This window comes from Nomascus leucogenys, chromosome 1a, assembly GCF_006542625.1.
Source record: "Nomascus leucogenys isolate Asia chromosome 1a, Asia_NLE_v1, whole genome shotgun sequence".
Taxonomy (NCBI): Eukaryota; Metazoa; Chordata; class Mammalia; order Primates; family Hylobatidae; genus Nomascus; species Nomascus leucogenys.
This window is the reverse complement of record NC_044381.1, coordinates 46,377,872-46,522,050: the sequence shown is the minus strand read 5'-3', so window position 1 is coordinate 46,522,050 and position 144,179 is coordinate 46,377,872. Positions and strand designations below refer to the sequence as shown.

The window sequence follows — 144,179 nt, the reverse complement described above, 5'->3', positions numbered from 1 at the left end:
AACTCAAGTGACCAAACTTGCCGTCTTGCTTTTGTTCGTGAAAACAAATCTAAGCAATAAGTATCTGTGTAGGGATTTCCACAACCTCCACGCAAGGGTGAAGGAAGCTACAGAAGGCAGGAGGCAGGGAGACACTCTTCGGGGTTAGAGGAAAACATGTTTTTCACGTCTCTTCTGCCCACATCCTCCTGTCTCAAGGCCCTCCTGCTTGATGTCTACCTGGCTTTGAGCCACTTGGATGCCAACAGTAAGAGTTTAAAATACAATGACAAAAAAGAGGGAACACAAAAGCCCTCACTGGAAGCTGCCTGATTCAGTTAAATATAGATAATTTGTCTGGTAGATGATGTTAGGTAAGCTGTGACATTTGTCTTTCTGCTCCTATTCCCTGCTTACCCACCCAGCTCCTCCAGCACTAAGGCTCCAGTTCTAAAAGCAGACTGGCTTCTAAGAGGACCCTGGCTCCATCAGTTAATATCTGTGTGATTGTAGGTTAGTTAACCTCTCATTGCCTACATTCCCTACTCTGTAAAATGAGGATAATAAATAGTAACAAATTACAGTTGTGGGGATTAAATGGGATAATGGATACAAGGAAATTAGCATGGGAGCATCTAGGAAGCTCCAATGTTAACTACTAGTAATGTTGTGATTTTTAGTAACCACCTCATCTCTCCATTCAATCAGAAAGGATCTATTTACCAGTACTTACAGCAGGGCAGAAGCTCATTAACACTCAGTAACGGTGATATTTCATGTTCAACCTTTCGTCTCTAGTTGTGAAGTAAAAGGCTGTTTCCCCAGGTTCTATTTATTCAACAAACATTGATTGAAAACATAGTTTGTTGGGTACTATAAGGTATTCCCAGTACATAGAAGGTGCTCAGGAAATGTTTGACAGATGAATGAATGAAAGAATGAATGAATGAATGAATCATGACCCTCCCACCAATGCCCCTCCTGGATACAACAGGACATTGGGGACAGAGAGGCTTGTTCATCCCTACACCCTCACCTCCCTCCAGCTCTGAGTCCTCTCCACTCCAGCCCAGGGCTGCCTGCCTGCAGAGCCACTGGCCTTAGACTTTCTCCTATTTCCTTGCTTGGCTTCTGACCAAGAAGTTCTGACAAAGAAGCAGTCATTAGAACACATCCTCTTTGTATTACTATGGTCAGGGGTTATAAAGGATGTTCAAAAAGAAGGCATCTCACATGCATATGGAAAGTACCTTCACCCTTTACTCCAATCAAGGGCTTATTCTTATTTTATCCCATGTAACAGAGCCATCTCTCAAACTTTAAGTACTGAGTAAGAAAAGAATATTTTGTACAAGGCTGGCCTGGACCGTGATCAGGATGTGGCATGTGAACTTTGATGGACTCTGGGAATAGCCTAGCTCTGCCCACACCTCTATCTTACAGGGTGGACATATATTGTTTTTTTCCATCGATATCTATTATACCTTGTTTGGGTGTCTTGGTCATGCCTCCTCCTCTGGAAGTAGAACTTGGGTGGGGCCCCACCTCCAGTCTCATAAATGCAGCAAGTGTCACATACCTAGACCATCAAGGCATTCAACCTACAAAAGCCACAGGGATGGTGGGGTGAGGGAAGGCACCTGCTCAGAATGAGTCCCAGGACTAGAACTACTGATTCTAGGAGGAAACATTCTCTTGTTTTACTTTAAAAAAAAAAAAAAAAGCCTCACTCTATCACCCAGGCTGGAATGCAGTGATGCTATCTTGGCTCACTGCAACCTCCACCTCTTGGGTTCAAGCTATTCTCATGCCTGGGCCTCCCGAGTAGCTGGTATTACAGGTCTGTGCCACCATGCCCAGCTAATTTTTGTATTTTTAATAGAGACAGGGTTTTGCCATGTTGGCCAGGCTGGTCTCCAACTCCTGGCCTCAAGTGATCTGCCCGCCTCAGCCTCCCAAAGTTCTGGGATTACAGTCTCTTGTTTTAATATGAACTGGGGAAGAATGACCTTGAAGCTACTGAAAGGCCACAAGATAGTGTCTGAGAACAAAGCAAATACAGGAAAGAGAAATTTGAGCCACTGGAAAAGATAGCCTTGATTTCGTTGAGCCCCTGAATCAGCCTGTGCTTGAAGCCAGTTTCCTCTGATTTTTCAACTCTGTGAGTACATAAATTCCTTTACCTTCTGCTTAAGCCATCAAGGTTGGGTTTTTATTTACAACCAAAAGAGTCCTATGATACCAACAGAAATTGTCACAGTGCCCAAAGTTTCATATTATTTATTCCTTTGCATTAATGTGGAAAAATCAAGCTACAAGATTGCAAATGTATTACCAGCCATCAGTTTAGGAGTTCTTGGTAATTTGATAACTATTACTGTAATTTACCTGGTAGTACCACAATCAGGCTCTAAGCACCCCAAGGATAGAACTCAAAACTGCATTGAACAATGCAGCCAAGTCCACCATGAAGTCCCATAACCCATGCCTTTAAGTGATCCCCTTGTAGTTCTGTGGGGAGCAATAACTCAGACACTGGAAACTTCTTAAATGTATAGGGCTTGCTCTAGGCTATGAATGGGTAGGACTGTAGAGGCAGAAGAAAGAGGAAAAACATTTATTTCGTTTGGCAAGCCTTTTGTTTCCAGTGACATCCAGAGACAGTGTGGACCACAGAAGAACCCAGGATTCTCTTCGTTAGATTCAGTGACCTTTGCTAGATTGTGTATGCATCACTTTTTCCATGTCTTTATCCAAAGTTGGCAATTAGGTAGAGTTTTGCCAGCCCATGAGCTTGAAATTTTTTTACTCAACCTATCAGTGATATTTATTGAGCACCTATCACATACTAGATGTTGTCCAAGTTACTGGTCACTGGAGTTTCAAAGATGAACGAGCACATTTCCTTCACCCAAGGAGATTAGAGTCTAGTGGGTCATGCAGACAACACCCAACATAAGTACATCAGGTACAATTAAGGCCATGGCAGAGATGCGCACACTGTGATGCCAAGCAATGGCAAGGAAACCTGCCCCAGGCTACTACACGGAAGCTGTGACTCAAGACAAGTGGAAGGTAGTTTTTGAGCAGAAAAATGGGGAAAAGGGGTTGCCAGAAGAGGAAATGGCACCAGCAAAGGAGCAGTGTTACAAGAAAGGTAAGGGCATTTATTGAACTGAATTCATTTGGTAAACCGGGCCCAGGTGTAAGGGTGGGAAAGCGTGTGAAAAGAAGAAAATATGTCATCATAAAGGGCTCCTTCTGCCAAGGTAAGGACAGCGTTTGACTGGGGAAGTCTCCAGTGGCTCCACATTTGAGACAGAATAAAATCTAGAACTCTGGTATCCTTGAAAGGACCAGCAGGACATTATTTTTGCATTGTCACATCCTAGTAGCAAAGAGAACAAAATGTGTGATGAATGCAGAATCTGAAGATGGTATTTTTGTTCAAATAAGCTTTATTGTCCCTTATGTCCACTGTCCTGGTACCCTGGGTCTAGGAGACATGAGGAGCCACAAATATCTCCATAGGAGTCCTGCACTGCACTCCACCTCCCAGCAGCCGTAGGCAGATGAGAATCATTTTTCATCTGCTATGCAGTCATTTTGAAAGTGACTGCTTTTCTTTGGGAAAGTAACATGATAGTCCCTCTGGGGGATGCACATGAAGCCAAAGTGAAACAGTCTTTTCCTTCCAACTGCGACTGCAGCATTTTCTTTCCCTGGCTCTCCTTCTTAGCATAAGCGTGGCTGAGTCTTTTGTCTTTTGTTCAAGACACTACACCTCAAACTTAGACTCTACAGTGTTCTTGTTGTTTCTTTGTTTGTTTGTTTTGATATGCATCTTTTCATAAAATGGGTCAGGTTCAAAAGGTACCGACTCTTCCCACATCAGTGTCTGTCGTGGGTCAAATGTGCCCCAGGTGTGGCTTCGTCAACATTCCGTTTACACATGATTCTCATTACAGGATCCCCAAGGGCTATGAAAATATTTTCTTGAGCCTCCCCCAAACAGCCACAACTAGGAATTGGCAAACACCAATTGAAATGCACTATTTTAAATGTATTATGGGCAGTCAGTCCCCCACCCTGATGTGTACTCAACTCCACACATCCTCACTGCCTGCCTGTCCAGGACCCCACATCACCTCTTAGCTCATCATGTTCCTCAAGCCCCTGGTATCCCCTTGGCCAGGCCCCAGATGTTTGGACTGCAGGCACAGGAGCGCCAGTAACAGAAGGGACCGTGCCAGCGGGAGGACCCATCAGGCCTCCAAGGCCACGTCATCATTCCATTCGCTGGCTCCTGCGTCAAGTTACATGACTTTTATGTGGTTATTTAGCCTTTTAAAAATACTTTTCACCCTTTCCTGTGCCCTTTTAAGGCAGACATAGTTTTGTAAGAGGCTAACACAAAAGGGTAAAGTAAGTCTCCATCAAAACCAGAGAAGAGACAGAAGAGACTGTGAAACTCCTCTTTGGACCCCATCTGGAGTCATAGCAAAAAAAAAAAAAAAAATAGTTTTACTTGCTAATCCTTTAGCTAAAAGGAGTTCATAGAAGGGAATTGACAAGCTCACTAAGGTAGAGAGAAGTAGCTTGTACAAAGACTGTGCCTCAGTTTCCCCATTTGTAAAATTAAGGATTAGACGTGATAATCCCTCAGCTACCTCCATCAATGAAATATGATGATTTACTGAATACGTGCCATTTTTTAAATGAAGTAAAATTGTGAATTTAAATTTATTAGTAATAACATTCTGGTTTTCTATGAAGTAGATAATGACAAACCAAAATATTTCATTTGTCATCAACAAAAATAAATCACCTTTAGAGTGGGGATGAAGGGCAAAAACTTTAGTCATGTATAGTACATGGAACAGGGATCAAGGTGATGTATATTTGGGGGGACCGTTTTAAAGAATCGAGCATGTTTAAAAGTATTCTTACAAAAGGCAAATGTGGGCTACCTGATGTAGTCACCTCCTTTTCTGATTCCAGAGGTCTGAAAGCAGCCTCGGCAGCAAGCCACAGCAGACGTGGAGCGGGGAACAGCAATGGCATCACTGGTGATCAAAGGCCTGGCCGAGCTACCCCAGGCTCCACACCACCTCCGGAGATGCCTGGCTTGGGGAAGGTCCTTGGTAAGAGAAGCAGCTCTCAGTCTCTTTCTCTGGTCAAGCTCCTCTGCAGAAACAGAAAGGAGAATAAAACAGGGGCTCAATACGGATCCCAGTTACATGAGCTTATATCCCAGCTGGGTTTTGTAACTGACAAATGAAAATGTATATAAATGTATGGTGTAAAACCAATATGTGGCTGGTCATGGTGGCTCACACCTATAATCCCAGCACTTTGGGAGGCCAAGCAGGCGGATCTGTTGAGCCCAGGAGTTGGAGAAACATGGGCTGGGCAACATGGCGAACGAAACCCTGCCTCAAAAAAAAAAAATTACCCAGGCGTGGTGGTGCAAACCTGTAGTCCCTGCTACTGGGGAAGCTGAGGTGGGAGGACCTCCTGAGCCCAGGAGATAAAGGCTGCAATGAGCTGTGATCACACCACTGCACTCTATCCTGGGCAACAGAGTGAGACCCTATCTCAAAAAACAAAAATAAAATGATTTTTTCAGATATGTATACATCCTGGAATGACTAAGTCAAGCTAATCAATATATCTATCACCTCAAATACTTATGTATTATTTTTTTAGTGGCGAGAACATTCTTAGCAATTTTCAGGTATACAATGCATTATTATTAACTATAGTCACCATGTTGTATAATAGATCTCTAGAGCTTATTCCTGTTAACTGAAACTTTGTACCCTGTAACCAACATCTCCCCATTCCCCACACACAACTGTCAGCCCTGAGTAACCACAATTCTTCTCTCTGCTTTTATGTATCTAATTTGTTTAGATTTCACATAAGTAAGATCATGTGGTATTTTTCTTTCTGTGCCTGGCTTATTTCACTTAGCACAATGTCCTCCAGGTTCATCCATGTTGTTGCAAATGACAGTATTTCCTTCTTTTTGTGGCTGAATCATATTTGATTGCATATATTTATCATATTTTCTTTATCCAACCATCCATTGGAGTATGCTTAGGTTGGTTCCATATTCTACCTACAGTGAATAACACTGCAATGAACATAGGAGTGCAGGTATCTCTTTTAAATCCTGATTTCATCAAAACCACAATGAAAGACCATCTCACACCAGTCAGAATGGCGATATTAAAAAGTCAAGAAACAAGAGATGCTGGCGAGGCTGTGGAGAAATAGGAATGCCTTTACACTGTTGGTGGGAATGTAAATTAGTTCAACCATTGTGGAAGACAGTGTGGCGATTCCTCAAAGACCTAGAACCAGAAACACCATTTGACCCAGCAATCCCATTACTGGGTATATATCCAAAGGAATATAAATCATTCTGTTATAAAGATATTATGCACACGTATGTTCATTGCAATCCTATTCACAATAGCAAAGACATGAAATCAACCCAAATGCCCATCAACGATAGACTGAATAAAGAAAATGTGGTACATATACACCATGGAATACTATGCAGCCATAAAACAGAATGAGATCATGTCCTTTGCAGGGACATGGATGGCAGTGGAAGTCATTATCCTCAGCAAACTAACACAGGAACAGAAAATCAAACACTGTATGTTTTCGCTTATAAGTGAGAGCTGAACAATGAGAATACATGGACGCAGGGAGGAGAACAACACACATTGGGGCCTGTTGGGGAGTGGGGTCAGGGGAGGGAGAGCATTAGGAAAAATAGCTTATGGACGCTGGGCTTAAAACGTAGGTGATGGGTTGATAGGTGTAGCAAACCACCATGGCACACGTTTACCTATGTAACAAACCTGCACATCCTGCACATGTATCCCCAGAACTTAAAATAAAATAAATAACATAAAATGCATTCAATTAAATTAAATTACACTGTGTCCTAGAAAAAATAAATACTGTAAATAAATGATTTTCTATTTCATATGAAAAAAATCCTGATTTCCTTTGGAGTAGACAAGTTAAATCTTGGCCTTTGAGGAGGGCTGATTTTGCAGAGGAGACGGGAGAAGATGATTCGGAGGTAACAGAAATCAGATTGGTTGGCAGCAATAAAGTTCTGAAAAAGCAACTCTGAGGCCCAGGATGCCACTCAGGGGCTGAGGGGATGGGGAATTAGGTCTAGAATTCAAGAAATCTAGGCATGGTTTTAGGGTCCTAGTTCCAACAAGAAACTGGATTGCCAACTTCTGTGAACCCCAGCCTCCTCTCCACAGGCAAGTGGGCAGGGCTTGCTGAATGGCAGGCTGGGCTCCAGAACCGGATGGTGGTATCAGCCCTACAAGCTAAGAGAGCTGAGGAAGAAAAGTCTGCCCCCTTGCGGTCCCCTTTCCCTGCCTGTTTCTACTCCACTCCTTTTGGGACCCTTGGCTGTCTTGCCAGTCAGCTGTCCTGCTCCCACCTGGGAACCTGGGATCTCACTTAGCCTGAGCTTGCCCTCTCCTGTCCCAGCCATGGCACATTATACAGCCGTAGGAAGGCTGCTGCGTCATTGTTGACCCTTGGGATCCAGCCCTGCCTCCAGTGCCCAGCCACCATCTTACAAAAACCATGCGATCCATACAGCATGGGGACCTGCTGACAAAACACCAACTTCAGATGCACTATCTTCTTTTAGTCATTTTTGAACATGTTTGACATAACCAGTGGAGACTTTAAAGATGGTCTTCCAAACCATTCATAGGTGGGAATTGAACAATGAGAACACATGGACACAGGAAGGGGAACATCACATACCAGGGCCTGTTGTGGGGTGGGGGAGGGATAGCATTAGGAGATATACCTAATGTTAAATGACGAGTTAATGGGTGCAGCATACCAACATGGCACACATATACATATGTAACAAACCTGCACGTTGTGCACATGTACCCTAAAACTTAAAGTATAATAAAAAAATAAAAAGATGGTTTTCATGAGGTATGTCCAAATGAGTGCAGCGACAAGCCATCCGGTGTCTGGCACTTTGGAAAGCCTTCCACCATTGATTGGGTACAAGGCAGTCATTTGTAATCCACATCCACACTCAATCCTGACAAATAAGACTTTCAAGTCCTTAGACCCCTGACTTCCAATTCTAACATCACACTAGCTCTGCCTGCTCCTGGGCTTCATGTCCTTTAGAGAATCCAGATCTCTTCTCTCTAGTCAGCTCAGATAGGAAAGCATTAAACGCCAAGAATTTTCCAGGCCACATCCATATTCTGAGGCTTTACACTCATACATACACAAAAAAGGAATACTAAAATGGGGTTAAAAATTGAGGTTAAAATACTTGCATCAAACAAGTTAAATTTTTTTTTTTTTTTGAGATGGAGTCTCGCTCTGTTGCCCAGGCCGGAGTGCAGTGGCACAATCTCGGCTCACTGCAACCTCTGCCTTCCGGGTTCAAGTGATTCTCCTGCCTCAGCCTCCCTAGTAGCTGGGATTACAGGCGCCCGCCACCACGCGCGCCTAATTTTTGTATTTTTAGTAGAGAAGGGGTTTCACCATGTTGGTCAGGCTGGTCTTGAACTCCTGACCTCAGGTGATCTGCCCACTTCAGCCTCCCAAAGTGCTGGGATTGCAGGCATGAGCCACCCCATCCGGCCAGAAGTTAATTTTTTTTTTTTTTTTTTTTTTTTGAGACAGAGTATCACTCTGTTGCCCAGGCTGGAGTGCAATGGCATGATCTTAGTTCACTGCAACCTCCGCCACTCGGGTTCAAGCAATTCTCCTGCCTCAGCCTCCCGTGTAGCTGGGACTACAGGCGCCACCACGCCCAGCTAGTTTTTGTATTTTTAGTGGAGATGGGGTTTCACCATATTGGCCAGGCTGGTCTCAAACTCATGGCCTTGTGATCCACCTGCCTGGGCCTCCCAAAGTACTAGGATTACAAGCATGAGCCACCATGCCCAGCCACAAGTTAATATTTTTAATGCAAAAAAAGTATGACGCAATATAATTGTGTCACTCGCCACATGGAAGATTAGTTTAAAACATGAATTTGTAGGTGTATGATCTGGAAGGGGATACAGGTTTTTAAATGTATAATAGATATTATTATCTTTCAATTATTTAGACTAATAATTTCATTTGGATATGAACCCAAGCGGTACAGTTGAAGGCCATTTGTGAAGGCCATGGTTGGAGGGACCCCCTGATCTCCATAAAGGCTGGATTCTGCATTATATGAGCTTATCTCTTCAAAAGCAAACCACTCCTCAACTTTTCAAATTACCCCTGTGCAGTTGAAGATGCTTAGACATAATCCAGTCCCAATGATTGACAGCAGCAGAAGTACCTATGGGGAATGAAAGCACAAAATATATTCAGTTTGATTCCTGTATGCATCCCTGTCCCTCTCTCGTGCTGGCCATGACTAGATTTCTAACTTAATATTTCCAAAATAATGGAGGTCTTAGTGGGGATGGAACAATGATAAGGAGGAGAAAAGGAAAAGTCCAGGTAACAAAGGTCATTCTGGCTCTTTAGTGACCAGCAGGAAAGAAGTTCTCCCATCTTCTTCTGATCCTTCCAGGCTGCCTGCTGAAGGTGTCCTGTAGGAAAATGTCATTTAAGAAGTTGAAGCACAAGCAATACCGACTTTTTGCCAGACTTCTCACCCAGCTTCCAACTGCAAGCAATTGACCATTTGCGTGAACAATGACAGGGCTTCCTAGGCTTCCCAGGCCTCCCAGAGTGGCCTCTTATGTCGATGAGATTCCTCCGCTTTTAAGTCTCTAGGGAAAGCAGGGCCCCTTCCTCCTATCAAGATGAAAAAGTCTTGCTATTCATTTCCCCAACCCTCCCAGCAGCTAGGACATGGCCACATGCTTTAAATGTGGTCAACAAACAGCACCCACCCAGCACTTTGAATGTTGAGGGAGTAACATCCAGGCTAAGGTTCAATTAAAGTTACCCACAGTGGCTTCAGAGATACAAGCAGTGCTGTGGAGAAGGGTCACTGCTGGCAATGCCAGAGGGCCACAGTGGCTTCAGAGACACAAGCAGTGCTGTGGAGAAGGGTCACTGCTGGCAATGCCAGAGGGCAAGCTCACAGAGGCCGTCTCTCCAGTGGGACTGTGGCTCTGTGTCCTTGCACCCCACAGAGGCCCCTTCTTCAGCCTTCCTCTCAAGTGCATGATTCCCTGATAACCTTTACATAAATCTTCCTTCTCTTTAAACACAGTACACTTCTGTTGTTTGCAACCAAGAATACAGACACAGATAACAAATAAAATACAAATTATGTCGGAATCAGCTGATTTCCTGCCCCTTTTTTGTTGACATCAAGAGGGGCCACATGTCACATGTCTTGCTTTAGTGCAAGAAATGTGAGTAGAAACAACCATGTGTCACTTCTGGGCAGAAGTTTTGAGAACCAGCCTACAGTTTGCTCTGTCTGGTTTCCTTCTGCCACAAATCACCGTGTTTCAGATACACCAGGGATAAGCCAATTTGCTCAGTAAAAGGTCAGAAAGTAAAGATTATCCTCATTGTGGGCCATACTGCCTCTATTATGACAACTTAATCCTGTTGTGGTGGTGAGAAAATGGTGCATAAACAAATAACCGTGTCTATCTTTCGATAAAACTTGATTAACAAAAATAATAGCAGGCCAGATTCTGCCACAGCTCACAATTTCCCAACCCTGAAATTCAGAGATTTCTGTCCACCTCAGTCCTGGAGTAAGGAGATAAGGAGCAGAAACTCAGCAACTTCCAACACACTTATAGCAGGAGTGAAAAATCCAACTTTGTGTTTGAAAGTCACTAAGGTTTGGGGGTCATTTGTTACCACAATGTAACTCAGCCTATGCTGACTGATACATGAGTATGAAAAGATAATCTCCATGCAAGTAAACAAAAATTGATTTTGTATGATTTGATGAGGTTAGATCTACAAGAGGTGGGAAAAACTTCTTTACCTCTCAAGGATAAAAAGCAAAAACAAATTCTTTTTCTTTCTGTGATACAGTTTCAGATCAACCACTGGTGCCTGTAACCCCATGACCCTTATCATTACAGAGCAGCGGTTCCCTTCTGTCTCATGAACACTGGAACAGAAGCCCAGAGGACTGGACTCCAGTTCTCAACTCACTTCGAATTAGTTGTTTAACTCTGAACTGCTCACCTTCCACTCCCAGTCTCAGTTTCCGCATGTGCAAAACAAAAAGCTGTGCCAGCCCAGAGGTATCGTCTTCAACCTCTCCTACTTAGGGCTTTTCTAAGAGCACTGTTTACTGATGACTGACAGCAACAAGAGGTTCAACAATGACAATGAGTGATCAAAAGCCTCTTTTGAAATGGAGCCCGTTTGCTGGGATGTGGATGTTGAGCAAAGACACAGCTCTTCGGAAAGTGGGGAACATTTTCCGGGCCCACAGGAAGCAGCGTGATAGAGCCAGTGGAACAAAGCCATGGGGATGAAACTGAGTTTTGTGCCCATGTTTCTCTGTATCCCCACTGAAAATTTAACACTCAGCCGTTTCATCACTCTTGGCCTTGGGAAGAAATTCCTTCATGCTCCTTGGTTGTTTCCAATGAATGTTCTCATCTCAGATCAAGGCTAAATGCAGAAAAGGGGGACCACTCACTTCTCTACTTTGATGGCCACAAGGGGTTGAGGGGCTTCTCAGAGCCAACAGTGCGTGTGCCAGACCCAACCCAGCGTCTGGTGCCCGTGGGATCTGTGCATGTGAGATCCCAATTTAATCCCCATGCCAGAGGCTTAATCCCTGAACTCTGAATCAGTCCTTGGCAGAGAGAAGGCTCTCGGCCGACTTGTAAATTTCCATCCTTCAAGCCACCTCAGGCCAATCAACAGCTCAACAACCTCCTGCATTCCTCAGGGAGCCTCTACACAGCCCCACCTGCACCTCCAGTTTGAGACACTCAGTCACGGAAGGGCGGAAGAGAGGGGGCATCAAAACCTTCATCTGCTCCAAAACTCTGTCCTAGTCACCTGGCCCTTGACTGAAAAAAACTGGCCAAACCCTAGTCTGCAGTATTCTCTACCACAGGCAGTCTTGGGTTACGTCAACCCATCAGTAGCTCTGAAAATATTGTCAGGCTACTCTTCAGGCTAAGTAACAGGGAGCAAGACCCTAAAGATTATGGGACAAGTTGAATGAGTGTGTGCCTGTGTCTACACATGGCAGATTATGTGCATGAATTAGGAATGGAACCTGCGATGAGAAAGCTGAAAAAACTTGAAGATGTAACAGGTTTGAGCAAAGCATTTTAAGGGAGGATCTGGAAAGGCAGTAAGCAGATAGTAGGGGAATACTGAGCCCTGGGGAGATAAAAAACCAAAAACCTCTATGATCACTGATATTATTATTTGAGTAGGCAAAGTATTTTCACACAAATATTCTCTTATTTAACTTCCCTTCGGAAACCACAAGACATATATGAAAATGTAAACTTTCTATTAAAGGAACCCATGCTCTGAAATGGCTCATCCAAGGTGACTTGTGAATGGGACTAGGGCCCATTTCTTCTATATCTTTTGTTTTGTTTTGTTTTGTTTTGTTTTGTTTTGTTGTGAGACAGAGTCTTGCTCTGTCACCCAGGCTAGAGTGCAGTGGTGCTATCTTGGCTCACTCTAACCTCCACCTCCCATGTTCAAGCGATTCTCCTGCCTCAGCTGCCCGAGTAGCTGGGACTACAGGCATGTGACACCATGCCAGGCTAATTTTAGTATTTTTTGTAGAGACAGGATTTCACCATGTTGGTCAGGCTGGTCTCGAACTCCTACCTCAGGTGATCCACCCGCCTCGGCCTACCAAAGTGCTGGGATTGCAGACGTGAGCCACCACGCTCGGCCCCATTTCTTCTACTTCTGAGTCTAGTGTTCTTTTTCTCAGGACACTGAGACTTAGTTCAAGATTTGCCTGAGGCTAAACACACACCAGAGGTGGACGTGCCCTATGACAGAGGAACACATAGCCTCTCGGTGCCTGATTGGGAACCCAGCTGCCAGCTGCCACAGTGCCAAGATGGGGCAAGGGGAGGGCAGGCTGGAGCCAGGCGCCCGCTCATCCCCAGCACTCCTGCCACACCTGGAACCACACCAAGCCCCAACAGGCTCAAACGCAGTGCCCTGGGGCCTTGACTTCATTTGTTTCTTACTTTGTATCAACAGTCAAGATTTAAAATTATAATAATAATCAAAATCATTGAGTTCCTCTGATGGCCGGACACCTGATGTACACTGGGCATTTTACATGAGATATTTAAAATAATCCTAACCACACTTTGGGGCTGTTACTGCATCTTCTTTTTGTAAGAACACTGAGGCTCAGAGAGGTTAAGTGATGTGCCTAAAGTCACCCTGGGGACCTGCTGAGGATGCAGGCCAGCTGTGACCAGTGCTCCTCATAGCAGCACCACCACACCCCAGGGCCAACTGAGACACAAACATCAGTGTCCACAGGGGCAACGGAGGGAGGGAAAATTGTTACCAGAAAAAAGAGAGAACACAACCCCCACATCACTGCATAGACAGGGCTGCAGCCTGGCCACAGTAACCTGGAAAACCCTGCAGCTGTGGGAGAATGATGAGGAAGGAAGTTAGGCTTTCCTTCCTGAACCCCAAACCTTTCCTCGCCTCCTTCTCTCTCTTTACAAAATCTGTCTTTGATTACTAATCAACAGCATTTTCATTATTAACATAATTCTAATACACGTGAGCCATCTGTAATTATACAGAATCTATGTTCAGTAGATTTATAAAAGTCAAAGAATAATGGAAGAGAGATTTGAGTGTGAAACGCAAACAATAGGAAAGTTGTAAAGCGAAACATATGACATTCTTTCTGCACTTTTCTCTTGATTCCCAAGCCTTAAACCAACATTATATGCATGAAAAAATCATGATTGATTCTGGAAAATATTTTTTTAGGGTTCATTATTTTCCATCAAATCTCTCATAGGTAAGTTTAAAAATTTAGAATAAAAACCTAAATCTTTTGAATTTTCCATATAGCTTTTATTTTTTACCTCCAGCCCTAATCAAGTAGAACACATTATGTTTCCCCTATAGAAGAAGGTCTCTCTCATTCTTAAGCAGATTTGAAAGAAATTGTAACCAATCCAGTCTCAACACTGCCTATACATCTGGCAAGGCAATCGGAGTCAACACAGACCACAGAAGCCCAGGCCGGCGCTGGATGTGAGCTGCAAGGACAAGGATGAGGACAAGAAGGGGAGGAATTTCACGTGCTTTTCTGTGCACTTGCCCAGAGTGAATGCCCATCTCCTCCACTCTACTCTGAGCCCGAAGGGAGATCTCAGACACACAAAAGAGAATTAGATACTAGGAAAGTTTCTGTGTATTTCTTAGCAGTATTTTTCTAAGCATATGTTATGACGTACGCCCTGGGTAGTGACTGTCTCCCTGCGCGTGTGTGTGTGTGTGTGTGTGTGTGTGTGCGCGCCCACACGCGCATCCTGACCACGGACTCTCCCCTCCTTTCACTACGTCGACCTGCTGTGCCCCATTATCTCTGGCCTTTGTGGCTTAGAAGGTCAGAGACACTGTTCCCTGGATAAGATCCAGAAAAGGAAGGAAGCGGAAACAAAAATGTTTTTGCAGTGAAGTGACCTGATTACACACAGAGTGACTATTTCTAAGCCATCCTATAACTAACCCCATTCAGCACTGGAACCAAGCCACAAAAGCAGCAGAGGCCTCCCCCAGCGCTGTTACTGGCTCAGTGAAAACTGCAACTGCAAATGACAAAGCTGGTCTTTATTCCTGAGTGATTGTGAGTGCTGGTGGGGATGAAGAGTTTGGAGGGATGGGAACACCTTTGCGGTGGCCAAGGGGCTTCCCCTCAGGTGAGTGCAGTTAAGGACAACGGTGAGTTCTGCACCAAAACATCAGGGTTGAAATCTTGGTTTTACCATCTGCAAGCTGCATGACGTTAGATACGATTCATTAAAGCCTGTATGTCTCAGTATTCTTATCTGTAAAATGGGTGATTATGAATTGGTTGTAATGAAATAAATGCAGTGCCAGAAGGTAACAGTAGCTATTGTTATTGTATAGGATCCTTACTAAGACCCACAATGCCCTTACCTCTCCCTCCCTCAAGAACATACCATTTTGCTCACAGGGGTCATCCTGGTCACTGATCTATTTCTCAAACATTCTTCTTTCTCACCAGGTCTCCACCTTATCCCTCTTCCCTGGAGCATATCCGTGGTCTCCTCAGAGGCCTTGTTAGCTCACCAACACCTCCCCCACCCCAAAATGCTCAGCATTGCATCATCCTGAGGGCTTCCCACAGAACACTGGCCATTGTCTGAAACTGTTCACTTTAAAAAAAAAAAAAAACTCATTTATGCTCAGTATCTCCCACTTGGAGTGACCAACTTATCCCAGTTTGCCTGGGGCTCTCCCAGTTTGGGCAGGAAGCCCCTAGGTCCAGAGCAATCCAGGACAGCGGCTCACCCCAGAGCCCAGGAGGAGGCCGAGGCAGAAGCAACCTTCTTCACTCTGTGTCTTCAGCATTAGAGAAGGCCCGACTCACAGCAGGAGCCCAAAACACAGGGAATGGAGGAAGAAAGGCATTAATATTTTTCTAAGAATTGTAGTTAAATCAGTCTATCCAATCATGAGAGACTCACATCTCCTCTGATTTCTAATCTACAAAGCAGAGAGAATAAATGTGGAAGTTACCAGAGTTGTAGATTTTTTGAGCTAGACGGAGCTTTGCTGGAAGGATGAGCCCAGACCACCCCTCTTACCCTACCAAGGTGGGGGAAATTAAGGCCCACAAGCCTGACAGTCATTGTCAAGGTCATCAGCTGGTATGTAGCAGAAACAAGATCTCTCAGGGTACAACTTACTGAGAAGTATTGTATGAACTGTAAAGCAATATTTTGACATTAAGGTATTTACATTATTCTTTACTTGTAAATTTATGATCATTTTATCTCAGCAGGAATCCAGAACAAACTAGGCTTCATCTAAAGAACTGACAGATTTATCTAGAACTCTTGAGTTGTATTAAACTGAAGCATTACCCCCATCCAAGTTCCTAATCAATTCAAATTGCTTAAATGTATTACATATTTTCAATTCCTTTTTTATAAACTCAGCTTAACCACTTCCTAAGACATTGCCACTTTTTGCCACGTGTGGTTCTTTGAAACCAAAGAAAAAAGTAGCAACTAAGGATTAAAATCGTCAATGGACAAAAATCACCGGACACTCACAGGCAGCAAGGTCTCAGTGCAAATTTGTTGACTGCTTAAAAGGACCAGAAAAGACTAAATAAAAGCATGGACTCCCAATATAAGTCTTCAAGGTTTTGTTATCTGATATTGTACATGGTCAGCCAGACTGACAGTGGTCCTTGTTCACATAGAGTATCTCAAATGACAGATGGAAATAAATTCATCTCCATTCATGCTAAGATCTAAATTCTATACATGCAGATAAAAGAAAGATATCTTGGAAGAAATTTTAACCTGATGTGAAATATAGCACTTATTAACCATCATTCTAATCATTTCTAGTAGATATTTAGATAGCATTTAGCAACTTGCAATAGGAGTTCAGAAATTACCTTGTTTGAACTCAAATGCAACTCAGTGGGAGCAAAATGATGAGAACTTATGAATGCAAAGAAGGAAACAACAGACCCTGTAATTAGTCAATAAGTTGACTAATTACAGAAGTTTTCATCACTAGGAAATACCTAAGTCATCAGAGATTATTTTCATTTGTAATCAACCCTCAAGTGACACTGAAGTTCCTAATACATTGTTTATTTATTTATTTTTAATTGAGACAGAGTCTTGCTCTGTTTCCAGGGCGGGAGCGCAACGTCCAGTGACCCTCCTTGAAGGTGGAGGGTGGGAGGAGGGAGAGGAGCAGGAAAGATAACTATTGGATACCGGGCTTAATTCTTGGGTGATGAAATAATCTGTACATCAGACCCTCATTATATGAGTTTACCTGTGTAACAAACCTTCACATGTACCCCAAAACCTAAAATAAAAGTTAAAAACAAACAAACAAAAAAGAAATGGTTCAACCATTGTGGAAAACAGTACAGTGGTTTCTCAAATGATTAAAAATTGAGTTGCCATATGATATGGAAATGCTACTTCTGGGTATATCCCCAAAAGAATAGAAAGCAGGGCCTCAAAGAGATATCTGTACACCCACGTTCATGGCAGCATTATTCACAATAGCCAAAACACGGAAGCAATCCAAGCCTGCACTGACAGATGAATAGATAAGCAAAATGCAGTGTAGATATACCACAATGGAATATTGTATTAATCAATCTTTAAAAGGAAGGAAATTCTGACACAGGTTATGGCATAGATGAACCTAAATGAAAAGAACCAGTCACAGAAAGCAAATCCTGTATGCTTCCATTTATACCTGGTACCTAGAAGAGTTAAAATCAGAGAGGCAGAAAGGAGAATGGTGGTTGCTAGGGGCTTGAAGCAGGGACAAATGGGGAGTTATTATTTCATGAGTGTGGAGTTTCTGTTTTACACGACGAAAAGTGTCCTGAAGATGGATGGAGGTAATGGATGCACAACTTGATGAATACCACTGGATTCCACACTTAAAAATGGTTAGGAAAGTCAATTTTACGTTACATGTATTCTTCCACAATAAAAAATATAACAAATTAAAGAAAAAGCAGAGAGGCAGAGTTGACTAATTACAGGAGTTTTCACAGCTGGGAAGTACCTAAGTCATCAGAAATGATTTTCATTTCTAGTCAACCTTCAAGCGACACTGAAGTTCCTAATAGTTTATTTATTTGTTTATTTTTTTAAAATTGAGATGGAGTCTCACTCTGTCACCCAGGCTGGAGTGCAACGTCCACTGCCCAGGTTCAGGCAATTCTCTTGCCTCAGCAGCCCTAGTAGCTGGAACCACAGGCATGTGCCACCACGCCCGGCTAATTTTTTTGGATTTTTAGTAGAGATGGGATTTTGCCATGTTGGCCAGGCTGATCTTGAACTCCTGACCTCAGGTGATCTGCCCCCCTCGGCCTCCCAAAGTGCTGGGATGAGCCACTGCTCCTGGCCTGAAGTTCCTAATACTTTAAATTACTCTTCCTTTACTGATAATCTGTAAATAATGTATTTTAAAAGAACAAAATGTAGAAGTTCACTATGTGAAAAGAAAATTAAGGAAATAAGCTGACTTCCCCAAGTTTACCCAGCTACAACGGTGGGGAGTGGAATCTGAACTCAAGCGTGTGTGTAGTACACAAATGTGCCTTTTATTTTCCAATTTTCTATTATCAGCACTGCTTTGGGAAGAAGATAGAGGAAAGAGAAGAAAAGACCCTCAGACCAATGTATACTTCTTTCTCAAAATGCACACCCAATACAAATTACACAGTATAGTTAGCTGAGGGGCATAATTTGTCACACAAATAAACAAACGCTATTTGGTTCCGTCTGTGGCTACTGCAGTTATAATGAAAATCTAAAAACAACTGTAATGCTTCTAACCATAAAATTATAAGGCAAGAAAGTGGATTTAGATAACTGTGAGAGCCTTAATTGTATGTTTGTAAACTCACAGACAAAGCTTTTACTCAAATTTAGCTCCAGCTCAAATAGCACACCCAAAGCACACTTTCTATTTTGCCCTTCTCCTGCCGTATAGATCTCAGACCCCGGGCATTAGAAAACTCTACCTTTACAAAAGCGTGTGTGTTGGGCGTGGAGAGGAGGGAGGACAAATAAGCGGCTTAATATGGCAAAGGTAGCTGGAGAGATGGGATCCATCAAAGAAAGTGCTCTGGGACACCTTAACTGCATTTGTTCAATTACACGTGATCAAAGAATTCCATCAGAACTCCAGTGTCAGAACTACAAGGAGCCAGAGATCCAATGTCCTCATTTTAAAGACATTCAGAGATGGCAAATAATTTCTTGGACTCACACAGAAATTTATGTGGCTCAAGTTCCCACAGGCCCATGCTGAGCTTCCTTGCACTTCACCTCAGCCAATACTTGGTGACTATGGCAGCATCTGTTCCTGGCCAACCCAGTAGCAAGTTGTAGGGAGCCAGCCCTGTCTGTTTAGGGCTCCAGTCTCTTTCCCTCTTCCAAAGGGCTGGGTGCAGAGAGGACAGCCAGCCCCCTCCATTTCTCCTCCCGGCCCCTAATTCTAGTCTGGCACCAGCCTGGAAACTGGGGCAGCAGCAAACGTCCTGAAAAACATCCTGCCCTGGAAGAGCTGAGGACCACAGGCAGGTGACAAACGAGAACATGGCAGAGGGGGATGTGCTGTCCAGACACTAGAGCAGGAGGGAAGCAGGAGAATGAGTGGAGTGGTGGTTTTGGTAAGGGAAGAGCGCTAAGCACCTTGGATGTGACATTTGAGCAAAGACTTAAATGATGAAATGGGAGAGTCGATGACTGGTGTAAGAACATTCCAGAGAGAGGAAATGGCAGGATAGCGAGGCAAGCAAATTCCTAAATGATGGTTAAACAACTCTGTGAATGAATATGCTAAAACCATCTAATTGCATACTTTCATTGAGTAAATTGTAGAGTATAGGAATTACATGTCAATAAAGTTGTTACCAAAAAAATTGAAAGTAAATTTTAAACAACAGATAAAGGCATTCATGGTTTTCAGGTGGATATTTTTACAAACCCTGTCTACACTCTTTTTGGACAACACAAGGGAAAATTACATGAGGAGTGATGCAGGTCCTTCTCACTACCCTTTCCCTCTTCCTTGTATTATCCTGTGCCCCAGAGTCTTCCTAAGAGTCTGAGGTTAACCTGTGGGTAGATTCCTGGGTTGCTGCTGGCATCGTGCATGTTGGCCCCTACTGCCCCATAACTTGATTAGCAGCTTGACAGAGGCCTGCTATGCCTTAATCAGTTGTCACTATGCTTGGCCAAAGGGCCCGAATCTGAAGGAGAGGAAGACACAATGAAAAGTTGGAACAGTAGGCCGGGCGTAGTGGCTCATGCCTGTAATCCCAGCACTTGGGAAGCCAAAGCGGGCAGATCATCTGAGGTCAGAAGTTCAAGACCAGCCTGGCCAACATAGTGAAACCCTGTCTCTACTAAAAATACAAAAATGAGCCAGGCATGGTGGTGGGCACCTGTAGTCCCAGCTACTTGGGAGGCTGAAGCAGGAGAATCACTTGAACCCAGGAGGCGGAGGTTGCAGTGAGCCAGATCGTGCCACTGCATTTCAGCCTGGGCGACAGAGCACGACTCCATCTCAAAAAAAAAAAAGCTGAAACTGTAAAATCACCTTCTGTGGGTTGTTTAATTACAACTCCTAGAAACCCACATGCCACAATTAAGAGAGTGTGGTCTAAAGATTGGGATTTTTAAGTGCCCCAGCAGGCCAATAGGACAGAAATGTTTAATCCAGGGCAACTTTCCTGTTACCCTGAACCAAACCGAGATAACTGACTGCTTTCTCTTTTCAGGCATTCATTTACCAGAAGAACAGGGAATAAGCAAAGAAATTCTCAAAGAATTTTTCTTTTGATACTTACCCACACTTCTGGTGCTCTGAGTCAGACCACAGAAATTGACAAATATGTGCAGAACATCTTAGAGGAAAAATGAAAAATGAAGACAGATGTCAAAACTATGTAGAAATACAGCCGGCCATCTTCTTAAAGACTCACTTTAACATGAATAACATTTAACTCCACTGTCAACAAGACCCAACTTCCTAGAAAATAATTCAGCATGGATTTCTGTGAGCCATGTTGACTGAAGACAGATAACCTGGCAGATGTTTTGACTCCAACAAAACAAGGCGAATGTTCTCAGGTTTTGGGTATTGTATCTCTCTGAGGTGATAACCATAGAGCGAGTTTCTCTGCTCTTGGTGTGAAGCAGTTTCAAATTGTTGAACTCCAGGCTTGCTGAAAGAGAAAAGCAAGTTATTTCAATGCAAGAAGAAACAAATGGCAGTCTCAAGCATGCACAGCTCAACTCCCATAAACGATGAAGGTAGCCAAGGTTAGTGAGCCCCGTGGGGAGTGCTGAGGGGTGAGCTTACCACAAAAAAATGCAGGCCCCAGCTTGAAATGTCTATAAAACTAATTGAAACAAAAAAAGTACAGGTTTTTCTGAACACACCAGGAAGAGTCTCAACGAGACAACCATTGTCCATTGGAGACTCTCACAGGCTGTGGTGGTCTCCTGACAGTTGCTATGGAAGGGTTGTCCCTTATTACGAGTTAAATGAGGGAGGGCGGGGAATAATATGTTGAGATCCAGGAGGAGGTTATTTAGCAAGAGAAAAATATACTGGCAATGCTCATTTAAGGAAATTTGCTGCACACATTTATCTTGTTTTGGTGCTGCTGTTGTTGTTTTGGTTGTTAAAATCATAGTTTCTCACACAGGAACTGAAAAAATAATGACTAATTGCAACTTGTGTTACAACATATTGTTCCCCCAGGTTAGTGCATGTTGAGCAAAGGTATGTGGCCAAGTTTTATTTGGGCTAGAAGAATCCAAGCCCTCCACATAACCAAGAGAGAAGCCGCCGTGTGACCCAAACGAATGTAGGAGCAACAAACTTACAAGGCTTCACCTTCAGCTATTTCTCCCTCTCTTTGCAGAAGAAGGAAGCCAGAACCAAGTTAGAATCAATTTGTCTACCTTGTACAATATAAAGATAATGGTAATTAAGAACATTATTAAAGAGGAGATATCCAAAGTGTCAGGAAAAAAAAAGCACCTAATAGATTTTTTGAGCATTTCTATTCCTACCTTATATTTGCTATGAATTTCCATCACTCCTCTTCATAGTGACATCTAAATGCTTCCATCACAAAAACTATATTTGTTTCTTGTAAAATATCTTTTACCTCTGGATTCTTCAGAATTACGGCATGCAATGTGCTCATAAACACTATCTGATCTCTTCCAAACACAGTTGATCTCTCCTGTAAAACATGCATGACCAAAACTTATTTTGCTGGGAAGCCATTCTGTTAACACAAACTCTCTTCTCAGACATTGCACCTTGAATTTGAGGACAACTTCAGGAGCTAATATGGTTTGGACATGTGTCCCCTCCAAACCCCATGTTGATATGTGACCTCCAATGTCGGAAGTTGGCCTGACAGGTGGTGTTTCAGTCATAGGAGTAGATCCCTCATGAATTTCTTGGTACTGTCCTTGTGGTAATGAGTGAGTCCTCACTCTATTAGTTCACAGGGGAGCTGGTTGTTTAAAAGAGTCTGACACCCCTCCTCTCTCTCTCTTGCTTCCTCTCCCTCTCTCTCTCCCTCATCATGTGATGTGCCTGCTGCCCCTTTTCCTTCTTCTATGAGAAAAATCTTCCTAAGGTCTCACCAGAAGCTCAATAGATACTGGGGCCAGACTTGCACAACCTGAAGAACTGTGAGTCAAATCAACCTCTTTTCTTTATAAATTACCCACTCTCAGGTATTCTTTACAGCAATGCAAAAATGGACTCCACCGGAACTTTTTTGGAGATCCTATCAGATGAGTACTTCCCAAGCTGTTTAACTAGGGTAATCATATAATTTAATGCCTAAACAAATACTTGAAGAATAAAAGGGGTACTATAAATAATTATTCCTGAACAACAGGTATAAACTGGGACACATGGGCATATGGTCGCTGTGCCCCATAACATTTTCCCACTCTATTTTCTGTTATCCATGATCCCTTATCATCTAGGAGATTTGGAAAGCCTCTACTTCTTGCTATTTATTTTGAGAAAAAATTAATTATGTTGAATATACTTTTCTACTCTGTGAACACTCCTCCAGAGACATCACTGTTTCTCCCATGAGGAGGTACATGTGTCCCCACTGAATCTCATCAACTGAAAATCACTCTACTGGGCAGAAATTTGCCTGTTCTTTGGCATTCTAGCAGGTAAATATGCTGCTGTAGAGAAGAGAGGAGGTCATACTATGTCTCTGCCCTGTTGAGCATGAGTTGTTCATAGAGTAAAAGGTCACTTTAGGGCAGAGAATTTAAAAGATGGCTTCACTGCAAACATAGAGTCCAAACTGAATCTAGAAAAATTTCAAATATTTGGAAGGTTTCAATGAGTTCACACTCAACGACTGACCATCAGACAAATCCATCACTGCTGTCCTAGGCCTAGTTACTAAGTCAGCTACACCAAGTCTAATGGAAATATAATCAAGGCTAGTAAAAATGTCCTACGTAATGTGGGAGACAACTGCACTTCAATTACTTGGTTATTTGAAAAGGCAGAGATAAAAAGGCATTTATGTGATAGAATAGGAATAATATTTCCACAGTGCAGCCCTGGGAGAAATAAAGGGTCAAACACCACCATGTCCATGAGTCTGGTCTTGTCTGGAGCTGTCACTGACAGGGCATGGAGTCACAGGACTGCTCCGTTTTGCTATGCATCATGCCCTGGAATGGATGGAATGGAGTTGTCCTAGATAGAGTTGCCTTTGGCAAAGGGGAAAAAATGCATATGCAATGGTGTGCTCCAACAGTTTAGTAAGAGAGATTGCTCTGCTGCAGAGCCCTTAACAAGATATACCAAAGTTGTTAATATTCATTTAACAGAATGGAACTGGCAGGTGATGGAGAGATTTTAGTGACCCACAGCACACAGGATGGAAGCTCTAAGTCATTGACCTGAGGGTGCTGAAGAAGCCATTTAAACAGTTTCTAGTCTACTCATTCATCTTTGATCATAATATTGCCAAATAAATGATCATCCTAATCACCTCTATTCTAGAATCAGCAGCTTTCAGTGTTGTGTTGGATAACTGAACCTGGTCACAATTTTTGTCTGAACACCATTTCTGGAACATACTTCATCATAAGAATAATGTATGATGGTTGAGGAGGAGAAAAGAGGTAAGGCAGTTGGGCTTTCAGGAAGCCCCAGAACTTGGAGAGAGGGCAGGTGGCCATGTAAGAGAAAAGTATTTTCTATCCTAAAAACAACCACCAGGGCCCAGGGGACACTCAGAAGCACTGGCAACCTGCATTTGGAAAACCTCAATGGAAAACCTCAGGGCCACTTTTCAGGTGTTGGAAAGGCAGGGAAGTTGATCGCTTGGAGGCTTCCCTGTCAGCCATGTCTACAGATGCCTCTGAAATTTACAAGAGAAGATCCAGTTTGGCTAATGTTCCTTTTGGAGCAGTATCTTGGAGTGTTCTTTCATCTACAGCAAGTGAACAGACAGGAGCGTAGAGTTTCCACTAATGAGGCATCTTCATCCTCCTCCATTCCCCTCTTACGAATGAGGTCAGGAAGGAAAACTATTCCCCACCACAACATTAAGTTACCACTGCTGGATGCTTCCATTTTATCGTTCGTCATCCACAACCAGTCTCCACGGGGTAAAATCAGCAAGAGACTCCACATGATGTGTTCCCTTGCCTGCAAGTGGCCACATTAATAACCTTTTGAAGGGCTTTTTTCATTTCCACTTTCTGGGAGGAATTTTTTTAACCACTCAAGCCTTGGGGTCTGTTTAAACAAGAAATTGTTTTACACTCCTGAATGATGCATTCCTCTCCAGCTATTTCTACATAACTTCCAGGATATGAAAACCACCCAAGGCTTTCCAACATGGCTGCTTTCTTTCCTCTCATAAACAAACTCAGCAGTAATCATGCCATTGTGGTCACTCTGGGGCTTTGCATTGCTTCAGCTTTTTCCCTCGGTCTTTTGTTCTGCCAGACACTGATTATGACATTTCACCCGAATCTGGAAAGCAGGAATGCACTCTTCTGCTGGTCTCTGGCCTTTAACCTTTTCCTTTGTCCTCCATGAATATATGAGGCCAACAGGAGGGATCTAGGCTCAGTATGATAGGCTCAATAATGGCTTACTGAGATGTCAGGTTCTAATCCCTGGAAGCTGTAAATGTCACCTTCTAAGGAAAATGGCTCTTTGCGGATGTGGATTAAGCAAAGAGTTATACGTGGGAAGATCATCTTGGATTACCTGCATGGGCCCTAAATGCAATCCCATGTACCTTATAAGAGGGAGGGAGGGAGAAATTTGATACAGACAGAAAAGGAGGAGATAATGAGGCCATGGAGGCACAGAGTGGAGTGATGTTGCCACAAGCCCAGGAATGCTGGCAGCCTCTAGAACCTGGGAGAGGCACAGAGCAGATTCGCTCCTAGAGCCTTCAGAGGGACCAAGGTCCTGCCAACATCTCAATTCTAGTTCAGTGAAACTGATTTTGGACTTCTTGTCTCCAGAACTGAAAGAGAATGAATTCCTGTTGTTTTCAGCCACTTTAGTTATTACAGTAGCCACAGGAAACTAAAATGCTTGACCACCTGCATCTGACCTTCAACATCTCCAGCTGTGTGCATCACTGCTGCAGAGTTGAGAGCATCCCAGCACACACCTCCTACGGCATTCCTGAGGAGGTGCTGATGCTTTTCCTTCCTCAACTGATCCAGAGATCTAACAATCTTCTGTGGCATTCTGATGTTTTGAGAGCAAACATGAGGAAACAAAAGCCCCAAAAGAATATTCAAACATGACTTTTTGAGACAGGGTCTCACTCCAACAAGGCTCACTGCAGCCTCAACCTCCTGGGCTCAACAGATTCTCCTGCCTCAGCCCACCAAGTAGCTGGGACCACAGTTGCACCTTATGACACCTGGCTAATTTTTTGTACTTTTTGCAGAAATGGAGTTTCACCATGTTGCCCAGGCTGGTCTTGAACTCCTGAGCTCAAGCGATCCACCGGCCTCGGCCTCCCAAAGTGCTGGGATTGTAAGCATAAGCCACTGCACCCAGCCAGAACATGACTTTCTAAGCTCCACTGTAGGCTCCCAGTAAAACATCCTTGCATCGAGCTCCCGTCTTCTTATTGAAGCTGAAATGTTACACAAAATGTCTTCAAGCGACTAAACAGTCATCAAGATTTTAATTCATCTGTTTGGATTTGGACAAGTTACTTAATTTTTCTGGGCTTCAATTTCTTCATCTGAAAATGAAGAACATAAAACACATATCTCATTAAAAAGAGGGAAAAAAACTTATTTAGCAGTAGGCTATATCTGAAATTCATTAAATAAAATGCTTTTTCATAAGGATAAAAATTATCACCTAATGCTTTCTTCAATGACTTATGATTTTGACTTGATGAATTCAGATACACTGGGATTTTTCTCCCAGAACAATGTTTCTGAAAAAAAAAACAGGGCGGGGGGAGGGAGAAGACGAGAAATCTCCTAAGACAGCTAATGTAAAGAAACTTTAATTATTAGTTCAATAAGCACTATTTCAGTTTGGGTTTCACCATGATTTCCAAAGGGATTTTCAACTCAACCATGAAAACAACGTTCTAGATTAAAACTCAGGCAACAAGACTCGATTACAGGGAAAAAATAGTTATTTTTACAAAATCTTAAATAAGAAATGGCTTATTGAGTTTTAAATCTTAAGAAACCAAAGGGAAAGAGAGAATTTCCCTTTTATTTCTTTCTGGACTTAGCATTCCATGCAACTCTGTAAAGGGCAAAAGCTTTGTAATGCTCTTTCATGGTCTTAAATATGCGTCAGAGCTGCAGGGCATTTTAAAAATATCACTAATATAAGCCAGGTTGGAAAAAAAGTGATATTTTCTGGATTCTAAATTAAATTGGTTGCTGTCCAACATTTTTTGCATTAGGAGATGCCAGGGTGGGGGAAAGGACCATTAATCACTTTCTGCAGGTATTTGGAGTCCCCTGTGCACCCAGGGATGAAGAGTATCTTGGAAACAGCCTCCATGGACTCAGAGAGCACAGCTGTGGCCTCACACTTACCAGGAGGGCTGAATGGTGAGCCAGGAGGCTCGGGCCCCAGAACAAGATGGCCTGGATGCTAGGACAGGGTGACCGCTCACTCTTTGAACAGTACCTCTCTGGCCTTCTGCTTAGTGTCCTATAAAATGATGGAGTTGAATCAGAAAGTCCTAAAAGCTCCTTCAAGCTCAAATACTCTGACTTCCATAAAGGCCATGGAAAATCGGGGGGATTGAAGGGTTCATGTACACAGTCAGCACATCTGAGGACTAGCAAGTAAAGAGCTAATAAAGTGACCAGCTCTGGTTTAGGCAAGGCTCAAAAAAAGGGAGGGAGGGGGTAATGCTGCGTCTAGGGAGGAAACTCTCACCTCCTCAGGAAGGCATTTCCTGAAAACCCAGTAGAACTAGAGATCATAGACCACAGTGCTTCCATGCTGTCTGTCGGATTCCTGTTGGTTGATTTTTTTCACCGCACTCACTTACCTCTATCGAAGTTATCTTTTCTCTTAAACTATGTATTTGTTTATTATCTGTCCTGACTCACTAGATATGAGTTCTGGGAAGCCAGGAACTCCGTCACCACTGTGGAGAGAAAAGTCCCTGCCCCATGGTTGGAGCCCAATAAATATTTCTTGAATACATGAGTGAATGAATGATTGAATGAATCTACTCTGGCCTTTTGAAAATCTGTTCTCTTCACTGTAACAGGAGTGATCTTTTTAAAATGCAAACTTAATCGTATCATTTCCCAGTGTAGAACCAACAGTGGCCCTAAAGATAAAGACTAAATCTCTCATCCAAGCCGTCACTGGGCTCTGGCTACCCCGCTGATCCCTGTGGTTCCACTCACCTTCTCACACTCAGAAACCCAGCCTCTCTGGCCCAGGTGTATTTCTTCCCATGCACCATGCTAATCCCTTCATGTGGCCTCTGCGCACAGCATTCCCTCTATCAGGAACAGGGACCTGCTCCACCAAAAGCACCCAAAACCCGCTCCCAACCATCACCCAATAGACTCTCACTCTTCATATCTTAGCTCAGGAGTCTCTTCCTCAGAAGAAAGCCTGCTCTGACATGCACACAGCGTGCACATCCTGGAGACCCTCTTCTCCTTCTGTAAGTGTGCAGATGGTCACTTATTCATGTGATTATTTGCCTAATATCTGTCACCCTCACTTTGTTGTGAGATCTGAGAGAGCAGGGGCCAGTCTGTTTTGCTTACCCCAATGTTCTCAGGGCCCAACACAGTACCTGATGCACAGTAACATGCAATCAACATTTGCAGAACAAATGAATGCACAAACAAATGAACTACTAGCAGCTTCACATAGGGATAAAGCCAGAAGCTCTCAAATGTCTGTAAAATAATCTTAAATATTGTTTTTAAAACCCACTGTCCTGGGTAACAAGAGCAGACCCTTTCAAAACCGATCTCCTCAAACTACAAAGCCTCGCTCTTTTCGGCCAATTAATCATATCAGAGACCCCGGCAAGGAAGAACCCCCTAGATATAATCCCTCTGCACAACTGGAGCTCCCTGCTGCCCTGTCTCTTTCTTCTCACTCATTCCAACGAGAACGTTTTAATTTGGAAAAAATAATGAACCTCAAGAGGAAAAGAGAAATGGGGAGGGTGTCATTGAGGACCACGGAATGTGAGTCTGTGTCTGGTTACCATTTAGGGCCTAAGAGGAAACAACAACAAAAGCCATGAGCCAAGGCACTGGCAGTTGCGACTGCTCTTTGTTCTTTTTTTTTTTTTTTTTTTTTTTTTTTTGGAGACAGAGTTTTGCTCTGTCACCAGGCTGGAGTGTAATGGCGTGATCTCGGCTCACTGCAACCTCCGCCTCCTGGGTTCAAGCAATTCTCCTACCTCAGCCTCCAGAGTAGCTGGGTCTACAGGCACGTGCCACCATGCCCAGCTAATTTTTGTATTTTCAGTAGAGATGGGGCTTCACCATGTTGGCCAGGATGGTCTCATGATCCACCCGCCTCGGCCTCCCAAAGTGCTGGGATTACAGGCGTGAGCCACGGTGCCTAGCCTCTATTTTTAAAAAGAAAATTCCACAAAACGTGATTCTGGGGCTCTGAGCAAAAAATGTTTTCTGCATTATAGAGGATTTAAAGGAAGTGTTCTGCAAACTTCTGAACAACTCAAAGCATTTGCTATTAGGAGAGAAAAGACTGACTATGAGCTCTGAATTGAGAGACTAGAGGAAGGAGTATTTTTATCCAGGGGGAGATAAGATCACAAATGTCAATCCCCCAGTACACAAAGCTATTTAGAAGAGAATCTCTCCATACTCTCCAGAAAACAAAAGCAGGAGAATGATACCATAGCCATTCTGGCATAAAACGTGTAACTGATAACAAAAGAAAGTGCAGAGATACAGAGAAGGTGAAGGGACGAGTGTGTGCACAATGGAAAGAATCAAATGGCAAAAGCTTATCCAGGTGGCGCAGAGCCAGGAGCTGGAGACTAACATAATGCTGCCTGAGATAGGAGAAAAATGTAAACACAACCTCATAATCCACCCGTGTTTGCTCCAGCCCAGGAGAAAACATCCATAAATCTTGTCGAAATGTGATATATGGGAAACTGGGAAAATGGATCTAATCCAGATCTTATCCTGACTTATGTTCCAGAGCCAGGAAATGAAAAATGGAAGATGAAATATTGGTGAGCTGCTAGTTTTCTTCCATGTACACCCCTCTCATGCCCTCTCTGGAGGGGAATACCTGAGCTGCAGTTCTGATTCCTGTAGTAACTGGAATGGTCAGTTCAACCCCTCTGGGCTCTCATTTCCTCACGTGTAAAAGGGGGTGTGTTTCTTGTCCCTCCATGACCCATGAGGTCCCTAACATCTACCCGATAACAGTGTGTAGGAAAGAACCAGATACTGGACTCCCTTCACCCCGCCCCAGCTCTTCTACGGACCTTGGGCATGTGGCTCAACTCTTTCCAGACTCAGTTTACTCATACGAAAAATGGAGAGAACAATAGAGAACAATTTATTGTGGTTGACAGACGTTTAATAATGTGCTGAAAGCTATACAGTCAGGGCTCAGATTCGTGTCTCAGTGATGCCAATGACTTATCCTTTCCACTACAGAGCACTGCTTTCCAAGGAAGCACAGGCTGAAGTCAAGTTTTGTCTTCCTAAATGGCACTTGTTCATGATAATAATAAACCAGAGAAAGTCCTGGCACTTAAAAATGTTCAGCAAATATGAGCTACCATCATAATTACTCTTTACAATTGCAAGACCCTTGAGCCCCATGTCCTGATGAATAAAATAAGGAAAATGAATAACAATTTAATTCTTCACAAGCTAAAGTATCTGTACTTTTCCACCTCTCCCTGCCCAAAGCCTATCTTCTAAATGTTTGTTTCATGTCATGATTCACGAACAGTCTTAAATTGCTGCCCATTTGAAAGCCCAACTGACCGACTTCATGGAGCGGTAACTGGGAAAGATGGACTGAAATTCTTAAGGTCTGGCTTGGGTAAAATCCGTGCTTTCCTGTTGTAAATAATCCATTGACTTGAAATATTTTCAAGTACTTGGTCTCACATCTGTGGGACATATGATGGGGGCTAGAGTCACAAGGAAGTGAGCCCCATTTCATTTCAGTTTTTAGGGTCTCTGTGTACCAAAACCCATTCTGTTTCCTGGAGAAGTACAACTTTTTCCAGATGAAATTTCAAGGTTTCACTCCAGCTTCTAAACAGTGACTGTGTCAGCCAGACTCATCTCTAGCCCTTACATCTGGTATTGGATGAAAATCACCAAACCACTATGCCACTAAGACTGCAATTTGGATTCTTAAGTGGAACCTTGTGATGAAGCTCTGAAATTCACTCCTCCCTGGTTAGTGCCAATGAACTAAATAAATACGGCATTAGTCCTTTCAACACTCAGCCCATAAGCCATAACTCCATTCAGGGCAAACTCAGAGTCAAAGAACTGAACACCCAAAACTGTCCTGGCATATAGTAGATGCTTAATCAACATTTATTAGATGAAAGAATAAGAAACAAGACATAAATACAGGGAAATGATCATATATAGTACCAGGTACTTCACTGGTTCCCTTTGGTATGGTATTTTGCAGATTCTCCCTTGTTAACTTGAGACCTTCCTTATTTTATGGATCAGAAAACTGAGGCTTAGAAAGATACAATAATGAGTTTAGATTTACATTAAAACTCAAATATGCCAGATTTCAAAACCTCTACTCTTTGCACTAAATTACACCACTATCACCACCCCCAGAGAAAGTTCTACTAACAGCAGTTTTCACCTGCATGTAATGACAACTAAGCCAAACAAAAGGATGTTTCTTCTAGGCTTCCTTGATGCTATATAGGATTTATAAATAAATAGGTATGCCCCTCCTCAATGTTTAAAGTTAGAATTTTGCCAAAACTATTTTGTTCAAAACAAATGTTTTCATGCCAGACACTCGATTTTTGTTTTACCTCTAAGCAAAGCAATCTGAAAATTGAGTATTTTATCAGTTATGAATGGCGTTTTGACACCACATGACAGAATACACAAATAACAGTGGCTTAAAAGAAGTCTGGAGATGAGAAATTGATGACTGGCGTAGAATTTCTACAACGTCATCAGGATGCAGGCTCCTTCTATCCTTAGCTCGCAGTTTTCAAACTTATGCTGTCTTCATGGTCCCCAAATGGTTGCTGAAGAACCAACAATTACAATGGCCACTGCAGGCAATAGGAAGATAGAAGGCCAAGGGCAAAAGACTGCATGCCAGTTGAGATAATCCCCTTTGGAATTCCTTTCCCAGAAGCCCCACTCAGTTATTTCTGTTAACATCTCTGGCTGAAACTATACCACATGACTGCCTCTACTCAAAAGAGGAACTAGTAAATGTAGATATATGTGGTAGGTTAGTTGGCAATCCAACAAATATGATTCTGTTAGTAAAAAAAAAAAAAAAGAATAAAAGATAAGCAACTACCAAGTCTGACACAAATGCCTTAGATATTATTTAAATATCTATCCTTTAAAGATGTCATTAGTTCCATGAAACTAGACCCTTGGAGAGATTGCATGATGTGTAGAAGGTGAATCTTTGCTTCTGTGGAATATAACAAAGCCATATCACGAAAGTTATCCAGGTTAATGTGCAGGCCAGTGGCAGCATGGATGAGTTATCTAGGTTACTTTTTAAATCAATCTAAATAAAATTGAGGTATGATTTTATTGAGAATACTATAGCCAGGTACAAGGGTGCACACCTGTGGTCTCAGCTACTCAGGAGGCTGAGGTGCAAGGATCACTTGAGCTCAGAAGTTAGAGACCAGCCTGAGCAACATAGAAAGACCAAATCTAAGATTTTGTTTAAAGAATATTGATGAGCCATTAAATACCTTTGGCTTCAACGCCTCTAAACTGTTGATCTCTGAGGTTTAAATTTTATTCCATATTCTCCAATAAACCTAAAGGCATGTGTGCCTGATCTTATGGCTATAAGCAAAGCACCCTTATCTAAAGGAAGATGCTACCACACTAAGGAAAACCAAAGATTTCCCCTTCTCCTCCTGCAGGCCCATCTCAGGAAGCTGATGGAATGGACCCTGCCCAAGGTAAGAGGGTCTCAAAAAACTCAACACCTGTGTGATTGGCAAGAATCTGAGCTCTTTGAGCAACATTGGAATCAGCCTTAAAATTGCTTAAACTCAGTGCCTGCCGAGAGCACAAAGAGGAGGAGAAAGAGGGGCTACACATGCAGGATGGTTATCAGAAGGACAGAGCCTGACACCAGGGACTTCCGGCACAAGGCTCACTTCCGCCTCCAGTGAAGCTGCCCCATCCCAGTTGTGACACTAATTACGCATACTGGGGAGTTGTTCTTGGAGACACTACAGCGAAGTTGTAACTTTAGGTTACTTCAATGTGCTGGTTTTTTTTTTTTTTTTTTTTTTTTGACATACCTTGCTCTGTCACCCAGGCTGAGGTGCGGTGGCACTATTATGGCTTCCCATAGCCTCAAACTCCTGGGCTCAAGCAATCCTCCCACCTCAGCCTACCAAGTAGCTGGGACTACAGGTATGAGCTACCACTCCTGGCTCCATGTGCTTCTTTAAAGTATATTAAGGTCACTATGATTGGCTGAGCAGTTTTTTGCCAACACTTGGGTGATGGAAGGAAATTAGAACCAAGAGTGGTGGAGCACACCCGTAAAGCCACTTAGATTTTGGTGAGCCAAATCGAAGGAGAACATCCATCTGAAGAACAAAGAGCTTTCACAATCCCATCTATTGTGTTCACATGCCCAAGCTTCACAGCAATGCTCACTTTTACTATTTGCTTTATTCTAGCATGTGTTCTTTCTTTTTTTGATTCATGAAGATGTCCTAGAAAGTGTTGACTTATTTGCTTTTCTAAAGAATGATGCATTACAGAGCAAGAACAGTTGGATGAGAAACATATAGGGCAAAACCATATAGTGAAGACTGTAAAGACAATAAAGACTAAATAAAGATCATGTCCATTCTTTTTTTTTTTTTTTTTTTTGAGACAGGGTCCCTCTCTGTTGCCCAGGCTGGAGTGCAGTGGCACAATCTTGGCTAACTGCAACCTCCACCTCTGGGCTTCAAGCGGTTCTCCTGCCTCAGCCTCCTGAGTAGCTAGGACTACAGGTGTGCACCACCATGCCCAGCTGATTTTTGTATTTTTAGTAGAGACGGGATTTCATCACATAGGCCAGGCTGGTCTCAAACTCCTGACCTCAGGTGATCCACCCGCCTCAGCCTCCCAAGGTGCTGGGATTACAGGCGTGAGCCACTGCGCCCAGCCCAATCATGTCAACTCTTATATTGCTCCTGTCGATGACACACCCTTGACATTGAGGTACTATGGAAATTTCAAAAGTACAGATCATTATTTGTGAACACAGAATTATGAATCCAGGCAAAATTCTTAGATTTTCTTTGTGCATTTAAATATGTCATTTCCTATATGCCACATAGAAATCACAACTAGAAGGGAAAAAAAGTGGAAGGGACCAGAAATAACTTCTGGAAAACTGAAACATTTTTGTCTCCATGTATATAAACTTAAACACATCTGAGTACTACGGTCTGCAGGGCCATGCTTGATCCTCAGCAATATTCCAGTCTGTAGCAGCATCTCACTTCTCATATAATTGCATTCATTCCCACATCATACTACACTTACTTATATGCCATCTTCAGCTGATTTTAACTTCTATGCAAGTTTTTCCCCCTTTTCAAGGAGTTTCAATCTACTTGTGTGAACTTTATTACCAATCAAAGTTGTTCTGGAGGGCATGGCTTACATGGCTACTCTCACTTGGCTTCCTAACAGCTCCCTTCAGACCTGGACAACTCATTCCTTGGCCCCTGGTGCACCTGGCCACCCACCGGCCTCCCACAATATTGCCAGCTAACAGCACAGTACAAAGGAGATGCACCCTTTTGTGGGCAGAAAGATCTGAAAATGAGAAGATCTAGGGGGCAAACCAAACATACACAGTTCCTTTTCCAGATCGCTGAGCAGATAAATCACTTCTTCTCTCATGCGGAGGAGTTAGTAAGGGACTTAAAAACAAGGATCAGAGTTCTATCTCCTGGGGGTTCAAAGCTCTTTCCTGTCTGAGAAGAGTAGGGCATCTTCCCACTTAAATTCCACAGATGCCTGACTTTTTTCCCCTGGATGTTAATCTACTGTCCTGTGAGGATCATTTATATTTATTATGTGCCAAGCCCAACACCCAACACATAATTCAAGATAACCCCCTCATAAATTCTCTGTATAGGATTTATACATCCCAGATGGGTAGAAGTTTTGATCTTTAGAACTGAGCAGATTTTTATAATTCACAAAACGCCCTGCAATGTACATAGCTCTGTCCCTTGCGTTTCCTACGGAGCCTCCAATGTGCAGGGAGATTATGGAGCAAAGATGGTGAAATCAATATTAAGCTTGAAGAATTTGTTATAAGGATGTTGATAAATGTCTCAGATATATGTGATTTATTCCTTAAGAATGTTCTCTCTGACTCTTTTCAGCTAAATACGATGTATAAGCTTAGGAACAAAATCTATTTTTAAGACTGCTTGGAAGTAACAAAAATGTGTGCTGATACTCTATCCAGGAGCACTATCTTAAAGGAATCAAGTTTCTTCGTTTCTGGTCTTGGATGAGTGGACAACCTAAGACACCTTAATAAAAAAAGACAATGCACAGAGTTCTTGATACATTAAAAGTATTCCACAACATGGGCTTTTAGAGATGTTTTAGGAGGAAAGGTAAATAAGACTAGTTTCTGTAATAGACAACTTCTAAATCTTAGAGGCTAATTTAACATAATAAACATTTGTCCAATAGAGGTAAAGAGAAGGTTTTGCTCTCATTTAGGGACCCAAGTAAGAGAAAAGAAAGTGAGGATGGGCATTAGGATGTTTCATTCAGATTGATTTTCAAAGCACTCGGCCTAGAAACGACACTCACATCACCTCTGCATTCACCCGAACTCAGACACGTGTGCCACACCTAACTACAAGGACTGGAAATGTGGTCAACAGAGTGTCCAGGAAGAGCAGGACAAGAATCTTGATGACTACAAGCAGTCTTATGCCACAAGTGTTAAAAACAGCCAGGACTGAAAGAAGCCAGTTACAAAAGAGATTATATGATTCAATTCATATGCAATACCCAGAACAGGTTAATCTACAGAGACAGAAGTAGATGAGTGGTTGCTTAGGGCTGAGAGGAGTTATGGGGGTGTGGAGAGGTGATAACTAAAGGGTGATGAAAATGTTCTAAAATGGACAGTGGTGATGGTTGCACATCACATATATGTGAATATACTAAAAATCACTGAATTCTACATTGCAAATGAATGAATTGTAAAGTAAATGAATTATATCTCAATATAGCCATTTGAATAAATAAATACAATCAACAGATATATAGAAACGCTGTACCATATTAGCAACTTTTCCGTAAATATATAAATATAAATTAAAAGTATATTTTTTTAAAAACTATTTTTAAAAAGTCAAGATCAATTTCAAGGATAGTGAATATTCTCCTGTAATGTCTTCCTTCCACCTTATTCTCAGGTAAAACTGGTGAAAATGAACACCAGAGTCCCAATGCTTCCAGTCAGAAAGTTTCAACTTCAAGGGTGGTTTTCAATCAGTTTCAACCTTGGTCTCCTATTCTGTAAAATGGAAGTGACACACTGACTTCAATCGTTTGTTGTATTTATTAAGTAAGACATCAAATTTGAAATACTGTGGCAATCCAGGCATGCAGTTGGCTATAGATTAAAGCATATTAATTATTTAAACTCTTCAAAGGGAAGTGAAATCTCAAAAACACAAATAACCCCCCCAAATTGTTGAAGATTTGAATAGACACTTTACAAAAAAAGATATTCAAATGGTCAATAAGCATATGAAAGAGTACTCAATATCATTAGTCACCATGAAAATGCAAAGCAAAACAACAGTGAGATACCACTACACACCAAAAAAAGATATTAAAATGGTCAATAAACATAAGAAAGAGTGCTCAACATCATTAGTCACCACAAAAATGCAAAGCAGAACCACAATGAGATACCTCTCCACACTTACCAGAATGGCTAAAAATGAAAACCAACTCTACTGAGTGTTAGCAAGGATGTGGAGAAACTAGAACTCTCACACATTGCTGCTGGATGCTGAAAATTGTACAATCATTTTGTAAACCTATTGCCACTCTTTGATAAATGGGAATATTCATCTACTCTATGGCCTAACAATCACACGCCTAGACTATATACCAAGAGAAATGAATGTATTATGTTCACAAAAACACCTGTACATACATAACAGCTTTACTCACAATAAGCAAAAATTTAAAGCAGCCCAGGTATCCATCAATAGGAAAATGGATAGATAAACCTGTGGTATATCCATACAATGGAATAGTACTGAGCAAAAAAAAAAGAGAGACTATTGATATACATAATAAAATAGATAAATTTCAAAAAAATGCTGAATTGGCCGGGCACGGTGGCTCACGCTTGTAATCCCAGCACTTTGGGAGGCCGAGGCGGGCGGATCACGAGGTCAGGATATCGAGACCATGGTGAAACCCCATCTCTACTAAAAATACAAAAAAAATTTAGCCGGGCGTGGTGGCGGGCGCCTGTAGTCCCAGCTACTCGGAGAGGCTGAGGCAGGAGAATGGAGTGAACCCGGGAGGCGGAGCTTGCAGTGAGCCGAGATTGCGCCACTACACTCCAGCCTGGGCAACAGAGTGAGACTCCGTCTCAAAAAAAAAAAAAAAAAAAATGCTGAATGAACAAAGGTTAAACTAAAGAATATATATGTATTAATATTATTCCATTTATATTAAGTTCTTGAACATAGAGAACTAATCTATAGGGATTGACAGCAGGTCAGTGGTTACTTGGAGTTGGTTGTATAACAGCACTTGACTGGAAAGAAGCACGAATTAACCTTTTAGAATGATGGAAGTGTTGTTTGGTTTGTTTTTGTTTTGAGATAGAGTCTCACTCTTGATGCCCAGGCTGGAGTGCAATGGAGTGATCTCGGCTCACTGCAACCTCCGCCTCCCGGGTTCAAGTGATTCTCCTGCCTCAGCCCCCCAGTAGCTGGGATTACAGGCATGTGCCACCACGCCTGGCTAATTTTGTATTTTTAGTAGAGATGGGGTTTCTCCATGTTGGTCAGGCTGGTCTCGAACTCCCACCCTCAGGTGATCCACTCACCTCGGCCTCCCAAAGTGCTGGGATTATAGGCGTGAGCCACCGCGCCAGGCCTGGAAGTGTTTTATATTTAATGTATTTGTCAAAATTCATTGTGCTGAACACTTAAGATTTATACATTGTATTGAATGTAATAAAGTACTATTAATTTAAAAAACAAGGAAATGGGGGCTAATGGAAGGAGAGAAGAAACTATTTCATCCTTTTTGCCTTGGATGTAAGAGGGTAGGTGGCACATACATGTTAATTTTCTGCATCTGCATCCTGCTACCTGCCTTCCCAAGTCACCAAGGTGCAAAGCCCTGGAAAGTCACCTCTAGTTAATATTCTCTACAGACAGTTCTACAGCCACACCCAGTGTCTACTCTGCAGGTCACTGTGTTCCATGTTACAGTAAATAAATAAATACATGAATAATAACCTCTTGGTTATTATTCTAACCAGGATATGTCTTGGATTATGTTTTTCTAAAGTTATATAAAGCTTATAAAAACAGGAAATAAAGTACATTGAAAGCATTGCAGAAAAAAAAATCCAAAATAGACAAAAATGAAATGAAGGCTATGAGAAAAAACAACAGAAGATGCATTTTTTTTTTAAGTTCCAAATTATGCCAGTCAAAACTCAGGAGCAGAGGAAATGAGAATCCTGGTATGGAATGGCAATCCAAGGCAAGGAAAACAGAACACTCAAAGCACTGCGCATAGCATAGAGCAGGATAAGCCAACAAAGTCTGCATATTAACTTACAGCTGGCAACCAGCTAAAATGGGAATTTAATGACTCTTAAGGCTTGTGTCTTATACATGAACAGGAATTGAATCAAAGTTGGTTACAGAATCCTTTTAAATTACTGGAGCAGATTTTATTCCATCGCTTTTAGATTTTAAGATTAAGCTTTGGTGTAATAGAAATAACCAACAACCTATTAATAAACGTTGAACTGTCTTCTAATAGTGGATGGGACTTTAGTTTTGTTAGCTGTTTTCACAACATGCATATTCAGTAGCTGCTTTTTATAAATGTGTATAGATTCTAAAATAAGAGCAAGTTAAATATGCATGCATAATGTCTCTGCCTAAATACATGCACTGAAAACTGCTGTTTATGAATCGTGACCATGACCATCTCTGATTTCCTAATGTTTGCCACTGTGGTTGTAAATTCATTTGTTTCTCTAATATTTTGACTTTCTGTATATCTCAAATCTACATTATTAAGAACATAAAGATTCTTGATAATTCCATCTTCTTTGTGGACTGTCAATTTCATCAAACAGAAATAACTCTTTTTCTTTGGGCGCGATGGCTCACGCCTGTAATCCCCGCACTTTGGGAGGCTGAGGCAGGTGGATCACCTGAGGTCGGGAGTTCGAGATCAGCCTGGAAAACATGGTAAAACCCCGTCTCTCCTAAAAATACAAAAATTAGCTGGACGTGGTGGGGGCGGGGGTGGGGGCATCTGTAATCCCAGCTACTCAGGAGGCTGGGGCTGGAGAATCACTTGAAACCGGGAGGCAAAGGTTGCAGTGAGGGGAGATCACACCACTGCACTCCAGCCTGGGCAATGAGAACAAAACTCTGTCTCAAAAGAAAAAAAAAAAAAACTATTTTTCTCATCTAATGCTTTTTCCTCAGACATTATTTTTATCAGCTATTGATACCATTAGGTTAATTTTTCTTCTGGCCAGAATTTGCCTGTTCTTTTTATCTCTAATATTCTTGGATTGCTTTGTTTTTGGAGCATTTCTATGAAACCACATATGACTGTGTATTAGTGGTGGTGGTGACAGGTTTTTGTGGCTGTTTGATCTGCGCTTTTTGTTTTGTCCAGGAGGACAGTGTTCCTGGTCCTCCAACTTAACAATGATAACTTCCTTCATGCTGTACAAATAGCAGCTCCCCGGTCACACCCCGGACCTCATCATGACTCATAGCTGCACCACCTTCAGCATCTCCCATTTGAGGCTCTCACCCTCTGTCTCTGTCTCCTCCTTCCTTAGCATCAATCTTCAACAGCTCCTCATTCCCCAGGGGCCTCCAGATGACTGAACACTTTCTTTTGTCACTTCTCTGCCTTTGCAGACTAGACCCCAGAGCCCATTATTCTCATCATCCTATGCACACCCTTTCATCTCTGCTGCCCCATGCATCTCTCCTGTGTCCTATCTCAAGTCAGAGTTACTTGACAAATCCAATCCTGGTTAAACTCAACTATACTTAGTCTTCACCTGCACCCAAGCAGCTAAACACGGATGAGCTTGGAGTATCACTGGACTGGCGATTACCTCTACACTGGTCTTCTCCTGAGTGCGCTTTGACCCTAATTTTTTGTTTTTTGTTTTGTTTTTTTGAGATGGAGTCTCTCTGTCACCCAGGCTGGAGTGCAGTGGCACGATCTCGGCTCACTGCAAGCTCCATTTCCTGAATTCATGCCATTCTCCTGCCTCAGCCTCCCGAGCAGCTGGGACTACAGGCACCCGCCACCACACCTGGCTAATTTTTTTGTATTTTTAGTAGAGATGGGGTTTCACTCTGTTAGCCAGGATGGTCTTGATCTCCTGACCTCATGATCCGCCCACCTCAGCCTCCCAAAGTGCTGGGATTAGAGGCATGAGCCACCGCGCCCAGCCCTACTTTTATTTTTTAAATTACATGTAATTTTTTTTTCTTAAAGACAAGGTCTTGCTTTGTTACCCAAGCTGGATTCAAACTTCTGGGCTCAAGCGATCCTCCCACTGCAGCCTTCCCAGTGGCTGGGATTACAGGGACACACACAGTGCCCCACATTCTCTACCCTATAGAAAACCAAACCCTATGCTCTTTTCTGTTGCAATAGTATATCAACATTTCTGCTCCCTGGTAAAGGAATCTTGTATCAAAGGACTTAGTCTTTTTTAGCAACTTTTTAAAAATCACTTCAAGGACTAGAAGGATGGTAGAAGTATATGTTCAACCCCTTCTCTCAATCCTGTCTTGAACCATGTCCTATGATTGCTAATAATATACTCAGGACAAACCAAATGCTTTTAATGAGAGAGGGTGGGACCATTACTAAGCAGATGGGGCTGAACCAGATACGAAGGGCTGGCTGAGGGATTCGCTTCATCCCCCAGGCCCTGGTAACAGAATTAAAGAGAATTCAGTCTAGAAAAAGTGCCAGAAGGGGCTTCACACCTATTTCCCATAAGCCAACATAATATAAGAGCAAAAAGTGCACTATTGCCCTCAGGGAAGGGAGAAAAGTAACCAGGTCTCTGAAGAAAAATACAGCAGAAAAACAAATTACCATCATACTAAGAAAGATTTTCTTTTGAATCATCAGCCCCTGGAATAAACATTAAATTTATAAGGTCTTATTATTTTACTTAGTCTCACCACCTAAAAATATATCTGCTAAATAGATCAACTCCATCGTTTATTGCAGGCCTAATGGAATTCTGGCATTAAAAACCTGATCCATTTTGGGTCCTTACCTTATAAAACTTCATGCCTATCAGATCCTTTAATAGACAGAGAAGATCATTAAAACTCCAGATACTTCTACAGCCACAGTCCAGAAGTGGCAAAGCTCATTTTTAAAAATTTACTAATGGCTCACATTCTACAGGCTGACTTCTAATTGGATCTAATTTGACTGCAAAACTCAAGTTGGCTGAAGGCCTTTTGAACCTGCCATTGTAAATCACAGCTCAAGAAGGCAGACCCCAACCTGATGGGCCTTTTTAGCAATAAAGAGAAAAAATGGTTACCCGTCTCCCAGCCAAAGGAAGGCCACTTTTCTGAGCAAGCTGGACAGTCTGAAAGGCAGTTCCTCCAGCTCTTATGTTCATGAAGTTGAGCTTTGGTCAGGTGGGTCTCCACACATGTCTTCTCCAGCACGACAATCCTTCACGTAGCTGAGATAAGGTTGGTATAACCAGCACGACCCCAGAAAAGCTACAAAAAAAAAAAGAGGTAAAATGTAAAAGATCATTGAGTTTGAGACGGGTTTAGTGGTTTCAGGTGTAGCTTCACAGTTTATTTCCTAGACAGAGTCTGATGGAGGCTGAGAATCATTATAATATACTATAGTCCATTTTGGAGTTAGATTCCCTTACATTCCAGTTCTGCCACATATTTGCCATGTGATTGCAGGCAAGACACTTCACCTGTCTGAACTCCAGTTATATAGAGAGATAGAGTACCACTCACCTAGTAGCATTGTTCAATGCAATCACAATTGAAAGTCCTCGACACATAGTACGTGCTAAATAAACCATGTGCTAAATAAGTAAAAACTCTAATATTGACAATTCAACCCTTTCCAAGGATGTGTCCCCATTTCTTTCCACTTTTTTCTGTACTTGTCGCTGACAAGAGTGAGAGATGTGCATATAGCCTTGCTCATAATGGGTGCTCAGGAAATAGTTGTTAGCTTGGTTTAATTTAGCTGATTAAACCCCATTGCCACTGTGAGGCACAACAGCCCTCAACATTCCCCAGAAAGACTAGACTAACCCTAGAGCTTTCAAAACTAATCCAGATAGGGGAATTTAGGGCAGAGGGGCTTGGGATCTGTGCAGTAAAGCAAGTAGACCAATCTCAGGGTCTAGAATGGTGAAGACTAATCAGTGTCCTGAATGCACAGATCAGGGTAGCACCATCCTACTGTTGGCCACGGTTCTAGGAAATTCCCTAAAGCCCAGGTAATTCAGAATTTCTTAGTACCCACTTCCCCTAAGGAGGCCTAAGAGTTCCTAAAATTATCCAGAATTTAGGAGTGAGACTTTTTGATCACCACACTGGTCAGCCAGTCCCTGCAATGACCCAGTCTCTTGGTCATTCTACCAGCCTGCTGGCCATCTGCACTTTGACAGTTGCTTATTTGCTGAGATTTGGGAGTAAATGGAACAGCTTAGGGGAGACATTTTTCACATTTTGACCACAATAGATAAATGGTACAATCCCATTCACCTATTCCAGTCTAATACATTTATAACTACCTTATTGATGATCATTGCTATGGGAGGTCATGGAAGAGTCCAAGTAAGGTCATTTACTTCTCTATATCTGGTCTGGTCAGCTGAGTTTAACTTACATGGAAACTAAAGCCTTGATGCCTTGCACAGCTCTCATCATAGAAGGTAGACAATTAGTGGAGGCATTCAACGTTGCATTAACTTTTTGCTCCATTGCGACAATGTAGGTTTGGGATCCAAGTGAAAATGAAATGGAAACTTCCCCACAGGTTCTCAACATCCCAACAGGTAGCTAGGAGCCTGGGCCAGGTGGGAGCACAGGCATAGCTTCATGAGGCTCTTAGGCAACTGGCTGTGGCCCCATGCCTAGGGGCTCAGCATACAAGCATTAAAATTCACACTTGCTATTCAAATGATCAGAAAGCAAGGCACACCCTATGCTGCACAAAAGAGCCTATGGGGAGGCCGGTGTGGTGGCTTACGCCTATAATCCCAGCACTTTGGGTGGCCAAGCTGGGTGGATCACCTGAGGTCAGGAGTTCAAGACCAGCCTGGCCAACATGGTGAAACCCTGTCTCTACTAAAAATACAAAAAAATTAGCCAGGCATGGTGGTGGACACCTGTAATCCCAGCTACTTGGGAGGCTGAAGCACGAGAATCACTTGAACCCAGGAGGTGGAGGTTGCAGTGAGCCGAGATTGCACCATGGCACTCCAGCCTGGGCAACAAGAGGGAAAAATCATCTCAAAAAAAAAAAAAAAAAAAAAAAAAAGAGGTTATGGGAGGGTTATGCTTCTCCTTCTTTTTTAAAAATTTTAATTGACACATAATAATACACATTTATGGTATACAATGTGAGGTTTTGATACATGTATATATTGTGTAATGATCAAATCAATGTAATAAGCATATCCATCATCTCAAACATTTATCATTTCTTTGTAATGAGAACATTCACAATCCTCTCTTTTAGCTATTTTGAAATACACATTATTACCTATAGTAATCCTGCTGTGCAATAAGACACCAGAACTTATTCCTCTTATCTAAATGTAACTTTGTACCTGTTTACCAGTCCCTCCATCATTATGTCCTTCCTCCTCTCTCCCCAGTCTCTGGTAAACACTGTTCTCTTCTCTATTTCTATGAGATCTTTTTTTTTAGATTTCAAATATAAGTGAGATTATGCAGTATTTGACTTTCTATGTCTTATTTATATTTCACTTAACATCATGTCTTCCAGGTTCATACATGTCATCACAAATGACAGGATTTCATTATTTTTATGACTGAATAACATTCCATTGTGTATGTATACATTTTTCAATCCACTCTTCCATTTATGGATACTTAGGTTGACTCAAGGTATACCTTAGCTATTTTGAATAATGTTATAATAAACATGAAAGTGCAGATATTTGGTATATGGATTTCATTTCCTTGGGATCTATACCCAGTAGTGGGATTTCTGCATCATATGGTAGTTCCATTTTTAATTTTTTGAGGAACCTCCATACATTTTTCCATAATGGCCGTACTAATTAACATTCCCACCAACAGTATGTAAAGTTTCCCTTTTCTCCATATCTTCACCATCACTTGTCATCTTCTGTTGTTGTTGTTTATTTTTCCATAGGTTATTGGGGTACAGGTGATATTTGGTTACATGAGTAAGTTCTTTAGTGGTGATTTGTGGATTTTGGTGTGCCCATCACCCAAGCAGTATACACTCCACCCTATTTGGTGTATTTTATCCCACCCCTCCCTGTTGTTGTTTTCTTAACAACAGTCTTTCTAGCTGGAACAAGGTGATATCTCATTATGGGTTTGATAAGACTCTAAAAGCACAGGCAACAAAAGCAAAAATAGACAAATGGGATTACATTAAATGAAAAAGTTTTTGCATACCAAAGGAAACAATCAACAAATTGAAGAGACAACCTACAGAATGGAAGAAAATATTTTCAACTTATACATCTGAAAAGGGATTAATAACTGGAACATATAAGGAACTCAAAGAACTCAATAGTGAGAAAACAAATAGCATAATTTTTTAAATGGACAAAAGACCTTAATAGATACTTCTCAAAAGAAGATATGCAAGTGGCCAACAGGTATATTTCTTATGCTCAACATCACTATCATTAGAGAAATGCTCCTCCTTCTTGAATTATAAGTATAGCTCAGCAGTAGCCAAACATCATCCTGAGGACAAAGAGTGGCCTTTGGCAGTGTTTATCCCACCTTGTCTTAAAATAAGAGAAGGTAGGAAAATATAGAAAGTAGTGCATGGAGCTAAATTTGGGCTATTCAAAAGACTTTAAAATAGTCATAAGTGTCCTTTTTTTATAAGAAGTGCTGACATCAGATCATGGTTATGGCTTCTTAATATATTTACTTGCTAAAACAAAAAAATTGGCAATCATTTGCTATATTCCTCCTAGCCATTCGCCTTTATAAAAGTTTTTGCCAGTCCTTAAAATACAGAAATCTGGAAAATCAGTGAAAGGAAAATAGCATGATGTCTGTGCTATAAGCCAGCTGTGGGATCTCAAAATCACTCAGATTATTTGCTTTTCAGATTCTGTGTCAGGAAATTGGAGGCAGTGAGGCAAGTGCACCCACCAAAGGTGGATTTGCACATGGCTTTTTGGCATGAGCCCAGTCAAGCCTTGGGGTCTCCAGTGCATCACACACATGGTAATAAAATAAAGGCTTTCTCACGGCTGGAAATTAATTGAGTAAATTTCAGGTATCCATAGCATTCTGTAAGTATAGATCAAGAAGTTTTCACAATATGCAAATGCTGATTTTTTTCCTTTTTTTTTTTTGGACAGTGACTATGACAGCTTTCCATCCCCACCCCACTTTGCTATCCCTTGTCTTATTCTTCTTTTTAAATGTGAAAAGTAGAGACATTGGCACCAAAAGAAGCCTGAGTCCTGGGGTGCAGCCCAACCTTCCTGGCTGTCCTTCTCTCTCACCCCAAGTTTCACTTAGAATGGAGCCCATGATTTATGTGCCCCAGTGGAGTGGCTCACAGCCTGCTGGCCAGCTCCCTCTGCTTCACTCATAAATCTGAGGTAAAGAACATAGAACAGCCAACAACCCCCTCTTTGAAAGAGCTGGGAGTGTCAAAGCAAAAATGCTGGGAATATTATGGATTCAATAATGGTCTCAGTTTTTTGTTCCAATCAACCAGCTAGAGATTCATAATCCAAAATTGGATTCTAAATGTGTTCTCAGAGCATAACTCAGACTTCCAGCTTCTCAGATCCCAGAGCAGGGGTTCACTGTGAAATTCAATATCACTTCAATCTTCAAGGATGCAGAATCGTAACATGCATCCCAGGAAAAAAGGTGCAATGGGTTCAAATCCTAGCTCTCCCACTTACCAGCATGTGACCCTTAGCAATTCACTTAACTCTTCTCAGGGTCAGATTCCCCATCACCAAATTGAGATGCAACAATGATTTATCAATTGTTGGCTCCAGTGAGATGACACAAAACCAGTACTTAGCCAGTGCTGAGCATGTAGAAAGTGCTCAAAAATATATTGTTATTATTGTTATCCAAGTTTGCTTATTACAGCCCTTCTCAAACTTTCTGGTCTAGAATTCCTTTACACTTTTAGAAATCGTTGAGGACACCCAAAACTTTTGCTCAGAAGGGTTTTTTATTGACATGTATAATATTTGATATTATAACAAAACAATGTCTGAAACACAAGAATACGAAAACACACATTCCATCAGCAATCAGAACAATGATGTCATCACCCATCATGTAGCCACTGGAAAACTCCACTGTACGGTCTGAGAGGATAAGAGTGGAAAAGGTAAACAACAGCTTAGGATAATAGCTTTGACTTTACATACTTTAGATTACCAATTAAAAACCATGGGACTATTGTATTCTTCTCTTCGCAGGAAGTAGTATGCCTTATAATGTCCACCCTACATGCTGTCCTGTTTATTCAGATTCTATCAGGTGAAGAACCAAGTCTTTTTTTTTGTTTTTGTTTTGTTTTTTTTTTTTTTGTTTTTGAGGCGGTCTCTCACTCTCACCCAGGCTAGAGTGCAGTGGCATGATCTCAGCTCACTGCAACCTCCGCCTCCTGGACTCAAGCCATCATCCTCCCACCTCAGCCTCCTGAGCAACTGGGACCACAGATGCCTGCCACCATGCCTGATTCATTTTTTTTTTTTTTTTTTGGTAGAGACAAGGTTTTGCCATGTCGCCCGGGCTGGTCTCAAACTCCTGAGCTCAAATGATCTGCCCGCCTCAGCCTCCCAAAGTGCTGGAATTACAGGGGTGAGCACCCACACCTGACCGAGTCTTCTTTTAATAAGCTATTCACACTTTAGTATCAAGAATTCTCCTTTATATCATAATCTGTGTCATCTCATTTCTTCTTTTTTTTTCCTTAACAGAAGTGGGAAATATCCAATAACAATCAAAATTGCTACTATATACTGGGTAGCAATGTGCCAGCCACAGTGCCAAGAGCTTAAGAAAAATTCACCTGATTTGGTGCTTACCCTAGTGTGCCCATTGTTACTTCGAGATTGCAGATAAGATAATAGAAAAATTACCCCAAATCATTCCAGTAATTGGAGCACCCTGGAGGAGCCCAGACCTCCTTGATTGTAAGCATGCTTTATAATTTACTCCCCAACTCACTTCACTCAAACTCACCGACTACATTCACACTCCACAATTATTCTGCTTTCTTATTGTTTATGATAAATGTAACGGCAGTGATCGAGTCATGATCTCTGCATTATTCTTCATTTAAAATAAGTCTTTTTTTACTATCAAAATCCCGACTGCTTTTTTTTTTTGCAGAAATTGATAAGCTGATCCTAAAATGCACATAGAAATGCAAGAGATTCAGAATAAAGCAGGATAAAAGTTGGAGGACTCAAACTTTCTGACTTCAAAACTTAACCACAAAACAATGGTAATCGAGGCAGAGTAGTACTGGCATAAAGACAGACGCATAGATCAATGAAATGGAGTCAAGAGTCCAGAAATAAACCAACAAGAGTGCCAAGACAATTTAATGGGAAATAATAGTCTTTTCAAAAAACAGCACTAGGACGATGACAGTCACAGCAAAAGAATAAAGGAGAGCTTTATCTCACACCATATACAAAAATTAACTCAAAATGGATTAAAGACCCAAAGATAAGAGCTAAAGCTATAAAACCCTTACAAGAAAACATAGCATTTGGGCATCAAATACACAAGTGACAAAAATAAAAGATAAATTGGACATCATCAAAATTAGAAAATGTTGTGTTCAAAGGTATTTCCAAGAAAGTGAAAAGACAACTCACAGGATGGGAGAAAATATTTGCAAATCACACATAAGGGACTTTGTGTCCAGAATGTATAAAGAACTCTTACAACTCAATAATAAAAAAGCAAATAACCCAATTTTTAAAAGGGTAAAGGATTCGAATATACATTTTGCCAAAGAATATATACAACAAGCACATGAAAAGATGTTCAAAGTCATTAGGCAATAAAGAAATGCAAATCAAAACAACATGAGATACCATTTCACACCCACTATCATAGCTAAAATTAAAAAGAAACATGTTAACAAGCGTGCAAGGAAATTGGAACCCTCACACACTGCTGGTGGGAATATTACATGGTGCAGCTACTTTGCAAAACAATCAGGTAGCTCTTCAAAAGGTTAAATATAGAGTTACCATATGACCTAATGATTCCACTCCTAAGTGTGTTCCCACGAGAATGGAAAACCTACAGCCACATAAAAACTTGCACACAAATGTTCATAGCAACATTATTCCTAATAGCCAAATATGTTTCCAAATGTCTATCAACTGATAATGGGATAACAAAATGTGGCACATCTACACAATGAAATACGGTTCAGCAGTAAAAAAGAAATAAAGTGATAATTCATGCTGCAAGATGGATGAACTCTGAAAACATTATGGCAAGTGAAAGAACTCAGTTACATAAGGCCACATATTATATTATTCCATTTATATGAATTGCCCATTATGGGCAAATCCATAAGGACAGAAATAGATTTGTACCAGGGAGAGAGGGGAATGGAGGGTGACTGAAGAACACTGGTTTTCTTTGGTGAGGAATGTTCTGGAATTAGATAGTGGTGATGGTTGCCCATCTTTACTAATGTACTAAAGAACCACTGAATTGTACACTTTAAAGGGATGAATCTTATGGTATGTGAAGTATAGTTCAGTAAAGCTGTTGTTTTTTAAAAATCAAATCCTATTCTTGAACTAGTTTTATATCACTGCATTCCTTCTGTTTTTCTTGACCTTCCAACCCACCTCAGGCAATGAATCTACAAGTCAAACAAGTTATTAATTTTATTTAGTTGAAGCATTGCTGAAGGCTGAAGGAAATGCAGTGTAAACCTAGGCAAGCCATATCATAAATTAAAGCTAAAAAGTACATGTAAATCAAACAAGTAATGATTCCAGATTTTAGCTTCTGAGTGTAGACAATATCCAGAGGAAATGTGTTTCATGGGTAGGAGAAAAAATGAGCCTGCTTTTCATGGACAGGATTTGATCATTTTAAGCAAAGAATAAATCCCATGTTCCCAGTTTTCACTCTCTTGGTTTTTTTCCTCCAGATCCGAATTCCCACCTGAATTCACCAACATTATGTAAGCTGCTGGAGAAGCTGTCAGGGACAGCTGAGCCCCAAGAGCAAGTTCCAGAATCCTGCCTTCTGCAGAGGAAGGCTGTCAGCCGGCCGCCCCCACAGGGACCTGGACCCTTGGAGGAGCCATGGGCCTGCCCGGGTCTCCTCGGATGCCAGCTGTCCTCCCACGGGCTCCTGCTGAGGACAGCACTCCAGCCCAGCAGTCTGGGAGTGAAGTGCTCCCTGACAAGTTGTCAGAATCACAAAATCTGGAAGAGCTGAGCAAGTTTACTCAGGGAGGCAGAGTGAAGGGAGAATGAAATAAAAGACTTAGAAGAATTAAGGAGGGAAAATAAGCTAAACTGCCCAACAGACTTTCACGCTATCTCAGAGTTGACAGATCATAAATACTCTTGTGACTTTCTTAGTCCATGAAAAATACTTCAGATTCTTGAAAGTTGTTCCTTGAGGGGTACTCTTTTTTAAAGTAACCACTAGAGACTGAGTTTATGTTTTTTATGAAAGGGAGTGGAGACAAATAGTAATGGTGGATTGCCTTTTGTTCTTGTTCATGCGTCTTACCGTTACTTATAATACCAGAGCAACCGTATTAGCTTTAAGAACCACCAACAAAAAGGCAAGTCAAGAAATAAGATAACTAGCCAGAGATTTCCAAACCACACCTCCAGCTTCTAAACAACCCAACATTCCTTATCGGAAATGCATCATGTCCCACTTTGGGAATATTGATGTTCCAACAAAATTTGAGCCTCTCCAAATGCAAACATTTTATTGTCCCTGAAAAGACATTTATTAAATTAAAGCCAAAGAAAGGAAATGGGGGGAAAAAAACATGAGGTTCACTGAAAATTAAAGAGATGAAAAAACAATTCTGACCAAACACCATTTTGCTGAGTTATGTACAAATAATCAGAAGCATGTTGTGCAGGTTAAACCTCCCTTGAACCGAGATTCTGAAGTTAAGAGACAAAGTGTTCAGCAAAAACTAAACCAAAAACAGCAAACATGTTTGGAATTTTGCCAGGCCTTAAAATAGCTTTTTTAAAAAAGCTGAAAATTGTGTTTTTCCTAAATTATCTATATGTCTTCAGGATAATAATTTCCCCCTGCCAACAGTGGCTAAAATAAGAGAAACTAGGAAACCAAACATCCTTTCTCTATCTGAGCCTGGATTTGTTTACCCTGAAACTTTTCATTAGCCTTGTTTAAGCTATCTAAACTTGTACATATGAACTTAATGCTTTTTTAAAAAGAGAGAAGTTTTTAAATAAAATAATACTAAATACAAGTCAATACAAAAAGATATTACAAGTTTCTCTTCTGGGTAAGAGGAGAGAAAATTATGTAAAGAAAGTGGAATAAAGACTACAGGGGCACTCTTGTAGATATTCAGCCTGCCAGTACTCCTTGCAAATTCCCTTGACCTTAATTGTAACCAGCTCATGCCTGAACATACACACAATCCAGTCAGTTCTGGCACAATGTATATCAACTCTTTCATATGTAATTAACAAATAATGGAATAATTGGAAATATAACCCAGGACTTACATGCATTAATAACATGATTCGTCCTCAGTGTTAAAGTCGAACACAAATGAAAACCAAGTATGATACACTCATAGGGCTGAATGCTGCAAGCCACAAAGGAAAATGAGACTGTACAAGATGAACATGCACCCCCATGTTCTTCCTCTCCACTGAGTTTGGCCACAGGCTCTGTATGACAACAGCACTTTGCTCAGTTCTCCCCAAACTTTGCAGGCTACACCCCAGTCTCCAGAACTCAGCAGGCTCTCCCCTCCTTACACTCGCTTCAATCAAGCTACTTTCATCATTGTTTTAAAGGGCAAGTCTTACAGCAGTATTTATTTTTTTAGAAACTAATGTGTCTTTTGTTTTTTTCTTTATTTTTGAGACAAAGTCTCACTCTGTTGCCCAGGCTGGAGTGCAGTGGCACAGTTGTGGCTCACTGCAACCTCTGCCTCCTGGGTCCAAGCAATTCTCCTGCCTCAGTCTACCAAGTAGCTGGGACTACAGGTGGGCATCGCCATGCCCAGATAATTTTTGGTAATTTTTTTAAGTAGAGACGGGGTTTCACCATGTTGGCCAGGCTGGTCTCAAACTCCTAACATCAGGCGATCCACCCACCTCAGCCTCCCAAAGTGCTGGGATTACAGGCATGAGCCACCGTGCCTGGCCTAATGTGTGTTTTTTTTTTTAATGTGTTAGCATGTCATTATGATTGTTTATCTGTTGTTGTTGTTGTCTAGTTACAAGGGTGTAGAGGTAAACATAAGCCCTGTTTTTATTAGTGTTCAGTTTTGTATCACTCAGGGTTCTTTGAAATGCCTGTATCACATGACAGCAGAAACATCTGTGACTGTAAAGTGCAGTGGCCATTTGTCTCTCTATCTAGGATGGCGACTAATCTTGGTATAGAGTTCCATGACATGTGTGGATTCTTTTGCTTGACACCTTAAGCCTCTACTCTGATTAAATAAGCCAAAGGATTGCCTCTTCCCCAGTTCATTTCATAGTGCATTTAGTCAGGTGAAAGAGGGCAAAATGAACTGATAAAATGTTCTCTCTCGCTCCTTTTTCTGCCAAAATAATTGGTATAGTGCTTGGAAAGAAAGGACAGATCAAGAGCAAATCCAGTTATTTATGTTGCAAGTTATTCGAATGAATTTGAATTTGGGAATTTTCCTAAGTACAATGTCTAGAATACTGATCATCTTGCATCCAAACCTCTAAACTGACTCAGCTATTAAAAGGCACTGGCAAGATTTTTCCATGAGTCCTAGTTTAGTCTAGCTGAGCCAATAATTTGTAATTCAGCCTGGTTGGGGGTAAATATTGCCTCCGGCTTCTTCACTGACAACAGTCCAAAGTGGATTGGGAGTTTGCTGACAACTGTGGATCTGAACTGAAAAGTCATCACCAAACACCCCCGATAACCCAGCCTGACCCCTGGCCACTAACGGTTTTATTTTGTTTGGTTTTGTTTGGTTTGCTTTGCTTTGCTTTGCTTTCATAGCACCACAGCTAACACAAACTGAAAGGCAAGAGCTGCATTAATTTCTTAAAAAGTTGGCGATTCAGGGCTAGCAGTCAAATTTTCATTAAAGTATGACTTCTTACTGTGATTGAAGGGGGAAAAAAACACTGGTCAATCCTTTTGTAAATGAAAATCAGGAATTGCTGAGATATCAACTGGTTTACTCCCTCCATTCAGAGTGGAGCAGCCTGAAGCTCCAGAAGGAAGTGGGTGCTCTGATGAACAGCTTCTGGCAGGGAACCTTTGCCTGAGTCTTGGATGGACTGAGTACCACCAGCAAACCTTCATCTCCCTCTGGCACACACAGTGGAACTCACAATGGAGAAGCAGCTGAAGACAGTGTCTGTCAGCACTCCAAAATGTCTGTCAGCACTCCAAGATGTCGACGCTGTAGGTCACTATTTGTTTATTTATTATTTTTATTTTTTCCTTTTTTGAGACGGAGTCTCACTCTGTTGCAGGGTGGAGTGCAGAGGCCCGATCTCAGCTCACTGCAACCTCCGCCTCCCAGGTTCAAGTGATTCTCCTGCCTCAGCCTCCCGAGTAGCTAGGATTACAGGCATGTGCCACCACACTCAGCTAATTTTTATATTTTTAGTAGAGATGGAGTATCACCATATTGGCCAGGATGGTCTCGATCTCTTGACCTCGTGATCCACCCGCCTCGGCCTCCCAAAGTGCTGGAATTACAGGCGTGAGCCACTGCTCCCGGCCAGTTCACTATTTAGACACATGAAAATACACTTATGATATCAGACTCAGTGAGATTAGCAGAATGCATAATTTGCATAAAATGATTAAGTGAGTGCTACAGCAGATTGTATTTTCCAAAGTTGGCTGCGAAGTGTCTCCCATTCGCCTCCCTTCTAACATGTGATTTGGACACTGCTCCCATTGAGAGGTGGGGTCTTTGTTTCCTCTTCTTGAATCTGGACAGGCTTGTAACTTACATGTAACCAACAGAATGAAGCAAAATGATGCTGCACGACTTCCAAGGCTAGGTCACGATAGAATTACCTTGACTGCTAGAACACCTGTGGTTGGAGCCACCACATAAGAAGTCTGACGACCATGCCACAAGGCAGCTTAAGTCACATGGAAAGGCCACTTGTATGCACTCCAGCTTGCAGTCATGTTCGAGTACTCCCAGACAGGCGCCAGACATGCTCATGAACGGGTCTTGCAAGGCAAAGATAAACTGTCTCCATGGTTCCCTTGCTGAATTCCTGACCCACAGAAACCACGAGCATCACAAAATGGTTATTTTAAGCTCATAAACTTCAGTGTGATGTGCTACACAGCGATAGTAACCGAAACAAAGGCTGATGGTAATCTTAAAGCAGCTTTTGCAAAAGTCATGAGATTGTGCATATTTTAAAATAATAAAAAATACTTCTGTCATATCAGTCTGACTTCCTCCTAACTCTCTAGCCCCCATCACTCCCCTCAAATCTCACCCACCCACTCCTATCCCCACCATGCCCATCCAACGCCAATCCTTACTTCGAACCTTGCTTTCAGCTTTCCCAAGTTTCTACCTGTCCCTGTCCTCAAATAACCCAGGCTGCATCATCCCTTGGTGGCTTTATTCTGTTTTTCCTTCTGATTGAAAAGTCCCACCTTTTCTCCTGCATCTGGTGAATACCCACGATCTTTCACACTCAGCCATCCAGCTGTTCCTGACCCTCCCACCACTCCTGGTGCCTCCTGCCATTTGAACATCTGTCACATCTTCTGGGGCTTACCTAGAGAAGCATCAGTCCCTCTCCCCACAGGAGACCATAAGCTTCTGAATGGTCAGAGCCATGAGTGCTTCATCTTCTCATCTTCCTCCAGGGCCTACCACTGAGAGTTATCTGTAACAGCATGGCAACTCCTGCATGAGCGTGAACAGCAAGCACCTCACTACCTTCTGTGCCCCAGGCACCTGCTTGTCTCACCTTAGTGAGACATACACACTTCAAACCTGAAGGTGCTCTATAATGCATAACTTGCACAGCTGGTCCTAGTCATTGTTTCTCCATCTCACAAATAAGGAAATTGAGTCTTGGAGGATGCTCAGCTAACAAGCAGTGGGGCCAGGACAGAAACCCAAGTCTACTTCCAAAGTCCATGCTCTTTCTATAGCATGTAGTGACTTTTTGTTAAATAATGACCTAACACACACATATAGTTGCAGATACATAATTTGTATCAGGCTGGGTGCAGTTGCTCACACGTGTAATCCTAGCACTTTGGGAGACTGAGATGGGTGGATTGCTTGAGGTCAGGAGTTTGAGACCAGCCTGGCCAACATGGGGAAACTCTCTCTCTACAGAAAATACAAAAATTAGCCAGGCTTGGTGGCACATGCCTGTAATCCCAGCTACTCAGGAGGCTGAGGCACAAGAATTGCTTGAACCCGGGAGGCAGAGGTTGCAGTGAGCCGAGATTGTGCCACTGCACTCCAGCCTGGGCAACAGAGTAAGACTCCATCTCAAAAAAAAAAAAAGGAAAAGGAAAAAAAAATTGTATCAGTCAAGATGGCTGCATTACTGCATTACTCTACGGCAAAAAATAACCCCCAAATCTTGGTGGCATGAACCATCAGGGCCAGTCTCCAGGATACGTGCCCCCATGTGATGGCTCAGCATTGTGGCTCCATATTACAAATCGTTTCTACCCTTGCTGAAGCAGGGAAAAGAGAATGGAAACTTGCACACTATCAATTAAAGGCCTTATTGAGAAAATGGCACATGACATTTCCACTCATATTTCTTTTTTTTTTTTTTTTTTTTTTTTTTTGAGACGGAGTCTCACTCTGTCACCCAGGCTGGAGTGCAGTGGCGCGATCTCGGCTCACTGCAAGCTCCGCCTCCTGGGTTTGCGCCATTCTCCTGCCTTCAGCCTCCTGAGTAGCTGGAACTACAGGCACCCGCCACCGCGCCTGGATAATTTTTTGTATTTTTAGTAGAGACGGGTTTTCACCATGTTAGCCAGGATGGTCTCGATCTCCTGACCTTGTGATCTGCCCGCCTCGGCCTCCCAAAGTGCTGGGATTACAGGCGTGAGCCACCGCGCCCGGCCCATATTTCATTGTTCGCAACAAGTTATGGCCATGACTAACTTCAAGTGGGTAGGGAGTTACGATCTTCCTGTCTGCAAGCGGAAGGAACCCAGACATTGAAGAAGGATAGTAGTATCTGCCACCTTGCTCAACAAAAACAACTAGAAGAACAGGGCAATTATTCAAAAAGGAGGTGATAGCTTGCCATTTCTACACAAACCCACATTGCAGGGTGAGTCCTGAATCACCTTAAGGTACCAAAAAAAAAAAAAAGATTACAACTGCTCTCTAAGTTCAATCCACCATTTATGCTGACAATAATAGCAAGACATCTACTGGCAACCACAGTGAAAACCACAACCAACGTTTATAGAGTGCTTTGCAATTTAAGTAGTATTTTCATATATGCTTGCTCTATCAAGCAACATGAAAAGCCTTCCAAGTCCTAGCCAGAGCAATCAGACAAGAGCAATAAATAAAGGGCATCCAAATTAGAATAAAGAAAGTCAAACTGTCACTGCCAATGATATGATTGTATGCCTAGAAAACCCTAAAGACTCATCCAAAAAGCTCCCAGATCTAATAAACAAATTCAGTAAAGTCTCAGGATACAAAACCAACGTATGCAAATCAGTAGCACTTCTATACACCAACAACGACCAAGATGAGAATCAAATCAAGAACTCAATTCCTTAGGCCAGGCACGGTGGCTCACGCCTGTAATCCCAGCACTTTGGGAGGCCAAGGAGGGTGGATCACGAGGTCAGGAGATCGAGACCATCCTGGCTAACACGGTGAAACCCTGTCTCTACTAAAAATACAAAAAATTAGCCTGGTGTGGTGGTGGACACCTATAGTCCCAGCTACTCTGGAGGCTGAGGCAGGAGAATGGTGTGAACCCGGCAGGCGGAGCTTGCAGTGAGCCAAGATTGCACAACTATACTCCAGCCTGGGCAACAGAGTAAGACTCCATCTTAAAAAAAAAAAAAAAAAAAAAAAAAAAAGAACTCACTTCCTTTTACAACAGCTGAAAAAAAAAATGACTAGCAACATACTTAACCAAGATGAAAGACCTCTACAAGAAAAACTATAAAACATTGCTGAAAGAAATCATAAATGACACAAATGGAAACACATTCCATGTTCATGGATGGGAAGAAACAACATTGTGAAAATGACTATACTGCCCAAAGCAACCTAAAAATTCAGTGCAATTCCCACCCAGATAGCATCATCATTCTTCACAGAATTAGAAAAAAAAAAATCCCAAAATTCATACAGAATGGAAAAAGAGCCCTCATAGCAAAGCAATACTAAGCAAAAAGAAGAAATCCAAAGGCATCACATTACCTGACTTCAAATTATGCCACAAGGCTACACTTACCAAAACAGCATGGTACTTATATAAAAAATAGGCATGTAGACCAATATAACAGAAGAGAGAACCCAGAAATAAAGCCAAATACTTACGGCCAACTGATCTTTGACAAAGCATACAAAAACATAAAGTGGGCAAAAGACACACTGGGAGAGTCACATGTAAAAGAATAAAACTGGATCCCCATCTCTCACCTTATACAAAAATCTATTCAAAAGGGATCAAAGACTTACATGTAAGACCTAAAACGATAAAAATTCTGAAGATAACATCAGAAAAACTCTTCTGGAATTGGTTTAGGCAAACAATTTATGACTAAGACCCCGGAAGCAAACGCAACAACAGCAACAACAACAAAAAAATGAGACCTAATTAAACTAAAAAGCTTCTGTACAGCAAAAGGAATAATCAGCAGAGTAAACAGACAACCCAGAAAATATTTGCAAACTATGCATCTGACAAAGCACTAGTATCCAGAACCTACAAGAAACTCGAACAAATCAGCAAGAAAAAAAAGAATAATAATTACATCAAAAAGTGGGCAAAGGATATCAATAGACAATTCTCAAAAAAGATATACAAACAGCCAACAAACATATGAAAAAAATGTTCAACATCACTAATCATCAGGGAAATGCAAATTAAATCCACAATGCAATACCACCTTACTCCTGCAAGAATGGCCATAATTAAATTAAAAAGTCAAAAAACAATAGATAGTGGAGTGGATGTGGTGAAAAGGGACCACTTTTACACGGCTGGTGGGAATGTAAATTAGTACAACCACTATGGAAAACAGTATGGAGATTCTTTAAAGAACTAAATGTAGAACTATCATTTGATCCAACAACCCCACTACTGGGTATCTACCCAATGCAAAAGAAATCAGTATATGAAAAAGACACATGCACGTGCATGTTTACAGCAGCACAATTTGCAATTGCAAACATACGGAAGCAATCTAAGTGCCCATTGAACAACAAGTGAATAAAGAAAATGTGGTATATGTACACCATGGAATACTACTCAGCCATAAAAAAGAATGAAATAATGTCTTTTGCAGCAACTTGGGTGGAACTGAAGGCTATTGTTCTAAGTGAAGTAACTCAGGAATGAAAAACCAATATCGTATGTTCTCACTTTTAAGTCGAGGCTAAGCTATGAGGATGCAAAGACATAATAAGAATTATATAATGGACTTTGGGTGTTCATGGGGAAAGGGAGGTTGGAAGTGGGGTGACGGATAAAATACTACAGATTGGGTACGGTGTACACTGCTCAGGTGACGAGTGCACTAAAATGTCAGAATTCACCACTAAAGAACGTATCTGCTGGATACGGTGGCTCATGCCTGTAATCCTGGCACTTTGGGAGCTGAGGCAGGCAGATTGCTTGATCCCAGGAGTTCAAGACCTGCTGGGCAACATGTCCAAGCCATATCTCTACAATAAATACAAAAATTAGCCAGATGTGGTGGCACGTGCCTGTCATCCCATCTCAGCTACTCAGGTGGCTGAGGTGGGAGGGTCACCTAAGCCTGGGAAACGGAGGTTGCAGTGAAGCCAAAATAGCACCATTGGACTCCAGCCTGGGCAACACAGCGAGACCCTGTCTTAAGAAGAGAGAAAAAAAGAACTTATCCATGTAACCAAAAACTATTGAAATTCAAAAAGGGAAAAGCCTCTCAAATGAATTCTGAAATGTTCCTTTCCTTCTGATTCTCACAACGTGAGCAATGAAATAAAGTGAAGCACACAAAACAAAATGAGAAGGACTGACCAAAGACCAGGCTGAGTGCTGAGCCCAAGCACGAAAGGATGAGAGTGGAGGGTGGCCAGGGTGGGCCAACGTCAGAGAGCTTCGTGGAAGGATAACAGGGACGCCCATTGCAGAGTGCACCCTACACCTCCTCAAGGATGGGGTGCAGACCTCAGTCTCCTCCACTCTGTGTTCCTCAGGCTGAACTTAGGGGAAATTGTTACCCACCACAGATAAGGCAGGCATGCTAAATTTGGGTGAATGTATCTCATAAACTGGAAGTTGAAAAATGATAGCCTGTGAGCTGAATCTGGCCCTCAAATATATTTAGTTTGGGGCACCATCTTATTGATTGATTGATTGATGGATTGACTGAGACAGTCTCTCTCTCTCTGTCTCACCCAGATTGGAGTGCAATGGTGCAATCTCAGCTCACTGCAGCCTCTGCCTCCCAGGTTCAAGCAATTATCCTGCCTTAGCTTCCCAAGTAGCTGGGATTACAGAAGCGTGCCACCATGCCCAGCTAATTTTTGTATTTTTAGTAAAGACGGGGTTTCACAGTGTTGACTAGTCTGGTCTCGAACTCCTGACCTCAAGTGATCCACCCGCCTCGACCTCCCAAAATGCTGGGACTACAGACGTGAGCCACCACATCCAGCCAAGGTGCACCATTTTAATATATGAATTGCTACTGACATCTCAAAATTGGGAAGTTTCACATGAAAATTTTGGACTTTCACCTTCTGAAACCCAGCCACTGGGTCTACATCTTGCAGAGATGAACAACCCGGGCTTTGTGGAGTAACGCCCTCTCAGCCATCTCTAGTGCTTCCAATTGCCTCCCCCAGGCATGCCTTGCTGATGTGTCTGACCTCTAGAGGCTTTGAGTTCATGATCCCTAAAGCAGGCAAACAGAGAAACTGTGTTAAAAAAAAAAAAATTAAAAATTGAGCATTGACTGTTTTATTCCCATTAACAGTTTTCACAAGTGTCCACTGCAGCCTCTCACAACCATGCTCAACCTGGATGACCCTCCTCCAGACGCCTGCGGGCATGCACCCCTCACTCCTGCAGGTCAGCTCAGACATCTCCATTCAGTGAGGCCCCTGGCCCAACCCGACCACTAGCACTCACTGTCTTCTTGCTTTTTTCCAAGCATTCATTATCCAACTTCCTAAGGGACTCTCTACATTTATTACTTATATAATAGTAAGTCTATTGTTTACTCTCTGTCCCATTGCTAGAATGTAAGTTCCATGAAGCCAGGGGTCTTTGGCTGCATTATTTACTAAAGGAACTCAAGACCCTACAAGACCCCTGGCACACAGTAGGAACTCAATAAATGCTGGAGAACGAATGTGTGTCTCCAATCTACCACTTGTAAAATCCCAATTCGTCTTATTATTGTTATTAACATGTCTCTCTGTTATGCTATTTTCATGTATATTATGCTAGTGAAATAAATATTATCATTATTTTGATAAAAATGCATTTCCTAGAACTTTGCCATAAAGAAAGCGTTTTTGCATAGATCACATCCCCTGAGTGCTAAAAATAGGCCCTGAGGTTGACTGGTGTGGTGGGCTGAATAATGGCCCCCAAAGAGATCAGGTCTTAATCTACTGGACCTAAAAATATTACCTTATACTGGAAAGACTTTGCAGATGCGATTAAGTTAAGGATCTTGAGATGGCGAGATTATCCTGGATTAGCAGGTGGGCCCTAAATGCAATCACGAGTACAAGTATTCTTATTAAGAGGGAGGGAGAGGGAGAAGAGGAGGCAATGCGACCATGGAGGCAGAGAGTAAAGGGATGCATCCACAAGCCAAGGAATGCTGGCAGCTTCCAGGAGCCGGGAGAGGCAGGGGTGGATTCTTCTCTAGGACTTCCAGGGGCAGAGGGTGGAGTTGGGGGGTCTGCCAACACCTTGATTTGGCCGGTGAAACTAACTGCATTCAGACATCTGGCCTCTGGAACCATGAGAGAATCAAGTTATGTTGCTCCAACCCATCCAGTGCGTGTTAATTTGTTAGAGCAGCAACAAGAAGCTAATACAACTCTTATCTCAGATGTTGTGATCTTCATTTTCCAGATTAAGGGACTATGACCCATTGAAAGAAAGCAACTTCCCCATAAACGTGAAGCTCCACAGTAAGCGGGGCAGGACCAGGACATGGAGCCACCAACTCTTAGGCTGGGGCTCAGTCCCTCTATCAGAGCACCTCCAAAAAGAAGATATGACCTCAGAACTGTTTCCAGGAGATCATGGGAAGCCATTACCACGACTTACACTAGGACAGATAAACCAAAATGCTGCACTTTTGCAAGCTGTGGGTAAATGCAGAGTGATGGCAGTAGAGAGACTCCTCAGGGAGAAGCCTCTGAAGAAATACCCCAGGCTGCTCCACTCCCTCACTGAGTGTTTGGGGGAAGACCCTCAATTTCTTCGTATGTGGAAGGAAGAAGCTGGACCACACCACTGGTCCTCAGAGGCTCCATCCTTGGGGTCTTTGTGAGGGTCAAGGAAGAGCCCCAGGAGGTAGTGGTCTTTACCCCCCTACCCTTGGCAACTTCAACCTGATGTGCAGACTTCTGCCTGCTTTCCATATTGTGCCTCTGCCCCACATTTCTTCTGAACAAAAGGCTCCACAGTTAAAAATAAGTTTGAAAACCACTAAACCCTGAATTCTAAGGTCACAGCCTTTCAAGTCTTAAATCTCTGTGGTTCTTGAACTCCACATGTTACAGCAGCAATCAATCCACCATGGGTGTTTGTCCAGAGACTGGATCCCAGCAAGCAAGACCGAAGGGATCTTCCTGGGAGTCAGAAAGCACTTAGGAAATGTTAACTGCAAAGTCTGTGTCCACATCACTTTGGAAAACTCCTGTATTCACAGGCTCCGGGTCACAGCTACTTTATATCGTAAAAGTGACCCAAGCCAGCCCCCCTCAGTGGCTACTTAATGACCTGAGAGACTGCTCTGGGAGTGCACAGAACCACCAGATTTCTCCTCAATGCTCTGCTAGGGCCGAGGGGCTACTGTGCTTACACAGAGCAGTAAGCACTCTAGCAAACCTGCACTAAAACCAGAAAGCAAACAGGCCAGGCACAAAGGCCACCATCTCCTAGGGGTCAGGACTCTTAAGTAAAAGAGAATCGGATTGGCTTTTCCTTTAAGTTTTGGACTCTGACACTGAAGTGACCATTAACCCCAGTCCACTCAGACACTTGGGAGAAAATGTATTATTAAAAGCAATCGATGCATCATGAAAACGAACTGGGCAAACTATAATTTTATTGGCTCTGAGGTCAAGCCATAAAAGGGTAAATGTGAACAGGTGTGCCAGTTAATGTCCTTGGGTAATTGGTTAAGTATGGTAACCCCCGGAATCTACTTCTATTCAGCTCATACAACTTAAGCTGCAGAAAGTAGAAAGTGCAAAATATGCCCACTTTTTAAAACTCTTTATTAAAAATTTTTAAAAAGCTTATTATATGGTTCCCACCTGGGCCATGATTAAGCACTCATTATTGCAGTAACAATGGCCCCATTGTTATTTCATTCTAATAACCATATTTAAATTACACAAAGTTTTGAGAGCTATAGCCTTAATGAAACTGAGGCCCAGGAAGGTTGATTGGTTTTCCTAAGATTGAGAGGAACAGAGCCAGAGGCTGACCCAGAGCTCCAAATTCTCAATCCAATAATTGTTCTAATACATGTAACAGAGAGTCGTTCACTACTGTGCCAGCTTACACAGTCTCAAGCATATTCTATTGACCAACACAAAGAATATATGCAAGGAGTCTTACCAGCCTTATTGGTCAGGGTTCTCCAGAGAGGCAGAACCAAGAGGATATGCATATAAAGAGAAAGATTCATTTTAAGAAATAGGCTTGCACAACTATGAAGGCTTGGTGAGTTAAAAATTTGATGGTGGTGGCCGCTAGGCTAGAGATGCAGGGAAGTTGCAGTTTGAGTCTGAAGGCAGCCTGCTGGCAGAATCCCTTATTGCTCAACAAGATGGAATGGGGGGTGGTCAGTCTTTGCTCTGTTAAGGTCTGCAACTGACTAGATGAGACCCACCCACATTATAAAGGGGAATCTGCTTTACCCAAAATCCACCAATTTAAGCATTAATGTCATCCAAAAAACGCCTTCACAGAAACATCCAGAATAATGTTTGACCAAATATCCAAGTACAGTGGCCCAGCCAAGTTAAAACATAAAATGAACCACCACACTTTCCCACCAGACGTACAAGTCTTCACCCCCTCCACTTGTTTGGGCTTATGAATATCCCAAGCAGAGCAGGAGAGGGTTGTCTATATGAAGTGACCAGGGAGAATGTATGCAATGTCTATGGCATCACTATAGCTAGGTGACCGACAGGTAAGATGAAGGATGCTAATGAAGATCTCACTAAGATCCACGGAGCTGGAATCAAGAGAAGGGACTAGGTCTGCAGCAGATGAAGCCTCCCTTTCTCTGAAGCTCCTGCGCATGCAAATGATGCACAGTTTTTCTGAATTTTGTTTGTTTGTTTGGCTATCAATTGCTGTGAAACAAACTACCCAAAATTTAGTGGCTGGTCTATCCCAACAACCATTTTATCATTTCTCATGATTCTGTGATCAGGATTTCAGACAGCACACAGAGGGTGGCTTGTCTCTGTCCCATGCAATGTCTGCTGAGGCTGGAATGTCCAAGATGACTTCTTCACTCATATATCTGGTCCCTCAATTAGATTGGCTCAAGGCTGAAGGCTGACAGAGACACTTTATGGGGGTCAGAAGTCTGTAGCCTCAATTCTCACAGTTGGCTGGGTTCTTCAGTCTCCATGCAATCTCAGGGTTTCTCTCTGTCCACAAAGTTCAATCCTTCCAAGATACACAATCAGAAATGGCCAAACCTTCTTAAAGCTGAAGACCACACCTGGCACTGGGTCCCCTCTACTAGCATTCTAACAGACCTGAATCAGATCAAGAGGAAGAGACAGCACAAGGGTGTGAATGCCAGGAGGCATGGCTCACTGAGAGTCACAGAAGTCACGACCTACTTCGTCATTCATACCTGTCTTTGGCTACATCCAAACACCCACCCAAGTCTTCTGTGTTAGGCTGTTCTTACATTGCTAGAAAGAAATACCTAACCCTGGGTAATTTACAAAGAGGTTTAATCAGCTCATAGTACTGCAGGCTATACAGGCATGATGCTGGCATCTGCTTAGCTTCTGGGGAGGCCTCAGGGAGCTTTTAGTCATGGTGGAAGGTGAAGTGGGAGCAGGAATTTCACATGGTGAAAGCCGGAGCAAGAGCAGGAGGGAAGAGGTGTCACACTTTTTTAAACAACGAGATTCGAGAGAACTCACTCACTATCTCGAGGATGGATAATACCAAACCATGAGGGATCTGCCCCCATGACCCAAACACCTCCCACCAGGCCCCACCTTCAACAATGGGGATTAAATTCAACATGAGATTTGGTGGGGACACAGATCCAAACCATATTATCTTCCCAGAATAAGAACTCTCTTACTCCTCCAGCAACTTCTTTTGGATAAGTCCCAGGTCCTATGCATCCCCTCTGCAATTTCCCTCCTTGGCTTCCCCCATTCACTGACCTCATTTTGTCTTGAAGATCCTTTCTTACTTCCAAAGGCATTTGCACCTCAAACTCATTTTTCTTCCAGTATGCGCACACTGGAGTTATGGCCCATTAGACCCAAAAATCTCCCCCAGAATGAAACTAGTTTCCCTTTCCTTGAGTTGAGAAGATTTAATATCCAAATTTTCCAGAAGGTTTGGAAGGAGATATTGCATTTCATTTTTCTAGTATAAAAACAAAGGGGAATAAAACAAATGAATTACTTTTCATTTTGAGAGACAGGCTGGTAAAGTGGTTAAGAGAGATGCCCCCAGAGCCAGCCTGGCATTTAGTAGCTGTCTCAGTGTCTTCATCTATAAAGTGGGGAGTATCCACCCTATAGCACTGTCATTAGGATTAAATGAATAAAAGTATACAAAGTAGGATGAAAAACAGTAGTGTCTGCTATGATAATAAAAACAGTTGTATCCTGTAACATGGAGATCCCCAACCTTTTTGGCATCAGGAACTGGTTTTGTGGAAGACAATTTTTCCATGGACAAGGGTTGAGGGATGGTTTGGGGATGATTCCAGTACATTGCATGTATTGTGCACTTTATGTCTATTATTATATATTGTAATATATAATGAAATAATTATTCAACTCGCCATAATGTAGAATCAGTGGGAGCCCTGAGCTTGTTTTCCTGCAACTAGATGGTCCCATCTGGGGGTGATGGGAGAAAGTGACAGATCACCAGGCATTAGATTCTCATAAGGAGCATGCAACCTAGATCCCTCACATGTGCAGTTCACAATAGGTTTCACGATCCCATAAGAATCTAATGCCGCTGCTGATCTGACAGGAGGTAAAGTTCAGGTGGTAATATGAGTGATGGGGAGTGACTGTACATACAGATGAAGCTTCACTTGCTTGCCCACCACGTGCCTCCTGCTGCCTGGCCCAATTCCTAACAGTCCATGGACCAGTGGCTGGGGACCCCTGCTGTAACACACATCATACATCTTCCTCAAGTTCCCAGTGTGATAGGAGGGGAACCCAAGTTGTTATGATTTTAAAGATATCCATGTTAATCATTTTTCTTGGAAAAGGAAGCTCCATTAAGATGTGAAAAATGTGAACTTGTTTCACAGGTGAAGTAAAAAAAGATGCAAAAAAATCCTAGGCTCTTTGTCCCCGGAAAGGAATATGGATCAATAACAGGCTTCCTCCAATGCGTCCAGGTAGTGAGTTCCCAAAGGAAATACATTTGGGGACATTTTCTACCAAAAAATAATGTATCGAGTGATATGGTTTGGCTGTGTCCCCACCCAAATCTCATCTTAAATTTGCACATATTGTGGGAGGGACCTGGTGGGAGGTAATTGAATCATGGGGACAGGTCTTTCCTGTGTTGTTCTCATGATAGTAAGTTCTGATGGTTTTAAAAACGGGAGTTTCCCTGAACAAGCTCCTTCTCTTTGCCTGCCACCATCCATGTAAGATGTGACTTACTCCTCCTTGCCTTTCACCTTCCACCATGATCATGAGGCCTCCCCAGCCATGTGGAACTATAAGTCTATTAAACCTTTCTTTTGTAAATTGCCTAGTCTCAGGTATGTCTTTATTAGAAGCATGAAAACAAACTAATACTTTGAGCTACAGATATATGATGTATATCTATATAAGTCTAGATATATGATGTATCTATATATGTATATTATATAGACAAAACATACATGAATTACTTATATATGTATAGATTCCCAGACTTGCCCACACTAGCCTGTTGAAATCATCATGTACTGAAAGTGTAAGAGTATGAAAGAAGCACAGTCCCTACCACACACATGGGTTCCCCCAACCTTTCCTCCCAGCTACCCCACCCAGGCTTGGGCCTTGGGATACCCTGGTTCTGAGTCACCACCCACTGCCTCTCAACATAGTAAGGGTGGAGATGGCAGAGAAGGAAAGTGAAGGGAAAATCTCTAGGGACCATGAGAGCTCAGGTGAGCAGGCAAACATGGAGGATACTTTGCAACCCAAAACCTCTTCTCTGCACAGCCCCTTCCTCCTACTCCATAGACCAAGGGTTAATCTCTTAAGAGAGTATCTTCAGTTTTTCTGACAATGCCATTTTCCAGGCAGACTTTCTTTTTAAAGTAGTCAAATGCTTTTTTTTTTTTAATAACAGACATGTCCTCTTTTTTTTCCTGCCTTAGTGGTTTCCAGCCAACCATATACTTAAACCCGCCTGACCTAGTCATAGAACATGTGGCAAGGACACAACCTACAAGCAGTGGCCCGTTTTGTGTTTGTGGCTCCACAGATCACAGAGCCTGCCTGGATGACTTTTCTCACCCTCCTCAGGCCCACCCGATGCCTTTGAAACTTGCTGACGGATGTGGTTCTCTGGTTACGATTCTTGGCACTCTGCAACTGATACCTGCATCCTCTTCTCTGGGATCCTCCTGAGCTCTGGCCCCCACTCTCCTGGGTTCCCATTGGCCACTGGTGCCCCTACCTGGCTAAATCAAAGATAAGTCACAAGACAGGCCACTTTCCTTCCAGCCTTCAGCTCGGTGGCCAGGCAGTTCAGGCAGTTGACCACAACCCAGTGACTGACAGACTAACTGTCTTTTATTTTTTCTTTTTTTTTTTTTTTTTTTTTTTTTTTTTTTTTGATACAGAGTCTTGCTCTGTCACCCAGGCTGGAGTGCAGTGGTGCGATTTCAGCTCACTGCAACCTCCACCTCCTGGGTTCAAGCAATTCTCCTGCCTCAGCCTCCTGAGTACCTGGAACCACAGGTGCATGCCATCACGCCTGGCTAATTTTAGTATTTTTAGTAGAGACGGGGTTTCACCATGTTGGCCAGGCTGGTCTTGAACCCCTGACCTCAAGTGATCTGCCCACCTCAGCCTCCCAAAACACTGGGATTACAGGTATGAGCTACTGTGCCCGACCTAAGGTTCTTATTCTGAGCTGAAACAAAGCTCAAGAGAGGGTCCAGAAAAGCTTCTGCACAAACAACTGATACCTGAAAACAGGCAGATTTTCAATGACTACGCCTTGTTTTGCAGCACCGTGATGCCAAGATTATGTTGAATTGTGTGTATTAATTTCTGTTTTATAGATGAATCATAAACACTGGTTTTATTCCTAAGTAACATTTGATGAGTTTCATAACAATATTTTTTTAGAGAACCAAGAAAAGAGATGACTCACAAGGGTAATAAAATAGGGTTCTCTCATTTTTCTTGGCAAAGCAAGCAGTCTCCATAAGTTAGTTTTTCTAAATACTTTTTTTAAGCCAATAAAAAATCTGAATGTGAACATAGCTATGGGTCATAAGATTCTCCAAGGGCCACAAGCACCTCTCACCCCCAGTGTTAGATATTCTTTCTCAGAACAGAAGAGTCTCTAAAAAGAGAAATTTTCTCTCTTTTGAGTTATAAATAATTCACTTTACTTTCTCATCTTTGATACTTTCTGTGTTGAATATAATGTGGCAGAATCATTTTAAGGTGGGAAAAATTGTCCTAGCTTTCTTTTTTTTTTTTTTTTTTTTAACTTTTTGGATTTCTTTGTGAGACCTTTTTTATCACCAGGCAAATTGGGGTTCACATGTCACCAAAGCCAAGAAAATATGACAAAGCCAGAGTGCTTGAAAACAGCTGCAAAAAAATTTTAAAAAAAGGAGGGAGGGGAATGCAGAAGGGGAAGAAAAAACCTTTTAAAGACAGTCCAGGAAGATGAGGCAAGTTTTAAAATGTTAATAAAATATGGAGAGATAAAACCATAACACAGTATACAGTTCAGTTTGGTACCACACAGCATGTTTTTCACGAAAACTGCATTTCTTCTTTTTTTTTTTTTTTGGGGGGGGGGACGGAATCTCACTAGTCGCCAGGCTGGAATGCAATAGCACGATCTCAGCTCACTGCAACCTCTGCCTCCCGGGTTCAAGCGATTCTCTTGTCTCAGCCTCCTGAGTAGCTGGGACTATAGGCGTGTGCCACCACGCCCAGCTAATTTTTGTATTTTTAGTAGAGACGGGGTTTCACCATGTTGGCCAGGATGGTCTCAATCTCTTGACCTTTTGATCCACTCACCTTGGCCTCCCAAAGTACTGGGATTACAGGCGTGAGCCACTGCGCCTGGCTGGAAACTGCACTTCTCACCCCCATATTCACTTCATCTAGGCCAAAACCTTCTCTTACTATCCCCAAGATCATTATCCCCAAGGACTGTTGACAACATTTCCAATATTAAGATATATTCAAAACAAGTTCCTCCTTATTTGTTTTCTTTTGACATTTGTGCTGTGTTCATGCAACTGTTCAGAGGGCCCACTTTCCCTTTGACTTTTCTCTCTGAGTCTCAAGGGAAAACATTTCTGATTTCATGGCCTGGACAAGCTGTCTGCACTGTCTCATCCTCTCACTTTCTCCATCATTCACTCACTCACTCATTCAGCCAAGGCTTGCAGACTTTACAATTGAAAGACAGCATAGTGAAGCGTGGGTTTTAGAGCCAGACTACCTGTTTCTTACCAGCTCCGTGACCTCAGGTGGTTGACTTACCACTCTGTGTCTCCATTTCCAATCTGTGAAATGGGAAAGATGGCAACTATTCCCAACATTATAGAATCAGTGTGAGGATTAAATAAGCCAATGTTTACAACACACTTAGTACACAGCAAACCCTCAGCAAACATTTCTATTGCTATTGCTACCTGCAACTAACTTTTATTTGGTACTGGGTATTTCTGAAGGAGACACAAAGAGAAACAAAGAATGATCTTCTACCCTTTACCTCTCCCTGGGAAGATGTACTGGCACCCAAACTCAACAGATTTTTGTTTTAAATCACTGCAGCTAATTGTATTGACTTTTAAAACATGGTTTTGTTTGAGTATTGTAGGACTGTAGTGATTTCAGGCATCTGCACAAGTAACTTTATACACTAAAGTTACTATTGGGTCATGAGCACAATCTCCCTTTCGCCTTTGTTCCATCTTTGCTATGGAAATGGCTCCTCTCAGTGGACCAAATGAGTAATTACATATCCACATCCTCCCATTTAGAGGTCCTGTTTGCCATAGTCACCAACATCATTAGTTAATTATTTAATGGAATTAAATTAAATTGTTTGTGTATAAATCTATTTGCCCAAAGATTTATTCCACCAATTCAAATCCTATTACAATCGTACATCATAATTTCCTATCAGAAATTTAATACTGAGCTGTCCCCAACAAAACTCAAAGACATATTTCTACCTAATTAAAATGATGTGTATTCACCTAAAGATGTTTGTGAGGAGCAAGTAGCTTATATGCTTGTTTAATCCAAAGAATGTTTTAAATGTTCATCTTGAACAGCACCATGAAATCAGCAACATGAAATTGGAGGCCCCTATGTTAAGTGATATAAGCAAAGCAGAGAAAGACAAATATCACACATTCTAACTCATATGTGGGAGCTAAAAAAGTAGATCTCATGAAGACAAAGAGTAGATTGATGGTCACTGGAGGCCAGGAAGGGTAGGGAAAAGAAGGTGGTGCAGGGGGGAAAGTAATATAAATTTAATTATTGCCACTTAACTGTTCATTTAAAATGGTAAAGATGGTAAATTTTATATGTATGTTTTACCCCAATAAAAAATAAATTAGGGAAAGAATCATCTGCATACTGGAAGGATGAGTCTCTTGTCCATCTGGAGAACAATGACAAAAGAACCAGCTCGTTACTTCTCCAGATGCCTGGAGACACTTGAGGTTTTCCATATCTGATTTGGCATTTCATAATTTCAGAATCTTCCAGTTGCTTGCTGTGAGCACCAGATCTCTTTGTCTTCTTTTGTAATATTTAGTAATTGGACTACATCTCTTTACAGTTCTGTAACTAGATTAAAATGAATGAATTGTTTAAATGTATGTTAGTTGAACATACACATTTATATATGTAAAAATATACATATACATTTTGTTGAATTTAATCATGATGATGATGATGTTGATGAAGATGAAAATAAAAATCAGGATGATAGCTAACACTTATGCAACATTTACTATGTACGTGTCAGGCACTGTTTACAAACCTCACATGAGCCATTTCACTTTATCCTCACAAAAACTCTTTCTAGTAGATGCTCTTATCATCCTCACTCTACAGATGAGGAAAGAGTCACAGAGCTTCAAACAGCTTGTCTAGAGTATGCAGCTAGGAAGTTGCTGAGCTGCAACTTGAACCTTCTTCCTGTGCCTAACAACTACACTATTATTCATCTTCAATAATGATTGGAAACAAAAAACTTGAATGGTATATGAACATTCACTGGTAGAGTTGGAATAAGGGAGGAGGAGGAAGGAGGAGGAGGAAGAAGAAAGGAAGAAGAAGAAGAAGAAGAAGAAGAAGAAGAAGAAGAAGAAGAAGAAGAAGAAGAAGAAGAAGAAGAAGAAGAAGAGAGAAGAAGAGAAGAAGAGGAAGAAGAAGAGGAAGGAGAAGGAGAAGGAGAAGAAGGAGAAGGAGAAGGAGAAGGATAAGGAGGAGACGGAGACGGAGACGGAGACGGAGACGGAGACGACGGAGACGACGACGACGACGACGAAGACGAAGACGAAGACGAAGACGAAGACGAAGAAGAAGAAGAAGAAGAAGAAGAAGAACTATATAAGACTCAGTGTAGTCCAGTGGTTAATAGTGTGGGGCTAGGGGTAGGCTTCCTGGGTTCAAATAGAGCTCGACCACGGTGGGACCCGAGGTAAGTTACAAAACCTCTGTGCCTCAATTTCCTCATATGAGATAACACTTATTACTTCAGAGCTGTCATGAGGATTAAATTAGTTAATGTTTTTAAAGCACTTAGAATAGTATCTGGCATACAGTAGGTTCTCAGTATTTGTAGCATGAATAATATTATAGACCATAATGCAACACACTCTATCAGAAAATTATGTTAGCTTTAGAGGAGGCAGAATCAGGGCTAGCTGAGTCATGTGCCCTGAGGCTGGTGCCTACTAATCCAAGCCACCAACAGGCATCAGATTCACATCTGTTTTAACCTCCTGATTCTGAATATTCAGCTAAATCCCTAGTAAGATTCATACTGCTCCAAACAAACCCCTAAACTAGGATCTCCACTAGCACCAAACTTGTCTGTCCAAACTCAAAGCTAAAGACCAGATTTCCATAAATTCCCGTGTGTAGAATTTACGTGTGAGTAACTTCCGCCACAAAAGCGCAACTGATCATAAGCAGTTTCCCCACAAGTCCACCACATTCCTCCTACTCCACTTGGATGTGGGGACCTTCACAATGGCAGGAAGAGAACCCCGGCAGACTGCTGGACTCACCCCAGAGATAGGTGGTCTCTCGGTAGTGATCAGAGTGAGACTCAGGAATAGAGAGGGAAGGGGAGTGAGGCAGGGGCCACATGCAGAGAGTGCTCCCGTGGCTGGATCTAGTGAGATCACCCTTCAAGAAGCCATGCAAACGGCACTACAGGACAGTTAGTCCAGGGGTGCAAAGGGGAAGAATTTATCCTCCGGCTCCTATGTCCCAGGGTCAAATGTTTGCCCCGTGTAGCGTTGCCTCCGCCATGCTTCGTGGCTGTGCATGCATGGACACTGAGCATGATCTATAGTGTTTCATGCCTCATCCCAGGCCAAAGCAAGAGACAGGCATCACAGAAGGGGCTGGGGCAGATCAGGGAACACCAAGGGAAAGTCATTTGGAGCTCTCAGGAGCTGGTTGCCACTGTAATAACTGGAAAAGTAGGTCAGGCCAAGAGGCTATGAATTGTGCATAAGAGGTATCTGATTCTCTACAACCCAGTAGTTCCACTCCCTGGTAGATCCTGGAAAAGAAAAATCTCACACATTTTCACATGGAGACAGGTACTAGAATTTTATTTTATTTCATTTTATTTATTTATTTATTTATTTTTTGAGATGGAGTCTCACTGTCGCCCAGGCTGGAGTGCAGTGGTGCGATCTCAACTCACTACAACCTCTGCCTGCCAGGTTCAGGCAATTCCCTTGCCTCAGCCTCCCAAGTAGCTGGGATTACAGGTGCCTGCCACCACGCCCAGTTCATTTTTGTATTTTTTTGGGGGTAGGGGGAACAGAGTTTCGTTCTTGTTGCCCAGGCTGGAGTGCAATGGCGCGATCTCAGCTTACCGCAACCTCTGCCTCCCAGGTTCAAGCGATTCTCCTGCCTCAGCCTACCTAGTAGCTGGGATTACAGGCATGCGCCACCACGCCCAGCTAATTTTGTATTTTTAGTAGAGATGGGGTTTCTCCATGTTGGTCAGGCTGGTCTCGAACTCCCGACCTCAGGTGATCCACCCGCCTTGGCCTCCCAAAGTGCTGGGATTACAGGCATGAGGCACCACGCCCAGCAGGTACTAGAATTTTCTTGTCGCATTGTTATGTAATAGGAAAGGAGGAGAAGGAAGGGGAGGAGAAAGGGACTACCTAAAGGATCTAAATGTCCACCCATGAGAGAATGGATGACTAATCTGTAGTAAAACAAGCAAATGAAACATTATATAACAATAAAAATGAATTAGAGCTGCAGGTATCAACATGCAAAATCTTACCAACAATGTAAGAATCTTACCAACAAGAATTAGAATTACTAATTCTAATACTATAGGATTAACTCTAGACATAAGATCAAAATATAAAAACAAATTATATTTCCTATAATAGCATTAAGTGGTTAAAAATGCAATTTTTCAGGCCGGGCACGGTGGCTCACACCTGTAATCCCAGCACTTTGGGAGGCCAAGGTGGGCAGATCACCTGAGGTTAGGAGTTTGAGACCAGCCTGGCCAACATGGTGAAACCCCATCTCTACTAAAAATACAAAAATTAGTTGGGCATGGTGGCAGGCACCTGTCATCCCAGCTACTCGGGAGGCTGAAGCAGGAGAATCGCTTGAACCAAGGAGGTGGAGGTTGCAGTGAGCCAAGATTGCACCACTGCACTCCAGCCTGAGAGACAGAGGGAGACTCTGTCTCAAAAAAAAAAAAAAAAAAAAAAAATGCAATTTTCCAAAAATGCAAATTCTCCAGCTCCACCCCAGACCCCAGAAACTCCAGAGGTGCATCCCCGCAATTTGTGTTTTGAGAAATCTTCAAGGTGCTTCTCATGCATGTTAAATTTGGGAAACAATTGCTCTTTAATGAGAACACAATAAATACTATTTAAATTTACCAATCAAAAAAGAAACGTATAAATATATTGTATTAATTTCCAATGGCAACCACCAAAAGACCGGAAAGTGTTAACAGTGACTGCCTCTAGAGACTGATGCTGAGTTTTTGCAGAAGGTGGAGTGTGAGCAAATAAGACTTTTAAAAATTTCATGTCAGGCCAGGTGCGGTGGCTCATGCCTGTAATCCCAGCACTTTGGAGGCTGAAGCGGATAGATCACGAGGTCAGGAGTCTGAGAACAGCCTGGCCAACACGGTGAAACCCCGCCTCTACTAAAATACAAAAAATTAGCCAGGCATGGTGGCAGGCGCCTGTAGTCCCAGCTACTCGGGAGGCTGAGACAGGAGAATTACTTGAACCCGGGAGGCAGAGGGTGCAGTGAGCCAAGATTGCGCCACTGCATTCCAACCTGGCAACAGAGAAAGATTCCATTTCAAAAAAAAAAAAAAAATTTCATGTCATTCTGAACTGTTTGAATTCTTATAGCATGTTAATCTGTGGGGGTTTTTTTGTTTTTTGTTTTGTTTTGTTTTTTTTCTAAAAAGGCATATACTTTTTTAAAACAAGCAGAAGAAAGCTCTCTCTCTTCTCTGTCTTTAGGGAAAGCTCTAGATCTCGTGGAAGCCCCATTACCCAAATCATGATCAGCCAGAGAAGCCTTGACAGTTTGCATAGGTCATATTAAAAAGAAAAGGGCTGGCTGGGTACGGTGGCTCACGCCTGTAATCCCAGCGCTTTGGGAGGCCAAGGCGGGTGGATCACCTGAGGTTAGGAGTTCAAGACCAGCCTGACCAACATGGTGAAACCCTGTCTCTACTAAAAATACAAAAATTGGCTGGGCGTGGTGGTGTGTGCCTTCAGTCCCAGCAACTGGGGAGGCTAAGAGAGAAGAATTGCTTGAACCTGGGAGGAAGAGGTTGCCGTGAGCCGAGATCATGCCACTGCACTCCAGCCTGGATGACATAGTGAGACTCCATCTCAAACAAAAAAAGAAAAGAAAATTGCTTTGGCAACAGTTTACACTGCACATCAACACTACATTCAGACTTTGTTTCAGGCCTCAATTCCTATTTTTTTAACTTTTTACCAAGAATCCTGCCCAACTGAAGGAAACATCAAATGCATTTTTATAGTGAATTCTCAGTATATACAGAGTAAATTTCAATTGTGCAAATGGTAGATATTAACATGCCTTCAGTGAGTAGGATGAATCAAAGGGAAAATACGAAAATAATTGAAAAGTTCTAGAAATGAGATATTTGTCTTCTCTACACAAGAAAAAGTAGCACCCAGTTCCACGTGACTCCTTGTTAACAGAGGCAGTCACCATCCTCCAGCTGTGGTCATCGCCAAAGATGACCGCCATGCTATCAACTCTCCCTGCCTGTATGTACATCCATTCCTTTAATGAGAGGTGGAGTGTACTTCTTTTCCTTTGAATCTGGGCTGGCCCCTTGCTCTGATGGATAAAATATGTCAGAAGTGAAATTTGAACTCAGGAGTTAAGCTGACAGTTTCTACCTCCTTCTTGGAACATTCATTCTTGGAACTCAGGCATCAAATTTTGAGGAAGCCTAAACAACTACACTGCAAGGCCCTACGGGGGAAAACAAAAGTCTTTGGTAAACAGCCCTAGCTCAGCTCCCAGCCAACATGCAGTACCAACTGCCAGACATGTGAGTGAGCTCTCCTGGGTCTTTCTTGCCTGTCGAGCCCTCAGAAGACTGCAGAGTCAGCTGACATCGCATGGAGCAGAAAAACTGACCCCAAATCCATTTCACGCATAAAATTAGGAATAGTAAGATGGCTGTTGTTTTAAGCTACGATATTTTAAATTGGCTTATTCCACAGTAATTGATAGCTGAAACAGAATGTGATATCTAGAAGTGAGATACTGTAACAGAAACCAAAAACATGCAGCATTAGCTTTAAGACTTGGTGGGGCAGGTGGGAGCCAGAAAGGTCTCAAAAAACCACTAAAGGAGACTGGAAGGAGAGTGAGGAAATTGTTATTGGAGGCTGAAGAAAAGGCAACTCATACAATATATTGGTAGAACATTTAACAACACTGTCAAACTGTGAAGCCAATGGAAAAAGAGATGAACCAAAAAAAAGGACTGCTCAGATGGAGAGCAGAATTTAGAAAACACATTGAGAACTCAAGACTCAACAAAAGATTCTCAAAGGAAGAAATGGCCTTAAGGCAAGTATTAAACCCAGGTTGCTGCAAGTAAAATGCAGTGTCAGAGAAAATGTTCAAATCGAAAGTGCAGGCATAAGACCTCAGAAAGATTTGAGACAGTGCCTCAATAACCTTCTTCACTTCCAAGACAAAAGGGCTTCTAAGAATCTTAAGGGATTTGTTCTACAGCATTTTTTATCTCAGTCCAAGGTTTAGATGCTCCTGTCTCAAGAAGAATTCTGAGTGTAGCATTTAGCTAAGGGATTGGAATTATAATTTGATGCACAGGAAACCTATAAGGTTTTTAAAGGAATTATATTAACTTGGTCTAAAAGATACGGAGATGGTTCCAAATGAAAAGAGGTCTCTGGGTCCTTAACGTCTTATAAAGAGAAAGGAGATTGAGATAGTCTCCTACTCAGCTGTAAGCATAGATAATTTCTTATGGAAAAGAACAGGTCACTAGAGAGCTGAGTCAAGAACCACAGAGAACCATGAAAGAGATCCTGATTCAAAAAATGACAACACATGCCTGGCTGGAATTCAGAATTGCTACAAACTAGTTAAAGCTATTGGCCTGTTGTTTTCCCATTTTTTGAATGGGAGCATTTATTGCATTTATCTTGTCCCTTTTTCACATTTTATGTGAGAGGTTGTATACAGGGCAGATAACTTTTCTTTCTAGTTTAGAGGAATTTTCTCTCAAGAAACCACACCAGAGAAGCTGCACTCAAGGATTCCTATCCATGCCTGAAGCTGGTAATATGATCCTGTACTTTGTTTGAGCCAATACCATGATGCTAATATGAGGAGAGGAGATGAGTATATTTTGCATGTGGGAAAGATGTGAATTCTGGAGGTCAGAGGGCAGATTGTGGTAGGTAGTATCTAAAGATGGGGCCCCTGTGCACATGTGTGCCACTCTCACAGTGAGTGGAGTTTTATTTCATCTCCTCTTGAATCTGGGCTGGCTCTATGACTTCTTTGACCAACAGAATTGGTCCAGCCTTAAGTGGACTGCCTTCAAGGGCAGGCTTAAGTGAGTTCAGCCTTCTGAGAACTGACAATTTCTGCTTCCTTCCTTTCGGATGCCTATTCTTAGACTCAAGATGCTATGCTGTTAAAAAAGCCCAAACTACACGTGGAGGAGGCCATATGAAAGAGAACTAAGCCCTAGCTGAGGTCCCAGGCAATGGCCAACACTATACACAGCAATGGCCAGCTCTGTGAATGAGCCCTTTGGGACATTTTAACCCAATCAAGCCCCCAGATTACTGCAGCCCCAGCCAAAATCATATGGAACAGAAGCTTCTTCCAAATGAGCTAAATCAACTTCTAGAACTGGGAAAGATAATAAAATGGTTGTTGTTTTAAGCCGTTAAGTTTTAGGGTGGTTTGTTACTAGTATTAGACAGCTAAAACACAAATCCTGGGCAAGTCTCCAGCAATAAAGCAGTTGTGTGCATTTGATCCCAAAGGGCATCATTTTAAGCTCATTTGCATCATGTAATTGTTTAATTCTTCCTGGGATATAATTGCAAATTATCCAAGTCATGCTTGCAAGCGGATCAAGAAGAAAAAAAATCTTAATTTTATTAACTACTGATTTACCCACATCAATCTGATTTACACACCAACCTTTATTTTGATGCTTCTTCAGATGGAAAAATAAATAAATAATAATAAAGCCCAAGGTCAAAACAGTCAAATAGAAACATTCCATAAGTATTTCTTGAGTTCCTGCTTCCTACTATCACGGACACTTTGCATGGTGCTGAAAATAAAAGAATCTTTGCCCTCAAAGTGCTCACCATATGACAGATAAGAGCAGGCCAGGCTTCAGAGGCTGGCAACTTTACTTTGCCATCACCTTGCCTCTCATACACCAGTCTCCATACTCTGAGCACCCACTAGCTAGCTAATTAGCAGTGACTGCTGTCTATTTCCAGGAACATCTATGTGAGTCCTTAGGATTGTATACAGAGAGGACCCGAGTGCCCCCTAGCCCTTTCTAGGGTCTCTTTCTTGCTCAGATTCTGAGCCGATGGGAGCTAAGGAACGATTTCAAGGGGGAGCTCTGCAGATCCAGTGTTCCAGGTCTTCCATGCCCACCAGCCCTCTGCCCTGGTGCCTGCCGTCACTGTCCTGGCCTTGGACCCCAGTCCACGCTGCTAGACTCTCCTGTAGAAGTCGGGCATGGTGGCTCATGCCTGTAATCCCAGCACTTTTGGAGTCTGAGGCGGGCGGATTGCTTGAGCTCAGGAGTTTGAGACAAGCCTGGGCAACCTGGTGAGACCACGTCTCTACTAAAAATACACAAAATTAGCTGGCGTGGTGGTGCACGCCTGTGGTCCCAGCTACCCTGGAGGCTGACGTGGGAGGATGGTTTAGGCCCAAGATGCAGTGAGCCGAGATCACACCACTGGATTTCAGCCGGGGTCACAGAGCGAGACCTTGTCACAAAAAAAAAAAAAAAAAAAAAATCTCCTGCAGACTTCTAACCTTCATGTGCTGTGGGCCTGTGTCCACACCCCCACCTATTTCCCCCAGGCAGCTTGGCCTCTATCAACCCTTATGTCCAACTTTCAGAGGAAGATCCCACAGCCCTTTCATTTGGATCCCTTGGAACCCCAATCTTTCCTTTATGCCCCAGGACCTGTCCTCCGCTGAGAGTCACAGCACTCTCAAGTGAGGCTGCAGGAGTAGGAGGAGGTGATGTTGGGGTGCCCTGCCCTGGTGGAGGCACAGCCCCACACCGAAGCAGACCCATGCTCCCCTCCTTCACCCAGATCCCTGCTGCTTCACCTGCTACACCCGCCACTCTTCAGAGGTCCTATTGCTATCTGAAATTGTCTTGGGTATTTACCCATTCTCGTTTTTATTGCCTGTCCCCTCTCATGCCCCATGGAAATGGAGATTGCTTGTCTATTTGTTGTCATGTATTTCCAACGCATCATGTGGCACATAGTAGATGTTCAATTAGTATAGTCATTCTTTGCTTAAAGACAGTGATACATTCCGAGAAGTGTGTTGCAAGGCAATTTTGTCACTGTGTGAACGTCATAGCATGTACTTACGCAAACCTAGATGGCACGGCCTACCACACACCGAGGTTATATGGTACAGTTTATTCCTCCTAGGCTACAAACCTGTACAGCAGGTGACTGTGCAGAATACTGTAGGAAACTATTAACACAGTGGAAGGTATTCATGTATCTAAACATATCTAAGCATAGGAAGGGTATAGTAAAAAATGTGGCATGAAAGATCTTTAAAAAGTGGTACACCTGTATAAGACAGGCCTGCTTATGAAAACCTTATGGGACCACCATCATATATTCAGTCCATCATCGACCAAAATGTCCTCAAGGGGCACATGACTGTATATGTTTAATCAATTACTATTTATTCCTCCTTTGTGGTGGTTTTTCTTTCAGGAATTCAATGGTTTTATCCTACAGACCATCAGAGGTCTGTATGGCTACATAGTCTTCCCAGAAGTGTCAGGGAATCTTAGTGTCCCTTGACATGCTGGGGTTCCCAGGGCACTCCATGAACAAATAGAAGGTGGTTGTGTCCAGGATGTGCAGAGGACTCTGTGGAAAGTATGAATCATCAGGCCCTGATAGTTTGAAAGTGACCTTTCACACGGTGCCAAGACACCTCATTACCAAAGAAGAGGTAATTGATGGCACAAAGCAATAGATGGTGTCCAGTAGAATGGATTAGAAGGGGATAGACCATAAACCTCAGCCATGATGCCTAACGAGGAATGTTCTCAGAACTCTGTATGCCCAATCTCAGAACAAGTTAATTAGAATATCTAAATCAAAGGCTAAAATGCGCTTAGAAAATGCTTGCCAAGTGAACTGACATGATTCACTTCGGGTTAAGAACTACTGGCCTAGGCTGGGCATGGTGGCTCACACCTGTAATCCCAGCACTTTGGAAGGCCGAGGTGGGCGGATCTCTTGAGGTCAAGAGTTCGAGACCAGCCTGGCCCACATGGTGAAACCCCATCTTTACTTAAAATACAAAATTTAGCCAGGCATAGTGGCACATGCCTGTAATCCCAGCTACTTGGGAGGCTGAGGCAGGAGATCGCTTGAACCCTGGAGGTGGAAGTTGAAAAAAGAAAAAAAAGGAAAAAAACTACTGACCTAAAGAAATAAAAATTCCTTTTTGATTAGAAGGGGCTAATATTGCTTTGGTGTAGGTACTGGATTGGCAAGAAGACTGTCCTGCATAAATTCATGTCTTTGCAATAGGCTCCTATTAAAATGCACCAGCTTCTCCCAGTCTCCTTGCCTTTATCTTCTAAGGAGGTTATAATGCAAAACCAAACATCAACCAATCTTAGTTTGGTCAAGTCAGGAGAGAAACAGCAGGAGAGAAATAATACAGAGGCTGCATTATTTGCTTTTCCAGTTATTATCCAAACTATGAAATATTTGCATTTTGGGGACTAATAAAAATAACATAATAAAATGAAGATAATATCTTCAATGTTATTATCTTCCAGTATTTTTGTTATTGAAAAATACTGGTGTTTTTCTATTTGCATTTCCAAGTATATACTCACTCAATCTGCCAGAAGCATCCATTTGCCTCTAAGAGGATTTAGAATAATTACATCAGGAATGCACAAAAAGAGTTGATTTTTCTGCTTTGACTACACAAATTGTATTTTTGTGTCTCTAGAAATAGGATCGTTTTGACAATTCTGAAACATCTAAGTGAAGCTTGGCAATACTGATTCTACAGCTTTGCTGTAAGTCATAGGATAGAAAGAATGCAAGATGTGCTGGGCGTGGTGGCTCATGCCTGTAATTCCAGCACTTTGGGAGACCAAGGCAGGCAGATCACAAGGTCAGGAGTTCGAGACCAGCCTGGCCAATATGGTGAAACCCTGTATCTACTAAAAATATAAAAATTAGCTGGGCGTGGTGGCGCACACATGTAATCTCAGCTTCTCAGGAGGGTGAGGCAGAAGAATCGCTTGAACCCGGGAGGCGGAGGTTGCAGCGAGCCGAGATTGTGCCACTGCACTCCAGCCTAGGCAACAGAGTGAGACTCCATCTCAAAAGAAAAAAAAGAAAGAAAGAAAGAAAAAATGCAAGATGTGATGAAAGGAAAACCTCTGATACACAGAAAGGAGAAGAACCTTCCTCTTCTAGCCCAGATGGAACATGGGAGGGGAGAGAGAAAAACAGAGTGAAGAGGTTGGTTGCCAATGTCTTTGATATCTATCCCTTTCTGCAACCTTAGGGTAAACTTGGAAACTCCCAAACCTGTCTTTGGGAAGTGGGTCTTTGTTATACCTCCACAGGAACATCTCCTCCCGCCACCCCAAGGTTATGTCACTTCTTTCATGCAGCCAGATGCCATCTAGCAGGGTGGGGAGAACAGCAGGAAATCTGAAACACTGATAGGTGAAAAACAGGCTCTCTCTCTCTCCTGGGTTTTTCTCCACCCCCAGCACATGAAAGAATTGTAAGGAAATTTAGATGATTGATAATAAACTATAAAATCTGGATTATCATAATATATATCATGGTGATGGGTAGATTTCCATACTCACCACAATTACTAGCCTTTCCTATAATAGGATATTTTCTGGAATGTTCCTCTAATAGAAACTAAGTCATTATCATTATACTTGGATTTTATAACCAAGAATCCCAAAGTCATATTACCAGTCTACTACGCTTTCCCAATGAATCCATCCTTCACGTCTAATTTCTAAATACACTTGTTGTCCACAAGGTGGCCCTAGAAGCAACAGAATACAGTTCACCTCCAGAGCAGCCCGACCGCTAAAAGGACTCAATCCTTTTTGTTTTCCCATTTATAAGCAATTAATTGAGTGAGAACAGAAAAAAAAAAAAAAAGCACAATTAAGCATTGTACTAACAAACTGATAACGCGTCTTCAGTGTTTGTTTTTACCAAACAGAGCAGAACTATGAATCATGTGGCCGCGGAACTGCACACCTTGGCTGTGTATGGCACAGAGGAAACTTGCGTTACCTCCGAGGATGTCTGCCAATTTTTTAAACATGCAAAACCATAGTGTCAGTAAAGGAAAAGTTCCCAGAAGACTCGCAATTGTGCAAATGGTGGTCGGGGGGGGGGAACAAACAGGCATCAGCCATCACAAAATTCCACATTGCCAGATTCCTTGATTGTGGCTTTTAATCAAAACACAGCCAGCTGCCTGTATTTAACGTTAATTGTTAAGCTCCAAGTCTCAGCCAATCATTTTACTTCTGAGCTGGCGCTGTAACAGCAACACAAATATGAAACTCTCTCCCTGACCCAGTTTAGTGTGGGGGGGAGGGGAGAAGAAGACAATGAATAATTAATTCTAGGATTTGGTCAGCTTTCCTGTGAAGAACACATCGCTAGCTTCCTAAAGCAAAACAACATCTGTGCCTGAAAACTTCTCTTGCATCTTCAAGATGAGCTGATGGTGTGTTTATAAACCCCGTAAAAATCCACCTCTTCTCTCTTCCCCCCACCAAAGAGCCATGTTTGCACTTTAAGGAGTGAGTCTTCTGTTTATGATTGGCTAGAGGGGTGGCCACCTTTCTCATGGGGTCCTCTGCTGAGAACTCACTCGGCTGATGATTTCCCTGTTCCTGACCCTTTGTGCAGTTGGAAGGGTTTCTCGCTCCTCCCAGATTGCTAACAGCGCCAAGTATCTAGTCTCCTATTTTTCCTCGGGGAATGGATACCTTAGCCTCCTTTCTCAGTCTGGAATGCAAAGAACGCAGCTTCATTTGAATGAATGGAGAATTATTTTTAGGGAGAAACAATCTCTCACTCCTCTCTCATATTCCTGTTCAATCTTTCTATCTCATAAACCATAAACGACAAGCAGATGTCTAAAAAAGCGTCTGGTTTTTAGAATGCCCCCAGCCACCGGACCTGGGGAGAGGTGTCCTCCTCCAGAGCACACCGAGCAACCTCCCGCAACCAATCTGACTTTGAGTCTGGCTTTGAGGTCTTGTTGCCGGAAAAGGGAGTCCTGAATCCAGACCCCAAGAGAGGGTTCTTGGATCTCACGCAGGAAACAACGTAAGGCGAGTCACAGAGTGCAGTGAGAAGAGAGAGTTGATTGAAAGATACTGAGTTACAGAGTAGGAATCCTCAGAAAGCAAGAGGAGGAACGCTTCGTCTTTGTTTTGTTTTTCTTATATGGGGGTCTTTTCTATGCAATAGCTAAGCTATGTCTATGTGCAGGTGGGCTGACAGCATGGCAAAATTGCTTATTTTTTGCTGACTCAAAGAAAACTCTCCTTGGCATATAGTGTGTAAATACATCAAATCATACCTGTAATTACCTTAGAAGCATGCATTATTATGGATATTGGGACATCTGGACATTCCATTGTCATAGGAGTGTGTCCTTGCAGGTATCATCAAGCTGTTTTCGGAACTGTAAACATCTTAGGGCTGTGGGTTGTGACCAGCAAGGAATGTGCCTTGTTAGTGTCAAGATGGAGCTGAACTTCAAATGACGTGACTCTGACTCTCCTATGTCCTTGTTTCCCTAACAGTCTGACAAGGTTAACCTTCAAGGACCGCATCAGGAATTGGTCACAGTGCTTAGCAACAGGTTTTCTTCACTCTTGTCATTTACTTATAGACGACAGCTAATATTCAGATCTGTGTAGGCAAACCCACAGTTGATTACATTAAATCTCTTCTCTAGCTTGATTTGCATAAGTTGAAATAATCAGAATAGAGAGCGAATGCATAATTGAAAAGAGAAAATATATACTGCGGCTATTTGAAACTAGATGTCGTTGACTTAAGCTTGTAAATTCTGATAGTACTGAATGTACAACTGTTCTAGGCTAACTTTACATTTGAAATGTTAAGAAATGTGAGTTGTGAACTGGAAAGTTAATTAACAAATAAAATCTTAGAATATTGCACTTTGTTATGGCAGCCCTAGAAATAAAATTTAAGAGAAAAGAGAAATTTTTTGACTAACAATAACAACATTTTAATTTTTTTTTTTTTTTTTTTTTTTTGAGACAGAGTTTTGCTCTTATTGCCCAGGCTAGAGTGCAGTGGTGCAATCTCGACTCACTGCAACCTCCGCCTTCCGGTTTCAATCGAGTCTCCTGCCTCAGCCTCCAAAGTCGCTGGGATTACAGGCACCTGCCACCACGCCCAGCTAATTTTTTTGTATTTTTAGTACAGACAGGGTTTCACCATGTTGGTCAGGCTGATCTCAAACTGCTGACCTCGTGATCCATCCACCTCGGACTCCCAAAGTGCTGGGATTACAGGCATGAGCCACCGCGCCTGGCCCCAATATTTTAAATTTTTTAAGAGAAAAACTGTCGAGCGAATGACCTGAATAGTTTGCTGGCATTATTTTACATGAAAACAGAAGCAGTTCCTGCATACCATGTTCTGTTCTAACTCTTGGAAGGAAAAGAATTTAGCCAGTGTTTCCTTTATTTTAGAGCAAAATCTACTCACTGTAAGATCCTCCCCATTATTGCACCCAGGCTCCCAGTTCTCTTTCTTTATAGTGCATATAGGACCCTCCCACCTCCACCCCCTACCCACATTGACTTTATGAAAAAGCAAACCCTGATCTGGCCAGGCGCAGTGGCTCACGCCTGTAATCCCAGCACTTTGGGAGGCCAATGCAGCCAGATCAGGAGGCCAAGAGAGCGAGAGTATCCTGGCCAACATGGTGAAACCTCATCTCTACTAAAAATACAAAAATTAGCTGGGCATGGTGGCTCAAGCCTGTAGTCCCAGCTCCTCGGGAGGCTGAGGCAGGAGAATCGCTTGAACCCAGGAGGCAGAGGTTGCAGTGAGCCGAGATTACGCCACTGCCTGCCAGCCTGGTTACAGAGCAAGATTGCACCTCAAAAAAAAAAAAAAAAAAAAAAAGCAAAGCCTGAAAAAAAAAATCCACCATGCACCGCAAAGACACAGAGACCCTGCTGCTAAGCAATGTCACTTTGTAGACCAGGCATATGCAGTCCTTCATTTTATTAATTTTACCTTGCCTTGCTGTTCCCATCACCTGGGGTCTCAAAAAGAAAGGAAAAAAGCAAGTGGGTATGGCAACAATGACTTGGATCCCTAGAGTATACACCTCCCACCCCCTCACCCCCAATACTTCCCATTTAATTCTCAAAAGCAGAGGCAGCACCAGGCCTAGGGTGCCCGGCTCTAGCAAAAGCAGAAAGCACTACAGATGAGGTCAATCTGAGAGGCAGTTTTCATCCCGGCCTCAGGCATGGTTATAAAATGTTTGTAATTTGGAAAACGTGGATGGCTGATGTGTAGCAAGGGCAATAAATGCTTTTCTCCCACAGTTGTTGTGGAGCTCCATTCTCCCAGCCAACCCTGAGCGGACTTGCTCCTTCCCTAGGATGACAGTATTCTTTCGTCACAGAATGTCTGTAAGAATGAATGTGCAGAGTACATTTTTTAAGGTAAATGTCCTAAATGTGTGTTTGAAATCAACATTTTCAAGCTATCAAAAATAAGAGTTAAGTTGTTCAAGTTTAAGAGTAAACAAGGATTTATAACAACATTGGTGAGAACTTCCTTTCTATTGCCTTACATTAAGTCAAACAGTGATCATTTTTTCAATATCCACCTCACTTAAGGAGATAGGAATGATTGCTCCTTCTTTTTTACAGATGAGAAAACTGAGGCTTCACCAGGTGAAGCAACTTGCCCAAGGACATGCCACTAGAAAGAAGTGACCTGTGATTCAAGCACAGGCAATCTATTACAGAAAACCCCACTCTTCACTGCCCCGCTGTGCTGTCTTCCAAAGAGCATGAATAACTAGACTGGATATTTACAGACTATTTTTCTTCAACAGGCAAGATGGACAAAACTGTTCAGAAATGGTTGTTTGTGCCTATCTGAAGGACTTCCTGCCCTAGCAACATTTGGTCCACATCCCTAAGCTCTTCTTTGCTTTGACTCAATTTATCTTCCAAAGCCGAAGTCACAACAGGATGATCTTCCTTCAGAGAACCCCCAGAAAGTTGTGTTTTCATCAGCCAGAAATTCCAGAGAACTTGGAGGGAAAATCCTGAGGATTTCAGAACAAACTAAGCAGCTAAAATAGAGATTCCGGGAGACCTTTCTGACAAACAAGTGTGAGGTGTTTGCTGCTCTGCCCTGTGTTGCTTGAAGAGAATGCTGTGCCCGGCTCTTTTAGCTCTAAGAACCAAGGACTCAATAAGTTGATGTGAGTGAGGGAGGCCATTGCAGGACACCAGGGAACAGCCATACTCATGAAGAGAGAGAAACCCAGATATATCCTAGAGACAGCAGATGTCTGCAGACTGTTTCCTCCTCCTGAGAAGTTCCTGGGCACCTCCCAGCCTTGCACCTTGCAGCTTGTTTCAGATCATGTAACTGAGTTCTAGCCAATCCCAGTCCTGATCCTTAGAAACATCCCTTCAGCTCCTGCTTCCCAGTCTTAAAATCTTGGGCACCATACATTCCAAGTAGTGTAGCTACAAGAAGGAGGCAGCCCTACTCATATTGGAATTTGCATGAGCAACAGATAAATCTTGATTATGTTAAGCCACTGAGATTTCAGGATGAATTTGTTACAGGAGCATAATCTAATCTATCCTGACTTCAGTGCAGGGCAAAGTAATCACCTAGAAGGTTACTGAAAAATATATTTCCATTCTATTATAAAGATACATGCACACATATGTTCATTGCTACACTACTGACAATAGCAAAGACATGGAATCAACGTGAATGTCCATCAATGATAGACTGGATAAAGGAAATGTGGTACATATACACCATGGAATACTGTGCAGCCATAAAAGGGAACGAGATCATGTCCTTTGCAGGGACATAGAGCTGGAAGCCGTTATTCTCATCAAACTAACACAGGAACAGAAAACCAAACACCACATGTTCTCACTTATAAATGGGAGCTAAATGATAAGAACACATGGACACATTGTGGGGAACAATACAAATTAGGACCTGTGGTTGGGGAGGGAGAACATCAGGAAGAATAGTTATTGGATGCTGGGCTTAATACCTAGGTGATGGGTTGACCTGTGCAGCAAACCACCATGGCACACGTTTACCTATGTAACAGACCTGCACATCCCGCACATGTACCCTGGAACTTACAAGTTAAAGAAAATAAGAAAAATTTTTTTAAAAAGAAAGTTACTTTAAATATATATATATAGAGAGAGAGAGATTTCTAGATTGTCCTCCCTGATGAATTTCTTGGGCCACAAGAATGAGGGAACGGGCTAAATTTGAGGCGGGTACCATAGGGCTGATGTGTGTGGTACAAAAGAAAAAGAAAAAATATCTAAGATAGAAGCTGTACGATTTTTGTGATGGTTTGGAGGCGGCATTGGAGAAAGAGAAAAAGAAAAAAAGTAAAGAACAGAACAGAACAGAACAGAACAGAAAAGAAAAGAATAGAACAGAACAGAACAGAAAAGAAAAAAGAAAAGGAAAGGAAGGGAAAGGACAGGAAAGGAAAGGACAGGACAGGACAGGACAGGACAGGACAGGAAAGGAAAGGGGGAGGGAGGGGAGGGAGGGAGGGAGGGAGGGAGGGAGGGAAGGAAGGAAGGAAGGAAGGAAGGAAGGAAGGAAGGAAGGAAGGAAGGAAGGAAGGAAGGAAGAAAGGAAGGAAGAAAAGAAATGGAAGGAAGGAAGGCAGGCAAAAATGACCCAAGGCTTCCAGCTCAAGAGCCTGAAAAAATAATGAGACTGTGGGAGTCTGCCAAGTTATTTTTCGAGGGAAGGAGGAGTTTGACCTCAGGATGCCGGCGATGCAAGCTGGAGTGCATCTGTGCAGCTGGAAATGCCCTCCGGGATGTGAGGAAGGCAGGTTTGCCGATGAGGGACTGGGCTGGGACTCCTCCACGATGTCTGGGCTCCCGGAGCAGTGAGCACACAGAAAAAGGCCAGGAGGTGAAGGCCCGAGCACAGGGGGATGGCAGCAGCCAAGACTCCGAGAAGGTACGAGAAAAGGAGCAGGAATGAGAGTATTTGGAGCACACAGTGCCAATGGTTACAGAAAGCAGCCACAGGGTGGGGAAGGGTCGCGAAGAGGCCCCTCGCCCAGCTTTGGTTTAACCCTACCTGCTTTTCATCCAATGCTAACCTCATCAGCACCTCACTGACCACTTGCCCCATCTGTGCCAGGCTCCTGCCCAGAATGCCTTCTCCTTGCCTCCCCTCTCCCTAAATCAAAGCCCAGAACAAGCTCCGCTCCCATCCTTGAATTCTGGATAGCCCTCATGGTGCCGTCTCTGGACTGACACAGGTTTTGTCTCGGTGGTTAATTTCTGTCTTTCCCAGTAAAGGGGAGAGGAAAATATCTTTACAAATTTATACTCTGCTTTTAGCCAAATAGGAGAAGGGAAGAGAGCTTTTCTTGTATCTGCTTCCTCTCCACTGTCTTCAGCTCAATATAATCCTTATGCCAAAATGGCATAATTGGGAGTGAAATATTTTGCTGCCCTACACAGGGAAGAGTGTGCTCTTGGGCAAGGCAGCTGTCTGTAGATGAGGCCATCCCGAAGGAACCGAGAGCTGAGAACTGTCTGCTGACATCACCTCCAGTAGCACGGGCAGCAGATCCTCCGTGAATGGGGATGTGGGTGGTGCATCTCCAGCCCACTATACATCCCCTCCATTTCTTATCCGGTGCTTTGAATTTTAGGATCTCAGCTCACATGAGTGAAGCTCGTATTTTGTCCTGGGTTCCCAGGGAGTCTCCAGCGGTGACTCCTTTCCTGGGTTGTGTGACCAATAACCTGGCCCAGCTCACCATTCCCTAAAGGGCTTCCATCTTCATCCAGCAGCCAGCAGGGCTCCTCCAGCAGCTCCTGGCTTATTCCCAGTAAGTACTGGGTGGGAATAATGAAACTGCCCAAGTTTGTCAACAAGTCCCAGGCTGCAAGTCTGGGGCAGAAGGAGCTACTTGCTCAGCAGGGTGGGTATATGAGGGAGAAGGAGGAAACCTTTCTTCTTCCAAGCCCAAGCCCTAGGAGGGCTGAGCTGAACTAGAAATGACAAGCACTCCGGTCATGTCTGAAAATGCACAGATGGAATTTTAAGCACATAAAATGTTGAATCGCTAGTGCCAAAAGCCAGCTTTAGCAACAGATCTCTGCTGGCCCTCTGAGGGCAATGGGAACAGGTAAGCCAATGTCTCAGCAACGTGATGTTTGTCTACTCTTGTGCCTGGAGCAATGTGGCTCCTTAGAAAGAACCTATGGAAATTTCTTCATGAGAGGAAGATGATACAGGGGATGAGAGAAAAACCTAATGTCCTTTGCAGTTGGTTCCTCTTTGCCCATCCAAATCTAAGAGAAAGACTCTTATTTCCTTCCCCATGGCCCTCTCTAGGTGTCTAGACCCAGACTCCACTCTCCATCTGGGGAAAATGGAAGCAGAGATTCTACACTTGGGTTACGTCAAATGAGGACTAAAAAGGCTCAGAGTCCAAACATGTGACATTCCTGCTGAACGGATATCAGAATGAGCTGTGAAGTTGTGACCGTTATCAAAATGAGGTCCTCACCAGAAGCCAATGGGAAGTGTGATCACATTGTTCCACTATACGGGTGGCTGTCAGATGCTTCTTAGCTCCTACATGGATGCTGGTGATTGATGATGTTGGCTCCAGGGGAAGGCTGGTGATTTTTGAGTTTTGATGGCACTCCTATACGTAGGGTTCACTAGGGCCTCATGCTTTCCCTACAAACCTTACGAAGTTCTCTCCTTTTCCACTTCTCTGTCCAGGAAGTTTGTTTGTTTGTTTTTTGTGGGGGGTTTTTCCCCCTAGTGGAAAAAAGAAGAGGAAAGTTTGGTTCTCATATTATTTGTGTTCTCCCAAATCTACTGTATTGCCCAAGGTGCACAAGAGTGTTGCCCTCTTTATTTTGTATATCATTCTAAGAGCCTCTTCTTTTAAAACATGAAAGTTAAGGGGAAAAACATCATTTCCCTCTGGCTCTGGCCTCACCTTTCTGTGCAGTGATGGTATTGGATGCCCCAGCTGTTTCTCAAATTAGGCAGCAGTGGGAAAGGGGCACATAGTAATGGGGACTCTGGGGGAAAAGCACATCCATTAACTTGAAAAGAGGATCCTGGCTGCATGCAGTGGCTCATGCCTGTAATTCCGGAACTAAGCCAGGAGCTGCTGGAGGAGCCCTGCTGGCTGCTGGGTGAAGATGGAAGCCCTTTAGGGAATGGTGAGCTGGACCAGGTTATTGGTCCTTTGGGAGGCCAAGGTAGGAGGATTGCTTGAGCCCAAGAGTTTGAGACCAGCCTGTGCAGCATAGCAAGACTCCATCTCTACATTTTTTTTTTAATTAGTAGGGCATAGTGGTGTGCTCCTGTAGTCCTAGCTACTTGGGAGGCTAAGGCAGTAGTATCGCTTGAGCTCAGAAGTTCGAGAGGAAGTGAGCTATGATCACACCACTGTACTTCCAGCCTAGACAACAGAACCAGACCCTATGTCTAAAAACAAACAAACAAACAAAACCATGAAGAGAGAATCCCACCACTTTGAAAGTGTCTGAGTCAGTAATTGTCATATACCTCTCTGCATAGTTCCCAAAATAACAGTCATTTTAGACCAATCAAGGTTTTCTTTGCACAGCCTATCCTAGCCTGAGGAGAGCCTCCAAGAAGGGCCCTACATCCTATCAGTCACCAAGATGACCGGCTGCCATCTTGAAGGTTCTCCAACATGGAGTCTTGTGCCCCCGGTTTGAGTGGACAAGAGTCACCCTGCTGACCTTGCTGCCACAGCAGAAAGGAGTGGCTCCAGGAAGGAACTGACCCAGGGAAATTTGGACCCAGTCACAGACCGTGCAGGGGGACCACAAATAATGCTGTCTTTCTCCCCTGAGCTGAACACCATTGAATATCTTCTCTTTCGCATTAAAGAATAATAATAAATAAAAGCAAAACCATTCTTCAGTGGAAGATGCACAGCCTAAACTAAATTAAAATTGCACCTCTGTCCCCAGCTTTACCTTGGTGCATTTACTTTAACTCTCTAAATCTTTGTGTTCTGCAAAACAGAGCTGCTAATCCCAGCTACACAGAGTCAATTCCAACAGTGAATGCAGTGCTGGCTCTTTCCCCCATGCATATGGGAAAAGACACATGGGTTGTTCTGTCAGAGCATGACTCTTAAATTAACCACTCGCCAACTGCTGCCCCACTTTACAACCAAACAATGCCATCCACCCACACTGTCAACCTTCTGAGGGCAAACTGAAACCATAGCAAAGCTCACAAACCAAGAAATAGCTCCTGATTCCTTTTCCAAAGTCAAAAAAAAAAAAAATTGCAGGCTTGCTTCCCCCTCCTGCATATCCCCAGACGGTGCACAATGTACCGGCTCTCAGTTGCCTTGCCTCCCACTTCTCTGCTCCTCCAGCACAGCTCCTGCCTCTTCCCGGCTCTTTATTTGAGATGTTTCCCATTTTCTCTAAATTATAGCATGCAGTGCATTGGGAGCAAAGAATGTGCCCTTTTGTGCCATGCTAAGTACCTAGAACATTGTAAATAACTTCTTAAATTATAAAACCCAGAGTGGTCCAGAAAAATGTGTAAGAAATTCTGGTTCCATGAGCAGATTTATGCATTTACCGTTCTTTGAGCTCGTCTCTTATTCTGGTGTACTTTTAAAAGGAAGACACATTGGGGCTCCAAGGAACACACAAGCAAGTGTATATAGGTATACACTTGTACATCTGTTGGCAGAGGAAAGCCATCTCTCAATATCCATCACCAGGTGATTTCACTAAGTCTCCTGATAAATAATCACAGGAACAATTGTATCATTTCCCACTTACTATCACCAGAGTACCCTGAGGTATTTGAGCAATTGACCTCTGTAAGGGCAGGTATAGCATCTCATTCCTTTTTGCATCCCACTTTCATTGCACTGTGCCTGGCACACAGTAAGCACACAAAACACTATGGTTGAATTGAATGAGCCATAACTTGCCATAGTGCACTGTACTTAGAATGTTCACATATGGATTGAGTGGCTAAGCAGTTGGTAGAAATACTGTTATTGCTCTCCAGCTGGGAGCAGCTTTAAGTGGCCCAACTTGAGAAGTGACTTTGTGCCTTCACTTTTGAAAGTAGAGGGAATGTCTCCAAGAAGGAGAAAAAAGAAAAGAGAAATAGCAGATGATAATAAATACAGGAGAGCCACATACCCACAGAAGGGACATTGTCTACAGAGTTTGAGGGTCAAATTGAATATCCTTTCCTGAGACTTCTGTGAAATACCAAAATTGTTCCATCCCTGGAAGGAAGGAGCCTGAATATTTTATATGTCAAAGATATTGTACCAGGCTGGTGGGCATCTATAGTCCCAGCTATCCAGGAGGTTGAGGTGGGAGGGTCACTTGAGTCCAGGAGATCAAGGCCATGGTGCACTATGATCATGCAGTCCAGCCTGAACAACATAGCAAGATCTCATCTCTACAAAAAGAAAAGATATGCTGAACCAGGCTAGCCAACTCCAAGGTTCAATGATTTTGATTCCCCAGGATGATTTCCTAGTGTTCAGTGTTAGTGTATTAGTTTGCTGAGGCTGCCATAACAAAGTACCACAAACTAGGCAACTTAAAAAACAGAAATTTATTTCTTCACAATCTGGAGGCTAGCTCTCTGAGATCAAGGTGTTGGCAGGTTAGTTTCATCTGGGGTTTCTCTCCTTGGCTTGTAGATGGCCATCTTCTTCATGTATCTTCCCATGATCTCTGTGTGTGTGTTTATGTTCACATTCCTTGTTCTCATAGGAACAACAGTCATATTGGATTAGGGACCACCCAGTATGACCTCTAATTATCTATTTCAAGACCCTATCCCCAAATACAGTCATATTCTGAGGTACTGGGGTAAGGACATAAATATATAAAACTTGGAGGGATACAATTCAGCCAGTTAGTGCTCCATAACTAATTGCTGAACTACTACTGTATGTATGCCTACAAAATCCTAGCAACCAACCTGTGTCAAAAGCAAGCCTTTGGCTACCACCAAGAATCCTAATTTTAATAAAGTGACAACTTGGTGAAGACATTGCAATGATATAAATAATAATCCATTCATTTAATAACAGAATATTACTCAGATGTACTGACAATGGAGATCAAATTTCTACCACCTAGAAAATGAATATACTGATTAGATGTATAGACACTAATGACTCTATTTTCAGTACTAAAGAGAACACTGATAGTCTATGATGTGATCTGGCAATAGAGATACACAAAATACCTCTATTGAATACTCCTAATCAACCACTTACAAAAAGCAAGGAGCTGGGTGATTGTGTATGTAATACTTTTGAACATTTTTGCATATCTTATTAATATAATGAGTTGACTGTTTGCTCCTAATGTTGCTGGACAAAGTGGCGAAAGAGAATGATACATCTTAGAAATTCAAATTGCTAGCTCAAGAGCCACATAAATGACCTGAAAGCTTCTTTTGTGTCCTGAAAAATACCCTTAACCTCTGCAGCTGCAGAGCTGAGATTGCTGAAAACCAAATGCAGAATCTCATCCTGAAATTGGCTGAATTATGCATGTTAACATGCATTAACAGAATGTTGGTAAAATTTGGATGTTACTATGGTTTAAATGTATGTGTCCTTCCAAAATTCATATGTTGGAACTTAAGCTACAAGTTGATGATATTAATAGGTGGGGGTCTTTGCAGATAACATGAACCTATACGTAAAATACCCAAAAGAATGCACCAAAAAAAAAAAAAAATCTGTTAGAACAGAAGGCACAGTCCCTGTGGACTGGGGAAAATGTATTGGCAAACCATGTATCTGATAAGAAGTTAATATCCAAAATTAAATGAACAAATGAATTTAGCAAAGTCACAAGATACAATATCAATATACAAAGATTAGCAACATTTCTTACAACCTAGCTGAAAAAGAAATCAAGACAATAATTTCATTTATGATAGCATTAAAAAATACTTAGGAATAAATTTAACCAAGGAAGTGAGATGTTTATATGCTGAAAACTATAAAACATTGATGAAAGAAACTGAAGATGGCACAAGTAAATTGGAAGATATTTCATGCTCATGGATTGAAAGAATTAATATTGTTAAAATGTCCATACTACCCAGAGCAACATACATATTCAACACGATCCCTATCAAAATCCCAATGGCATTCTTCACAGAAACAGAAAAACAATCCTATAATTCATATGGAAACACAAAATACCCTGAATAGTCAAAACAATTCTGAAAAAGAAAAAACAAAATTGTGGACATTATACTTCCTGATTTAAAATCACGTTACAAAACTATTTTGATCAAAACAGTATGATACTGGCATAAAAGCAGTCCCATAAAACAGAGAAAGTGTATAGAGAGAGCCTCAAGAAATGAATCCAAACATATATAGTCAACTAATTTTTGACAAGGGTACCAAAAGAACACAATGGGGAAAGGACAGTCCCTTCAATAAACAGTGCTGGGAAAACTGGATTTCCAAATGCAAAGGAATGAAATTGGACTGTCATCTTACACCGTACACAAAAATCAACTCAAAATGGATAAAAGTGGCCAGCTGTGGTGGCTCACGCCTGTAATAGCAACACTTTGGGAGGGCAGATCACAAGGTCAGGAGATCAAGACCATCCTGGCTAACACGGTGAAACCCCGTTTCTACTAAAAATACAAAAAATTAGCCGGGCGTGGTGGTGCACCTGCAGTCTCAGCTACTTGGGAGGCTGAGGCAGGAGAATGGCGTGCACCTGGGAGGCGGAGCTTGCAGTGAACCAAGATTGCGCCACTGCACTCCAGCCTGGGCAACAGAGCGAGACTCGGTCTCGAAAAAAACAAAAACAAAGGATAAAAGACCTAAATGTAAGATCTGAAGCTACTAAATGCCTAGAAGAAAATATAGAGAAAAATCTGAATATTGGCCTTGGTGATTAATTTTCAAATATCACACCAAAAGCTCAGGCTACAAAAGCAAAAATAAATAAATAGGACTACATCAAACTAAAAAGTTTATGCACAGTAAACAAATAACAAAATAAAATGGCAGCCTGTCGACTGGGAAAAATGTATTTGCAAACCATATATGTGGTATGGAGTTAATATTCAAAATGCACAAGGAACTCACAGAACTCAACAGTAGAAAAACAACTTAATTTTAATATGGGCAAAAGACCTGAACAGACACTTCTCCAAAGGAGACATAAAAATTGCCAACAGGTATAATAATATTCTATATAGTAGAGTATTATTCAGCCTTAAAAAAGAAAGAGATAGGCTGGGCGTGGTGGCTCAAGCCTATAATCCCAGCACTTTGGGAGACCAAGGCAGGTGGATTGCTTGAGCTCAGTAGTTCAAGATCGGCCTGGGCAGCATGGCAAAATTCCATCTCCACAAAAAGTTTAAAAAATTAGTGGGGCATAGTGGCCTGTGACTGCAATCCCAGCTACTCAGAAGGCCGAGGTGGGAGGATCACCTAAGCCAGGGAGGCTGAGGCTGCAGTGAACTGTGATTACACTACTGCACTACAGCCTGGGTGAAAGAGTGAGACCCTGTCTCAAGAACAAACAAAGAAAAAGAAAGAAAAAGAAACAAAGAAAGATCCAGGCAAAGTGGCTTATGCCTGTAATACCAGCACTTTGGGCAGCTGAAGCAGAAGGATCACTTGAGCCCAGAAGTTCAAGACCATCCATGGCAATATAGCAAGACCTCATCTCTACCAAAAATTTAAAAATTAGTCAGGTGTGGTGGTGGCATGTCTGTGGTCCGAGCTACTCAGGAGGCTGAAGTGGGAGGATTGCTTGGGTGCGGGATGTTGAAGCTGCAGTGAGCCGTGGTCACACTACCACACTCCAGCCTGGGCAACAAAACAAGACTCTGTCTCAAAACAAAAAAATTTAAAAGCAGGAGATTGTGTCATTTACCACAACATGGAAGAAACTGAAAGTCAGTAAGCTAAGTGAAATAAGCCAGACACAGAAAGAAAAATATGCATTATCTCCTCACTTACATGTAGAATCTAAAAGAAAAAGGAAAAAGACGACTGGATGTGGTGACTCACTCTTGTAATCTCAGTACTTTGGAAGGCAGAGGCAGGCAGATCACTCGAGCCCAGGAGTTCGAGACCAGCCTTGGCAACATGGCAAAACCTCATCTCTACAAAAAAAAAAATAAAAGATTAGTTGGGCATGCAGGGGGTGGGCCTATAGTCCAAGGTGCTCAAGAGACTGGGGTGGGAGAGTTGATTGAGCCCAGGAGGTCAAGGCTGCAGTGAGCCGTGATCACACTATTGCACTCTAGCCTAGGCAACAGAGTGAGATCCTGTCTCAAAAAAAAAAAAAAAAGTCATATGTGAATACAGAGATAGAGAATTAAACTGTGATTACTGGAGTTGAGGGGAGAGCAAATGGGGAGATGTAGGTCAGAGGACACAAAGTAGCAGATGTGTAGGACGAACAGAACTAGAAGACTAATGTACAACATGATTTCTAGAGGTAATCAAATTGTACTGTATTTGGGATTCCTGCCAAATTAGTAGATTCTAGCTGCTCTTGCCACAGAAAATGAAAAAAATGGGTAACTATGCGAGATGACGAATACGTTAATTGGCTCCACTATAAAACCATTTTACAATCTGTATGTATCCCATAACATCATGTTGTATACCTTAAATATGCACAATAAAATTTATTTTAAAAACAAAACAAAAAGTCATAAATAGAATAGTGCTCTGATAAAAGAGATTGAAGGAAGTGCCCTACTGCCCTTTGCTCTTCTGCCTTCCACTGTGTGAAGACACAGGAACAGGGCACCATCTTGGAAGGAGAGATAGCAGCCTCGCCAGACACCAAATCTGCCAGTACCTTGATCTTGGACTTCCCACTCTCCAAAACGGTGAGAAATGAATTGCTGTTGTTTATAAATTATCCAGGGTAAGGCATTTTGTTGTAGCAGCAGAAATGGATTTAGACAGATGCTAGAAACCATTCTGGTAAGGTCTCAGACATAAATGAGCAGCAACATGTTATTGGAAACTAGAGGAATCATGATCCTTGTTATAAAGTGGCAAAGAACTTGGATGAATTGTGTTTGTGTTCTAGTGTTTCATGGAAGGTAGAACTTGTGAGCAATGAAATTGAATATTTAAACGTATTTTAAAAGGAACTGTTAAGATAAAGAAAACCAGAAAGATTGGGAAGAGTCCATATTGCAAAATATGAGAAAGCATGTTCAGAAGAGAACATCAATGGTGTGGCCAGACTTGATAAGGAGATTATTGGATTAAACAAGCAGAAAGACTGCCAGTTTGGATTGAAGGGGACAGGGACAGGATGAAATGAAGAAAGGCTGTCAGCCTTCTTAGATCTTATAGGACTGCACCATAGACCTATTTGGTTATGAACATGCACTATTCTTCAAGACAAAGAAGAATAACCTTGAAAGTGATTCAGAAGTCATTAGGGTGGCCTCCTCAGATTCAGGGGGAGAAGGAGGGCAGGTGGGGCATCACCTCACTTTCAACAAGACAGACAGCAGTCTGCCAGAGCTTTGGAGATGGCACCACAATCCTTGACCAGCAGAGTACAAGAGGTAGAACCACTACTCCAGTGGACCTGAAGGGCAGAGCATACAACCAAAAAAGATTATCTTTAAACCTTAGGAAGAAATGGAATTTGAATTGTTTGGACCTCATAACCCCTTCTTTCTTGTCTATTTCTCCCTTGGGGCATGGGAATTTCTATCCTATGCCTACCACACCATTGTATTTTGGGAGCACATAACTTACCTGATTTCACAGGTTTATCGCTGGAGAATTTTTCTTAGAATGAATTGTACCTCAAGCCTGACCCACATCTGATTTAGAAGAGACTCTGGACGTTTAGATTTAATGTTGTATTGGGTTAAGACGATGATTGAAGCTGTTGGGATGGAATAAATCTATTTTGCATACAAGGACCTAAATTTGGGGGTGGAGGCTAGGGATGGAATGTATGGACTAAATGTTTATGTCCCCCCAAAATTCATATTTTGAAGACAACCCACTGTGTGATAGTATTGGGAGGTAGGAACTTCGGGACATAATTAGGTTTAGATTAAGTCATGAGGGTGGGGACCCTGTGATGGGATTACTGTCCCTATAAGAAGAAGAGAGACCAGAACTCTCCCTACCATGTGAGGACACAGCAAGAAGGCAGTCACCCTCAAGGCAGAAAGAGAGCCCTCCCCGGGGAACCAAATCAGCCAGCACCTTGATCAGTAATTCCTAGCCTCCAGAACCATGAGAAATAAATCCTATTGTTAAGCCACCCGGTCTATGATATTATATAAAGGCAGCCTAAGCTGAATAATGCAATGTATAAACAGTGAGATCAGACAGTCTTTGCCACCAATCAGCATATTCATAAACCATTTAAGCAATTTTCTTCCCATCTTATTGTTTTCCTTATTTAACAATTTGCTTGTATTTCCTTGAGGGACTGTGTGATTGCTGGCTCCAAGGCCAGCACTATATTGCACTATAACTCATGCATTGATCGTGAGATTCAAATTAGCTTAAGTTTAAGAGGTGAAGTCATTTACGTTCTCAGAATAGGTTTTTTTTTTTTTTTTTTTTCGATTTGGTTGAGCCTTAAGGGTACTTTTTGTTTTATGGAATTAAAAAAAAAAATCTGTCTTTATAAGAAAGCCCAATGCAATATAAAGCCTAACGGGAGCCCCAGGGCATCTGTTACTGTAGAAAATCTATTTTAATAAATTTACAGTATTGGCTTAATTATTTATAAATTAGGAAATACTAAAAGGAAAATATGTTTTTGGCTTTGTGGTTTTTTTTTTAATGTTGGAAATGAAATAGGTCAACCAAATGCCATTTCTAAGTACATGTCGATCCTTGCTGTAATCACAAAGCTTTTGGGATAGTAAGTGCATTTTTGTGATTTCTTCAGGGCAAAAATCTCAGTGTGATAGATCACATTGTTTTCCCTAAAGTATATGACAAGGAAAAGAGACAAAAATCTGTCTCTCAAGAAGTTTACAAAAAGGAAGTCCAAAATAACTGTAACAAGTGTCGTTTCTCTTGCTTTCAGCTTCTGTGATCATAAGCATTTTAATCATCTCTGAGTCTTCACAGGAAAGGCCAACAGTGCTAAGTAAGCAAGACATCTATCACATTGTGTTTCAAGTTTCAGAATCCTTGTTTAACAATGCCTGAAGGCTGTCAGCTTTCCTGACAAACCATCAGAATGATGAACAACTCAGTCTTGGCAGGAAAGCCTTCATTGCAGGGAGTAGAGGAATTTGTTGAGGAAGGAGCAAGGAAAGCAAAGCCACCTGTCTCTCAGAAGCAAGTTATCAAAGTGTAGGAGACAATGATGGAAGTACCTAGGTCTCACAATCACTAAAATCTATTAACTTATTCAAAAATTATAATTGAAGCCTATCAACACCAGGCACTGTTCGGGGCTCTGGAAATACTATAGTAGATGGGAGTAAGGTATGACAAATAGTGGTAATTTCCATTCACATAAACCATGTTATTTCAGTTTCTATGTGAATTATGAAAATTAAGAAAAATATCCAGATCCAACACTCAATCTGCAATGATTATATTTATATTCATTCCTTCGAAAAATATTCTGTCAACTTTATTACGACTTTGGGGTATTTTTTAAACAAAAAACTCATTTTATTTTTTATTTTTTATTTTTTTTGTGAGACAGAGTCTTGCTCAGTCGCCCAGGCTAGAGTGCAGTTGCACAATTTTGGCTCACTGTAACCTCCGCCTCCCAGGTTCAAGTGATTCTCCTGCCTCAGCCTCCTGAGTAGCTGGAATTACAGGCACCTGACACCATGCCCAGCTAATTTTTGTATTTTTAGTAGAGATGGGGTTTCCCCATCTTGGCCAGGCTGGTCTCAAACTCCTGACCTCGTGATCCACCTCCCAAAGTGCTGGGATTACAGGCATGAGCCACTACAGCCGGCCAAAAAACTCATTTTTTTTTTTTTTTTTTTTTTGAGACAGAGTCTCGCTCTGTCGCCCAGGCTGGAGTGCAGTGGCGCAATCTCAGCTCACTGCAAGCTCCGCCTCCCGGGTTCACGCCATTCTCCTGCCTCAGCCTCTCTGAGTAGCTGGAACTACAGGCGCCCGCCACCACGCCCGGCTAATTTTTTTGTATTTTTAGTAGAGACGGGGTTTCACCGTGGTCTCGATCTCCTGACCTCATGATCTGCCCACCTCGGCCTCCCAAAGTGCTGGGATTACAAGCGTGAGCCACCACGCCCGGCCTCAAAAAACTCATTTTTAAAAACCCAGATGCTTCTAAAGTAAGTGTTTTTAAAAGTTACTGTAACCTTTTCTACGTATTTTCTTAGGAAAAGAACAATTTCATTTTTATCATTGATTGTATTAGTGACCACATAACCATAACTACTTGGCCAATGGCAGTTCATATTTTTGGTTTCTTGATAATTTTCAAAAGATTTAACCAATTTTGATGACATTTATTACACTATCAAATCATGTCAAGATTTGTATTATTCTTTCTTCCTATTAAAACATTATCTAGCAGATGGCAACATTTTAGAATGGACAAATCTTGTACACACAGTACCTTCACCCATATGTTTTGAAAGTGTAATTATTTTTTATGAGTATTTTTCAACAGATTCTAATATTTGGTTGTTTTAGCTACTTGTAATGGCTATAAGAAATTTTTAATATTTAGGGTTTCACAGATCAAAGTCTCTAGTTCATAGAAAAGTCAATTCTTTCCTTTAACCCAGAGCCTGTATCATATAGCCTTTTGCTTAAAACAGTTTGAGATATAATTAGCAAAAAAAAAAAAAAAAAAAAAAAAAACGTGATCATGTTTATAGTGTAAAACCTGGTAAGTTTGACATATTTGTACATCAGTGAAACCCTTACCACAATCAAATAATAAGCTCATTCATCTAAAAAATATCCTTGTATCCCTTGATAACCCCTCCCTCCTGCACCTCTCCAATTTTCCCTTCTCCCATCCCCATTTCCAGGCAACCACTGATCTGCTTTCTGTAATTATGAATTAGATAGCATTTTCTAGAATTCTATATAAATGAAATCACAGAGTAGGTACTCTATATTCGTCTAGCTTATTTCATGTAACCGTTGTTGTGTAAATCAATAGCTTATTCCTTTTTCACTAGTATAGATTCTATTGTGTGGCTCCATCGGTTTGTTTATCCACTCATATATTGATGTATATTTTAGTTGTTTCCAGTTTGGAGCTATTACAAACAAAGCTACTATGAACATTTGTGTGCAAGTGTTTGTATAGACATATGATTTTATTTATCTTGAGTAAATAAGAACTCAATGGTTGAATCATACAATATGTATATTTTTAACTTTTGAAGAAATTGCCAAAATGTTTTCCAAAATGGCCATATCATTGTACACTCCCAACAGAAGTGTATGGGAGTTCCAGCTGTTTCACATCCTCATCAATAATTAGTGTGGTCAATTTTAAACCATTTAAATAGGTGTATGTGATAATTCATTGTGTTGATTTACAATTCTCTAATGACTAATGATGCTGAGCATCATTTTGTGTGTTTAAATAGATCCATAAATCTTCCTTGCTGAAGTACATGTTTAAATATTTTGATCATTTTTATTAATTTTTTGTTTTCTTCTTATTGAGGTTCAAGTTTTTATATATAATGGATATGAGTACTTAGTCAAATACATAATATGCACACATTTTTCTCTCAGTCTATGAGAGTTTTTTCATTTAAGAGATTTTCAGCCAGGCGCGGTGGCTCACGCCTGTAATCCCAGCACTTTTGGAGGCCGAGGCGGGCGGATCACGAAGTCAGGAGATCGAGACCATCCTGGAAACCCCATCTCTATTAAAAATACAAAAAATTAGCCAGGCATGGTGGGGCGCCTGTAATCCCAGCTAATTGGGAGGCTGAGGCAGGAGAACTGCTTGATCCCAGAGCAGAGGTTGCAGTGAGCTGAGATCGTGCCACTGCACTCCAGCCTGGGTGATAGAGCGAGACTCTCTCAAAAAAAAAAAAAAAGAGATTTTCATTCTCTGAAATCTGTTCCCCTAAGAACAGAAGTCTTAAGTTTGATGAAGTCTAATTCATAAGTTTTTTCTTTTACAAGTCATGCTATTGATATTTTTTGTAAGAAAGCTTTGCCTTAATTAAGATAACACAGATATTCTCTTATGTTTTCTTCTGGAAGTTTTATAGTTTGGGGTTTTACATTTAGCTTTATGATTCACTTTTAGTTAATTTTTGAATATGTGAATTAACCAGATGAGTGATGGGCTCTTCCTGAGCTTTCTATTCTGTTTTATTAATTTACTTGTCCATCTTAACAACAAGAACACACTGTCTTGATTACTGTATCTAGGAAAGAAGTCCAGAAGTCAAATAGTGAAAGTTTTCTAATTTTGCTTTTGCCTTACAAGTTTGTTTTAGACATTCTAGATCATTTGCATTTCTATATGCATTTTAGAATCAGCTTGTCAACTTCTAGAAAAAAGTCTGATGGAATTTTGTGTAGAAATGCATTGAAACTGGCCGGGCACAGTGGCTCACACCTGTAATCCCAGCACTTTGGGAGGCCAGGGCAGGTGGATCATGAGGTCAGGAGATGGAGACCATGGTGAAACCCCGTCTCTACTAAAAAATACAAAAAATTAGCCGGGCATGGTGGCGGGCACCTGTAGTCCCAGCTACTCGGGAGGCTGAGGCAGGAGAATGGCATTAACCCAGGAGGTAGAGCTTGCAGTGAGCCGAGATCATGTCACTGCACTCCAGCCTGGGCGACAGAGTGAGATTCCATCTCAAAAAACAAACAACAAACAAACAAAAAAGAAATGCATTAAAACTATAGATCAATTCAAGGAGAACTGACATCTTAACAATAAGATGAGTCTTATAATCCATGAACATGGTATATCTATTTATTTGAGCATTATTTAAATTTTTTTTCAGTAATGTTTTGTAGTTTTCAGGTCTGGTGTATCTTTTGTAAGATTTACTCTTAAGTACCTTTTTATACTGTGTAAATTGTGCTGTTTCTTTACTTACAATGAATGGGGTTTTTTGTTGCTAGTATTAATATATAGAAATAAAGTTGACTTTTTATATTGATTTCTATATTGATTTTGAATAGCGCATTATTACTAAGGTAAGAGTAGTAGTTCTAGCAGCATTTTGGAGATTTGGTATAATTTTCTATATAGAAAATCATATTGTTAGCTAATACTAACAGTTTTACTTCTTCACTTCCAATTTTGCTACCATGTGTTTCATTTCCTTTTTTTTTTTTTTTTTTGCCTTTTGCGAAGGCTAGACATTTTGACAAAATTTTGAATAAAAGTAGTAAGACAGACATTTTTGACTTGTTTCTGATATTGGGGGAATATCAGTCTCTAAGTATTAAGTATGATGTTAGACATAGGTTTTTTATTAATGCCTTTACAAGGTTGAAACGATTTGTTTCTATTTTGATTTTTGTCAAATGCCTTTTTGACATTTATTTAAATGATCATACAGTTTTCCTTTCTTAATCTATCAACATGGAAGATTGCATCTACTGTTTTTTGAATATTAAACCAGCCTTATTGTACTCATGGATTAAGAAATATTTGATCATGTCTTTTCAGGAGGCACAGCAAGATAGCCAAATAGAGGACTTCACTGATCATCCTCCCTAAAGGAACACCAAATCAAACAACTATCTATGCAAAAAGAAGCTTTGTAAGAAGCAAAAATTAGGTGAGTGACCACAGTACCTGTTTTAAATTTTATATCCTTGACAGAGATGCTGAAAAGAGTAGAAAAGATAGTCTTGAATTACCAGTGCCCCTCTCCCCCATCCTCCAGCAGCAGCCATGTGGCATAGAGAGAGAATCTGTGTGCTTGGGACAGAGAAAGTGCAGTGACTGTGGGACTTTCCATTAAAACACAGTGCAGCTCTGTGACAGCAGAAAGCACACTGGGCAGAACTCAGCCAGCACCTATAGAAGGAGAATTTGGACTGCCCTAACCAGAGGGGAATTGCCCATCCCAACAGTTGGAACCTGAGTTCTGGCAAGCCTCACCTCTGTGGACTAAAGTTCTCTGGGTCCTAAATAAACTTGCAAGGCAATCTAGGCCATAAGGACTATAATTCCTGGGCAAGTCCTGATACTGTGCTGGGTTCAGAGCCAGTGGACTTGGGGGCACATGATGTAGTGAGACACCAGGTGGAGAGGCAAAGGGAATGCTCCAGGCAGTGCAGCTCACAGCTCTGGGAGATATTCCTTTCCTCTGCTTAAGGAGAGAAGAGGGAAGAGTAAAGAGAACTTTGTCTTGCAACTTGGATGCCAGCTCAGCCATAATAGGATAAGGCACCAGGCAGAGTCCTGAGGCCCCCATTCCAGGCTGTAGCTCCTGAACATTTCTAGACACGTGTTGGGCCAGAAGAGAGACCACTCCCTTGAAGGGGAGGACCCAGTCCCAACACGATTCATCACCTGTGCACTAAAGAGCCTTTCGGCCCTGGATAATTGGCGGTGATACCTAGGCAGTACTCATCATGGGCTTTGGATGAGACCCAGAGATGTGTTGACTTTAGGCATGACCACCACATTCCCAGCTGTTGTGACTATGGGGAGAGATTACTGCTGCTTGAGAGAGGGAAGAGTAGAAGGGACTTCGTCTTGCAGCTTAGGTAGAAGCTCAGCCACATTGGGGTAGAAGACTGAGTGAGCTGCTGGGGTCTCTGATTTCAGGCCTTGGCTCTTGGATGGAATTTCTAGACCTGCCCTGGGAGCCCACAGCCTTCATGGGAGAGTCCTAGAACTGGCAGCATTCACCACAAGCTGATTAAAAAGCACTTGAGCCTTGAGAGTGAACATTGGTGGTGGCCAGGCAGTACTCATTGCAGGTCTGGGGTAGTGGTGGCCACAGGGAGAAACTCTTCTGCTTATGAAAAGGGGAGAGAAGAGTGGGAAGGACTTTGTCTTGTGGCTTGGATGCCAGCTCAGCTGCAGTAGAATAGAGTACCAAGTAGATTCCTAAGGTTTCTGACTACAGACCCTGGCTCCAAGATAGCATCTCTAGACCTTCCCAAGGCCAGAGGGAACTTGCCATCCTGAAGGGAAGGAAACAAGCCTGGATTGCTTTGCCATCTACTGATGTAGAGCCCTAGAGCCTTGAGTGAACATAGGCAGTAGCCAGGCAGGGATTATTACAGGCATTGGGTGAGATCCAATGTTATGCTGGCTTCAGATCTGACCCAGCATAGTCCCAGTGATGGCAACAGGGGTGTTTGTGCCACCCCTCCCCCAGTTCCAGGGAGCTCAGCACAGAGAGAGAGAGACTTTGTTTGTTTGGGACAAAGTAAGAGAAGAGAACAAGAGTCTCTGCCTGGTAATCCAGACAATTCTTCTGGATATTATCCAAGACCACCAAGGCAGTACCTCTACAAGTCTGCGAGAACCACAGCATAACTGGGTTTGGGGTGCCCAGATATGGGTATAGTGACCAAAAACATAGATTACATAACCCAAGTCCCTTTGAATACCCAGAACGCCTTCCCAAGGACTGGAACAAACAAGCCCAGACTACAAAGACTACAACAAATACTTAACTCTTCAATGCCCAGATACTGACAAACATCCACAAGCATCAAGACCATCCAGGAAAACATGACCTCATCAAACAAACTAAATAAGGCACCAGTAACTAATTCCAGAAAGACAGAGGTATGCAACCTTTCAGACAGAATTCAAAATAGCTGTTTTAAGATAACTTAGTGAAACTGAAGATAACACAGCAAAGGAATTCAGAATCCTATCAGATAAATTTAACAAAGAGATTGAAATAATGAAGCAGAAATTCTGGCATTGAAAAATGCAATTGACAAAGTGAGGAATGCATCAGTGTCTCTTAACAGCGGACTTGATTAAGCAGAAGAAAGAATTAGTGAGCTTGAAGACAGGCTATTTGAAAATACACAGTCAGAGGAGACAAAAGAAAAAAGAATAAAAAGAAATGTTGCACAACTACAGATCTAGAAAATAGCCTCTAAAGGTCAAATCTAAGAGCTATTGACCTTAAAGAGAAGGTAAAGAGAGAGATCAGAGTAGAAAGTTTATTCAAAGGGATAATAACAGGGAATTTCCCAAACCTAGAGAAAGAAATCAATGTTCAAGTAAAATAAAGTCATACAAAACCAAGCAGATTAAACCCAAATAAGACTACCTCAAGACATTTAATAATCATACTCCCAAAAGTCAAGGGTAAAGAAAGAATCATAAAAGCAGCAAAAGAAAAGAAGCAATTAACATACAATAGAGCTCCGAAACATCTGGCAGCAGACTTTTTTAGTAGAAACCTTAGAGGGCAGGAGAGAGTGGCATGACATATTTAAAGTGCTAAAGGAAAATAAAGAGTATATGCAGTGAAAATATCCTTTAGACATGAAGGAAAAATAAAGACTTTCCCAGACAAACAAAAGGTGATGAATTTTATCAACATCAGACCTCTCTTACAAGAAATGCTAAAAAGAGCTCTTCAATCTGAAAAAAAGGGACATTAATGAGCAATAAGAAATCATCTGAAGGTGCAAAACTCACTGGTAATAGTAAGTACACAGAAAAGCATGGAATATGATAACACTATAATGTGGTGTGTCTACTACTCATATCATGAGTAAAAAGAGTAAAAGATGAACTGATCAAAAATAATAACTATAACAGCTTTTCAAGACATAGTACAATAAGATAGAAATAGAAACAAGAAAAAGTTAAAAAGCAGAGGGACAAAGTTATAGTGTACAGTTTTTATCAGTTTTCTCTTTGCTGGTTAGTTTGTTCATGCAATCAGCGTTGTCATCAGTTTAAAATAATTGGTTATAAGATATTATTTGCAAGCCTCATGGTAACCTCAAATAAAAAAACATGCCACAGAAATTCTAGCTGGCTCTTTAAGGAAAAAAAGGAAAACAAAACATACAACAGATACACAGAAAATAAAAACAAGAAGTTAAAATACACCACCAGAGAAAAATTACCTTCACTGAAAGAAAGACAGGAAGGAAGGAAAGAAGGAAGACCATAAGACAACCACAAAACAAATAAAATGGCAAGATTAAGTTCTTGCTTATCAATAATAATATTGAATGTAAATGAATTAAACTCTCCAATCAAAAGACATAGAGTGACAGAATGGATTAAAAAACAAACAAACGAAAAAAAAAAGCAAGACCCAGTGATCTGTTGCCTACCAGAAACATACATCACCTATAAAGACACATATAGACTGAAAAGAAAGGAATGAAAAAGATATTCCATGCAAATGGAAACCAAAAAAAATCAAGAGTTAACTATATTTATATCAGACAAAATAGATTTCAAGACAAAAACTATAAAAAAGAAAAGAATGTCATCATATAACGATAAAGTGGTCAATTCAGCAAGAAAATATCACAATTGTAAATATATGCACCCAACAGTGGAGCACTCTGATATACAAGGTAAATGTTATTAGAGCTAAAGAGAGAGAGAGCCCCAGTATGATTATAGCCAGAAATTTCAACACCCCACTTTCAGTATTAGACAGATCATTTAGACAGAAAATCAATAAAGAAACATCAGACTTAATCTACACTATGGACCTTATGAACCTTATATGGACCTTATGCATCTACACTATGGACCTTACACATATTTTAAAAACACTTTATCTAATGATTGCAGAATACACATTCTTCTCAGCACATGGATCATACTCAAGGATAGACCATAAGTTAGGTCACAAAACCAGTTCTGAAAAATTCAAAAAAATTGAAATTATATCAAATATTTTCTCTGATCACAATGAAATAAAACTAGAAATCAATAACAAGAGGAATTTTTTAAACTACACAAACACATGGAAACTAACCAACATGCTCCTGAATGACCAGTGGGTCAATGAAGAAATTAAGAATTAAATTGAAAAATTTAGTGAAACAAATGATAATGGAAACACAACCTTTCAAAACCAATGGAAGACAGCAAAAGCAGTACTAAGGGGAAAATGTTCACAGATATAACTGTGAAAGTTACATCAAAAAAGGTAGGAAGACCTCAAATAAACAACCTCACAATTCATCTTAAAGAACTGGAAAAGAAAGAGCAAACCAAACCAAAAAATTAGTAGTATAGAAATAATGAAGGCCGGGCACAGTGGCTCACACCTGTAATCCCAGCACTTTGGGAGGCCAAAGCGGGTGGATCACGAGGTCAGGAGTTCAAGACCAGCCGGGCCAAGAAGGTGAAACCCCGTATCTACTAAAAATACAAAAAATTAGCCAGGTGCAGTGGCAGGCGCCTGTAAGCCCAGCTACTCAGAAGGCTGAGGCAGAAGAATCGCTTCAACTCAAAGGGCGGAGGTTGCGGTGAGCTGAGATTGCGCCACTGCACTCCAGCCTGATGACAGAGTAAGACTCCATCTCAAAAAAAAAAAAAAAAAGAAATAATGAAGATCAGAGAAATAAATATAATTGAAACAAACAATACAAAAGATCAATGAAACAAAAGCTGTTTTTCATAAAGATAAACAAAATTGACAAACCTTTAGCTAGACTAAGAAAAAAAGGGAGAAGACCCAAATAAATAAAATCAGAGATGATAAGTAAACATTACAACCAAGCCCTCAGGACATTAAAGATCATTAGATCAACATCATTAGACCTTTAAAGTTGGCAACTACATGCCAATAAATTAGAAAAACTAAAAGAAATGGATAAATTCCTAGACACGTGCAACCTACCAAGATTGAACCATGAAGAAATCCAAAACCTGAACAGGTCAATAATGAGAAACAAGATGAAAGCTGTAATAAAAAGTCTACTAGCAAAGAAAAAGCCAGGACCCAATGGCTTCACTGCTGATTTTTACCAAACATTTAAAGAACTGACACCAATCCTACTCAAACTATTTTGAAAAATGGAGGAGGAAGTAATACCTCCAAACTCATTATATGAGGCCAGTATTATGTTGATACCAAAACCAGACAAACACAATAATAATAATAAACAACTACAGGCCAATATCCCTGATGAACTTTGATACAAAAATTCTCAGCAAACTACTAGTAAACCAAATTCAACAATGCATTAAAAATATCATCCATCATGACCAAGCGGGATTTATCCCAGGGACACAAGGATGATTCAACATATGCAAATCCATCAGTATAATACATCATATCAACAGAATGAAGGACAAAAACAATACAATCATTTCAACTGATGCTGAAAAAGTATTTGATAAAATTCAACATCCCTTCCTGATAAAAACCCTCAAAAAACTGGGTATAGAAGGAACATACTTCAACATAATAAAAGCCATATACAACAGACCCACAGCTAGTATCATACTGAATGAGGAAAAACTGAAAACCTTTCTTCTAAGATTGGAACATGACAAGAATGCCCACTTTCACCACTGTTATTTAACACAGTACTGGAAGTCCTTGCCAGAGCAATCAGACAAGAGAAATAATAAAGGGCATCCCAACAGGTAAGGAAAAAGTTAAATTATTCTTGTTTGCAGAAGACTTGATCTTATATTTGGAAAAACCTAAAGACTTCACAGGAAAACTATTAGAACTGATAAACAAATTCAGTTAAGTTGCAGGATATAAAGTCAACACACAAAAAATAGTAGCATTTTTATATGCCAACAGTAAACAATGTGAAAAAGAAATTTTAAAAGTAATGCCATTTACAATAGCCACACATAAAATTAAATACCCAGGAATTAACCAAAGAAGTGAAAGATCTCTATGATGAAAACTATAAAACACTGATGAAAGAAATTGAAGAGGACGCCAAAAAATAGAAAAATATTTCATGTTAGTGTATTGAAAGAATCAACATTGTTAAAATGTCCATACTATCCCAAACAATCTACAGATTCAATGCAATTCCTAGCAAAATATCAATGACATTCATCACAGAAATAGAAAAAACAATCCTAAAATGTATATGGAACGAAGAAAGACCCAGAATAGCCAACACTATGCTAAGCAAAAAGACTAAAACTGAAACAATCACATTACCTGACTTCAAATTATACTACAGAGCTATAGCAACCAAAAGAGCATGGCACTGGCATAAAAACAGACACATAGACCAATGGGGTGGAATAGAGAAGAACCCAGAAACAAATCCACACACCTACAGTGGACTCATTTTCAACAAAGGTGCCAAGAACACATGCTGGGGAAAAGACAGTATCTTCAATAAATAGTGCTGGGAAAACTGGATATCCATATGCAGAAGAGTGAAACTAGACCCCTATCCCTCGCCATATACAAAAAATCAAATCAAGTCTTAGATTTAAGTCTTCAATCCATTAGTTCCTTCAAACTAAAAGAGACAACTAAAGGAAAACATTGGGGGAACTCTCCAGGACATTGGAGACTTCTTGGATAATACTTCACAAGCACAGGCAACCAAAGCAAAAATGGACATATGGGATCATATCAAGTTAAAAAGCTTCTGCAAAACAGAGGAAATAATCAACAAGGTGAAGAGACAACCACAGAATGGGAAAAAATATTTGCAAACTATGTATCTGACAAGGGATTAATAACTAGAATATATAAGGAGCTCAAAGAATTCTTAGGAATAAAATCTAAAAATCCAATTTTTAAAAGGGGCAAAAGATCTGAATAGACATTTTTCAAAATAAGACATGCAAATGGCAAACAGGTATACTAAAAGGTGCTTGGCTGGGCGTGGTGGCTCACGCCTGTAATCCCAGCACTTTGGGAGGCCGAGGCAGGCGGATCACCAGGTCAGGAGATCAAGACCATCCTGGCGAACTCGGTGAAACCCTGTCTCTACCGAAAGTACAAAAAAATTAGTTGGATGTGGTGGCAGGCACCTGTAGTCCCAGCTACTCGGGAGGCTGAGGCAGGAGAATGCTGTGAACCCAGGAGGCGGAGCTTGCAGTGAGCTGAGATTGTGCCACTGCACTCCAGCCTAGGCGACAGAGTGAGACTCCGTCTCAAAAAAAAAAAAAAAGGTGCTCATCAGCCAGGCACAGCAGCTCATGCCTGTAATCCCAGCACTTTGGGAGGTGGAGGCAGGCAGATGACAAGGTCAGGAGATTGAGACCGTCCTGGACAACATGGTGAAACCCCGTCTTTACTAAAAATACAAAAATTAGCTGGGCATGGTGGTGCATGCTTGTAGTGCTGGCTACTCGGGAGGCTGAGGCAGGAGACTCTCTTGAACCCAGGAGGCGGAAGTTGCAGTGAGCCGAGATCACACCACTGCCCTCCAGCCTGGCAACAGAGCAAGACTCCGTCTCAAAAAAAAAAAAAAAAAAAAAAAAAAAAAAAGATTCTCATCATCATTGATTATCAGAGAAATGCAAATCAAATCTACAATGAGATATCTCATTCCAGGTAAAGTAGCTTTTATACAAAAGACAGGCAATAACAAAGGCTGGCGAGGATATGGAGAAAAGGGAACCCCGGAACACTGTTAGTGGGAGTGTAAATTAATACAGCCACTATGAAGAATAGTTTGGAGTTTCCTCAAAAAGCTGGAAATAGAGCTACCATATGATCCAGCAACCTCATTGCTAGGTATATACCCAAAACAAAGGACGTTAATATATCAAAGAGAAATCTGGACTTCCATGTTATTGCAGCGCTATTCACAATAGCCAACATTTGGAAGGAGCCCAAGTGTCCATCAACAGATGAATGGATAAAGAAAAGGTGGTGTAAGCCGGTCGCGGTGGCTCACGCTTGTAATTCCAGCACTTTGGGAGGCCGAGGTGGGCGGATCACAAGGTCAGGAGATCGAGACCACGGTGAAACCCCGTCTCTACTAAAAATACAAAAAATTAGCCAGGCGTGTTGGCGGGCGCCTGTAGTCCCAGCTACTCAGAGAGGCTGAGGCAGGAGAATGGCGTGAACCCGGGAGGCGGAGCTTGCAGTGAGCCGAGATCGCGCCACTGCACTCCAGCCTGGGTGACAGAGCGAGACTCTGTCTCAAAAAAAAAAAAAAAGAAAAGGTGGTGTGTATACACAATGGAGTACTCTGCAGCCATAAAAAAGAATAAGATACTGTCATGTGATTTGCAACAACATGGATGGAAATGGAGGTCATTATGTTAAGTGAAATAAACCAAGCACAGAAAAACAAACTTTATATGCTCTCACTTATTTGTGGAAGTTAAACTTAACACAAACTCATGCAGATAACAAGTAGAATGATGGTTACCAGAAGTTGGGAAAGGTAGTAGCAGGGGGGTGGGGGAATGGTTAATGAGTACAAAAATATAGTTAGAATGAATAAAATCTAGTATTTGATAGCACAACAGGTTGACCACAGTCAATGATAATTTGTTATACATTTTTAAAGAACAAAGAGTATAACTGGACTCTTTGTAACACAAAGAATAACTGTTTGAGATGAAGGATACTTCATTTACCCTGATGTGATTATTATGCATTGTATGCCTGTATCAAAATATTTCTTGTACCTCCTAAGTATATATACCTAGTATGAACCAACAAAAATTAAAAATAAATTTAAAAAATTTTTTTGATTAACATGTATTATCCTTTTTATGTACTATTGGAATTGATCTGTTAAAATTTTGTGGAAAACTGTTTTTGGTTTGTAGCTTTCCTTTCTTGAAAGTTCTGTGTTTAAGTTTTTGGTATCAGATTAATGCTAGCCTTACAGAATTAGTTGGGAAGTAGTCTCCTCTTTTTAACTTTCTGTAAGAGTTTGTTTAGAGCTGATATTTATTTCTTAAATGATTGGTAGAATTTCCAAGTGAAGACTTCAGGCTTGGAGTTCCCTTCATGGGAAGATTTTTTAACTAAATATTTAATTACTTTAACAAACAGAGGTCTATTCAAGATAATCTATTTCTTTTTAATTAAGCTATGTGAGAATGTGTTTTTGAATAAATCTGTCCCTTTCATCTAAGTTGTCAAATATTCTTGACATAAAACTGCTAATGATATTACCTTATTAGGCTTTTAATCCCAATAAATTCTTTAAAATTCTAATGCTGGTAATTTGTGTCCTCTCTCTCTCCTTTGTTTGTTTTCTAATTAGTCTGGTTAGAGATTTATCAATATCTTCTCAAAAAGCCAGCTTTGGGGTTTATTGATTTTCTGTAGTTTTTTGGCTTTCTATTTCAATAATTTACAGTCTGATCTTATTTCTTTTTTCTGCATAATTGAATTTAACTTGCTCTTCTTTTTTTCTAGATTCTAAAGATGGAATCTGAGGTCATTGATTTGAGACCTTTTTTTCTAATGTAATTATGGTGTGCTATAATTTTCCCTCTAAGTACTGCTTTAGCTGTGTTCCATAAATTTTACTGTTTTGTTTTTATCTTCATTCAGGTCAAAATACTTTTCAATTCCCCTTTTGATATCTTCTTTAACTAATGGATTGTTTAGTTTCCAAATACTTGGAACTAGTTGGGACAATTAGTATTCTAACATCTTCTTTCTGGGTTTTTTTTTTTTTTTTTTTTTTTTTTTTTGAGACAGAGTCTCGCTCTGTCACCCAGGCTGGAGTGCAGTGGCGCGATCTCGGCTCACTGCAAGCTCCGCCTCCCTGGTTTGCGCCATTCTCCTGCCTCAGCCTCTCCGAGTAGCTGGGACTACAGGTGCCCGCCACCACGCCCGGCTAATTTTTTGTGTTTTTAGTAGAGATGGGGTTTCACCGTGGTCTCGATCTCCTGACCTCGAGATCCGCCCGCCTCGGCCTCCCAAAGTGCTGGGATTACAAGCGTAAGCCACCGCGCCCGGCCTCTGGGTTTGCTTTCTAATTTAATTTCATTTTAGTAAGAGAACATACTTTGTATGACATGAATCCTTCAAATTTTTTGAGACTTGTTTTATGGCTCAGAATATGGTCTAACTTGGTGAGTGTTCTGTCTACACTTGAAAAAAAGAAATGTGTTCTGTCATTGAGTGAAGGTAGCAGCTACTGACATGATAAGGTGTCAATGAGAAGAAGTTGGGTAATAGTGTTGTTCAAGTGTTCTACAACCTTACTAATTTTCTGTCTGTTTGTGCTACCAATTATTAAGAGAGAGATTGTGGATTTTTCTTTATCTTTACAGTTATATCAGATTTTGCTTTACGTATTTAAAGCTTTAGTCTTTGGTGCCTAAATGTTTAGAGCTGGTTGTCCTCTTGATGAACTGACACCTTCACCATTATGAAATGACTATGTTTATCGTAGTATCAATGGGAATATTCTTTACTTTATAATATACTTTGATATTAATTTAGTCACTACCGGGTTTGTTTGTTTGTTTTTCAACTAGCATTAGCATTGCATTTCTTTTTTCATTTTGACTTTTATTTGTATTTTTACTTTCAAATGCATTAGACAGTTGTCTACAGTAGCTGTTGGGAATAGGCAGTTTTAATTCTGTGTGAATTCGGGGCATTATTTCCTCTATAATCCTTCTAGGTAGCTCTTTCCCCAGCCAGTTTCCTAAAATGTATGCACTGATTAGTACTAAACTGAATACTACAAATTTGCAGAATTTTCCCTATATAGCTCTTTCCTCTCTGGTACTCTGCCCTGTGAAATCTAACAACCTTGGCTTCCCCAGGCTTGCAGCTAAGTCTTCTCAACACAAGACCACTAGATTCTGCCTGGGTTCCCTCTTCCTACACTGCAGACTAGAAACCTTTTCCACACAATAAGTTGGGGCAATTGTAGTGCACCCTTCATTTGTCTCCCATTTCCAGGATCATTATCTTTCATTATCTGATACCCTATGTACTGAGTGCCCTTTTTAAAAAACTATTTTCGTCTGATGTTTTTGTTATTCAAGCAGTAGGATAAGTCTAGTTCCTGTTATTTCATCTTGAACAGAAGTAAAATCTCTCAATCTTCTTTTTAATATTTTCTAGAAGATAGAGTCTCAGTTGCCAAGTAAATCAAACCTTTTTTTTTTTTAGACAGTTTCGCTCTGTCGCCAGGCTGGAATACAGTGGCACAATCTCAGCTCACTGCCACCTCCGCCTCCCAGGTTCCAGCGATTCTCCTGCCTCAGCCTCCTGAGTAGCTGGGATTATTGGCGCCCACCACCATGTCTGGCTAATTTTTGTATTTTTAGTAGAGACGGTGTTTCACCAAGTTGGCCATGATGGTCTCAATGTCTTGACCTCGTGATCTGCCCACCTCAGCCTCCCAAAGTGCTGGGATTACAGGTGTGAGTCACCACGCTCAGCCAAATATGTTTTTAATTTTTGTTATTTTATTTTATTTTATTTTATTTTGAGACAGAGTCTCGCTCTGTTGCCCAGCCTGGAGTGCAGTGGCGTGATCTCGGCTCACTGCAAGCTCCATCTCCCGAATTCATGCCATTCTCTTGCCTCAGCCTCCCGAGTAGCTGGGACTACAGGCACCTGCCACCACAACCAGCTAATTTTTTGTATTTTTAGTAGAGACAGGGTTTCACCGTGTTAGCCAGGATGGTCTTGATCTCCTGACCTCGTGATCTGCCCAGTTCGGCCTCCCAAAGTGCTGGGATTACAGACGTGAGCCACTGCGCCCGGCCACATGTTTTTAATTTTTGAAATTCTGAATGACTATAATGTATTAGCAACAAGTATAAAGTTTAAGACACACTGATACACCTCTGAATTCACAAATATGCTCTAAAATTTTTTTCCTTTAATCATATGAAGTATGTGTTTCAAATTCTGAAGCATTTTTTTGTTCATAGTACCAGTCTGATATTTTCCTCATATAAGGAGTAAACTACATTGAACTGAAAGAAAAGAGTCTTTTCCTTTTTTTTTTTTTTTTGTTAACTAGTGAAACAACTTTAAAAATTAAATTTAACTTAAATTCAAACACAAAGAAATCAGTAATAATACCTCCCGAGTTAGAAATACGTTCAATTCTCTCTGGTCTTGATGCTTAAAAACTTGTGAGGTTTATAATTTTGATGAAGAAATGCCCTGCACACTTTCAAGAACAAGTACAGAGACAGCTTAAGGAGGGCTTGGAAATTCAGTCTTTATCTCTTGGATTTTCAGCGTTTAGAGATGACGTATACTTGCCTCTAATGACTCTACAACTCTATACTCTACACAATTTCTGGTGCTCAACGAACGCTGCCAAGAAAAAAAAAAAAAAACTTCCCTTTTGTTGCCCACCTTAAAAAAAAAATCAATAAGAGCGCAATCTGAGCAAGCTTATGATTTTAATCACTGTTGCCTAAGGCTTTAATGTCAGGGCATCCGGCATTGGGCCAAAGAGATTAAATTCACCCAGGACCTCACAGCAATTTACTTGTTTTTTAAAACACAGCATTACATCAATGAGAATGCAGCCTTGGCTGTATTTCGGATTTGTTCATCTTTTGTTGGTTTATTTTGGGAAGAAAGGTATTAGATTAAACAATGTCAAGAACATTCTTGAAGGGAAAAGGAATGCATAAACAGGCAACTCAGAGCTGCGGGACAGAAGGAGAGCATGGGTGGCAGAAGAGCTGACCCTCCACACTTGCCTCCATGTTGGCAGGAGCACCACAGGGACAGATCCAGATTCGGCTCAATGTTATCAGGCTCTGGGCTGTTTGAAACTCAACCAGCAACCACATAGACAGATGTGGAGGGACAGAAGTTAGACATGGCCTAGATCACGCAGGCAAATGGCATTGAAACAAGCCATGGGCAAGCCAGGTGCAGAGGAGAGAGATGGTCTCAGGAGCAAAGTTGGGGACAAGGATCTAGGCTGGTGGAGGAAAATGCTCCAGGCTGCTGGGTCATTCACTTTAGTAGCATTTGCCGCATCTCTCCTGGGGACCAGGCACTGTGCCCTTGACTGGAGGCACAGATGAGCAGGAGTCAGTCCCTGCCTCAGGGAGGACACCACTAAGGGAGGGAATTTCTGGGAGACAACTCTACCCTCCGAGATCCAGTCACCTATTGTTGGTGTAAGGAAATGCAGTGTGAAGCTGCAGGCATCAACAGAAAAATCCGGCGTGGGTTTTGAGGGCATGTCTCCCTGGCATTTCTCCTGTTCTAAAAAGTCGCTACTCCATTCCCCAAGCCCTGTGCTTTCTTCTTTGACCCTGTCTCTCTCTTTCTTTTTCACACTTACATGCACACACACACAAGCATACCCCACCATCCAAAAGAGTCACAAACAACTAGCTCTGATAAAAGAGGAGATCTCCAAAACCAGCAAGGGAAGGTCTGTGGGGGAACAGATGAGGGAAGAATCAGTTATTGGAGGAAAGAAGGGACAGAGAAGTTTCTGGAAAGGGGACAGTTGAATACACTTTTTTTTTGAGATGGAGTTTCGCTCCTGTTGCCCAGGCTGGAGTGCAATGACGCAATCTCAGCTCACTGCAACCTCTGCCTCTCAGGTTCAAGGGATTCTCCTGCCTCAGCCTCCCAAATAGCTGGAATTATAGGCACCCACCACCACGCCTGGGTAATTCTGTATTTTCAGTAGAGAATGAAACGGGGTTTCATTGCATTGGCCAGGCTGGTCTCGAACTCCTGACCTCAGGTGATCCACCCGTCTCAGCCTCCCAAAGTCCTGGGATTACAGGCATAAGCCACAGCACCGGCGAGTACACTTTTTAAAAGAATGAAATTTACTAAGTAGTTGGAGGAGGAGAGTTAGGAGAGCAAGGAAGGGAGAGAAAGCTATGTGGTCAAAGCCTCCATGGTGTGGAAAGGCCTGGAGCATCCTGCAGGACAGAAGCCTTCAGGTGGCAGGGAGTGGCTGGCAAAGAGCTGGGAGGTAGGGTGGGCTCTGGGTGGCCTCAGGCCTCACAGGCTTATGAGGCCTAGGGCTTCTTCATCCCAGGAGGAATGAGGTGCTGGAAAGTGCCTTGCTGAGCTTTTGAAAGCCGGTTACAGGGAGAACAGTGTCACATAGGGAGTGACAGAAAGCAAGAACATCAACTAAAAAGTTACTGCAGGGCAGGGTGTGATGGCCCATGCCTGTAATCCCAGCCCTTTGGGAGGCCGAGGCAGGCAGATCGCTTAAGCCCAGAAGTTTCAAGACAAGCCTGCGCAACATGGCAAAAACCCATCTCTACTAAAAATACAAAATTTAGCAGGGCTTGGTGGCGTGTGCCTGTAATCCCAGGGAGACTGAGGTGGGAGAATCGCTTGAGCCCAGAAGGCAGAGGTTGAAGTGAGCTGAGATCACGCCACTGCACTCCAGCCTGGGCAACAAACCCAGACCTTGTATTAAAAAAAAAAAAAAAGTTACTATAGTAGCCCAGGCAAAAGACATTGATGGCTTTTCACATTCCAGAATATTCCTGGCATGAGAATTTTATGAGCACATGAAATTAGAACTCACATATTGGTGTTCATACACTGACAGAATTAGGAGATTCTCTACATGGATTCCCTCTCATTCCTTCCAACCCCACCTCCCACAGAGAAAATGTTTTGTTTACTGTAGCTTTAAATTGTTCAGAAATTTTACATCTTTACTTTTCACAACACCTAGCAGGGATGCGGGCAGAGAGAAAGTGGTTAATAGATAACGTCGCCCTTAGAGAAAGGCAACACTGGATAAAATATAACTACGTGACCTGCTCTTGCTCCCTGTACGTGCAAATGGCGCAGTCCCCTCAAGCGCTGTTAATGAAATCAGGGAGTGACACAAGGGCCTTAACCTCCAGGCAGGGCAGGGACCCAGCCCACTGAGTGCATTCCCCAGAGAGAGCCTCCTCTGCTGGGTCCCCATGGCTGGAAATACAAAGAGATAAAACCAAAATGAATAATGAGCCTGTCATTTAGGTGTTAGCCTCCACTTTGAAAATGCACTGAAACTATTTCCAAGATAAGAACTGAAAGCCTGAGCTGAGTGCCTGCTCTGCCTTGAACAACTGCAAGGGAATCTAGAGCCGGGGTCCCCTTCAGTGAAAGATTACAATTACTCCCACACCTGTGTTTCGCAGGTGGTTTTTTTTTTTTTTCAAGAGGGCAGCAAGTGAAAAAATATAGTGGGTGAGATGATATGTAAATATAAAATATTAACAAAGAAATACACATAACACAGTATTTGACTATAACAATTAGGAAAGGCTTTTCTTTACCAACAGCCAACACATACATATATGATATGTGTTATGATAACATGGCATTGCCGGGCACAGTGGCTCACACCTATAATCCCAACACTTTGGGAGGCTGACGTAGGTAGATCACTTGAGGCCAGGAGTTCAAGATTAGCCTGGCCATCATGGTGAAACCCGTCTCTATTAAAAATACAAAACTTAGGCTGGGTGCGGTGGTTCATGCCTGTAATCCCAGCACTTTGGGAGGCCAAGGTGGGCAGATTACCTGAGGCCAGGAGTTCGAGACCAGCGTGGCCAACATGGTGAGACCCTGTCTCTACTAAAAATGCAAAAATTAGTCGGGTGTGGTGGCACACCCCTGTAGTCCCAGCTACTCGGGAGGCTGAGGCAGGAAAATCGCTTGAACCCAGGAGACGGAGGTTGCATTGAGCTGAGATTGTCCCACTGTACTCTAGCCTGGGTGACAGAGCGAGACTCCATCTCAAAATAAATAAATAAATAAATAAATAAATAAATAAATAAAAATAAAAATAAAAATACAAAAATAAGCCAGGCATGGTGGTGCACACGTGTAGCCCCAGCCACTCAGGAGGCTGAGGCAGGAGAATCTCTTGAACCCAGGAGGTGGAGGCTACAGGGAGCTGAGATCACGTCTCTGCATTACAGCCTGGGCAACAAAGCGAGACTCCATCTCAAAAATAAATAAATAAATAAATAACATGGCATTTTATTTTCTGGGTTCTTCTCGCTTCCTTCTCTACTTTGTCTCTGTGTCTATTTTTACATCTCTGAAAATCATTCCGAGGCACTGAGCGATTGTCTGAGGATGTCTGCTACTGTTTTTCACAGCCATCTGCCATCTTTGCTGGCTCTTCATATTTTCCCTGGACTCTTTTTACCTTGTCTTAGAACTCATCTGAGCCTCAGGGTCTACTTGAGATAGAAACGTGGTGTCTTAGGACAAGCTCTACCCAAGGAAGGAATTCAGGCCACAAGGAACCTCTGAATGTCCCAGCCTGCTCATCCCTGGGTCAACACAGCTCTGGCTGTGTGATTCAGAGCTCTCCTAAAAGTGTAACCACCCAAGGGGTTCACCTTGCCTGCTGCCTAGACAGAGCTGATTCATCGAGACAGAGGAATTGCGATAGAGAAAGAGTAATTCACGCAGAGCCGACTGTGCGGGAGACCAGAGTTTTATTATTACTCAAATCAGTCTCCCTGAGTTTTCGGGGAGCAGAGTCTTTAAGAATAACTTGGTGGGTGAGGGGAAGCCAGTGAGCCGGGAGTGCTGATTCATCAGGGATGAAATCATAGGGAGTGAGAGCTGTCTTCTCACATCAAGTCAGTTCTTGGTTGGGGGCCACAAGATCAGATGAGCCAGTTTATTGATCTGGGTGGTGCCAGCTGATCCATCAAGTGCAGGGTCTGCAAAATATCTCAAGCACTGATCTTAGCAGCAACTTCGGGAGGGTCAGAATCTTGTAGCCTCCAGCTGCATGACCCCTAAACCATAATTTCTAATCTTGTGGCTAACGTTAGTCCTACAAAGGCAGTCCAGTCCCCAGGCAAGGAGGTCTGCTTTGGGAAGGGGCTGTTACCGTCTTTGTTCAAGCTATAAACTAAGTTTCTCCCCAAGTTAGTTCAGCCTATGCCCAGGAATGAACTAGGACAGCTTGGAGGTTAGAAGCAAGATGGAGTCAGTTAAGTTAGATCTCTTTCACTGTCTCAGTCATACATTTGCAAAAGCAGTTTCAAAAGCTGTGCTTGTCAGTTGGCCTCACATCTGCATGTCTACTCCAGTGGCTACAAAATTTCTAGAGCTTAGCACCTTTCTCCACTTTTGTTGGACACCTGGCTCATCCCACAGGTACTTCTGCAAATATAATTTTTATTTAAGTTATTTGCTTTCCTCGGAAACTAGAGGATAATTGAAGGAGCAAATGTCTGTAAAGTTCCTAGAGGAGCTCTCAATCCCAAGGCTGAAGCATGAAAGCCCGACATTGCTCCAAAGCACGGGCTTGCTCTCATGACAACCTCAGGTTCAAGATCAACAGTTGGTGATATTTAGGGAAGGCCTTGCTTTGTTTTGTTGTGTAGTTAAACATCATTCCTGTGAGGAGTTTTACACACACACACACACACACACACACACACACACACACACACACGAGAAATACAGAGAGTAGAAGGTAGATATGCAGGTATGCAGAGTATGTAGAGATACAGCATCAAGGTCAGAAACATCATTGGGGTCCAAACTCAAATGGCTTCACAGCCTTCCAAGGAACATTAATATGTAAATGTGGTTGGGGGTGGGGGGGTGCGGGGGAGAGGCTAATAGGGAAAGATAAGAGCTGCAGGGAAGTGGAGAGTGCCCAAAGTCTTCAAATTTCAATGATTTTAAATTCATACTTTGAGACATGTCTGCAGGCAGCAGAGGCTTGAAGATCACAGCCTGAGACATCCTGATTCTGTCATGCTGCCAGAACATTGCTTCCTCTACTGCTGTTGTTGGCACTAAACCTTACTGCCCAGACTGCCATCCAATTAGTAACAGGATTCATCAACACTTTTGAATTAAGTGAGGGGGGAGGTACAGAAAGATGTCATTCATTCATACCCACCATCATAGGAGATGCAAGCTTCATGAAACAAATACATGCCCTCAACCAGCTAGGGAACAATGTGGGGACATAGGGTTGTAAATAAGGGCCGGATTACAAAGCAGTGCAGGATCAGTGTAAACAAGCCTGGCATGGGAAAATACCCATCATGGGGTGTCAGAGTAGGGTGGATTCTTTCCAGATGTGGTCAACTAGAAAAACATTACAAGAATATTTGGGGCCGGGTATGGTGGCTCACACTTATAATCCCAACACTATGGAATGCTGAGGCAGGAGGATTACTTGAGCCCAGGAATTCATGACTAGCCCAGGCAACACAGAGAGACCCCGTCTTATAAAAGAAATTATCCGAGCATAGTGGTACACACCTGTAGTCCCAGCTACTTGGGAGGCTGAAGAAGGAGGATCACTTAAGCCTAGGAGTTCAAGGTTGCAGTAAGTTCTAATCATGCCATTGTACTGCAGCCTCAGCAACAGAGTAAGCCCCTGTCACCCCCACCCCCAAAATTGGGATTTTTACTATCTTGAAAAAATAAGTCGGATTTTAGAGATAGAGTGGTGTAAGGTCAGTCTTCTCACTTATTGCAAAAACCATTATTTTCGGACATTAAAATTACAAATGGACATTCACGCTGCCTCCACAGACCAACTGAGCTTATCTATGGAACTTGATAAAGATGACAAAAAGAGTTAATGAGAAAGGTTTCTGAAGTCTGGAATGAAATCTAGAGGTGGGTTCTAGGAGCACAGATGATCCAGATTAAAGAAAATAGACAAAGCTGTGTGGACAGCTCTTCCCCATCACTGCGAAATCTGCCAGAGAGCCCAGGCACCACTCCTGATCTCCCAGCTTCAACAGCAGTACCAACAGCTTGGATAACTCATCCCAAGGAGAGTCTAAACTATCCAGAAAGGATAGATCTGTCAAAATATTTGTGTAAGCTTGGCAATTTTGAGCTGCTTATTAATAGGATTTTTTCCAACTCAATTTTCTGTGCAAAGTTCCATAATTAACCTTCCAACAATACTTCATTTTGGTTGGAGTTAAAAATCTTCACAAAATAAATAGAATTCCTGGTATAGCTACCATCTGAGGGCCTCTAAATGATTCGCACGCAACATCCTGTCTTCATCATTGTAAATGTGAGGGTTCTTGGATTGCAAGCAACCAAAACCAGATCAAACTAATTTAAGTAAAAATAGATTTTATTGGCTCATAGAATGGGAAGCAAGGCTCCAGAAACAGATCTTATGAAGGAATAAGAGCTAAATGTTAGTCTCTTTGGGGTAATACCCTTGAATGAATGAGCACTAATTGCTTTTAATCTCGGCCTAACACTCAACTTCCAAAGGGAGAGTGTGACTGAACTTGGGTCACATGCTTACCTCATGGTAGGTAAATGGGAAATGCCTTGGACGCCAGTCCCATCAGCATTATGCCCAACAGAAGCTTTGTTTTCCAAAGGGAAATTGAGGTGCAATTTTGGAGGGAGAGAGGATGGATCGTTGACACTCAAAAACAGTGGAGCACCATGTGTAAGTGCAGCATCACTAGAATTACGATGCCCATATTACCTTTGGAAGAAGGTAAGATTTTTGAGTGTTTTATCAATTGTAGCCATGCTGTGTTTAAATGTGGCCTAGACATCATCCAGCTCTGTGACCATTACCCTGAGCTAACTTATAGCATTGTAGGCTATAAGGACAGTAACACGACATGGAGTCACTATCTTCAGAATAAGATGATGCTTTTAAACATTAGTGAACCTCCCTAGCATTCAAAAGATCATTTGGGTGAATTTCAAGGAGCAGGCAAGGAAAAGAAAAATATTAACAATATGCTTTTTCTGATATTTTTGACATGAAGTTTGAGGGAAATTAGCATTTCTTGAAAACTTCTCTTCATGACTTTTCAGATTTCTGTTGATTTTAGACTCATGTCACCCATCATTTGCCTTTAGCTTAATCTGCTGTCACCAGGAGCGCTAGTATGATATGTTGTTCTTTTGATTAAAAAGGAGATCATTATATTTAAGTATAAAAATTTGGAAAATCTTTTAAAGACAGGATGATCTCCCTAGCAGAGTGGCAATTCCCTTTCTCCAGAAAGTTGCCAACTAAAGACAACCGCTGGTAAGAGGACAGCAGTCGTGTGTTGTGTCATGAGTGGCAAGATCATGTAACCTTAATGTCCATTTCAATAATAAGATTCTGTAGTTCTAAATCTGATCAATGCCAATGTGGAATCCCAAAACACAGCCTGACAGTCAAAGAAAAGGACTTACATTTCAGAGGGTATCATCAATTTTGCCTAAAAATAGCTTAAATCATTTGAAAAATCAACCTGATGAGGCTAAGTTGGATTTATTTATGAAAAATCTTAAATAATAGAAAGTATGATGTGTTTGTTCTGCAAGATAGGGTGTTGTTTTTAGCCAGCGTATTAGGGTTCTCTAGAGGGACAGAACTAATGGAACCCAAATACATATAAAGCGGAGTTTATTAAGTATTAACTCACACAATCTCAAGGTCCCACAATAGGCCGTCTGCAGGCTGAGGAGCAAGGAAAGCCAGCCTGAGTTCCAAAACTGAAGAACCTGGAGTCTGATGTTCAAGGGCAGGAAGTATCCAGCACACAAGAAAGATGTAGGCTGGGAGACTAGGCCAGTCTCTCTTTTCACATTTTTCTGCCTGCTTATATTCTAGCTGCACTGGCAGCTGATTAGATGGTGCCCACCCAGATTAAGGGTGGGTCTGCCTTCCCCAGCCCACTGACTCAAATGTTAAACTCCTTTGGCAACACCCTCACAGACATACCCAGGATCAATACTTTTTATCTTTCAAACCAATCAAGTTGACACTCAGTATTAACCATCACAGCCAGGCTTCTCCAGCAGTTGAGGCAAGTGATTTTAACCAAAACAAGAATTTTCAAACAGAAAATGACTTAATTTTTAATGATATTTCTAAGTTCTTTATTTATACTTTGAAGTCATAGAACGGCATGATAGCATATTGAAGTATTATCAACTGCACTAAAGCAGACATTATCCAAGACCAGCAAAAATGGATTCGGAACATAAAAATTTTATGGGGTTATGAAAAACGGAAAATAAAAAGCCCGTAAAACTGCTTAAGAGTATAAATGTAATGATTTCATGATAAAGTATCTTTTAATGTATAAAATTAAAATCCTTTCTAAATGTGCTGAAACGCTGAGAAAATAATAGCAATTGAGATTCGTACACTTATATCATTATCAAATTGGTAATTCTAGAGGAGGAGGAAGAGGAGGAGTTGAAGCTCTTCAGAGGATCCCAGATCTTCAATTACTTTTAAAAATGCTTAATGAATGGCAGCAATCTAAAACTCTCAATAAGGACTGGTTAAATAAATCATAAGGTATGCATTCAGTGATATACCATGCAGCCATAAAAAAGAATGGAGGACTCCATCATGCCTTGTTATAGAAATCAAGGTCTAGATCAATTTATATTAGTTGCCATTTGAGGGAAAAGAAAAATAAATCAGAGAAGGTTTACACATCTATGTTGATGAGCATTGATTGTCTCTGACGGACACATAAGAAACTGATAACATTGGTTGCTTCTGAAGGCAGCTGGGTAGCTAAGGAACCAGACTGAATGAAGAAGATTTTTACTACATACCATTTTTTTTTCTCTTTCTCTCTCTCTCTGGGATTAAGACAATGTGAATATACTACTTATTTAATACATAAACAAAATTCATTTTTAGACTTCTTAATTTATTAAATTGCTTCTAATAATGGATGACAGTGGCCGGGCATGGTGGTTCACACCTGTAATCCCAACACTTTGGGAGGCTGAGGAAGTTGGATCACTTGAGGCCAGGAGTTTGAGACCAGCCCAGCCAACATGGTGAAACCCTGTCTCTACTAAAAATACAAAAATTAGCCAGGCATGGTGGCACACATCTGTAATCCCAGCTACTCAGGAGGCTGAGGCAGAAGAATCACTTGAACCCAGGAGGCAGAGGCTGCAGTGAGCCAAGATCATGCCACTGCACTCCAGCCTGGGTGACAGAGTGAGACTCTATCTCAGAAAAAAAAATAATAATAATAATGGATGACAGTATGGAATATTAAACCCAGAATTACTTGGTAGTGCCATCAAATGGAATTTGGTCAGCTTGGTAGAGTACACAAATATTAAAGTGGTGATTGGTATCAACCTTCAACAATAACTGGTAAGCAACAGTTTCTTTAGGCCTCTATTAAGAACATACTACACTCAAAAACAAGGTGGTCAAGAGCAAATCTGTTGCTGCTGAACAGAATCACCAGGGCCAAAGGAAGAGAGTTTTTATTTGTTGTGCCAAATGCAGTGTGCACAAATGTCAGAATCAGGTGTGTAAGATGCATTCTTATTTTCTATAATTCAACCTAATTTCTATTCGGAGCCCTCCCTTTCCTCTGCCAAAATTCAATATTCTCCTTTTCTTTCCAAGAATGTCATCTAAGTTCTAGGAAACCCGCATTGTGCCCAGGGATGAGGCATAGGAGGGAGGTGGCGTCTGGTGTTCTCTATGTCTGTCCATGAAGGCACCTGTTCAGATGGCCGGTGCCCCTCCTGGTCCCCCATCCAGGTGTATGGTCTATGCCTTGTGTCTAAGAGAGTCTCCAAGACCCCAAAATACTTAAGGTCTGGCATTCTCCCTCTAGTTCTTCCTTTCACCCCCTGGGCTGCCTTAGCAGTCCAAGGCACCTTTTCCTCTTGTGGGAGAAGGAAGCCTTGCTGTTATTCATTCTCATTTCTGCCATATCTTCTGTTTGTCTTGTGTCCTTTCTACTCCCCTGCTAGTCTGTTAAAACTCAAATGCCGGCCGGGCGTGGTGGCTCACACCTGTAATCCCCGCACTTTGGGAGGCCAAGGCGGGTGGATCATCTGAGATCAGGAGTTCAAGACCAGCCTGGCCAACAAGGTGAAACCCTGTCTCTACTAAAAATACAAAAATTAGCCAGGTGTGGTGGCGTGTGCCTGTAATCCAGGCTACCCACAAGGCTGAGGCAGAAGAATGGCTGGAACCCGGAAGGCAGAGGCTGCAGTGAGCAGAGAATTGCGCCACTGCACTCCAGCCTGGGCAGCAGAGCAAATCTCCATCTCAAAAACAAAAACAAAAACAAAAAGCTCAAATGCCAAGAATATATTTGTTTACCTTGAATTTTTATCCTTTGCATGAGAATCCCCCTGAAAACGAGAAGTTTAGTCACTCCAGGGGTTCTCAAATTTTGTTGCATATTAAAATCCTCTAGAATACTTTTCAAAAATACCCATATTTGGGCCAGGCCTAAAGAAATACTGATTTACTCAATCTGAGGGTGAGGCCCAGGTAGGATTCATTTGTAAACACTTTCCAGGTGATTCCAATTCATAGTCAGTTTGAGAAGTAGTGAGCACTTAATTAAGGGAAAATGCGAAGAAAAGAAAAAAGAAATACTGGGAGAAGAAAACTTTGGTTAATATTTTATAATATTATGCAATCATAAATGTATCAACATTATTCAATCATACATAAATGCCAGAAGATGGAAAAGTCCTTGAAAATGAATTTGAATGTCAGTGTGAATAAATTAGAAGATAACTGTGGAAACCTTACATACCACAGGCATCTAATAATTTTTTTCTTTCTGAAGGCTCAGGATATCTGAATGCTTAGCAAATCCTGGCATGGTATTTGGAAATCCTTGTTTTCCAACTTACATATTTCAGCTGTCTTACATTTTTTTCTAAAGTACAGCAGCCGGTTAGAACTAAGCTAGCTCAGATTCTCATGGAAAGAAGACAGTTCTGGCTTGCTTTACACTGCAAGAACAGGCATGCAAGAACAAATAAAATACTGATGTCCACTAAAAAGGAAAATCTACGGATCCAAAATCCAAAGAGGCTCAGGGTGGGCACAATGTGGCCCCTTGTCCCATGTTCTGAGAAAGGTGAGGGCCCTGACCCATGTGCATAAGGCGACACCCAGCTTCCTTCTCTGGAGAGGCCCCTGAGACCTTGAACTCTCAGGAGACGCCAACGTCTTGACCTTTCAGTAGAGGATTCAAGAGCATAGCATTCTTGCTCAGAATGAATCAGTCCAGCAAAGAGTTTATTCATTGAGCAATTAAATCTCATGATTAGACAGGATACCAGTGTTCAGTTAGAGCCAGATGTACAGAAAGTGAGCTCCAAACCCTGGCTCTACATGCACCAGCTGTGTAAACTTCAGCATATTAATGACCCTCTCTGTGCCTCACTGGCCACATGTATAAAGAAAGGATAATAATGGAACCTTCTCACTAGAGTTTTCATGAGAATTGAACGAGAAAATACTGATAAAAGCCCTCATATGGAAAGCCCTCAGTAAATGCTAGTTAATACGATCTTTTACTTAGTTACACGGATGATTCCCGTCTACAACATACCTAAGAAATGGTGCAGATTGCCCTAAAAAGCAGTAAGTAATGAGACAGGACTATAAAACCAAGAGTGAAAAAGACAAAGAGGGGACCACGTAATGTTTCCAAGCTAGCATTACAATCGATCCAGCAGTAAGAGTGGCCCTCTGTAACCCCAGCATTGGGTAGCCCTCCACTTGCTCCTTGGCACATTATGTGGAGATCACTGTTGTGGTCCATCTAAGGGCAGGGAGTGCGTGTTGCTCATCTTTGTTCCTCTATAGCCTGGCTCCTCATATGTGCTCAATACATAGATGTGGAACTGAACTGCAGTAGTCACCCCTTATCCACAGAGGATATGTTCCAAGACCCCCACTGGATACCTGAAACCATGGGTAGTAATGGACCCTACATATTATATGTTTTTTCCTATACATACATACCTATGATAAAGTTTAATCTGTAAACTAGGCACAAAGATGAACAACAGTAAACAAAAATAAAATAGAACAGCTATTACAGTATACTGTAATAAAAGTTATGTGATAAATTTGAGAGCTTTCACCTTTTCACTTAAAGGAAGGACTTTACAGCTTCTCTTTGACATATCTGAATCGTCAGCATCACTATTCTTGTGCTTTCATTAGGAAAAATCAGGATGACTTGAGCACCAGCACTGTGATACCACGACAGGTGCTCTGATAACCCAGACTGCTAAGTGACTTGTGGGCGAGAAGCACAAGGCAACATGGAGACGCTGGACAAATGGATGATGATTCACATCCTGGGCAGGACATCGTGAGATTTCATCACGCTACTCAGAGCAGCATGCAATTTAAAGTTTATGAATTGTGTTATTTCTGGAATATTCCATTGAATATTTTTGGACTGCTATTGACTGAAAGGAACCCAAAGGGCAGAATGTGAAGGCTTGGATAAGGAGAGACTACTGGAATCATCTTGTTTTCCACTTGCAGTGACTTAGTCCTTGTCTAAACTTGCGGAAAAAAAAATGGAGAATGGTTGAAGGGAGGAGAGTAGGGGCTGCTTCACTTTAGACTGTGACAAGTACTGACGAGAGCTTCAAAATTGTACATCTCAAAGCCATTCCATGCCTGTCACCAAGCAGGCTGGTAGGGTGCCATCCACTGCCCCTCCAGGTCCTGCTGCCTTTCAGGTCCCTCCCTGAGTTTTCCAGAATTTTCCTGGAGGCGCATAGCCCCGCAGGCATCTCCTCCCCCATCTGTTCTCCGGGAGGACTGCGCTAAGGCTCTTTCTTCCTCTGCTCCTCAAGACTCTCAGGAAGCCCAAGAGTTCTATTCTCAAAAGGTGGAGCAGATCCCCAAGGGGAGCACTGCCAAGAGTTCCATACCAGATGCAGAACAGCTATGGCTTTTATATAATTACCAACTTCATGATCTGTAAAATTCACTATTTAAAGTAAGAAAAAGGGTTTTGAAAGTCTTTGAAGCTTACTCATACAGTAAAATATACATTATGTAAAAATAATAATGTGACAATAAGTCCATGGGGGTTAGCAATTATTATTACTCATTTGGGCAGGATTTTTCACTTTGCTTCTCTCCCTTGCAATCTAGAGCTTTCCTCCCCCGGAAACGTAGTGTTTGCACACTGGTAAGTGATACCCCAAAACCCAACCCTGAGTCCAATGAAAGTCATGGAGACAAACTGTGCCAAGAGCACATGAATCACAATTAGTTTAAGAAACAAAACAAAACACCCACCTACATAGTAACTGTCTCACTCTTTCCCTTCTGAGAACGTGGAAAGAGTCTGAAGCATCAACTTCTTGGATGCGCAGCTTCATGGCCTGGCCTTGGTCACAGTTGCTAGCACATCCCACCAGGTTCCATGATCAAGGACCACCTGGGGCAATACTTGGTCAAAACTCACTTCTGCACAAACTGTATACGAGTTATCATCAGTGTGCTTTCTTACAGAGATAGGAAGAATAAAGGAGAATGAGAAAGAATATTAAGAAGAAATAGTATGGGTCCTTTGGTAACTTCTTCCTTCTTTCTTTCCTTCTTTCTTTTCTTTCTTTCATTCTTTCCTTCTTTCTCTTTCTTTTCTTTCTTTCTCTTTCTTTCTTTCATTCTTTCATTCTTTCTTTCTTTCTTTCTTTCAGACAGGGTCTTGCTCTGTAGCCCAGGCTTGAGTGCAGTGGTGCAATCACAGCTCACTGCAGCCTTGACTTCTTGGGCTCAATCGATCCCTCATCTCAGACTCCCAAGTAGCTGGGCCTACCCATGCATGCCACCAAGCCCAGCTAATTTTTATAGAGACAAGGTTTTACCATGTTGCCCAGGCTGGTCTCGAACTCCTGGCCTCAAGCAATCTGCCCACCTCTACCTCCCAAAGTGCTAGGATTACAGGCATGAGAAACCGTGCCCACTGCCTTTGATAATTTCTAACAACGTGCCATTGATTGATGTTTCAGTTTTCTATTGCTGTGTAACAAATCAGCCCAAACTTAGTAGCATAAAACTGCAGCAATTTTCATGAGGAGGAGGAGAGAAAGGAAGAGAAGGAGAAAAACCTCTGATGTTTTCATGGGTTTATTGGGCTCAGCCAGGTAGATCTCACTCAGGATATCTCATGAGGTCGCTGTCAGATGGGGACTAGGCTGGGGTCTTCTGGAAGGCTTCCTCACTCCCAGGTCTGGCAGCTGGCTGGGAACAAGGCTGGGATTGCTGGCCAGACAGCTGCACATGGCTCTCAAGGTTTTCCCAGCATCCTCCCAGCAGGGCAGGTGGGCTGTAAGAGCAAGTATCCTGGGAAACAAAGCCAGGGGAATGCTGTGTCGCCATTTATGACCAGCCTCTGTGGTCATGCATTTCTAACACATTCTATTAACTAGGACCAAAGGAAAGGGAATTAGGTCCTTGATGGGAGAAGTGTCAAAGAACACACAGACGTGTTTTAAATCCACTGCAATTAGCATTGCCATGCTTTTCCTTCCTTATGGCTTTCAAAACCATGATTAAACAGTAAAAAGAAACACTCACCAAATATAAACATCAAAAATAGGTTTCTCGGCCGGGCGCAGTGGCTCACGCCTGTAATTCCAGCACTTTGGGAGGCTGAGGTGGGCGGATCACGAGGTCAGGAGATTGAGACCATCCTGGCTAACACGGTGAAACCCTGTCTCTGCTAAAAACACAAAAAAAATTGGCTGGGGGCGGTGGCGGGCACCTGTAGTCCGAGCTATTCGGGAGGCTGAAGCAGGAGAATGCTGTGAACGTAGGAGGCGGAGCTTGCAGTGAGCAGAGATTGCGTCACTGCACTCCAGCCTGGGCGACACAGTGAGACTCCGCCTCAAAAAAAAAAAAAAAAATAGGTTTCTCTGCTTCTTTTTACTCTGGCCATCAATCCCTTCTTCTCAGCACACTCAGATGAGACAAAGCATCTCTGACACCTGTTTCTCCTCCTGCATTCATGCTCACTCCTAAATACATCTTCTTGTGAGCTCTTTTGGGTTGAGATCACTCACCACGAGGAAACCGTAGGCCAGTGTTCATAATGGGAAGACTTGGCAGAGATTGATTTTATTTTTTTCCAAATATCCTTCCCATTCAACCACAATGCTGTCCCTAGTAGCCATTGGCTGGTGTCATCAATGAGCTTCCTCACACCCTCCCCCAGCTAGTCTCCCATATACCAGTGGTCTTCCCATCACTGAAAACTCAGTCCAGAGCCTTTCCCCCTGTTTTTGGACTGCCACTTTGTACACGACTGTCCATCTCACCACTGCCCCTTCAGATTGAATGGCCAAAATATCTTTCTCATATGTTGCCTACCTTCCCAATTCTGACAAGACATCTATAGTTTCTACATGCATTTTACCCAAATTTCTGGCCATGGATCTCAAAGACTTATCATCACACATAGACATGAATGCACCCCGTTCCAAAGTAATTGTGATTCTCCACCAACTTTCTCCTGTTTCCAGTTTCGACTGCATGTTCAAAAACAATTTTTCATTATCCTGTCTCCACATCATACTCCCATTGATAGAAGCTCTTCAATTTATCTACATTTTTTCACCTGCCAAATGACCTCAGTGTGGTTGAACAAAAAGATCACAGGACTTAGAAATAAGAGGCCCAAGTTCTGGCATTATAAACCTCATAATAAGTTATTTAATAAAATCATTTGAAAGAGTCAAATATACATTATGACAATGATGAGACTCTCCATCTTTTGAAAGTTCTGCTCAAGTTTCATTTACCTTATGAATCTCCCATCAGTAAGTAAAGCAACGTCCAGCTGTGCTGCTGCCCACAACAGCCTTTCCTAAGAGCTGGTGGCTGTGAACATCATCGAGTCTCTGCTAAAGGGAATGTCAACAAAGTCCTTGCCCAGAGTAATAGTTCTTTGCAGAACCTGTAGTAATCACAAGGGACTCATGCTGTCTAAAGATACCAGGTGTCTTACACCAACACACACTAGACACTTTCTCAGAGAGCACATAGCTGAGGGCTTATCCTAAATTCCATCTGTGCAGCAAAATAAACTTACAACCAATGGTGAGGTCTCAAACTGCACCTGGCGGGGATCTCCTGAAAAGGCCAAGGAGATGTGGAGGGTTAAGCTTAAGGTGCCCAACACACAGCCAGAGTAGTCTGGACTTGCCTATTTTGACTTTGGCCAACTTGGGTCTTACAATAAAGTAGCAGCTAAAAGCCAAGAGCAGTGGCACACATCTGTAGTCCTAGCTACTTGGGAGGGTAAGGCAGGAGGATCACTTGAGCTCAAGAGGTCCAGGCTGTAGTGTACTATGGTCACACATGTGAATAGCCACTGCATGCCAGCCTGGGCAACACAGCCAGACCTTGCCTCTGAAAAAAAAAAAAAAATCAGCTAACACATGTGTGGCCCTCTAAAAGTTACTACATTTCACATGAATTCTCTCAGTCACAATCCAGCAATATGCACAAGAATATATCATCTCTACTTTGTAAGCTGTGTCTAACCTCTGCATATCTCAAAGTTGTTTCTTTTTTTTTCTTTTTGTCGGAGAGGCGGGGAGATAGGGTCTGGCTCTGTCACCCAGACCATACTGCAGTGGTTTGATCTCGGCTCACTGCAGCCTCAACCTTCTGGGCTCAAGTGATTCTCCACCTCAGCCTCCCAAGTAGCTGAGACTACAGGCGCCAGCGCCACTACACTTAGCTAATTTCTGCATTTTTTGTAAAGATGGGGTTTGATCATGCTGCCCAAGGTGGTATGGAAATCCTGGGCTCAAGCGATCCTCCTACCTCAGCCCTCCAAAGTGCTGGGATTACAGGCGTGAGCCACCGCGCCCGGCCCATCTCACTCTTAATACCAGCTGTCATCCCAGGGTGCAGGGGTTCTGGTCTCCCCAATAGTGTTGAGCCCCCATGAAGCACTTGATAAACAGATGCTAACTGATACCTCCCCACCCTCTCTCTGGCTGAAGCACATGGCAAAGTGGTTGTACTGGGTTTCCTGACTCAATCATGACTTGGCTGAGGAATTCTTACCACCCAAGGGGTATTACCTGGAAGTTCTTACAGAAAATCATACCAAGAATACATTCAAAGAACAATTGCTCATTTTTCTCATGCTATCAACACAAAAGGTTTTCTCTCAACTTACAACATTGAATTTAGTGTTTGACTTTGAGTTTTTCTGGATACTGCACAAAGAAGATAAAATCTTCTTTTCTCTTTTTTTCTTTTTTTTTTTTTTTTTTAAGACAGGATCTCGCTCCATCACCCAGGCTGGAGTGAAGTGGCACAAACATGGCTGACAGTAGCCTCGAACTCCTGGGCTCAAGTGAGCCCTCCACCTTAGCCTCCCGAGTGGCTTGGACTACAGGCACATGCCACCACGCCCAGCTAACCTTTGTTGTTGTTGTTGTTGTTGTTGGGACAGAGTTTCCCTATGTTGTCCAGGCCTGTCTCAAACTCTTTGGGCTCAAGCAGTCCTCCACCACAGCCTCTCGAAGTACTGGGATTACAGATGTCAGCCATCGCACCCGGCCCATTTCTAAGGTATTTTCATAACATAACTGGCAGCACTAAGTAATATTTAATTATCTAGAGAAGTAATCCTAGGTCCTGAGAACAAAAATTTTAATTATTTCAAATGTGAGGATCTGCAACAGCCTACAACGTGGCCACTAAAAATAAATAGGTAGTGCAATCAACGGTGTCCAGGTTTCTAGATAAAAATGGAAGAGCAGGCTGGGCACAGTGGCTCATATTTGCAATTCCAGCACCTTGAGAGGCTGAGGAGGGAGGATCATTTGAGACCAGGAGTTTGAGACCACCCTGGGCAATAGACTGAGACCCCCGCTCTCTATTTAGTTGTGTTTTTTTGTTGTTGTTTTGTTTTTTGTTTTGTTGTTTTTTTTTTTTTTTTTTTTTTTTGCTTGTTTTTTGAGATGGAGTCTCACTCTGTTGCCTAGGCTGGAGTGCCGTGGCATGATCTTGGCTCAATGCAACCTCCGTCTCCCAGGTTCAAGCAATTCTCCTGCCTCAGCCTCCTGAGTAGCAGGGACCACAGGAATGTGCTACCGTGCCTGGCTAATTTTTTTGTATTTTTAGTAAAGATGGGGTTTCACCCTGTTGGCCAGGCTGGTCTTGAACTCCTGACCTCAAGTGATCCACCCGCTTTGGCCTCCCAAAGTGCTGGGATTACAAGTGTGAGCCACTGTGCCTGGCCCCCAATCTCTATTTAAAAAGAGAAAAAAGAAAAAAAATGGAAGAGTGGTTTGCCTTCTCCCTGAAACAAATCAAACATTTTTTTAAAAATGAATTTAATAGATGCTTAATGAAACTAGAACCTTGTCATAATTTTGAAACATATTCAAGAAGAACTGCATAGAACAGCAAAAATGAATTGGTCAAGGCAAGGGAGGGGCGTGGAGGGATATGCTGTGTATTCACTAGACTTACCCCTCTGCCTGCTTTGCACAAAGTCATACTACCTTTCCCAGTCTCCCTTACAGTTAGCTCTGGTATGCTTAAGACTTTCTGATCCAATATTTCCGGTCAATGAAAAATTGAGATACAAGCCGAGCATCCCTAATCTGAAAACCAGAAATGTTCCAAATTCCAAAATTTTTTAGCTCTGACATGACACAAGTGGAAAATTCCACACATGACCTCACGTGATAGGTCAAAGTCAAAACGCAGGCATACAACACAGTTTATTCAGCGTCCCCACGTATTCTGGTGATGCTACTGTGCTGCTTAGTAATCCAGAACACGTTTTTTTGGTTTTTTTTTTTTTTTTGCTGCATTGATGGTATGTCATATTTGTTACTCTTTAATACTTATGTGTGAATAACTGTAAGAAAATGTCTGCTTATTGGTAGCAGTCATTGGTTAGGAATGATGGTAACTGCCAAGGAACCACAGTTTGTCCACATGAGTGACTGAGACAAGTGACACCTTGGCTTTCTGAAGGTTCAATGTAAGCAAACTGTTTCCTGCACAGCATTATGAAGAATATTGTATAAAATTACCTTCAAACTAGGTGTATAAGGTGTATATGAAATATAAATTTCATGTTTAGATTCATGTTCCAACCCCAAGATACCTCATTATCCATATGCAAATATTCCAAATTTGAAAAAATACAAAATTCAGAACACTTCTGGTCCCAAGCATTTTGAATAAGGGATACTCAACCTGTAATGCAATAAGAATAAAACAACCAAGGTGTCAGGTCTCATGCAAATGAAAGTTTGAGTCATCCCAACAGGTCTAGGGCTCAATGCAGCTGAAACTTGGGCAGAAAATAATGGGAATGTGGAATGACACTCTTCAACTCTTAATTGCTGTGGCTTTCCACCATTCTCTCCTGCTCTTGGTGCCCCACATATATTGGCCCATGGCAGAAACTTTTAATGCTCACTAAATATTTGTGTGTCCTCTACATGGAGTTACCAATACTCTACCCAATCTAACCTTAATATAATGCTACACAATTAAAATGGATAGCATCTCTTTCAATTTTTTCCTCCATTATTTTTAGAATGAGTTCAATTTATTTCATCAACAAGATAAGAAATATCACATCATCATTTCAATGGTTGCTGAAAAAACAGCTTTAGAAGTATTTATGTTTTGTGACTCTATCTACTTCTAGGAATTTATGAAATCTGTGGAAATCTATGGAATTTATGAAAATTGTAAACAAAAAACATGTACACACCAAGGTTTTCACTGCAATATTATGTGTAACTGTCAAAACTACAAACAATCTAAGCCTTAACCAATAGACAAATGGTTAATTATAAAAATTTCGTAAGACAGAATATTATTTAGTCATTAGAAGTATACTTGCAAAGAAATATTAATGAAATAGGGGAGATGGTTATGCTAAAATAAGAAAAACAAAACATTATACAGGTAGGGTCTATGTTAGATAAAACTGTTTCTAAAATTTAACTCTACCTGTTTGTATTTTTTTTTTCAATGAGCATGAGCACATACTAGTTTTATAACCAAGTTAAAAAATCTTATTTATTTATTTTTGAGACAGTGTGGTGTGATCTTGGCTCACTGCAACCTCCACCTCCTAGGTTCAAGTGATTCTCAAGCTTCAGCCTCCCGAGTAGCTCGGATTACAGGTGCACAGAACCACACCCAGCTAATTTTTGTATTAGAGATGGAGTTTCGCTATGTTGGCCAGGCTGGTCTGGAACTCCTGACCTCAAGTGATCTACCCACCTCAGCCACCCAAAGGGCTGAGATTACAGTCAAGAGCCACTGCACCCAGCCAAAAATTCTTTTTTTAACAAAAGGGTCCTATTCTTATGTGACTTTTCTCTCAGGCTTCCATCCTCACCTCATAGAGCATCATCAAGTAAGAGAAATGACTTCTGAATTTGCAAAATAAAAGTCCTTATCTGTCAATTTGTAAGTTTAGGCTTTCTAAAAGTCTTAAGAGAATGTGAAAATTTGATTTTTGAAAAGTCTAATCCTTCCAATCAAGATCTGGCAATAATATGGTCATGACCTAGGACTCAGCAGAGAGCAACCGAGCTAAGGCCTGGATTTTTTCCACAGATTATATTTCCCCTGGCTCCCCTGACTTAAAAAACAGAACACAGGCATTCACCAGTTCCTTTCTTTACATCCTAAAAAGCACTAAAGAAACTATTAGTAGCAAGCCTCTGCAAAAGAACCTAAAGGGTTTGCAATTTGCTATCTTCATATGTAATTCCAACTATTTTTGAAACAAGCAACAAGAGGAATCATAGTCCTTCATGAGAAGACAATGCAATGTAATAAGCGAAGCCCTCAGAACCAATTGTATTGTATTACTCTTAAAAGCAACAAAATACCAGACTCTTCCATGCAATAAGATGCTCAGTGGTTGATTCAGAAAGATAAGTCATTATCCTGTGTGGAATGATGAAAGCAGCCCCGGGCTGAGGCATGGGGGTGGCAGGGAAGGCAGATAAAAAGACTACTCTATTTCCCTAAACTCTTACCCAGTGATCTATGTTTTCCTGGATCATGTAGCAAACCTGCCTTAAAGAATGCATTTACTTCTATGGTGCCCTTTTAGAAGACATCTCAATGGTCTTACTTTCCTTCTCTGCCTACAGAGTAAATCTGAGTTGGGTCTTGCTGTGTTTCCAATGGAGAGGCCAAGTGAGTGCTGAGGCCAAGTCATTCACTCAATTATCAGGAACAGGGTTTAGCTAGAATCCCTTTTCAGTTCCTATTACCACTTGAGTTTCTAATTTTTAGGTTAATTTCTCCCATCATGAGGATTTTCTGCACCAAACCAAGGACTTACCAGTTTATGGATCCCCGTTTCACAGGACTCATCCCTTCCATGCAAAATAAAATGGATCCCTATCACATTAGAACTGCAATGCATTCTGTTTCTCTATGAAAAAATTATCACACTCATGAATTTTTCCTGCAAAGTCTAGTTTAGTTTTGTGTTGTGAAGGCATATTAGAACCATGATGAAAGTAGCAACAAAAGAAATATTAAATGAAGCAGATAATTTTGAAATTGCTTAATACTATGTTCAGTGCTGACATCATGTGACATAAACTAGATGCTTAATCTATATTCGAGAGGGGATGCACAAAGAAGATCTTGGTTTTCATCTATCGTAAACGTCAATATGATTTTGCCCATTGAGGCAAGAAACTATTACTGGACATCTGAGAGACTGAATATACAAACAGACGATGGTCAAACTACATATAAAAATAGAACTCTTATCCACAATCCCAGCAACCAGTTCAAGTATTGGCTGTCACCAGAAATGAACTCATTAGTATTGTATTTTATAGAATATCAACATGTTTCCATATACTCTCTTTGCACCATCTTGTCTTGCTCCAACCCATTCTTCAAAATGAAAGCAGGGTAATCTAAAAGTCACAAATCTGATCACACCGCTTCCCTTTTTTAGCCCTTCAATGGCTCCCATTGTCCTTGAGTGAAGCACAAATTCCCCAACACGTCTCCCAAGTCCCAAACTTTCTGGTCTCCTGTCTCCCTCTTCAGTAGTAACAGCTGCCCTGTGACCCCTTATATCCTACTCTCCTGCTTGCCTAGGGCTTCTCAAAAAGGCACCACTACCTCCTGTGTGCCACCTTGGCACATGTTAGCGCAACTGTTAGTGCAACATGTTAGTGCAAATGTTAGTGTTAGCAACTGTTAGTGCTCACCATGCATCCCTGTCTTTCTCTCCAGTTCCCAGATCCTACGGATCTAGGAAGGTTACGTGATAAACTTTTGCCAGTGCCATGTAATGAGTCATCTCCAGTCGAAGGAGTTAAAATCAGGTGTGAAAGACTCTCAGCCTCTCTCCCTCCCATCTGTACATCTGGAAGTCAAGGGCTGCAGAGGTGCAAAATGGAAGCAGCCTGGGACCCAGCAGCCTAGGTCTTCCACTTGGAAGAAAGGCATGCAAGAGAGCTGCCTCATCCACCTTCAGCTTGGTGTGGATGACAAATAATCCAGGCGCAGTGACTCATGCCTGTAACTCCAGCACTTTGGGAGGCCAAGGCAGGCAGATCACAACGTCAAGAGATCGAGACTATCCTGGCCAACATGGTGAAACCCCATCTCTACTAAAAATACAAAAATTAGCTGGGCATGGTGGCATGTGCCTGTAGTCCCAGCTACTCAGGAGGCTGAGGCAAGAGAACTGCTTGAACCCAGGAGGCAGAGGTTGCAGTGACCCAAGATCGCACCACTGCACTCCAGCCTGGTGACAGAGCGAGACTCTGTCTCAAAATAATAATAATAATAATAATAATTTATTACATTAAATCACTGAAATTTGGGGGAGTCTGCTTATTGCAACAGCAAGGATTGCCCCGATGACCTCTTAGCCTACATAATCCTCTTGTCACTTTCCACCCTCATCTTCAGCACCACCCATTTTCACCTACTATTCCTCTTTAAATGTCAGTGTAAATCTCTCTTTCTCCAGGACTCCTTTGCTCTCACAATAGATCTCAACTTCTTTAATGAATTCACTCATCATATTTTATTATAATTACTTGATTAAAGTTCTTTGCTTCTATATGAGCTGTTAAGCTCCAAAGGGAAGCTGCATTGCCAGTGCTGGCATCATATGTGACATAAACTAGGTGCTTAATCTATATTCGAGAGTGGATGCACAAAGAGGATCTTGGTTTTCATGTATCGTAAACATCAATATGATTTTGCCCATTGAGGCAAGAAACTATTACTGGACATCTGAGAGACTGAATACACAAACAGATGATGGTCAAAATACATATAAAAATAGAACTCTTATCCACAATCCCAGCAACGAGTTCAAGAAGCCAACTGATTATTTACAGTAACCAGCCCAAGAAGCCAGCCAGTAGGTACATCTATAAGTAGAATTTGTAGGAATTCAGATCACTATCTCTTGCAACCAGCCCAGGAAGCCACACAATAACCCCTATAACAATTTAATCTAAGTGATCAGGACTTAATTAATAATTGACAGCTTCTTTTATTTTTGTCGCTACTTGCAACTTAGGACCACATGGAGAAAGCCAAATATATATCATCTATTGTAAATCCCATAAGCAATCCCGTAGGATGCTCCCCGTCTAGTTAGTCGACCTCCAAGTTCCCATGCCAACAGTCTGCAATCAGGGCACACCTGAAGGCTTCCCTTGTTTCCACTGATGCTTTTCCACTCCTCTGCCCACCTTTGAGTCTGGGCCAAAATGCAAGTGATGGTGGCTGATTCCCTTGTTACAGCAAGATCTGAACAAAGCAGATCAACAAGTCAGATACAACCTCTAAAGGTTCACAACACATCAGCATTACCTGAAGACTTGTCAGAGTTGCAAATCTCAGGCCCTACCCCAGACTTACTGAATCAGAAACTCTGAAGGTAGGTCCCAGAAATCTGTTTCAACAAGCCCTCCTCCCTATGATGCCAGTGCTAAAGTTTGGGAACCACAGCAATATAATCAGATCTGAATTACCTTATGTTCCAAAGGCATTATCCTTTGGGGCATCAGAAGATTCCTTCCCCTTGAGAACATCCTACCAATCTGTTATTCCCCTGGTTACTGCTACCTAGCGCCAGACAAACCCCATCTGAACAGTAGGGAGGGCACATGGCTTCCTCTGGGATCCATGCCTTTTGCATAACACAACAACCCCCTTTGAAACATACTGCATGCATTTCCTTTCCGTCTTTTTCTTTGCCACCTGGTATTATGATCTGTTAGAAGACAAACATACTGATTTTGGCTGTGCCTAGTTACTAACTGTTCCTAAGAACCAGCCAAATTATTCTTATGACATGGCTTCCTCCCTACTGAACGTTGCTTTATATTTTTAGAGATTTTTGAGTGTTGTTCTAGCATGTGGGAATGGATGTCCTCTAAGCTGAAATCTTATTTTATAGAAACTAGAAAAAGCTGAGTGCAGATTCATAATAGCAGTTTCCAATATTTATGGACTTTTCTCCAGCCTCAAATATATTAGTTACCAGTATCTGGGCTGAGAATTATTGTATAAAAGTCTTTGCCCTGTAATATGGTAGCCTAAAAAGATGAAGAGGAGGATTTCACCTTCAAGCTTCATTTTGTAAAAAAGAATACAAAATTGGGTAAAGATGTGAGGGAAATCAGAAGTCATAACAAAATACAAATTTTTAAACACTGGCAAAAAAAATCATGAGCATCATAAAGTACAGGGGAATATCATGTAAAATAATAAAAATTAAAATCCTGAGACATCTTAATTAGATTTTTCTTCCTACATTGTTGGCTGCATACTTTTTGACCATCTCTTCACATGATAAAGATTTCATAATATACAACATAAGAGTAAATATCTTTAATCTAGCCTGGTTGATTAAATTTTTAAGTCAGGCTGGGAGCAGTGGCTCACCTCTGTAATCCCAACACTTTGGGAGGCTGAGGCAGCTGGATCATCTGAGATAGGAGTTCAAGACCAGACTGGCCAACATGGTGAAACCCCATCTCTAATAAAAATACAAAAATTAGCTGGGCGTGATGGCCTGCCTGTAATCTCAGCTACTTGGGAGGCTGAGGCAGGAGAATCGCTTGAGCCTGGGAGGCGGAGATTGCAGTGAGCCGAGATCGTGCCACTGCACTCCAGCCTGGGCAACAGAGGAAGACTCCGTATCAAAAAAAAATTGAGTCAGTAGTGTAGACGATTCCTTCAGTATCAAAATCGCTTTTGATGATGTCATGTAAGTTTCTTGGGATTGTGGTCAGATTTGGCAAGACTTCTATCAAGTTTCCCTCACATGTAAGTTTTACCATTTGGAGGAGTTTTCCAGAGACTGGCTTCAGGCTCCATAGCTTTCAGACGATGCCTCTCTCTCCTCTGCCTCTCACATAGTTAGGGTACCAGCTATCATATGCATGTTCATCCCACAGTGAGATGCTTGGGTCTGCCCTTTCATGTCTCTTAAGTCTCTATGCCAGGGGAGTAGCAGAGTAGGTGGGGGAAGTGTTCCTAGGAGCCATTTCTCCAAGAAGACAGCCAGCCATAACTGAACAGTAGCCAGGCACGAACAGAGTGCAAACCAAGTAAGCATATTCCACTAAATCCAAATTAGAGATGTCCCCAACTCAACTTTCCTTTAGATGGTTCCCCAAAATGTCCACAGCCTCTCGAAGTCCAACCATATTAGGGGAGACATTGAGACAGCTGAGTATAAAGGGATCACCGGAGAACATCCAACCAGCCTGGGCATTGGGAGGAATGTACACTGGGGTGGAGCCTCAGGAAGTTGGTGCCATTTGCAGGAGAGAGGAGCCCGGCCTCTCCTATTCCAGGTGGTACCTGGGAGTCAATCTGTGAGGCAAGAAGTCTACTAGCAGGACTCTCGCTTTGCTGAAAGTCACTGTTTCCCTTTTTTTCCTTTTCACCCAATAAACCCTGCTCTTCTCACCCTTCAAAGGGTCTCTGAGCCTAATCTTTCATGGTTGTGTGACAAGGACCCTGTTTTTAGCTGAACTAAGGAGAAAGTCCTACAACAATGTAACAGAGAATAATTGTGTGTAGAGAGAGGCTAAGATATCTGGCATTTGTACATTTTACAATGCATGATTGCGTGAACACGCTGCTACGACCCCGTGCAAGCAAGGGGCCCTGAAGCTAAACTTCCTTAGAAAATCCACCTCTGGCCGGGCGCGGTGGCTCACGCTTGTAATCCCAGCACTTTGGGAGGCCGAGGCGGGTGGATCACGAGGTCAGGAGATCGAGACCACGGTGAAACCCCGTCTCTACTAAAAATACAAAAAATTAGCCGGGCGTGGTGGCAGGCACCTGTAGTCCCAGCTACTCGGAGAGGCTGAGGCAGGAGAATGGCATGAACCCGGGAGGCGGAGGTTGCAGTGAGCCGAGATTGCACCACTGCACTCCAGCCTGGGCGACAGAGCAAGACTCCGTCTCAAAAAAAAAAAAAAAAAAGAAAGAAAATCCACCTCTGGTCAAGCATGAGAACCGTGTTTGAGTCCTGATGTGCCCTGGCAGGTGAAGGCAGGTTCTGTGTCTTTAACTGACAAGGGAGGAAAGGGGGTGACCAGAGGCGACAGAAGGAGATGATGCAGAGAAGGTGATGAGAAAAGCTAGTGGCCTGAAGCTAGTGTATGAAATAGGAGAAAAGGTACACTGAAGAATATGAGCATTTTTACAAAGGCAAATTGCCCTCTCCCGAGCTAGTCTGCGACAAAGAGTGCATGTGTTAGCCAAGCAAATTTGTCATAAATGATTAACTTCTGGAAGAACAAATTATTTGACCTCTCCAGCTGAACAAACACAGAACTGCAGCGACTAAAACAGCCAAAGGCAATGCTTCAGCAAAACTGAACACATTTTCATAAAAGTCCTGCCATTTTATGTCACAAGAGCCTTAGGGAAGCTTAGGTAATGGTGCCTCTTTGGCTAAAGAAAGAGATTTCCCTCAGTCTGGGTTGTGGCTGCAGTAAATGAATGATACAGAGAATGGCTTTAGATCTTGACGTTGATTTTGCTACAGCTTTGAAAATGCCTAGGGCTTCTGAAAAGGAGAGTTTGATTTATGAAAAATATGTTTCTGGGATATTAACAAAGAAAATGAAGGTAGTAAAATGGTGCAAGGAGCCAGTGACATGTAAGCCAGTCATGTGCAAGTTTCAAGTGACTCTGTGCTTCCAGTCTTCAGCCACCAAAAAATTACTCAAAATAGCTTTTCATTTCTTTCCTTTTTTCATTTTTGAGACAGAGTCTTGCTTTATCACCCAGGCTGCAGTGCACTGGCACAATCTCGGCTCACTGCAATCTCTGCCTTCTGGGTTCAAGCGATTCTCCTGCCTCAGCCTCCTGAGTAGCTGGGATTACAGGTGTGCGCTACCACACCCAGCTAATTTTTGTACTTTTAGTAGAGACGGGGTTTCACCCTGTTGGCCAGGATGGTCTTGAACTCTTAACCTCAAGTGATCCACCCACCTCGGCCTCCCACAGTGCTGGGATTACAGGCGTGAGCCACTGCACCAGGCCTCAAAATAGCTTTTTTTTTTTTTTTTTTTTTTGAGACAGTCTTGCTCTGTCGCCCAGGCGGGAGCACAGTGGTGCCATCTCGGCTCACTGCAAGCTCCGCCTCCCGGGTTCATGCCATTCTCCTGCCTCAGCCTCCCGAGCAGCTGGGACTACAGGTGCCCACCACCACGCCCGGCTAATTTTTTTGTGTTTTCAGTAGAGACGGGGTTTCACCGTGTTAGCCAGGATGGTCTCGATCTCCTGACCTCGTGATCTGCCCACCTTAGCCTCCCAAAGTGTTGGGATTACAGGCATGAGCCATGGCGCCCAGCCTCAAAATAGCCTTTAGCTAGAAAAGTTTATTGAGATACAGAATGCAAATGTGCAACCGTATTAATTCTCAGTTTCCTCGTTCTGTGCAGCTTTCTATCACCAAGTAGATGTGTAAATAAGGAGTAAATATCCCTATCCCCAGGGAATTCTTGTTTC

The 144,179-nt window shown here is 41.9% G+C and overlaps 1 long non-coding RNA gene and 1 other non-coding gene across 2 annotated transcripts; one reads left to right on the top strand and one right to left on the bottom strand.

Annotated features, from left to right (window-relative positions):
• Nucleotides 1-4,351: 4,351 nt before the first annotated feature.
• LOC115836061 lies at nt 4,352-4,482 on the top strand. The gene has a single exon (XR_004031062.1). It is a non-coding gene; the product is annotated as a small nucleolar RNA SNORA26 (small nucleolar RNA).
• A 21,192-nt stretch (nt 4,483-25,674) lies between these two features.
• Nucleotides 25,675-132,224, bottom strand: LOC115835580. Its single transcript, XR_004030625.1, has 5 exons — nt 131,939-132,224; nt 130,247-130,481; nt 95,550-95,695; nt 41,344-41,530; nt 25,675-26,011 (listed from the first exon to the last, which is right to left on the bottom strand). It is a non-coding gene; the product is annotated as an uncharacterized LOC115835580 (long non-coding RNA).
• Between the last annotated feature and the right edge of the window lie 11,955 nt (nt 132,225-144,179).